This window comes from Chionomys nivalis, chromosome 23 (assembly GCF_950005125.1).
Source record: "Chionomys nivalis chromosome 23, mChiNiv1.1, whole genome shotgun sequence".
In the NCBI taxonomy this organism is placed as follows: Eukaryota; Metazoa; Chordata; class Mammalia; order Rodentia; family Cricetidae; genus Chionomys; species Chionomys nivalis.
The window spans coordinates 39,273,528-39,416,039 of record NC_080108.1 but is presented as its reverse complement, the minus strand read 5'-3'; the positions used below and the strand labels follow the sequence as shown (position 1 = coordinate 39,416,039).

The following is a 142,512-nucleotide window of genomic DNA, read 5'->3' as shown; positions in this document are numbered from 1 at the left end:
TCATGCAGTGGGGAGGACACACACAACAGGGTATCTCAGAAACAATTCTTTGTGGTTGTTGTTTCTTTTTGTTTTTGACACAAAGTGTCTTGTTGCCCAGACTGGCTTGAGCTTAACTTAGAGTTGAGGATGACTTGGCCAGGCCCAAAGGAAACTCCATTTCCACAAATCCCAACAGGCAAAAAAGAAAAAATGGCTAACTCTGGTACCCATTATGTTACCAAAATGCATGCTGGCCTCCAGGCTTCCTCAGTATGGCAAGTACCTGTTACACATCTCAAAGTCCTTGCTGTTGAAGAACACCTGACTCTTCTCACCTCCCCCCCTACCCTGAGGCTACACATTCTCCTTATTTCTCCCTTCTCTCTCTCCCCCCACCTCTATTCCCTTCTCTCTGCTCTCCCACTCTCTATGTGGTCCACCCCATGCTGTCCCGCCCTCCTCCCCCATCAGTCTACTTGTCTCATGGACATAATCAGTTTATTTCTTCATCTGTCTCTGCTCTGGATTCTTCCAGATGCCTCTGGCTGTTCTAGTTCTCTTCCCCCCTTCCCCCCCCTATAATAAAAGCATGGCCATGTCATCAGGTTTTACACTGCTCTTTCTACTCTCCCTGCCAGATGCTGGGGCTACAGGCCTGCACCACCATGGCTCCTGGCTTCAGAAGTTCTTATTACAGTACTCAGTAAGGGACTGAGCTGTGAGTAGGAAGGGGGCATAGAAAAGGCAGTTTACTCCAGAACTCTAGATTAGGTGCTGCCAAAAGCAGGCTTGGATGTGTGATGCAGGACATAGTTCCGGCACTCGGGAGGCTGAGGCAAAAGGATTTTGACAAGTTCCTGGCCAGCATAGGCTGCTTTGAAAGATTATCAAAAAACAACAACAAAAACCCAAAACAAGTCCTTTGCTTAATTTAGATAAATGTACTCACTAGTCGCAGTCTTTTGTGGCTTGTCTTTTCATTGTCTCTAAGGATTGGTCTTATTTTTTCTTATGATGATCCATTTTCAGATCTTTTGTGCAAGCCATAAGATCATTTCAGATGGGCTGCATTGTTTATAAGCCTTTTGCTTGTTAGATCTTAGCAGGAATGACCCTTTTCTAGAATCATCTTTGTCTGCATTCACAAATCTCCAATACCAAAGTCCTAGCAGTACATCTCTCTGTGTGCCTGCTGTCTGGGAAGTTATAAATGTCGTGTAATTCACAGTTTGTATAAACTCCTAATTTTCAGGTCACTAAGGTTTGCCGACTGCTCTGGTTTAGATATAGGTCATATACCTAAGGGTCACATGCTGAAGATGTGGTCCTCAGCCTGTAACATGGCTGGACAGTCATGGACTCTTTAGGAAGTGGGTCTAGTGGAGGGGAGGTTGTCATGGGAGCATGCTACCGACATGGGTCTATGACCCTTGTCACTTTCATTTATCCCCAGGCATAAAGTGACCTAGTTCTGGCAATGCCTTTGCTTCAGGTTTGGCTTCAACATGTCATGAGTGGAAATTCCAAACCGTGAACCAAAATAAACCTTTTTTCTTTTAAAGTTGTTTTTTTTTTTTATTGGAGACATTGTTTGCAGTAATGGAAAGCTGACAAATATATTGGCAATAACCACTTATCTAATAGAGAACAAGCTGGACTTGTGATTTTCAGCATTAATGTGGGAGACAGCTTACATCAGTTCATAATAGCTGACTATTTAACTTTCTGTTCCTAGAGACGCTAGGGCGGTGGTGCCAGGTATGAGAGTGGAGGAGCGAGGCTGCAGTGGACAAAAGGGCGTGTTGTTGACTAGGAGGTCTGGTCCATCATCACTCGCTAGGCCAGTGCCACCTCTAGACCCAAAGTGGAGCCAATGGTGCTGCACCTGCTGCCGCTGCCGCTGCTGCATCTGGAACTTGCCCTGCTCACTCTGTTGGGGGAAGGGGACTGCAGGGCTGTGGTGCTGCCTTCAGGCTGCAAACAGGATGTTCATGCCCAAGTCACTGGTGGAGAAGTCAGCTCTGAAAGTGCCTGGAGCTCTTGGAGGTCCTGCCCCGCACATGCTGTCTCTCAGCAACTACAAGCTATCTAAGATGAAGAATGACTCATTTTCTGCATAAAGACTCCTCAAAAGACTTCTGTGGTCTGTGTTGCTGACATGGTCCATTCTGCCGCCAGAAACCATGTTGGTGTCAATGATCCCAGCTGTCATCAGAAGTCATATTGAAGTTCACAGTCTGGACTGTCATTGCCTGCTGTAGGCAAAGAAGTGGTTTTTTTTTCTGCAGTTGTAGCTGTTTGGTCAAAAGTGAGACCCCAGCCCTCTAACACCCCTATATCCAGAGAGTCTGGAATGTAATATTGAGTTGGAAGTGTCACCTCAGCCTCTGCCCTGGGACTTGCCCTGGTCTAGACTCCAATTCCCAGCCTGTCAAGCACTTGAACTCCAATTCCCAGCCGGCCAAGCGCTTGGACTCTAACTCCCAGCCTGCCAAGCACTGACCCCTTTCCAGGGAGGGTCAGGACCACCCACACAGGGTACTTATGCTCGCATTGGAAAAATGAACACATGGTCTCCTGGGTTTGAGTGGGCTCCTCTCCCCGCCACGCTGTCTCAGTCTACCCCGGAGTGCAACATTTATTAAATGTGGGCATTTTTGATTTGGTCTAATCTGGTTTGATTGGAGCTGGCTCTTTTAAAGGATTACTTTTAATAGTAGTGATGACTCATACTAGAGAATGAGGAATACTGAAGGCTTCCATGACAACCTCCCTCACGAAAAGTGGAAAGAAACCGCCCAGATTGGAAGCTATTACACAGAAAATCTGTGATGAAGATGCTGAAGTGCAACTCTTCACGCGTGATGACTCTGGCACGCGTGGGGTGGGGAAGGGCTTAGTTTTCTGAAAGGGGCTGGCCCCTGGCAGTTTGACCAAAGGATTATATAGGCTACCCAAATTGGACTTGGTGTTTTTTTTAGATGGGTTAAAGCAGAACACAGTAGTGGGTCAGTGGACCTGGGAGGAATGTGAGGTGAATATGATAGGGTACATTGTATGAAATTCCCAAATAATTAATAAAAATATTATGTTGGGAAAACAAAACAAAGATTCTAACTTTCATTCTGATGTACTTCACCCATTTTTTGATTTTTTTTTTTTCATTTTGAGGTAGGTTTTCATCTCATGAAGCCCAGGCTCACCTCAAAGATTACCTTGATCTCCTCATCCTCCTGTTTCTACCTCCCAAGTGTTGGGTCACAGGTGAGTGCCACCACGCTCTTTACAGGAAGAAATGAGGGCGGAAATTGCATGTGGGAGTGCAGACTGAACCATCAGCACCAGTACAGATTTCAGTGTTAGTTCCTGGATGACAGTGAAAAATTACAGCAATCGTAGTGATGAGGTGTACACATGACCCATAAACCACACACACACAAAAAACACAAGTCAGTCCTGTTTTGGAAAGCACAATGGGAAAGGCAACTTTGGAGTTCAGTGAGAGAAAGCCAAGGAGACTATTGGCATATTGTTGGTGCCAGCACAAATTTTGACCTCCTGTTTCCAAATACTAAATAAGCTACCCAGTACCTCTCCTATCTTAGCTATGCTCACTCCATTTATAAAATGGGGATAGTGTGTCTATGGTGTGTTATGAGGACTGAATAAAATCACAGGACTGCCTATGTTCTAACCTCTTGTTTGGGAGCTAGCAGAAGTTCTCAGTCTTGGAAAAAAAAAAACGGAGAAATTATTGCCCTTCAAAAACAGGGATTGAAGAATTGGCAATAGTCCAACAGATTCTATTAAATCTCAAGGGGGAAACTAGATCATTTAGGAGTGGGGGAAATATCCCAGGTACACTTGGAAACCTAAGGAAGAGCCAGCCTTCTAGATAAGGAAGGTGGCAGAGAACCAGGCATCTGCGTTTGACCCCTGTGATGGTGACTGGATGATCACTTGTCTGTGCACAAATGACAAATGTCATTGCTGGACCCAACCCCACTATTTTTCCACAGACCTCCTCTTTTCTCTTTCTTTTTGAGTCAAGATTGTCTCATTGACCTAGTGTTTACTTGTTCAGGTGAGAGGCTAACTGGCCAGCAAACCTCAGGAGTCTCCCTGTCTCTGCTTCGACATCATTTGGGATAAAACCTCCACAGCACCTGGCACACCAGCCTTAAAGATGAGCTAGTGGCACTCATCCCTTGTTGGCATTCAACGTTCTCTAACTGAACTTAAAACCCACTCGACAGCTAAGTGTGTTAAAACCCCAGCACTCGGGAGGCAGAGGCAGGCAAATCTGAGAATTCAAAGCCAGCCTGCTCTATGAAGCAAGCTCTAGGACATCTGAGGCTGTTACAGCGTGATACCCTATCTTAAACACACACACACCAAACAAAACAAAGAAGGAAACATGAGGGAAACCATGCCCAGTACCAGAAACGCAGTCAACTACCAAGGGTTAGTGAGTTCATTGAACCTAGACAAGAATCTACAGCCACACATTTACTAAATCAGCATAAATTCTAACAGGTTCTAAAATAAATGTCTATCTTAAAATGCACAGTTAGGTGCAATTTTCACCCCTCATCAGGGAAGATTTTCTTTGTAACAGATGAAGAGTACTACAGAAAACTACAGCTTATCAAAATACAGGTAACGAGAGATCATGAGCTCCCACTTGCAACTGATTTGTCCACAACAGAACTCCTGTACCTAAAGCTCATGGATCCCTGTGGAAGATGGGGTGGGAAGAACATTAGAACCAGTATAATAGGAAGTTGCTGTGAGATTGTGCTTCTGTGGCATGCCCATCAGGAAAAAAAAACCTGCTTAGACACGGGTTTAAAGCCAATTGAAAGTCTTTAGTAGCCAGACAGGACTATACGAGTTGTTCAGGACCCCGGTGTAGCCCTGAGCCTTTCTCAGGGTGAGCTTTTAAGCACAAAAACCTATCCCAGGTTGGCACGCTTTAGTTAACAAGAACAGTTAGCCAGAAGGAGAACTACAGAAGCCAACAAGCAAGGGTGGTGCACTTCGACTTTGCCATAACTATGGACGCTGGTGGACTGGTTCATTGTTGTCGCTTCGGCAGGGGGTGCTGTCGATGTGTAGCTGGGCCGGGCGGTGGTGGCGCACGCCTTTAATCCCAGCACTCAGGAGGCAGAGGCAGGCGGATCTCTGTGAGTTCGAGGCCAGCCTGGTCTACAAGAGCTAGTTCCAGGACTGGAACCAAAAAACTACGGAAAAACCCTGTCTCAAAAATCAAAAAAAAAAAAAAAGGAAGTGTAGCTGGTCCCAAGGCCATTAGTGTTATGAGCTGATACACAAGTGTTCACATTGTCTAAGATGAAGGAACCCCACCACTAATCCAATCAAAATGAGAATTAAAGGTCCAGCCAGTGCCGATAGCCAGGAGGACCAAGATAACAGAGGCTCATGTCAACTATTCATTATTGTCCTTGTCTCGTTCTCCTTTCCCAACCACAGCAAGATTTTCTCTAATTACTCCTGAACAATTAATAGAGAGCAAAAAGTTTTTCCAAAAGTCATTTATACTTCTCATTATCTCATGAGAAACAAATCCAAGTCTCTCCAATTTTTACCATTTTTGCAAGGGATTCGAACTGTTGTTCAAATTCATAAATGGAAACTTTTAGTGCCTCCAGATACTGATCAACCTGTTTATTTAGTCTGGGAAACATCTGAAGAGACACATTTATTCAAACCACTAGTAGTACATGCCCACCAAACAGTCTCAGAGACCTAGTAATATTATTGTTATTGATATGAATTAGCCCACAAGGCAGAACAGCAGGCTTCAGAACAAGGGCAGTATCTAAACTGGATGTTTAGGATATTAGACAAGTTTCAGCCCCTTCTTAATCCTCTGCCATTAGGTGGGGCTGCCCCTCAGTCACAGTGAGTTTGTCAATGACTGACAGGCTGGTTAGATCCTATTTCTATGTAGTACAAGGCTGGGCGTCTAAGCGTAACCAGTAGTTCAGGCTGTTTCTGCCTGGGAATGGTTAGCTTTATCACCAGGGTATCTTTCTGCATAGAGTCTGATTCCCCAAGTTTTCCAAAAGCCAGAATCTTTGTTAATGAAATGTCCACATTTTTAATTTTATGGTCATTGGGTTATACTCTCCTATTGAGTCTTTTTTGGAGGAGGCTTCTTTCTATATATTTATCTGTGTATTTCCAGGAAGTCTCTATTTCACAACCCCAGTTATTACTATGGAAAGTCCTTGCTCCTGGCAGCTAGGAGGTCCAGCCACAGGGCATGCATAGAACCGTAAACTCTGTGTTCCTATATCAAAAGATAAACTCCCTGGCTTGCTGTGGTGGTGAAACTTTTAGTCCCAGCATTCAGGCGGGTAGACAGAACTCACTGTGACTGGGGCAGCCAAAATTAATGTTTCAGGATTTGCAGGGGGTAGATCTCTGTGAGTTTGAGGTCACAGCCTGGGCTGTTACACAGACAAACCCTGTCTCAAACAAAACAAAAACATGCAACAAATAAAAACCCTAAGCTTCCACTGTTGTGCCCACGCCACACAGAACCCCAGACGAGACCACCACAGAGCCAGTGTCCAATACAAACACATTGGGATTCACTCAAGCCTGCTTGGACTGTAATCCAACACACCTATGCAGTGGGTGGGGGAAGATGGCCCTTAGCTCTCAGGGTAAGGGGTTTTTAAAGGGAGAAATCACAGGCAGGGTGGCACAAGCCTTGGCATTTTGGGATAAAAGTGTACAACTTTTGAATTGGCTGGTTGGGGTAAAGGGGAATTTCAAAACAGTGACTATCAGCAGACAATAATTTCCAAACAGCAGTTAACTGGATGCCTACAAGGATGTTTGAAGCGCCTGGACATCCTGATGGGTCACTTTGACCGAGGCAGGCACGGATTCTTGGAAGTGTTTATGACTTTGCTGGCCTCATTTACCCCCTTAGTTAGGTCCTGTCTAAAATTGAGTTCTTTCCCAAAATGGAGTTTGTTTTGCTCCTTCATCCACACCTTTCCTTTCTTCAGTTCAACCAGACACTTAAAGTGGCCCCCAGTGCAAAGGTCAAGATGAACATGGGTTTCTAGTCTGTAGTCATGCTAGCTAACACCTTCCCTATATCTGCCTTCCTAGTTCCTAGGTCTAGGACTGAAGGCGGTAGGGATGAGGTAGAACCTTGTATTCATCTCAAACACAAGTCTCAGGGAAAGGAGAGGGACAGGGAAGGCAAAGGTCTGGGGCTCAATGATGTCCATTTGGCCTATCTGTAGCTTCCACCTTATGACCTGTGTGTGGTGGATTCATGGTGTAACACCAGTTACCTTCCCAACAATAGGAACAGAAAGAATCACCTTGTAGGGTCCTTTCCAGGTTGGTTTTCAGTGCTCCCTTGACTACCTGCTTGAACCACACAGAATCACCAGACAGAACCAGGGGAAACTGGTGATGGAGTCAGAGGTCCAGTCGGTCTCTCAGAATATTCTGTATAGAGAACTGGATGGCTCGTAGCAGCTTGAGAAACAATGGTTAGAGAGTTGTATCAACTGCTGATCTCTGAGCCTGGGATGCAGTGGGGGAGGTCCCCCATACATAATCTCATAGTAGTGGAAATCCCTCCCATCAAAACGAAGGGAGGAAGGGGGTCTATCTACCCTTCACTGAGTTCCTCTCTCTTCCCCTTTATATTTCTCTTTCTGCCCAGCCATACTGCTCCTGTCTCTACCTTCCTAGTGCTGGGATTAAGGTGTGTGACTCCCAAACACTGGAATTACAGGTGTGAGCCACCACCACCACCTGTGTCTGTTTCTGGATCAATCTTGTGTAGCCTGAGATCCATCTGCCTTTGTCTCCCAAGTCCTGGGATTAAAGGTGTGTGCCAGAACTCCCTGGTCTGTATGGCTGAAACTAGTCTGGCTGTATGGCTGTTTTGCCCTCTGATCTTCAGACAAGCTTTATTTACTGAAACACAATATACCACTACCTCTGGTATACAAATTTTGGTTTCCTTATCTGACATTCTATAGCCCAAGGTCTGGGGCTCTTGCAGCGGTCCGTCAGTGCCCCTTTTATCATCCATTTTCCTGGACAACCTCTGGCAGAAGGGCAGGGAGTCAGCATTTAGTGTCTCGAGAGGTAGTATTGGAGAATTTTTAAATCCTTGGAGCAACCTGGTCCACATACATTATTTGCGGTAACCTCCATTTAAAATCAAAGGTGAGTTGACTCAGTTCTGCCAATGGGACACTGAAGTCTTTCAACAGTGTCTTTTTCCTGGAGGAACCAGAGCTCCCAGGTTTCTTCAGGGGCAGGAGAGTGTATTCCAGGGTGACTGACATGGTACAAGGATGCCTATTTCTTCAAACTAGACAGTGTGGGCTGCAATTCATCCTTTTGTTTCCAGGGTCATGGGTACCATTTGATCTGGATGCAGTGTCCAAACTGCTTAGTTGAACAATTATAGGAACTTGATGTTGGGCCAGTCCTGGGGGGTTAATTTCTGCTCATACCTCCAGGAATCTTGGTCATCAATCTGAGAGATAATCCAATTGTATCTTTTGATTGGGGGCAGGACTTTCAGCTAGGAGATATTCTTCTGACAGAGAAGGGTTGGACAACAAAATTTTTCTGGATATCTGTAAGTTTAACTGTTTATCATTAGAGAAAGTGAAGGTGGCCTTCAGCTTATGGAAAAGATCCCCCGCCCCTGCAAATCAGTTCTCTGGTACTAAACACCTTTTGCACTACCTCCAGCAAGTGGGACCTATTTATATCTTTAATTTTTTAAATTTCTAACATTTTTTCCAATATCTGAGTCTGCAAGAGTGACAGAGGAAACTTTTTAGCAGATGCCTTTAATCTTTCTAAAAAGGACCTATTGAAAATCGTTTAAAGTCCCCTTCATCAGTATTGGACAGAAGGGAAATCTGTTCCGTCCAGGCACCACTGTCTGGGAGGAAACCTCTTGCCTGGCCGGGGCAGTTTCTCTACTTTTATCAGAGAATAGTCTGTTTTGAATTTCCCAATTATTCAGATCACTGATAGAAAGGAAACAAAAATTATGAAGCAGGAAGGAGTGAACCTTCCTCATTTCCCCTTCCCAGGGACTGCTTACAACAGGCTGGGAGTAAAGAAAATGTGTACTTTGGGAAACCATGTCTCCTTTCTTGTATGAATCCTGCTCTGGTGGCGGGTGCCCTGGATGAAATGTCCAGCCCCTCCCTGCCTCCACACAGGGGCGGTAATGACTGAGAACTCTGAGCAGGAGGCAATGGATGAGACAAGTGAGCACTACAGGAGTGGGGCACATAGAAGTGGTTTTTATTAACTCTGCATAAGCAGGCATAGGCAAAGGGATTCAGACCCAAACAAGAAGGAATAAGTCTTAGGACAGTGGGGGCATCTCACACCGGAGAAAACCATCAGCAATAGAAGAAAACAAAACTGCTGAAACACACAGAAACATACACACACACGGGGGGGGGGGGACAACCAGGAGTGGCTGTCACAGATTTACACACCAGAACAGACAGGAGAAATCTGGTGACATCTTATGCAGACTCTGGGCACTGGGTCAGTGTCTGTGTCCAACCTCTCTGTCCTATGTGTCCAAACAGAAAGCACCTTAACCAGAACTCAGCTCTGGAGGTGACAGACTAAGTGACTTTCTAATTTGTTTCCTTTTGGGATGGAGGCAATCAGACTCCTCCAAATTCTTAGGCATCACTTGATCAAAGGGAGTCCTGGGGACCTGAAATATCCCATGATGGACACCTGCTAGGAGCTCCTTGACCACGGTACTACTCTCTGCTTGGAAGAGGGGACCTGAGACCCCAGTGTCTTGAGATTTGACCTCTGGGGATCTCAGTGGGACCCCCAGGAAATGTTGTGGGATGCCTACCAGAAAGCACAGTTTGGACGCACATTTAAGCCAGGGAAGGAAAGATCTTTATTAGCTGCTCAGTGAGTACACTGGTTGCTTGGGATCTCACTGTAGCCCTGAGCCTTTTCAGGGTGAGGTTGCTTTGAGGGACCCTGCGGCTCTTGCGGCTGGCCGGCTCCTGGGAGAACGTCCTGTTTGCTTGAAAGATTCTCGGGATCAGCAGCTAGCCTGCTCTCATGAGAGGAAAACAGGATATCTATGGGTTGGGGCATCTGCAAAGCAGGATGACTGCAAAGTAGGATATCTGTAAGATAAGAACAGAATGTCTGCTGCCAGACATCCATGCTGGGAGGGGAGAAACCATTCATGCGTGCCCCCCACCTCATTCCGATAATCACGCTTCTGCTTCTGTAAAACTTGCTTTTGCTGCCCTCTTTCCTATGGGAAGACCTCCTCCCAGTCTGGAGGTGCGCAAGTCCTCCGAAAGACTTTGCCGCCCGCAGGTACCTGTGTCTACCTAATAAACCTCTTGCAGTTTGCATCCGACCCATGGTCTTGGCCTGGTCTTTGGGTCCGGGGGTCTCCACCTGAGGGAAGGTCCCTACCGGGGTCTTTCAGCTTTGGAGTTGAGATTTCTGTTTACTTGGTTTAGAAAGACAAGTTCTGGGACCAGCTGGGCAGGCAGTGCACACCTGTAATCCCGGAACTTGGGGGCTAGAGCATGCATGGTTTGTGCAACCTGGAGGGCAACCCCAGGGCATTGTGTACACTAGGAAATATTCTATCAATTGTACCACTCTTCCGTCCCCGGCTTTTATCATAGTGAGGAATGACAGGTGTCCTCTGAGGACACAGCTTATTCCTACTTAGAGTTTTTAACTTTATGTATGCAGACTCAGGGGTTATGATCAAGGCATGTGTAGCTGATCACTGTAGTTTATCACTAAGGTCTTTTCTTGGCATAAAACAAAAGTTATGATTATAACACACAAAATCTGTTGAATAACATTTCCTTTTTGGACAAAATATATTTTAATAAGTACAATTAAATGGACCTAAAAAACAAGCTGGGGTATCTATCCTAATATCTAACAAAAAAAAAAGACTTAAAACTAAAATCAAAAGAGACAAAGTAACATTTCATATTAGTCATAGGAAAAATCCATCAAGAGGAAATCTCAATACTGAGCATCTATGCCCCAAACAGAAAGGCATCCCCATATGTTTAAAAAAAAACACTGTTAAAGCTTAAATCACACATTAAACCCCATACACTAATAGTGGGAGACTTCACCACCCACTCTCACCACTGGACAGGTCCATCAGACAGAAAATTAACATAGAAATTAGGGAACCTACAGATGTTATGAATCAAACGGACTTAACAGACATCTATAGAACATTCCATCCAAACATACAAGAATAACATTTGTTACTGCATGACTAGAATTTATTCTAAATTGCTGTAGTCCGTGTAATCTGTAGAATATGCATGTTGTGGTTTGAACATGAAAGGCTCTGTCACAGACATGCTCATATGTTTGGACACTTGATCCCCAGCTGGTGGCGCTGGTTCAGCAGGTTGAGGAACCCTTAGAGGGTGGAGCCTGACTGGAGAAGGTGGGTCACTGGGGATGAGCCTGGAGGTTTTCCAGCCTGGCCACTCTCCCTGGCTGTGGGTGCCATGTGACCACCCACCACATGCTCTTGCGGCCACCTTAAGCTTAAGCTCCGGCTGCCATGCCTCCTTCACCACGATGGGCTGGATCCCTTCTTAAACTGAGACTCTCCCCCACCTCTGTTTCTGCCCCCCTATCCACTCCTCCTCCCTTTCTGTTTAGGAAATGGCAGGTCTCCCATGAGTATCAACAAAACATGGCGTATCTGAATGCAGTAAGACTAAGAACCTCCCCATGTACTCAGGCTGGGCAAGGTGACCCAGCTGAGGAGTAGGGTCTCAAAAGCCAGGGGAAGAGTGGAGACAGCCCCTGCTCCCACTGAGGAGTCCCACAAGAGGCTCAAGCTACACAACTGCAATACACATGCAGAGTGTCTAAGGTCAGTGTCTTGCAGGCTCCCTGGTCTGTCCAGTCTCCGTGAGCCCACTTGAGCCCAGGTTAGCTGATTGTGTGAGCCTTCCCATGGTGTCCTTGTTCCCTCTGCTTCCTACAGTCCTTTCTCCTCCTCTTCTTCAGAATTCTCACAATTCTGCCTAATGTTTGGCTGTGGGCCTCTATCTGTTTCCATCCGTTATTACTGATGCCTCTCTGATGACGATTGTGCTAGGCACCAGTCTGATCGGAGGAGATGGCCACTTCAGGCTACGTGTCTGCTATTGCTAAGAGTCGAAGCTGGGGTCATCCTTGTACATTCCTGGGAGATTCCCTTGGGCCAGGTTTTTTCCTAACCTCAAAATGCCCTCCTTTCTAGCAGTCTTTTTCAGTACCCCCCTTTATTTCTCCACCCCAACATGACTGTTCATGTTCTCACCCACCCTCAGCACCCTCATGAAATCACTTCTATTTCCCCTACCCGGGGAGAACTAGTCCTTGTTCCCTAGTCTCTCTGGGCCTGTGGATAGTAGCATAGTTATCCATTATTTCACAGCTACTATCCACTCATGAGTAAGTACAAACCATGTCCATCTTTCTTTACCTGGGTTATGTCATTTAGAATTTTCTTTAGTTCTGTCCATTTGCCTTTAAATGCTGTCCCTTTTTTAACGACTGAATAATATCCCATTGTGTAAATATACCACATTTTCTTTATGCATTCCTCAGTTGAGGGACATCTAGGTTGTTTCCAGGTTCTAGTTATTATGAATGAAGCTTCTATGAACAAAGTTGAGCAAGTGTCCTTGTGGTATGATTGAGCATCCTTTGGGTATATGCCCAAAAGCGACAGAGCTGAGTCTTGCGTACATTGATTCCCATTTTTTTGAGAAACTACCGTAGTGACTACCAAAGTGACTGTCCACGCATACATTCCCACCAGCGGTGGAGGAGTGTTCGGTCCCCTGCTCCACATCCTCTTCAAGCATGAGCTGTCACTTGTGTTTTTGACCTGAGCCTTTTTGACAGATGTAAGATGGAATCTCAGAGTCATTTCAATTTGCATTTCTCTGATGGCTAAGGATATTGATCATCTCCGTTAGTGCTTCTCAGCTATTTAATAATCTTCTATTGAGGATTCTCTGTTTAGATCTGTACCCCAATTTTAATCAGATTATTTGGTTTGTTGATATCTGGTTTCTCATGTTCTTTATATATATAATTTTGGAAATCAGCCCTTTGTCGGGTGTGGGGTTGGTGAAGATCTTTTCCCATTCTGTAGGCTGCTGTTTTGTCCTAGTGACTGCGTCTTTTGCCTTACAGGAGCTATTCAGTCTAATGTGGTTCCATTGATTGCCAGTTTTATTGCCTGTGCTGTTGGTGTTCTGTTTAGGAAGTTTTCCTGTCTCTTCTACCAGGTTTAGTGTATCTGGATTTATGTTGAGGTCTTTGATCCACCTGGACGTGAGTTTTGTGCAGGTTGATGGATATGGATCAACTTGAGTTTTTCTACATGTGGACATCCAGTTGGAGCAGCACCAAAGATGCTTTCCTTTTGTTCCCAGTATATACTTTAACCTTCTTTGTAAAAATCAAGTGTCCATAGGTATGTGGATTTACATCTGAGTCTTTAATTCCATTGATCCACATCTCTTATTTTACGCCAATACCATGTGGTTTTTACTGCCATAGCTCAGTAGCAGAGCTCGAAATCTGGAGTAGTGATACCTCTGGGAGTTCTTTTATGGTACAGGATTGTTTTAGCCTTCCTGAGTTTTTAAACACCAGCTTTAAGTGCAGTTTCTGCTGCACTGCTTTCAACCAATGCTCTATCAAACCTCAGAGGCAACACCGATTATCTTTTTTTATTATTATTATTTTTATTTTTTTAATTAATTAATTTTATTAAAGATTTCTGCCTCCTCCCCGCCACCGCCTCCCATTTCCCTCCCCCTTCCCCAGTCAAGTCCCCCTCCATCGTCAGCCTGAAGAGCAATCAGGGTTCCCTGCCCTGTGGGAAGTCCAAGGACCACCCACCTCCATTCTGGTCTAGTAAGGTGAGCATCCAAACTGCCTAGGCTCCCAGAAAGCCAGTACGTGCAGTAGGATCAAAAACCCATTGCCATTGTTCTTGACTTCTCAGCAGTCCTCATTGTCCGCTATGTTCAGCGTGTCCGGTTTTATCCCATGCTTTTTCAGACCCAGGCCAGCTGGCCTTGGTGAGTTCCCGATAGAACATCCCCATTTTCTCAGTATGTGGGTGCACCCCTCGCGGTCCTGAGTTCCTTGCTCGCTTCTGCTCCTGATTTGGACCTTGAGATTTCAGTCCGGTGCTCCAATGTGGGTCTCTGTCTCCTTTCATCGCCTGATGAAGTTTAATATTCAGGAGGATGCCTATATGTTTTTCTTTGGGTTCACCTTCTTATTTATCTTCTCTAGGATCACGAATTATAGGTTCAATGTCCTTTATTTATGGCTAGAAACCAAATATGAGTGAGTACATCCCATGTTGGGAAATGCAAATCAAGACAACTTTAAGATACCATCTTACACCTGTCAGAATGGCTAAAATAAAAAAACACCAATGATAGCCTTTGCTGGAGAGGTTGTGGAGAAAGGGGTATACTCATCCATTGCTGGTGGGAATGCAAACTTGTGCAACCACTTTGGAAATCAGTGTGGCGGTTTCTCAGGAAATTTGGGATCAACCTACCTCTGGACCCAGCAATACCACTCTTGGGAATATACCCAAGAGATGCCTTATCATACAACAAAAGTATATGCTCAACTATGTTCATAGCAGCATTGTTTGTAATAGCCAGAACCTGGAAACAACCTAGATGCCCTTCAATGGGAGAATGGATGAAGAAAGTATGGAATATATACATATTAGAGTACTACTCAGCAGTAAAAAACAATGACTTCTTGAATTTTGCATGCAAATGGACGGAAATAGAAAACACTATGCTGAGTGAGGTGAGCCAGACCCAAAAACACCGCGCATCTTCACATGAGTCTTTCACCACAGCTGAGACGCTGCTCTCCAGCTGCCACTGTGGGGGGAGGGGCGGTCCATCAGTCCGGCCTCGGGACAGATGACTTTTGCTTTTTGGGGGAAGCAGGTTTGGTAAGATTGCTAATAGGGAACCACTGTTCTTAGTAGGTTAAGAACCTTTTCTGGTGGGTAGAATGATTTTTAAAGTGAGGACCTCTTGAAATTATGTCCACTGTAAATAGAGCCAGACATTATTTATTGCTATGAATATTTATCTCATACATATTAACCTATATAAGGGCAAATGTGGGGGAGTTAAAATTTCCTTTTTCTTTCTAAAAGAGGAAAAAGCAGATCTGAAATTCATTTTTCATAACACTATGAAAAGAAAAAACAGCACTAATACCTGATAAAATTTTTGATTGATTCATATATTCAACAAATATCTATTGATTTGGATCTGTGTGATAAAGCAAATATGGTCTATGCTCTCATGAAACTTACGTGCTACTGAGAGAGAGAAAATAAAGAATCAGGCATGGTAGCAAATACCTTTAATCCCAGAACCCAAGAGTTAGAGGCATGCGGATTTCAGTAAATTTGATGCCAGACTGGTCTACACAGCCAGGTCCAGGACAGCGAGATAGTCATGAGTGAATGTGTGATCAAGGAGGCAGGGAAATTGGGTTGGGTGACTGGCAGGAGCTTTTTGAGGGAGGCACTTGAACTAGTTAGTCACTCTTCTGAAATGGGTCCAGCTTGGGCAAAGGTGGAAAGTTTTGTAAGAACAGGCAAACCAAAATGACCAAAGTGTAGTGACTCCGAGAGGGTAGAAAGAAGCTGGACACAACAAAGAGTTACATGCAGGGCTTCAACAGACACAGTGATCACATGAGAAGCTCCTGTTTTCACGGGGTGAGTACTGTCTCTTAAAAGGCTGTGGAGAAGAGATTTTAGTGGACCAATACAGGGGACATGGGGGTAATGAGAACTGATTATAAGGACGGAGAGAGAAAGAGAGACAGGGACAAATGCACAGGGACATCAGTTCCCTATGGTTGCAGGACATGACAGAGCTGAACAGTTTACTTCATGGTGTCCAGGAATGAGAGGAAAAGGAAATCAAAGGACACAGAAAGAGCATCCAATCAAAAGTGACTTTATAAAGAAGACTCTCAGAGACTTGGAGATGGAAAAAAGACCGACATAAAATGAGAGTCAAAGTCAGGCGGTGGTGGCGTGCGCCTTTAATCCCAACAGGCAGGAGGCAGATGCAGGCAGATCTCTGTGAGTTCAAGGTCAGCCTGGTCTACAAGAGCTAGTTCCAGGATATATGGGGCTGTTAAACAGAGAAACCCTGTCTTAAAAAAAATGAGATCAAAAGAGGGATTGTGTACTGAGAAAGGAAACTGACCTGGAGCAACATGTCATTTTCAATGACAGGTTTCTGAGGAGGAGAATCAGACTTGGTAGATAATAAAAAAAAGTCAGGAAAATTTGGGATCATGCGGTCTTACACAAGCTCATGGTTCAGGCAAGTTTGGGCAGTCGGGAAGAGAGGCCTTGCTTGCCCTGCTGTGGCTGTGGGCATGTGAGCTGTGGATGGGCAGAGCTGGAGAGGGCCTCAGAGCTGCAGCCCCAGACATTGGGGGTTTTCCACCGCCCCTCCACAATAGCTCGAGGCCTCTGATCCTTTCCACCGCTGGTCCTGCTGCAGCCCAATGCACTGGGTCATGTCCACCACTCCTCCCCATCGGGGCACCTGGATTTTCTTTGGGATCAATGACCAGCAGGTGCAGGACCAAGATCTATATGAGATCCATGGGCGAGAGGGTTGCCCATTGGCAAGGACCCATCTGGACCCATCAATTTCAGGCTGATGCTCAGCATCTCCAGTGCCACAGAGGAAAAGGTAGTCCCGGAACACAGCTCTTCTCCAGCATATGTAAAACCAGCATCGTCTGCCCCTGAGGAGAAAAAGTTCATGCCAGCCATAGCACCATTGGCCCCAAAGTGACAAGTTAGGCCCAAGAGGAGCACTTTCAGGTTTAGGGGAAGAAAGCGATGCTCCTTTCTGGTTGCTTGATGTGTTGAACAGGCTGGACTTGAACACACAGAGATCCACGAGCCTCTGCCTCCCATGTGCTGTGATTAATGCCGTGTACCACCACCTCTTGGCTTTGTATAGTCTTTGAGTATACTTTTTGTTTGTTTGCTTGCTTGCTTGAGTGTTTAAGACAGGATAGACTCAGACCCCATGTGTAATCCAGGTCGGCCTGGATATTACCTCAGTCCTTCCATCTCAGCCTCCTGAGAGCTGGGATTACAGATGTGTACCATTAAGCCTGGCTGTTTGCCAAGTTGGTTATGTTCGGACTAAATACAAAGTGAAGTGAAATCACCAGAAGGCAATTAGGAGACTTTTCAAATTAGTGGTTATTGATAATGGACATTAATCCCAGTGCCTTTGTTTCAGGTTATGTTTTGTGAGTCTTTGCAGACAGATGAGAGAACAATATACATTAAAATTGTCTACCTTCTAAGGACCCTGTAGTGGCTGGTGTCTCCAGAATATTTCTTTTGAGTATTTGGAAGCTGGAAGGATCAAATGTCAGTTTTTAAAAAGGTATTGAAGGGCCAAAAGGATGCTTCTTTGGGTAAAGGTACTTGCTGCCAATCCTGATGACTGAGTTCGGTCCCCAGGAGCCACGTCATGGTGGAAGAGAACTAACTACCCCGAGTTGTTCTCTGTCTTCTCCTCAAATGGTGTAGATCTCAGCAGCTGGAAATGCTCACTACTTTTCTGAGCACCTGTGTCCACCAGCTCACAGTCAGTTGTTACTCAGTTCCACAAGACCCGGCACCCTCTTCAGATCTCTCCACACAAGTGACATACACACAGACTCTCATACACACATAAATAAGAACACAAATTTATTAAATGTGTTAAAAATAACGTACTTCCTTAATTTTTTGAGAGTTTCACGTAGCCCAGGCTATCCTGGAACTCACTATGTAGTGTAGGTTAGGCTTAAAGTTCAGGCAATCTCCTTGATTGACCTCTCTGAATTCTGGGATTATAGGTAGGAGCCACTGTGTCCATCTTAAGTCAGTTTTATAGTTAGGAAAATCAAGACTCAAAAAATCAGGTTGTGAACTAAGGATGTGATGTAGTAGTTGACTCTCAGCATACATTCAGTTCCCAGCACTAGAAAATAAAAAATAAAAAATAAAAGGAACAGTACTTGGAAAACAAAAAACAGAGGCTAAGGTTCAATGTGCTATTTTTACCATGCTGCACTGATGACGTCACGTACAAAGTGCAGCCCTTCATATTCTCGCCCCTCGGTACAGACAATCTTACCTTAAATCCATGATCTAAAAAGAAGTCTGGCCGGGCGATGGTGGCGCACGCCTTTAATCCCAGCACTCGGGAGGCAGAGGCAGGCGGATCTCTGTGAGTTCGAGACCAGCCTGGTCTACAGAGCTAGTTCCAGGACAGGCTCCAAAGCCACAGAGAAACCCTGTCTCGAAAAACCAAAAAAAAAAAAAAAAAAAAAGAAAAAGAAAAAAAAAAAGTAAAAAGAAGTCTGTTACTAAAGTGTGAAGAGTCTTGATATGCTTAGTGTCTTTGCACACTACATAGAAGTACTTATGTTCAGCACCAAGTATAAACACATGTGTCTTGCCTGATGTAGTGGGGTTTCAGAAGAGGCTTTGAAATACATTAATTTTGCTATTGTGGCAGGGCCGACAGCAAAGGCTCAGCAGTTAAGAGAACTTGCTACTCTTGTAGAGGACCTGGGTTCGATTCCCAGAATCCACATCAGGCTGACCCCAACTTCCTGTAACTTCCATTCCAGAGGCACTGACACCCTGATCTGGCTCCCACAGTCACCCTCATGCATACTGCATATATGCAGAGAAGTAGGCACATACACATACAATAATAATACATCTGTGAGAAACTGGGATCAAGTTAATTACAAATATTCTTGGTATTTATTTCTGTATTTGTGCCCCATGGTATGTATGTGGAGGTCAGAGGATAACTTTCCGAGTTACTCGTCTCCTTCTACCATGTGGCATCCGGGTCTCAGGTTCCACAACCTTATTGGCATCACCTTTGCCCACTAAACCATCTCACCATCTCTACGTTAATTGCTTTCCGGTGGTAGTAAGTATGAAGAAAAACTTAAGAATTATGTATGCATGTATGTGTTGTGATTCAGCTGCCCTCACTCCCCCTGACCCACACCGGAACTTCCTTGTGGTCTGTAATTGACAAGGATGTTTGTGTTCTTCTGGCCGGTGGGTCTCCACAGAAGGAGTAGAGGTATAAAAGGTTGCTGGGCAAACTAAAGATTGCTGTTCTTCCATCTGAAAAGAAGCCTCCGTGTCTCAATCCCGGCACCCCCCCCCCAGTCTTGGCTATCCAGGCTGCGCTGGCTGCAGCAAGCGGAGGATCCACCAAGATCTTGAAAGTGGGGACATGTGCACGGGGTCGCTCCAGCTGCAGGCTAAATCAAAGAGCATATTGGGGAAGATAAAGTGTTTTTATTTTTCATCCCCAGAGATAACTCTGAGGGACATCCTCCAAAAGATAAGCAAGTATAAAGAGGCAGGAGGGTGAATTGAAAGACCTCAAAAAGTAACTGAAACTCTTAAAGCAGCAAGGCACGGAAGTAACAAAGAAGACAGCCAAAGATTTTGTGCAGGAGGGGGTTTAAATGTTCCAGAGTGGGAACAAGTCAAGTCAGATTAAAAGGAGTATGTGTTTTTTCATCCCCAGAGACGCTCTGAGGGGCACCCTCTGGCAGATTGGCCAGTAGGGAAGTAATAAAGAAGAGGCAGGAGGGTGAATTGAGGGCCTCAAAAGATAAAATGTGTAGATATTTTTGTTATTGTGTTGATTGTGTTGTCTTTTGTGTTCTGGACTGAAGAAAGACATTTGATCTGGGAACTGCTAAGAAAGGTATTTTGACTTTAAAGTACAGGCCTAAGGATTTGATGCTTTGGAAAAGAGGTTTTGCTTTTGTCTCCACAGAGGATGAGAACCTGTGGATTCATTGCAAATTTATGCGGCTTGAATTACTGAGACTCCCTGAAATGTTGATGTAAAATATCCCCCAAGAATGCAGCGCCCCCCGCTCAGCAGGAAGTAGCCAGACAGGTGACAATGCCCAAATTCCCCAAAAGATTGTTAAAGTGGGGCCCTTTCAATGGTTCTGGAGCAGGAGCAGCGAGCCTGCTTCCCTGAGTTCTGCTCCACTCCATGCAGCAGTTTGGACCCAGAGTGAGTGCGGCTGGAGCCAGAAGGCAGCTGGAGCAGAGCTTTGCCACCACAGCTACTGCTGCTGAACTTGCTTCCTCACAAACTGTGCAGACGGCTGAGACTGTCAACCAGTAGGCTGAAAGAGGCAGCCATGCTTTGGACACTCAAAATGATCTTAATGGACATATTCAATTGGGCATATTGACCTTGAACCATCAAGTGGCTCTGGTTCAGGAGCAAGTGGGCTATCTTTGGACTTTTCAACAATTAATCGTGTTATGTGTGTTAAGGCCTTCCTTAAATAATTCTGTTCCTCAGTTTTAAATTTGTTTTATCTTACGTGTGTGGGTGTTTTGCCTGCATTCATGTCTGTGCACTGTGTGTTTGTACCCAGTGCCTTCTGAGGCCAGAAAAGGGCATCTGTTCCTCTGGAACTGAGCAGTTGTGAGTCCCATGTGGGACTGAACTTGGGCTCTCTGGAAGAACAGTGTTCTTAGGGGAACAACTCTCTGCCACCTAAATAATTCTTAAAGTCGCAGTTTAGAACGGTCAGAGTGACTTTGTAAAGTTGTCTGAGGCCTCACCACTACTTCTTGGTCTGTTGCCCATACAGTACGACTCTAGCTCTAAAAATCCAAGATTGCTGCCAGCTCTCCACTGTCACAGCAAGGCTCCAGACTGTAAGACCAAGACAGAAAAGAGTTTGTTCTGTCTCTCTGGAGACTCCCTGAACTAGTCTTCAAGGAAGCAGGTTACCTTCCCTAAAATGGTTTGTGCTACTGAGAAGGAAGGGTGGTTTGGATATCAGCAGGGAAGCAGAAATCTGCACAGTGGGCTTGTCTTGGACTTACTGGATACACGGGGAGAGCTCTGATGCCTTCTGGACCTGGGCTTCTCATGCTGTGTTATCATCAGGCTGGGAATTTAGCTCATTTCCTCAGTGATTACCTGGCATGCACCAAGACCCAGCTCAATTGCTGGCTCTTTATAAAATGGTGCACACATGCCTGTAATCCTAACTTAACCCAGGACACGGAGGCAAGAAGATCAGGTGTTTAAGGCAAGTTCAGGGCAATCATCTGGACTCTGCGGCACCTGCATGTGATCTCAGCATTGTGGAGGCAGGAGTGCTTCGGATGAGGCCAGCCTGGGCTGTTCCGGATTTCACGTTATTCTGCCGGTAGAGCATCAATGTCAGCCTGTAACGTTCAGTTCCGTCTGCTGCTCAGCAGTTGGGGTACTGTCGCCTTTGAAGGTCTACATTGTTCTTAGAATGATAAGGAAAGAGGGCCACCCCCACTGACCTGATTAGGGAAGGAGATTGGGCCATACTTGGACTTCCGGTTGCCTCTCCTTCCTCAGCTTTCCTGTGCAAGAGTCACACGCTTTCCAGCCCATGGAAGTCTGTAACGGGATCTGTAACTTTTGAGATTATGTTGGTGTTTAAGGAGTTTTTCTGCCATTACTCCTATCTAATGTGTTTGAAGCATTTCTTCTCCAATGGTAACTGTGGTGGTTTGAAATAAAATGGGCCCCATAGGGAGTTGCCCTATTAGGACGTGTGGCCTTGTCAAAGCAAATGTGTCACTGTGGAAGTGGGCTTTGAGGATTCCCATGCTCAAGCTACACTCAGCGTGGCACACAGTTGCTTCTGCTGCCTGCAAATCAAGATGGAGCAATCTCTGCTACCTCTCCAGCACCATGCCTGCCTACATGCCACCATGTCCCACGATGGTGATAATGGACTAAACTTCTGGACTGTAAGCCAGCCCTGATTAAATGTTTTCTTTTCTAAGAGTTGCCATGGTCACGGTGTCTCTTCACAGCAGTAGAAACCCTAAGACAGTTAATGTCAGTGTTTATTGAGTCTTTATTAAAGACCCAAGCAATATTTAAATTAATTGTACCAGTTATATCTAGAATGAGAACGAAAGAGTGATCAATAAAATTGTAAGAAAAAAGAGAATTGTTGAGATGGTACAGTAGACAATGGCTCGCACCAAGTCTGACGACCCGAATTCTGTATATCGACCCAGGGACAGAAGGAGGGAACTGATTTCTGCAGGCTTCCTCTGATCTCCGCACAAAATAAGAAAGGAGAGGCAGTGAACATTAAAAGGCAAGTTAATTGGAGGTCCTAAGAAGATCATGGATTTTTATGCTTAAAATTCTTGGGTTTCATTGATAGGACACATGGCTGTGTCAGGTAGAAAGAACTGCTGCCAATGAAAACTGGGGAAACCAGCCGGGCGGTGGTGATATTTTTAATCCTAGCACTTGGGAGGCAAAGGTAGATGCATCTTGGTGAGTTTGAGGCCAGCCTGGTCTAGAATGAGTTCTGGAACAACCAGGGATACACAAAGAAATTGTGTCTTGAAAAAACAAGCCAAAACAAAACAAACCAATAAACAAAAATGCCAAAAGAAACCAAACACTCAGCCCTGCCCAAAACTGGGAAATCATGAAATGCTGTATCATGCACAGTCTCATTTTGCTCACTGGAAGAGCTTTAAAAGATTAGTTTAGACATTACTTTAGATAGAAAGATTTTTTACAGCATTTTAAAAAGTATTTATTTATTTTGTGTATGATGTTTTACTTGCATGTATGCCTGTGCACCACATGCAGGCAGTGCCCAAGGAGAATACAGGAAGGCATCGGATCCCCTAGAAATTGGAGTTATAAATCGTTGTGAGCCTGTAGCACCATCTCATGCCCTCATTTTCTTGTTAGGTCCTGTTGCCTGGGAGTGTCTCCTAATCCTGTGACCTGGATTTCAAAAGCGTTGGTGCTGGGGCTTTCCTGAGCTTACCAGAAGCTCGGGGAGGGAGTTCAGATTCGTGTTCTTTCCTCAAACTCTTTAAAATGGCTTGTTAACTAAAAGCACTGACAAGGGCCAGCTGTGGTGGAACACTGCCAATCTGTGCTTTTGTCTTGTTCCTTAACTGTACAAACATCATATCGAAATACTTCAGGAACTGAGCTAACACGCTTGGCTGGTTAGGCCAAGCTCATCAATGTTCAAGCCAGATTGAAGCACTCTTTCTTAGCTGTGCCATTGCCCACCTCAACAAGAGTATGCAGTAATGTCTTTGGGAAGATGCCTTGTAGTTTAAAATACCATGCATCAGCAACTTTGGCAGCTATGTTTCCGATAGACCTTCAGTGGAGCGCTCTAAAAACCCACACATGGACTGGAGACGCTATTTCGTTGGTAGTGTGCCTACTTGGAAACCGGAAGTGCTGGGTTCATCCCAGCATGTAGACCCACTGAATTCAGTGTTCTTACAGAGAGTCTTGAATTGTGGACATCTTCCCAGTGGTCACTGAAATAGCATGGACGGGCTGATGAAATGAGCACTCTAATAAACAAGGCTGCAGGAACCAAAGGAAGTGGGCTGGGAAGTGGTTTAGTCTATAGAGTGCTTGCCCAGCTTGCACAAAGCCTTGGGGACAATCCCCAGCACTGCATAAGCTGAGCGTGACAGTGTCCATCCATAATCTCAGCACTCCATGAGGTAGAGCCAGGAGAATCAGAAGTTCAAAGCATCCTTGGTTGTCGCTTGGTTATCGAGGCCAGCTTATCTATAAATCAATCAATAAACATTTCAAAAAATAAAACACAATTCTATGTATGCTAATTAATGCATACCTATAATCGCAGCATTCAGGAGGTCACTGTGAGTTTGACGCCAGCCTGAGCTATGTAACCTCTAATGCCAGTCTCTCTCTCGTGTTTGGTGTTAGGTATCATTTTGAGCCCCATGAGAGAGCATCAGAAGTGTGTCAGTGTTTCCCATTGACTGAAATCAGCTTGGCAGCTCCGCTCACCCTATGGTGCCGAGATCAAGTCCCTCACCTGACAGTGCTAGACAAGTGCACACGAGATAAGCTCTTGGCCTCTGGTTTATATCCGTAGCCATTCTTTCCTTGGTGCATGTTGCTAGAAGCTGTGAAACATCTGCTCAGTTACTGACAGTTGCTGTTTGCCTCAGTGATGGGCGCACTGTCATGTCAGCCCAGTGCTTGGGAAAACACTTTGGACATGTAGTCAGTTTCTGCTGCCCTTGACTGTGCTCTGAGGCTGCTCATAGGGAATCCTGTTGTCTCAGAACCAAGAGTAAGGTGGCTCTGTGCAGCAGCATCCAGTCTGGTAAAGCAGTTAGTGCCCATACATGACAAGGTCAGGTTGTTCCTCAGACACCAGCGTTGGCCTCACCCAGGCCAGTTGCTTTATTTCTCTGACTACAGAAGGACACCCAAATGCATTACAAATATTTTTCCCTTGTGAGTCTGGAAATTTGAGTTGAGGGCTCCATGCTTGCTACGACAAAGCCCATCATTGGTGCTGCATTCCTGACGTTTGTTTGTTTGTACCCCGGAGGGAACAAACTCTCTGCAATCCCACTTCAGGCTTCCAAGTGCTAGGGTTGCATGTGCGTACCACTAGGTCTGACTCAGTTTAGTCCTGGCTTGTGTTGGCACAGCTACAGCTGTGACTAATACAACTGGGTTCTGGCATACAGACCTCCGAGGCACTGGGGACGGTAACTTAGCTAGTAAAGTGCTTGCTGTTCAAGAATGAGGACCTGAGCCGGGCGGTGGTTGCGCACGCCTTTAATCCCAGCACTCGGGAGGCAGAGGCAGGCGGATCTCTGGGAGTTCGAGGCCAGCCTGGTCTACAAGAGCTAGTTCTGGGACGGGCACCAAAACTACAGAGAAACCCTGTCTCGAAAAACCAAAAAAAAAAAAAAAAAAAAAGAATGAGGACCTGAGTTTGAACCCCAGAACCTATGTAAACAGCTGGGCATGATGGCAAATACTCATAATCCCAGTGCAGGGGCTGTGAAGACAAGAGGATCCCTAGCCAGCCAGCTTAGTCTGCCCAGCAAGCTCCAGGCCCCAGTGGGAGACCTCACCTTAGAAAGCAAGGTGGTGGACCATTCCTGAAGCCTCTGGCCACCACATGCAGGAGTACACACATGCGTGTGCACCCCCATCCACACACACAAAACATGGAAAAGGAAAAAAAGTAATACATATCTAAATTTGACTCTTTCTTACTGTTAGGTGTAAACTCATTTTCTATTTCATTTGGATCAGCACTCTGCTCCCGACAGTATTTCTGGGTTTGGAATCAGGGTAATATCTACTAGGCAAGCTCTCTACTGCTAAACCACATCTCCAGCCCCAAACTACACTCAACATAAATATTCTAAACAGTAGAGCAGATGGAGGCAATGTGTTGAAGGAGTATATTTTCTCTCTCTCTCTTTTTCTTTTCTTTAAGACAGTGTCTTTTTACATAGCCCTGGCTGTCCTGAAACTCACTATGTAGACCAGGCTGGTGTCTAACTCATAGAGATCCAGTTGCCTCTGTCTGCCAAGTCACTGTTGGTGCCACCACACCCAGTCTGGGTGGTGGTTTCTAATGCATCAGAATTGGCGATAGGACTCAATAAAAGAGATTGTGGGATCCTCCCAGGTCTCTAGTTTACAAGGCCAGTGTAGGTCTCAGGAGTCTGCATTTCTGCCAAACGGCCCAGGTTCTTGCCTGAGAACCAACCCTCCCAGGCAGCTGGGCACTTTGATGTCAGTCCAAGCCTCAATCCTGCTCTTGTTCCTTCCCTAGCACTGAATGCCACTGGATGTCAGTGGTACATGGCTGCCATCTCAGCACTTGGGATGTGGAGGCAGGAGAATCACAACTTCACAGTCTGAACTATATAATGACTATAGAACGATGAAAGAGAAGGGGGAGGGAGGGAGGGAGGGAGGGAGGGAGGGAGGGAGGAAAAAAGGCAGGCAGGAAGGCAGGGAGAGAGGGAGGAAGGGAAAGAAGGAAGGAAGGAAGGAAGGAAGGAAGGAAGGAAGGAAGGAAGGAAAGGAAGGAAGGAAGGAAGGAAGGAAGGAAGGAAGGAAGGAAAAAAGGAAGGATCTCAGTATTGGTTAGGCTGGCCCCTAACTCACTGTGTATCTAAAGACAACCTTGAACTTCTTACCTTCCAGCCTTCATCTCCTAGGTCCTGGGATTGTGGGTGGATGATATCATGAGGTATAATTAGGTAATTTAATAAGGTTGACACAATATTTACAGATAGTTGTTTCCTAATCACATGATATTCAAATAACAGTTTATTATTTAATTATCCTAAATTATCCTAATTCATTTGAAACTTAATTAAATGTATATATTAAAAATATGGCTCCCTTAGAATTTTGTATGAACATATATAGATGTGTAATTAGATATCAAAGCTCATTTATAGTTTTTCTTTCATTTTTCTTAATCTTGAATTTAAAAGATTAGAATTCTCTTTACCATCTTCACTGAAGTTTGGAACTTTAAATTAAAAAAAATATTATGTGGCTATGTCTGTGTGAATGTCTGCCATATGTGTGCAGTGCCCACGGAGGCCGGAAGAGAGTGTCAGATTTACTGGAGCTGGAGTTACAGGCACTTGTGAGCCAGATGGCGTAGGTGCTTGGAACTGAACTCGGGTCCTCCGCAAAAGTAGTAAGAGTGCTTAACCACTGCACAATCTCTCTAGCCCCTTTATCAAGATTTTTGTAAATTGTTCCTCTTCTGCTTCTTTACAGTTGAACTTCTCTGTTAGTATACAGGACGATGGGCTTAACTCATTGTTGTTTAAGTTCTCTGGGATTATGATTTTGGGCTGGTTTTCTTTGCTTTGTTTAAAAACCACTTATGAGTGAGTACATGTGATAATTGACTTTCTGAGTCTGGGTTACCTCACTCAATATGATGTTTTCTAGCTCCATCCATTTGCCTGCAAAATTCAAGATGTCATTCTTTTTCTGCTGTATACAGTACTCCACTGTGTAAATGTACCACATTTTCCTTATCCATTCTTCAGTCAAGGGGCATTTAGGTTGTTTTCAGGTTCTGCCTATGACAAACAAAGCTGCTTTGAACATAGTTGAGCACATGTCCTTGTGGCACAATTGAGCATCCTTTGGATATATACCCAAAAGTGGTATTATTGGGTCTTGAGGAAGGTTGTTTTCTAATTTTCTGAGAAATCACCACACTGACATCCAAAGGGGTTGTACCAGCTTGTATTCCCACCAGCAAAGCAGAAGTGTTCTCTTTCCCCCAAAACCTCTTTAGCATAAGTTGTCATCAGTGTTTTTGATCTTGGCCGTTCTTTCAGGTGTAAGATGGAATCTCAGAGTTGTTTTGATTTGCATTTCTCTGATGACTAAGGATGTCAAACATTTCCTTAATAAGCAGTTTAGAAGTCAAAGCTTTGTTTCATGTCTTTTTAATCTTAGATGGAAAACATTTCTCCCCTCATCTTCTCACTGTCTCTTTCCCTCCCCTTCTTCCTTCTTGGTTTTTGAGACAGGATCTTGGTTGCCCTGACTGGCTGGGATCTTGCTGTGTAATTCAGGTTGCACTCAGATGTGGTCTTCCTAGCCTGCCTTGCCTCCCGAGTGCTGGGATTAGAGCTATGCACCACCACACCCAGCACTGTCTGTCTGCTTCGAGGCAGAGATTCATCAGGTAGGCCCTGCTGACCTAGGATTTACAATCCTCCTGCATCGGTCACCAGAGTACTAGAATGATAGGCCCCTACCAGCTCATCAAGCTCTCCCCGGATTATCCTCTTTTAAAAACCAATGCTTTCTTACATTTATTTATTTACTTATTTGTTGTATGTGTATGTCAGCCTTTTTCCACTGAACCATCTTGCCAGCCATCCCCTGATTTTCTTTGATCATTTAAATGTCAGTTTTGTAAGTTATAAGCTATTCTCACCCCATTTCCTAGAGGTGCTTTTCCTTCTCTTGAGAGTGAATGTACAATTGAGGTGGCACTGGGAATAACAAAGAAGAAAACCACTGCTCTGTTTAAAGGAGAGAGGGGCAAGACAGGGAGAAGCCACTGTTTTCTCAGAACCCCATTCATACCATTGTTGTGTTGCTGTTTCTCAATGGTGCAGACGGCCCTGGAGCCTGTGTGTTCTCAGCAAGCTCTCCACCACTGAGCTTCACTTCCTCAGTCACACAGGATGGCTGGGGAGATGATATCAAAGAACATTCTGTAGGTGACATTTTTTATAAGCTGCTTCTTGAGGCTCAGGTCCTTTTGTTTAGACCAAAGAAAGCTTTCTGAATTGTGGCTGCTTTTTCCTGATTTCAAGGACTTTATTACAATGACTATCTTAAACATGTGATTGATGCCCTTGGAACAGATTCGCATTTCAGAGAAAAGCTCCAGAGAGCGACATAGAGGAAACAAGGCTGAGCAGAGTTTAACAATGGGCATGACAGACACTCAGCTAAGTACTAGAAAAACAAGAAGAGCCTTTTGTAGGAAAGATGTGAAAAACCACACTGAAAAATAGAGGGCCTGGGTGCATCTGTGTCATTATATTACAGAGATGTGTGGAAGACAGACATGTGGCACATAGGAAGTGAGGGGAGAAGGCAGAAAGTCATTGTCCCCCACGGAGACTGTGCCGGAGTTTAACTGCAGAAGGAAGAGGGAAAGGCTGGATGATGTAAAGGTTGTGACTCATTCCTAGTTGAACCTGGAGTGTGCCTTTTGGAATTGGAGGGAATGAAGTCTCCTTTGAACCTAACAATCCAAGCATTTAGGGTGGTTAAAAATGTCATTTAATAATTAAAACTCTAAAAATCTGTATCAACTTTTATGTCTTGAAAGCCACAATCAGAAATCCCATAGACTCCACAATCCAACACTTTCTGATCACTGATAAAGATACAAGGGGTGGGAAAATATCTATCATATATTTTTATGTTTCATTCACCAAATTATTTCTATACACACACAGACACGCAGCCTTTAGGGTGTAGATATCAATTGTCTATATGAAATGCAAATAAATTTTGTCTGGGACCCCATTCCCAAGATCTCTCATTGTGTATGTGCAAATATCTCAAGCTTTTTAAAAAATCTGAAATTCAAAACCATTTCTGGTCCCACACATTTTGGATAAGGCATACTCACCCCACACTAAAAAGACCCCCATGGTCCCACACGTTAATCATCCTGACATCAAGAGTTTGTACCCTCCTCAGGCTGTCTAAGCTGAGCCGGAGGCCGAGGTGCAGAACCCCGTCACAGGAAGGAGCAGCCATTGCAAGAACAAAACCGCACAAAGACCTAAAATTTTGATTTCTGTCTTTTAGAGCAACTGACTGTTTTCAAGACTTTGCTTGTTCAGCGAGTGCCCCCTTCCCCCGCCTTGGGTCTCCAGAAAAAGAGGGACCATATTCCTTACAGACGTAAGTAGGGCAGCTCCCTGGTACAGTGTTTATTCTAGTGTGTGACCCTACTGACCCCTTTTGTATTGGAGCAGCAGCAAGCGGCTGTAGAGTCACAGAAGCATGCTAATTGGCCTCACTGATCCTGGCTGAGAGCCCAGATCTCTGGCAGGCCCTTTGTACTCACTGCCCCACTCCCAGTATCCGAGACTCACACGTGCTTGGCTCTCCGGGAGACCTCAAGACACCCCTCTTCCTCTGACCTTTTTTCCAGTTTCCTGTGAAGATAAGCAAAGTCACGAGAATCACCATTTTTTCCCACCCACTCGTCCAGTGATTCTGCCTTTGCTGCTTGTTTTACCCTGTGACTGATGAGTAGGTAATCTTGGCCAGGGCTCCTGCTGAAGGTCCTCTCCTCCATATGCACGGGGTCCTGGTCTCTCTCCTTTTCAAGGACATTCTGCTTGTTGTTGAGGCCCCTTTACCTCTGAGGTCCAGTTTCATCTCTCTCCTGGGCCTCTCCCATTAGAGGGTAGACAGTTTCCTCTCTTCTAACCTGGGAAGCAAACCCAGCCTTCAGCCATTGCTGAGTTTTATTCTTCCAGAGTCCTGTCCTTCCCTTTCTGTTTGTCTCCGTTTTTCATTTTCTCCATAACCTCTGCTGATTGTGCTGTAGCCTCTGCCATTCCAGTGTAGTCCACCCTGTCAGGGGACCTCAGTCCTGACCAGTACAGGGTGGCCTGTGGAAATCTGACACAGTTCACATCTTCTCTCCAAGTCCTTGGAAATCTCTGCTGTTCCTCTTCAAGTCTGAGTGCGACAGTTCCTGGCCCTGCCCTTGGCCGCGTTCACCTTCCTGCTTCCATTCTTTCCTAGTGTGAGTGACAGTTGTATGGCTGGAGAAGACTGTGGGGTCACTGGCAGTGAGATCAGGATTTATCCCAACTACTTGTACTGACTTTTTTGAACCATTCTCTTCAGAGGGATACCAGGCTCAGCCTAGATATAGAGGAGAGGCCTTGGTCCTGCCCCAAAACAATGTGCTAGACTTTGTTGACTCCCCATGGGAAGCCTTTAGCCTCTCTGAGGAGTGGATAGAGAGTGAGGTAGGGGGAAAGGTGGAGGGAACAAGAGAAGGGGAGGAAGTGGGAACTGGGATAGGTATATAAAATGGTAAGAGACAGTTTTCTCTTAAATAAAGAAACAAACAAACAGAACCGAGCAGGAGAGCCATCAGGGGCCCAGACAAGACAAACCTCAGCATTGTTTAGCAGGGCCACTCTAACCATGCCTCAAATCTCTTGACTACTGTTAGGTCATGAAAAGCGGCCGGCCGTTTCTAAAAGCCCCTGGGCTCCGCTTATGGCTGGCTCTGTTAGCATTTGTCTAAGAACCGTGTGTGTTGAGCAGCTGTCAGTGGTTTACCAACACTGGTGTTAAATCCTTGCGTAAGGAGAACCATTGCTTAGCCCATACTTTATAAGCATACCTACGTGAGAGACCAGATATTGATTGTTTGATTGATTGATTGATTGACTTTTGACTTTTTGAGACAGGCTTTCATGCAGCCTAGGCTGGCCTCATACATAAACTCTGTACAGTGACTGTAACCTTGAACTCAACCTTCTGGCCTCTCCTCCCAACTTCTTTGGATGGCAGGAGAGCACCGTAAGGCCTGGCTAAGGGGGCAGCCATTATCAGAGAAGTAACCGAAGGAGAATGAAAATAATGGCAACCCTTATACAGGAGCAAGAGCTGGGGGGAACCCACGTGGAAGACAAGATTTTATCTTGTTACCAACAACCAGCAGCAGACTGTGCCTCGGAGCCCGTCTCACTTGCTGCCTTCTGCTCTGGGTTGCCACCCATCCTCAGTGCCCAGGTGTAGCTGCGGGGAAAGAGACTAAGTTTATTATGTTCGGCCAAAGGTCGCATTATGATCAAAATAATCCAAGCCGTACTTTAAAACTTCTCCTACTTACCACCCAGCTGGAACAGAAAAAAATAACAGTGAATCCCTTAGGGCCAACAGGAGAGCTGAAGTTTGAACCTTGTGTGTGATTTTGTTCCTTTGCTTGTTTAGGAAACTAAGACATTTTAAGTTGATACCCATTTTCATTTCAAATACATCGATCTTCATTAGAATCCATGTCATATTCTATGTATTTGAAGAAGTAGAAAAATGTATGTTAATAAAAATTGAAACGTTCTCTAAGTTTGTCATGAGTGAATACTTTTAATTTCCACATAATTGGATAACCTTCATTATGGTGCAGTTATTTACTTCGAAATTATTCACAGTTCTTTATGAGCACTTATATTGATCTTACTACAGAGTGTTTTTAGATTGTAATCTATGATGAACTAATCATAGTTTTTTAAAAAAAACAGTGTATCTGTAGCAAGAAGAGCATTGGATAAAGGAAAATGCACTTAAACTTCAAGTATATTTTTGACCAGACAGGTCAAGTCACGAGGACTGCCAGAGCTTAGGAGAAAATGTTAGCTGAGAACCTGTCTCATCTCTCAACACCTTTTGTTTCTCTTCAATCAGTCAATACTTTAAAGCAAATTTGGCAGCAAGGAAGAGACCTTTAACTTGACAACACTGTTTAGACATGTATGCTCAAGTCAAAACCAGAGCTAGCCACTCCTCCCATTGTTCTGCACTCTCACTAGCTGACTCAGCTGGGATACTGGGATGCTGGGATGCTCGATGAGCAGGTGTGCATGGGAGGCCTCACTGTCCAGCTCTTGGTCTGGGTGCTTTCTTCAGGACTCTGTGTCCTGGGAAGCTGCTGGGCTGACATCTGCTTGTCAATGCACTCTTTCCCTTATTCTTTTTGGTTCATGTCCATCTCTTGGAGGATTTTTGTTTGTTTGATTGATTGATTGATTTTGGTTTTAACCTTCTTTCTTCCTCTGCTTGGTCACTCTGAGCTCTATGATGCTTTTGAGCTTTGGAGGCTATTTTGGATCTGTTCTTAAGCCTCCATGGCCCACGGCTCCAGTTGACCAGACAATTGCTTAGATTTTTTTTCTCAAATCTCAGATCTCAAAATTAAATATAGTAATTTAGAGGTGGTGCATGCCGTTAATACCAGCACTTGAGAGTCCCTAAATTTGATTACCAGCATCCTCCCCCCAAAAAAAACTTAGCAGTAAAAAAATTTTCTGGCACAAAGCTATACATTATTTTTGGTAAAAATTTGTTTACACTAGAATTATTTTATGCTAATTGAGCATATTTTTAATACTGTAAGGCTAAATGCAAACCCATTTTTCATATATAAAATGCTTGTGGATGATAATGATTTCTAACTTAACCTAATGAAAGTGGGGTAGGAAATAACTATTCTCTTTAGAGTGAGGTTTTGAAGAGGCCACTTCTGGTCTGCGCATAAATTTTGATCACTGTCTGATGGAGGTGGGTCTTGTATTAATCTGTTGCTTTCATTGGTTAATTAATAAAGAAACTGCCTAGGCCCATTTGATAGGCCAACCCTTAGGTGGGTGGAGTAAACAGAACAGAATGCTGGGAGAAAGAAGCTGAGTCAGGCAGTCGCCATGATTCTCCCACTCCACTCAGACACAGGTTAAGATCTTTCCTGGTAAGCCAGCTCGTGGTGCTACACAGAATATTAGAAATGGGTTAGATCAATATGTAAGGGCTAGCCAATAAGAGGCTGGAACTAATGGGCCAGGCAGTGATTAAAAGAATACAGTTTCCGTGTAATTATTTCGGGGCATAAGCTAGCCATGCGGGCGGCTGGGTGCCGGGGACGTAGCCCTGCCGCTCATATTACAACAACTGTCTTGCAGCTGTCCTAAGCAATCAAGACACTGATAAGGAGTCAGAGTAAGAGGGTGAACTCCTTGTTAGTGCAAGATTTTCATGCCCAAGTACCTGCAAGGGAAGACTACCCTCAAGCTGAACTGCTTCAATGGAATGCTTTATAGACGTCTGAGACAAAGCCTCACAGCCCAGGCTGACTTTGGCCCTCTGCTGTCTGAATGCTGGAGCGGTAGGAGTATACCTCCCTGCCCAGAGACAATTCCCGACCTTTTTAACTTGTTGGTGCTTGAACAGACTGAAGCCCAAGTCCAGTTTGCTTGTTGTTTCTGGGAGAGATATGGTGGGACGACAACTTGGAAATGGGGCATTTGAAGCTAATCAGAACCTATGGGATTTTTTTTTAAATGGGGTATACCACAATTAATAAAAACCCAGAGACAGATATTGGGGTTCAACCTGGACATCAGAAAAGCAAAGTACCCAGCCCCCTCAGGTAAGGTAAGAAAATGACAATGCTGCCTCCAGGAATCCTCAGACTGAAACTGAGCCTGAAATCTGTCTCTTCCTATTTTATATTCCTTTCAAGTGCTGGGATTAAAGGCATGTACTATTACTGCCGCGTTTTTATGGCAAACTAGTATCACTACTGGGATTAAAGGTTTGTGTCACCACTGCCTGCTCCGTAAGGCTGATCAGTGGGGCTGTTTTGCTCTCTGAGCTTCAGGCAAACTTTATTTATTAAAATACAAATGAAATATCACTACAATGAGGTTTCATTTTTGTGATCCCCCTGTCTCTAACTCCCTAGTACTGGGCTTACAGGAACCCTCCATGTCAAGGGTCCCTAACTTTTTCAAACCTTATTTCCTGAATGAGCAGTTAGCTATGAATTAAGAAGCATTTCTCAGAAATTGCAGAAGTGAGCCAGGACAAGCTGCAGTGACTGCGGACGGAGCTAACGGGAGAAATGTGAGCTTACGGCTTCAGCACTATCGGCCGCTTACTGAGAGAACAACCCCATACCGGTGAGGTTCTAATTTAAGAATTTAGAGCCTTCCAAATATTGCTTACTGAACTATGCAGAAAACAATAGCCTCTCCCAATGAAGAAAGTTTACTGTTTTTTAGTGTAGGTGTTAACTGTGGTCCTGCACTTGCTGAGAAATAACCTCTACCAGCTTGGACGTCAGCTGTCATGACGTGCACTTCTGCCTCCACGTTCATCTTCCTGGTTACCCTTTCTACGGCACAGCTGTGAGACCGAGTTTGGTTTTGCTTATAATTGGTTTTGGCCTGCTAGGAACTGAACCGAGGGTCCGACACATGCTGTGGAAATGCCTACGGCCTAGCCACATGCCCAAATCTTTTTTTTTTTAAAAAAGTTTTAGATCTGTAAAGCTTTATTTGAGAGGACCTTCATGACAAATCTAAAATCTAGGGAAGAACTTGATCTCTGGGGTTCACAGGAGCCGCACTTTGATCCCAAAGCATTCATAAATATGGAGGGTATAGCAGACTTTTCTTTTTAAAAGATCCATCAAGAACTGTAAATGATGGCTGCCACAGGCTGGATGCCCTTTCCCCAGAGGCACTGACATCCTCTCAGCCCAGCGCATCAGGGATGTAAGGTTACTGCATCATCTCAAATGGATAGCTTAGTTCCTGCACTGAACAGGAAGGCTTATGGTCCAACTGTTAGGCTCGAACCTGGGACAGATGGCTACGGAAAAGTAAACCTGTCTGCCAGGTTCTCCCAGCATCCCTCAGTCCCAACCGGTTACAGAGTATGGCTGATGCGGTAGTTTAAATGTCATCGGCCGCATAAACTCATAGGGAGTGGCACTATTAGGAGGTGTGGCTTTGTTGGCGTATGTGGGGATGGCCTTGGAGTAAGTGTGTCACTGTTGGGTCACACTTTGAGGTTCCCTGTGCTCAGGATACCTCTCAGTCCACTTCCTGTCGTGGTGTGTCTTCACAGAAGTAGAAGCCCTAACTACGGCAGGTGGTACATCCTACTCTACCCTAGACATCTCCAGTGCAGGGGCCGGGTTGTCCTTCCATAGATGATCCAGCCATTTTGGTTACCTGGCCCTTTACCCTTGGCCTCTTGGTCTGCCTCTCCCCTCTCCCTTCCCTTCTTCTTCCCACATGGCTCAGGGTCTTGTCCATCCTGGACTCTCCCAGATGTCTCTGCCTCTGGCTATGTCTTCCTTTTATCTGCAACAAACCTTCTCCTCCAACAAACCTAGGAGCAGCCATGTCCTTCCTTTTCATTTCATTTTTTCCCCCATTTATCTGGTGCTGGAACCTGGGATTGGTATGTAACAGGCAAGGAACTCAGCCAATCTGAACCAGATGCTGGTCTGATGTTCCTGGGGTCTGTACGGATCGTTTGTTTCTGCTGGCTTCTGCCATCCATCAAATTTGAGCTCAAATGCTAGCGTCAGCCTTCAGCTACTTCTGCCTCCACGATCTATTTTCCTCTGTCCATTTCATCGCAAAGTTTATTGGAAAGCTTCTTTGCGATGTGGTTCTGAGTGCAGCCATTGAGCTGGACCGCCAGTGGGGAGAGCTGCTTCAGCAGCTGATTTTCCTGTACAAATGAGATTGCCTACTTTCATCTTTATTAATAATGGTATTTTCAAAACCTTTCTAGACTCATGATTAGATATATATCAAGGTGTTAAAATATTTATTTTACAGTTCTTCTGATTTTGCTATTCTGTGGAATCTTTCATAAGTAGTGATTTATCATCTGCATAATTTCAAAGTTATGACTCAAATGATTTGAAAATGAGAGAGGAAAAAAATCCACCTTGTCCTCTTTGCCAGCTCCTATGAATCATTGTGTTTAACACATTATTTTTGTTCAGCTTTGGCCAGTCCATTTTAAACGTTCAGTTCTAGTGGTGTCAGAGTATATGCAATAGAATTAACTATCTCTGCACTTGAGGCTCTCCTGGGTGGGGTGAGAAATATGTGGACAGTTTTGGTCATTCCGTTATGGTCCATGATGACACAAGTTCCTCAGTTCATACTTGGGGTTGCTTTACTTTTTATCCTTCTCGCTGGGGGCTGCTACTTTGTAGGTATTTCTTTAGAGCAGTCAAATATTGGTGCCTTTGTTTTGAGACAGGGTTTCCTGACTGGAATCTGCAGGAATAAGGGTCCTGAATGGACAGGTGTCCAGTGGGAGGACGAGGGATGAGAAAGAGAAGACAAAACCAGCAGCTGGGACCAAGAGGTCCTGTGGAAGCTGGTGTCAAGCAGGGTTATTCAGAAACACAGCCTCATATATACCGTTTGCAGGCCAAGGTCAGCAGAGAGCTAGGTCAGAAAGGAGATATGGCATTAGATGAATAGCCACAGTCCAGTGGGAAAGAGTTGGGACCTCAGAAATCAAAACCTTGACTTATTTGAGGATCTAGCCTCAGCCTCAGCCTGGCCTTGTCCAGTTCGGTCCTGGACAAGGACCTTTGACCTTTCATCAGGGCCTCTGAGAAAGTCTTGGGTCAGTCTGGCTCTCCACAGTCTTCTGTAGGCCAGGCTGACCTCTGACTCAGCGTATAGCTGTGGTCCTCCTGCCTCTGCCTCCCGATTCCTTTTTTCTCTTTAAAAAAGAATCCTTCTCTCCCCCCCACCCCCCCTCGTTTCTCTGTGTCGCTCCTCCCCCGTCTTTAATTCTGGGATAAAGCCTCTGATCCGCTCTTCACTTCCTAAGAGCTGGGATCACAGGTATGTGCCACCATGCCTAGCAGGTTCTATTCACCATGTTCTTAATAATCCCAACACTTAAATGGTGGTATTGAGTGGGCTGGAGAAGTGGCTCTGCAGTTAAGAGCACTGGCTGCTGTTGCTCATGACTTGGGTTCAATTCCAGCACCCACACAGTGGCTCACAACCGGAGTCCGCAGCTCCAATTGCACCCGGTTGCACAAATCAGATACCCGTTTCAGACTTCCGCAGACACCCTTTCTGGACTCTGCACCAGGCAGATTACCTAGCCTGTCTGTCTGTCTGGTGAGCCTCTGGGGTCCCCCTGAGTCACCTTGCAGCACTGGGGTCACTAGTGCACCAGCTTGTTTGATGCATGCTGGAGACCTGAACTCAGGTCCTAACGCCTGTGCAGGAAACGCTACCGACCCAGCTGTCGCCCTAGCCCTGAGAATGTGCTCTCTATTCTAAATTTTGTAAAAAACAAAAATGCTACAGCCCAAGGATTACTTTTATTCTTCTTGGCTTATTTAAATATTGAGCCACGCCCAGTATCTCAGTCCACCTCCTCTTGCTTGGGGATCACGATGTCGCTCCTTCTCCAGCACCCTGTCAACCTGCGTGCCTTTATGTGCCATCATGATGAAAACAGACCCAACCTCTGAAACTGTAAAACCACCCAATGACACGCTCTTCTGTGGAAGAGTCGCTGTGGTCATGGTGTCTCTTCACAGCAGTAGAAACCTGAACCTTTTGTAAACCTTCTGTAAACATGTTAACTAGAACTGTGCTCTTTATTTTAAATTTGGGAACAAAATTCTGCTAGCCTGGAGATGAGATTTAATTCTCTAGGTTTATTTTGATCCTTGAACTATTTTAAAAATTATAAATCAACAACTGGACTTTAAGACAGAGGTTTTATGTAATGTTTGTTAATGTTTTGTTATTTTAAATTCATTGCATGGATAGTAAAATTCTCCCAGCATAGTACTTGTTGAAAATATTATTAGAATTAATATCTGTATATGTTCATTTTAAATTATATTAAAGAGAGGTAAATGCATATTTATTGTAATTTCTGTTTTTTGCATGGGTTTGTATATGTTGTGTGCATGGGGGTGGGTGCACATATGCATGTGTGTGCATTGTGGAAGCAGAGGTTGCTATGTTGGTCAGTGATTCTTTACACTGTTGACCAAGGCAGGGTCACTCGCTGATCCTAGAACTCATCCGGTCAGCTACTCTAGCAAGCTAGCTTGCTCCTGAGAGCTGCCGCCACCTCTAGCTGGGATGTGGGAGCTGGGATCTGAACTCTGGTCCTCCGGCTTTACGCTCGGCATCTCCTCGGACCATCTTTTTATTTTTCAGCACTGTGGGGAACGGAATCCAAACTCTTGCCCACACTAGGTAAGTGCGCTACCATTAAGTTTTATGCATTACTCTCTGGAAGGAAAAAGACAAACTGGACGATTTTTTGAAAGAATACAGTTTTCTAACCGTAAACAAAATATAAAGCAGAAGGGCCTGAGAGGATAGTACGGTGAGAGTCTATCTCCAGAATTCCTAACGACGACCATCCAGCCCCTACACGGGGCCTTCCTGGGCGTGCAGAAGCACTGGTTTTCCAGTCACACTTGTCTGATGCTCGAAGTTAGCAGAGAACACGGATGCCTGTGTCCGTGTCCCAGGACTGAGACCCATTGCTATCTATTGCCAGGGGAACAATTCACCTTCTTGTCAGTTCTGGTTGGTTTTTGCCTGAAGCAAAGCCACCTGGAGGAGTAGGCGATTCATCGATTCATCGTTCTTAGTTATCGTTGTTGTCTACTCAGCAGGGGGCGGGCTGCACCACCTGAGAAGCTGGGGAGGCAGCAAGCCCACCTGGTAGGAACATGGCCATAATTCAGAGAAGGGAGGGCTAAGAGTTTGCTTTTCCCCTGTGTCAGTAAGGGCACTGCCAAGAACTAGTCTCCTAAACTCCCAAACGCTCCAGTGGCATCCACGGCCCCAGGTCAGTAGGGACAGGACCCGGAACACAGTGTGTTCTGGGAAGACCGGGAGCTGAGATGGGTCAGCTTCACAAGGGAGACAAACTATTTGTGGTCTGGATGGGAGCACACAGGTGTGCAAACTGTCTTAAAGGGTCTTTGCAGTTGTGATTCTAGAAAGGATTTTAGAGGTCCATCTGGGTGGAGGAGGTCACTCTTTCAAATACAGATGTCGTGAAGGAAAGCATGGAGAAAGGGGAGTGACAGCGAGGACAAGGAAAGGGGGCAGAGACTGGAGGATGCAGCCAGGAGTCCAGCAGGTCTCCCAAGCTGGGAGAGACACAGAAGAGCCTTCCTTAATCTGCCTTAACCTGCCGAGGAAGGAGGGGACTATGTCCTAGCTGATGCTGTCACAGCTAAGCTCTAGTTTAGAGCTCTGGCCTATAGGGCTCTTTCTCCCTCCCGCCTCACCTATCACGCCTCGCCGCACCCCGAAACGTCCCGCCCACTTCCTGCAGGCGATAGTCAGCTGAGCCCTCAGCAAGCTTCCTTCAAGCTCCGTAGCGCAGGCACCGCTCTCCACCCGACTCCACCTCATAGCCATCGTGTCTTGCTGGCCCGCTCAGCGGTGCCCTGAGGGTGGGCTTGCATCTTGTAATTTCTAGAGGATCTGTGGACCGAGCAGACAGATTTGGTGAGTGGTGAGACAGAAAAGTCAGTCTCTCTCTCTCTCTCTCTCTCTCTCTCTCTCTCTCTCTCTCTCTCTCTCTCTCTCTCTCTCTCTCTCTCTCTCTCTCTCTCTCTCTCTAACTTCGAGACTCCATAGATGAAGAAAACCTGCCCAGTGCCTTGATGGGAATTCCTCGTGGCTAGTGGTGGAGCAGGAGCAGGAGCAGGTCGAGGGGAAGGCAGATCTGTTCTTCCAAGTTGGGTCCAGCAGCTCTTGTGTTTGTCATCAGCCTCAGAAGACGCCGGCGATTAGAGAGGAGCAAGGGGGTGGGACACAACGACGGAGGGAGAAGGGACAGAGAAGAGAGGGGGGCTGGGACGATCTAAGGGAAAGAGAGAGAGGGCAGACAGACTGGAAAGGGTTTTCCAAAGGTTGAGTTTTGGGAGAAGGGGCTTGAAGCCAGAAGGAAAGGGGAAAGGGGAAAGGAAAGGTACAATAACTGAAAATGAATTTGGTGCTTCCTCTCAAGTTGGGCATCTGGCTGAGGCTCGTATCTGGACGGTGGGGAATATTGTTTTACTGAGGAATATCTTAGAATGCCTTGTCTTTCCGGGTCTGTGTGTACCAGATGTATGACGGGTGCTCAAACTCCTGGTGCTCGGAGTTTGTTTCCTTTGGAAACTTTTTCCAGGCAGGGTTGCTTGTATCTCAGGCTAACTTGGGAGTTGCAACTCCCGCTCTTGCTACCTTGGTTCCCTGGTGCTAACTTTAGAAGCATGTGTCACCTCTTCTAGTGCCTCTATCTGCCCTTTAAGCAAACACTGCCAACTGAGCTCAGTCCTCTTCCAGGATGGCATTTTTGTAGAGAAGGCATGGAGTGCGACATCCCATCTTTTCCTAAAGACCTGAAGTTAATTGCTGATTAAACACCTTCAAAGCCCCCTCCACACACACAGCTGAGGCACTTGGCTGAGCCTGGACACGCGTCTCTTTAAGTGCCTCTTGTCTTTCTGCTTAAGAAACTCGTCCACTTGTTCTGAACTTGTTTTCTGTTACAGACTGCCAGGACCCAGGTGCTTTCGTGTGTGGCCCACCATACTCTGGGGGGACCGCCTCTGCTTCACTGCTCAGCTGGTGAAAATGCATGTCAAGATGACTTCACAGAGGGGTCCAGAGAGTGCGCACATGAACCACAAGGGCCCATGCCATACTGCTCTCCGCCATAGTAGCTCTTCCCCGCATGGCAGCAGCCTAAGACCACCCAAGAGTTGTGGAGGGCAGAGCAAGCCAGTTCAGTTCAGCACTGTGGGCTCATCATGGGTAGCAGAGCGCCAGACTGACTTGCTGACGTTGCTGTTGTCGCTTCTGTGGTACATGCCCATGGCAGGTAGGATGTGGATGGAATGGGAAGGAACAGGGAAACAGGGAAGCCACTGTTGCTCCTGCCATTCCTGGTGGGCTCCTAGGGCTTGTGGCCTGCCATCTCTTACCCTGCCTCTTGTCATAGTGCAGATATGTGTGTGTATATATATGTGTGTGTGTGTGTGTGTATATATATATATATATATATATGTGAGTGCTCTTGTCATAGTGCATATATGTGTGTGTATGTATATGTATATATGTGTGAGTACTCTTGTCATAGTGCATATATATGTGTGTGTATATATATGTGTGTGTATATGTATATATATGTGAGTGTTCTTGTCATAGTGCAGATATGCTGACTATGATGTGGGAACATGGGCAAGGTTGGAGAAAAACTGCCTTTGTCTCACCCAGGCATCTTTACCAGAGGTTTTGTAGAGGTGAGGAGGAACAGTTTCATCTCATGGTGACGATGTAAGGGTCTTAGTTCTGTAGCTCGAGCATCTAAGATAAGGGGCTGGCTAGTTCAGCTCCAGGACAACTTCCTATTTTGTCATCATAGTAGAAAGGTCTTTCTTGCAGCTTACACACCTGTCGATGGCTTTAATCCCACTCAGAGGGCTGCAACCTCATGCCATAATCATCTTCCAAAGTCCTTACTTCTAAATGCTGTCCCAGTGGGGGCAGCCTTGACATATAAATTTGGGAAGGATGAAGAATTCCATACTTAGCACATCACCAAACATGTTAACTGAAAATATAACACTTTTATTATACATGCAAATGGATCTACAGCCTTGCTGTGACTCCTGTCAGACTTCTTTGTGGAAATTGATCAGTTGGGGCTGCTGAGATGATCTGGCAGATTAAGCCTGATGAACTGAGCCTAACCCTGGAGCCCACATGGTTGAAGGAGAGAACTTACTTCCACAAGTGTTCTCTGACCTCTATGTAGGAGCTCCACACTCATGCACACCACTAACACACAGACACACACACACACTAACACACATACACACACATACACACCACTAACACACATACACACCACTAACACACAGACACACACACTAACACACATACACACACACATACACACCACTAACACACAGACACACACACACTAACACACATACACACACATATACACACCACTAACACACATACACACCACTAACACACAGACACACACACTAACACACATACACACACACATACACACCACTAACACACAGACACACCACTAACACACAGACACACACACACTAACACACATACACACACACATACATACCACTAACACACATACACACCACTAACACACACACACTAACACATATACACACACACATACACACCACTAACACACAGACACACACACACTAACACACATACACACACACATACACACCACTAACACACATACACACCACTAACACACAGACACACACACTAACACACACATACACACCACTAACACACAGACACACACACACTAACACACATACACACACATACACACCACTAACACACATACACACCACTAACACACAGACACACACACTAACACACATACACACACATACACACCACTAACACACATACACACCACTAACACACAGACACACACACACACTAACACACATACACACACACATACACACCACTAACACACAGACACACACACACACTAATACACATACACACACACGTACACACCACTAACACACAGACACACCACTAACACACATACACCACTAACACACACACACGGTAAATGTCATTTTTAGTTAAAAAATTAATTATCTGGTTCTTAAATGTGCATGGACCCCCTAACAGCCAAAACAAGCTTATAAAGAAAGGACAGGGCTGGAGATCTTAACAAGGGCCCTTAGGTAAGAGCTGTTCTGAGCTATTCAAGGCTGTAACAGGGACTATTCATCACATTCCAGTGGCTGAGTACCAAGAGCCTCCTGTAACCGAGTTCTTTTATTTCCGTAGGTGGGCTGGAAGTGAAGACTGCAGAGAGGCCACAGATGGTATTCCTACATGATAATGTCACTATAGTCTGTAAAATTCCCGGCTCACCCCACCTGAACATCACGACTGTGGGAATCATCTGGTCTTTGAAGAATGAATGGCATGAAGCTGAGGTCCCCATATATGAGTTTTATGGAAATCACCTCAAGGCATTCCGACCTGGAGCCAGTGTTTCATTGTTGAGGCTAGAACGGGGAGATGCCTCCCTTCATCTGCCTAGGATCGAGCTGAGTGAGGCAGGAGAATACCGGTGTAAGCTGGTGGTCACCCCTGACCAGGCAGAGGGAACAACCAGGCTAGATGTCGTGGGTGAGTCCTCAATAAAAGTTCCCTGTGGTTCCAATGGTGCTGAGGCCAGTGGTGGATGTGTGGGTGGCCAACCAGAGCACAGGGTTAGAACATGAGTGACAGGCTGGGAGGGGCATGGTTTTCAGTTCTGTCTGTTGCAACCCATGTCAAGAGGCAAATACTAAAGAGGATGAGGCAGGAGCATCTTGAATTTAAGGCCATCTGGGCTTACACATTTAGTGTGGAGTTGTATGCGGCTTGATTGTAAAGTCCAGGCTCTGGCTCCAGCCCCTACTCCTGCTCAAACTAAACAAAACCAAAACACTTTGACAAGCTTTAGCAACTGAGCAGTCTCTCTGAACTTCAGCGCCCTTTCCTGTCCTCAGAGGTAGAGATAACCAGCCTAAGGGCTGTAGGGAAGCGCTGGTGAGCAGCCTGCTCTCTGCTGCCTGCCTCAGAAACGTACTTCACCTGTCCATGTTCACTGACTCTGTGCCTCTGGAAGGCCGCTGGGACAGGAGCTCGTGCCAGGCTGGGCTCCTCGGATCTCAGCTGATTCCGCTTTGCTCCTTCCAACTTGAGAGACTGGGACAAACATTAAATATCTTTGGACACAGTCTCATTAAGATGCTGGATGGTGGCATGAGCAGTGGCAGGTGTTTTTCTGCTGTTCAAGCCAACCTTACCACAGTGCGTGTCTGTGACGGCTTCTGCCTTCAGCCTCACCCCGTTCATCTGTAGTTACTTACATCAGCGCCATTACCATTACCTGATGTCAGGGTGTTGTGCATTTGGGTGTTAGACTCGCTGGCATAGTCGTTCGTTCGTTTGTTTGTTTGTTTGAAGACGGTTTCGTGCATCCCAGGAGGTTGGCTCTGAACTTGCTGGGTAGCTGAGTACTTTGTCTATTTTGGATACAAGACCTTTATTGCCTGTGTATTTCACAAAATAGGTTCTCAAAGTCTTCCTTATCATTTTGCTTTGCCAACTTCTACACAGAACTGTTGGACTTTTAGTATCCTAACTTACTGTTTTGTCCTCCATAGTTTACGACCTGACATTATTTTCTTATTTGGTGTTTTGGAAAGTGGTTTCAGGTAGCCTAGGCTGGCCAGGATTTGCGGTGTAGCTGCAGATGGCCCTGCCTTCTGAGCCTCCCGCCTCCATCTCCCTCTGCTGGTAGTGCAGCTTGTGCCTGCTCACCAGGCTGTCTGTCTGTCTGTCCTGTTGTCGGTGTCACAGGGCTGTCCTTAAGGACACTTCCTGGAAGGTGTTCGTGCCCCTCTGAATAGATCCAAATGACTGCATCTTTCTGCAGTATCTCTTTAAACTGCACAGGGCATTTCCAAGGCAAGCATTCTAAGAATCAGTAGTGTCCACTGCAGCTATGCTCCAATGCTTTTTCATAATCTGAAAAATGTCTGACAAGAGCTTCATAAGCTGCTTGACAAAATTGCTGTTGTAGATGGGGGCCACAGCACACATGCCAGCACCCTGCTGGCACTGCCACCAGCATACCCAGAAGAGATTAATGTGTTCACTCACCACCCTGAGCACCTGCCAGGGGTCAAACTTACCAATAAGGTCTTCCCTGTCAACCTCCAGAGAGCTCCCAGTCTGGTGTGATAAACTGTGGGGTCCCTAAGCTCATTGCTGGGATAGAAGCCATTCAGTGTGCTGTGAGGAAAGAAACAGGCGGTTGGCTCTTGCCAAATTGTGGCTCTTTTCTATGGCAGCTTATCCAGCCATGGCATTGTTTGTGGAAGCAAAGCAAAATGGTGAAGGGCAGCGTATTATATGCGAGCTGGATGGATTCTACCCAGAAGCCTTTGACATAAAGTGGGAGAGATGCACCCTGAAGGATCCCCACTTCCGAGTGATTACTGACAGCATTGTCACTGGTCCCACGGTGAAGAATGAGGATGGCACCTTCAGTGTTACCAGCTCCTTGGCCCTGAAGCCGGCTCTGGAAGACCGTGGGATTATCTACTGCTGTGTGGTATCACACAGATCCTTGCTTGTCCCCATAAAGCTCAATCTCACACTGCCCGAGAAAGGTAAGCATCCTCCTGCTCCCACACACACACTTGAGGACACGTGACTGGATACTTGGGATTTTGAGAAGTCTAGGATCTTTGCTGGGGAAGGAGAGGAAATTTGGGGCTAAAGGAGAACAAGCCTCTAGTTCAGCTCAGACCTCAGAGTCAGCAGTCCAGATTTAGGTCCTGTGCTGATGGCCCAGAAGTAGATGGGAGGCGGGGAGTATAGTGCCATCAGGGCTGTTTGTCAGCATAGAACGGCCTAAGAATCTGGATGTTCCTGTGACAGGGAGTGGGCAGCTTGCCAGCTCCTTGGAGACCAGGGCCAGCATCATCCTCTGAGGATAAGAGACTCAGGGACCAGGGAGCAGCTGCACTAGCCTGCTTTCTAGTCCCTTTATAGGTCCCCTCAATCAGTAGTCTGTGAGGTGTGTATCAAGATGAGGAGTCCTTGGAAGGGCGTGATCATGGTTAAGGCTTCCTACGAAAGTACCAGAGTCTTAGGCTAGCACACCCACTGCAGTTATCCTGGTACCAGAGTCTTAGGCTAGCACACCCACTGCAGTTATCCTGGTACCAGAGTCTTAGGCTAGCACACCCACTGCAGCGATCCTGGTACCAGAGTCTTAGGCTAGCACACCCACTGCAGCTATCCTGGTAGGGTGAGGGATTTGAGCTCGTATCTGGGCTGCCCTGACTGTGGCTCTAGTGTTTTGTGGAGATGACTCTGCTGATCAAACATCTCTTCCTAACTGAAAGGAATACAGAAGGTAAGGATCAAATAGGGCCATGTGTGTGTGTGTGTGACAGAGAGACAGAGAGACACAGAGACAGAGAAACAGATGTGGCTGTGCCAGGTGAGCTGTGGGAGATGGCACTGTGCCTAGAGCAAGGACTAGAAGCATGTATGAATGTAACTTAAATCTGCTGTGTGTTTCTAATATGCATTTTTGTCCAGGTGGATGCAATGGTATATGACGGAGTCTAGGACCCATAAAGTTGTGTGTGTCATATAGTGTGTGATATTAATTAGACCTTATTTTGTCTCTCCCATACACCTTTCTCTTCTTCATTTCCCCTTCTCTCTCTTTCTCTTTCTTCCCTCCCTCCATGCCTTCTTTCTCCTTTCCTATAAAGTTTGTATGTATGTATGTATGTGGGGGCATTCAACATGGTGCACGTGTGGGCATCAGAGAACAACTTTGAAGTCAGTTCCCTCCTTAAGGGGAAGCAATGATGCAACTCAATTACCTTAACTCACTGAGTCGTCTCAGACCCTCTGCTCAGGCTGGCCTTGAATTTGCTATGAAGTCTAGGATGATCTTGAACCATTGATCTTCCAACTTCTACTTCCAGAAGGCTAGAATTATAGGTCTGTGTCACTACACCCAGCTTAATGCTGTGCCGGGCCTTGAGCCCAGGGCTTGGTGCTTGCGGGTCAGACACTCCACAGTGGGGCGACATCTCCACATCTCCACCCCCTTCCTTTATTTATGTTTGAAACAAGGTTTCGGTTTGTAGCCCAATTGCCTTGAACTCCCGAACTCCCTAAGGCTGGGCTTCCAGGTGTGTACCACCAAGCTAGCCACCAGACCCTACTTTGCTGTGCTAAATACGCTGATATCAGATGTGCGTGCTAGGAATGGTGGCACAGAGCCTGGTGGTGGATCTCCGATGAGAAGTGGCACCAGCCACACAGATTTCAGCACCAGTCCTGTGTAGTCTTGGGCCCAGTAAGGTTTTTTTTTGTGTGTGTTTGTATTTGTAACTATTCCTGTTCCTGTCAGAAAATGCCCCAACAAAGGCAGCTCAATGAAGAAAGGGCTTCTTCTTGGCTTCCCATTCAAGGGTAAGTCTGTCAAGGCAGGGAAATGATGGCAGCAGGTACTTGAGGCTGCTGGCCGCAGTGTGAAGTCAGGACACAGAGGGCGCTGAGCGCTCAGTTTGCCTTCTCCTTGCTCGGTCAAGGACCCCAACTTACTGAGCAATGTCAGGCACAGTTAAGTGTGTCCTCCTTCCTCGGTTAACCTAACGTAGACAATCCTGCACAGATGTGCACAGAGGGTTGTCTGCTACATGATTCTCGGTCCTATCAAGTTGACAGTAGTGACAATCCTAACATCCTCCCTCTCTCTCTCTCCAGGATCTGTGGAGATATATGTTACTATTGTTTTTCCCAGTGTTCTGTTGGGTTCAGTGCTAGTTTTTTGGTTCTGCAGTTGGTAAGTATCTTGAGACAAAGCACAGGCCCGTGTCTACAACTTGGCTTTGGGGATTTGTGATAACAGTCACCAGACAGTGTCAGAAGCTCTGGGGATGGGTACTGGGGTATTCTGTGTTTTCTGATGTTGCTTTAGGAAAATGTTTTCCCGTCTGGTCTCTTCTCTGTGACTCCGGAGGAGGACTGTGGAGCCTCTGCCTGTCCATGGGATACGGCTTGCACTGGGAGTCGCCTCTGACCCTGTTGTTGAGACCAGGCCTTTGAACTATGGACTATAGTGTTCTGCCACACACAAAGTCATCAGCAGAGGGAGTCAGTGACCTTGGTGCTCATATTTTGTTAACACCTTCGTGGGCTAACTGACTACAAGTTTTCAGTGGGGGACCAAGAATTTCTAAGTCCCCATTAGATATTTCTAAATTAAATTTCTGATCCAAACAAAGAGAATAGTGCAGTTGCTTTAGAGGATCAGGACCCAGTGCAGACGTGTTGGTTAGAAGGGTCTAGGTTGTCAAGTGGGTCAGCATCACTTATGGGCCTGCCGAGGCACCATCTGCATGGCTGATGCTTCTCATTGCATTGCATTGGGAGAACTGGGATAGTCAGAGAAGATAAAGGACTGCTGGGCTGCAGAGACGCTCAGCAGGTAAGCGCACTTAATGCTCTTGTGTAGGGCCTGGGTTTTCATTTCCCAGCACCTACATGGTGACTCCTAACTCCTTGGAAACATCTGCTCATCTCCACAGGATCAGTACCCATACAGTGAACAGAAACTCATGCAGGCCACACACAAACACATAGAAACAACACAGAAATAAGTCTGTTTTTAAAAGACGAAGAAAAGAAAGGCTGCTGATGCAACACAGGCCAACTGTTTTCTGGGGCTTACCTTCCTGGCTAGGGCTGAGCCAATGGGAAACCTGCTCATAAGGTTTTATGGAAGGGTTTCTTGTGACGCTGACTGCTGTCTTTTGTTCTTGCCTTTCTCTAGCTGCTATGCAGGTGCTGCTACCACTGAGCAGGAACCCTAAAGCCCACCACAAAGCCCGTGACTTGGCCTGAATCTTGCATCCATTTCTTCTGTCTTTACTTCGTCCTTCAGTGTCCTTCACAAGTGGACAGCTCCTCGACATGGGGTCCAGCCGTTTGACATGCTGTCAGCTAAGAAAATTTAAGCTGTAATTTTTAAAGATCAATTTTTAGGATTGTTTTCTATGTGAGATTCTTAATCATGAAAACACAGTATGGCAAAACTTCCAGTGAAAGCAATCTGCAAGGGACATTTCTAGCTCTAAGTGCCCACTAAGATAAATATCTTGATGATACGCCATAGGGCCTTGGAAAAAACAAGCTCAAGCCAAACCCCAAATCTACAGTTGGAAGGAATTAAGATTAAGGCAGAGATTAATCAGATGGAAATGGAGAAAAGTATGTTAATGACTCCAAAGAGTCCTTTTGTATCAAATCCTTACTCAGGCTACTGGCAGAAAGCCAAGCCCCTCCTTATTAAGGTCAGAGATGAGAAAGGAGCCATCCGGAAGCTCAGGGAGTCCAAGACATTCTTTAAAAATAGGTATTCCGCTAAATTAGAACATTTTTAAAGTATCGGATGAATGACTTGGTATATATGGTCTTCCAGAGTTAACCCCAGATGAGATAAATAATTTAAACGCATCTGTTAGGAGAAGTGAGATTATGGAATGATAATGATAATGACAGTAAGAGCAACAATGTCTTCAAACAAAGTAGTGTCCATCTCTGTCCAAACCATACCTGGTTCTCTGGACAGCAGAAAAATATGCATGCTTCTAACAAATCTGAAGTTTTTGCTAGGACTCAAAGGTATGAGACTATTCCTTCTGTTTACAGATACCTGTTATCTGATCTTTTTCTACAATATGGGTTTTTCTTTAAGTAAATGAATTTTAACTTCTGTTCCTAGTTTAAATTTATCTCAATAGGCTTCCACTTAGCTGGCAGACAAATCTAGGCATCAGTTGCTGACCACAACCTGCTCTGAATGACTGTGAGCCCTGGGCTTGCTGAAAGCTGATGTGGACCAGTTCAGCTGATGTGAACACTCCCTGCTCCTTCTACGAAGTCTGATGAGTTCCCCATTGCCTAAACGCTCCCCCCTGTGGCTAGCCTTTCAACTACTTGGGCCCGGATAACAACACCCCAATGTCAGCTTGAAGTAGTTGTGAAAAGGAACACATCGCCCCATGCCTCCTGCCCAAAGTAGGTTGAAAGGCTGAGACAAGGGGGACCTTCCTGGCATGAGGGACGAAATAACTACCTATAGTGCCTGTTGATACACTAGGTCCAGAGTTGTCAATTAATGGATTTATTAATTTAAGTAGTTCCATACCTCCTTAAAACCAAGGGCAAGCAGGACCCAAGATTGGGTCCTGTCTTTGGTGCTTGTGAAGGGGGAAACGTAGGAGCCAGCCATGATAAGCTAAGTGTGGGCAGGTCACCCAAAGGAAGTTCTTTACTTCCAGCCATTATCACCTGCCAGAGTAGGACTCGGCCATCGATAAATTTAGTAGAGGCCTGAGTCTCAGTAGTTCATCCTGAAGCAATACCCGGTTGCAGGAAGAACCACAAGCTGAGATTACGTGAGCACCATCCAAGAACAGACCATCCAAAGCAAATGCCTAACGTTCCAACTGCTGTAGATAGGATCACCTGCCAGCACACATTCACCAGGACATCCCTAGACAAATGATGGGCCAATCAAGTGTCCTGAACCTCAGAAACCCCTCACCCCCACCTTTATTACTATAAAATCCTATTCTCGGGGCTCTCCGTTTATTCCAATACATTGAACATGCAGAGAGACCAAGTCTTAAAGGCTCTTCGCAAAAAAAAAAAAAAAAAAAAAAAAAAAAAAAAAGCTGTGTTCAAGCCCTGACATCACCGGTCAAAGATACCAAAGGTTCAATAAAGCACTAACACCAGCCTTCTGAACATAGGAAAGAAAAGACTACCAAACTCTTTTAGAAAGTCAGCATTAGCATCATATCAAAACTAGAGAAGACATAAGAAAGGAAGTGGGTGTTTTTTAACATTTATTAATTATTTATTTATTGCATGTGTGTGAGCTTGCCCATGGGTGTGGAGGTCAGAGAAGAAAATTACTGTATTTTCACTAAACTCAGGTAGGAGACAAGGATGTCCACTTTCTCTGCTCTTATTCAATATACTTCTTGGAATCTTAGCTAGGGCAGTATGACAAAAGACAAAAACAGCTATTTATACCTATCTATTTGTCTATCATCTGTCTGTCTGTTGGTCTGTCTGTCTGTAATCGAGGCAAACAGAAGGAATATCAGGTCCAGAAAGATGGCTTAGCCTGGGCACCTGAGTTCCGTTCCCAGAATACAAGTGAAGGCGGAAGGAGAGAGCCAACTTTATATAGTTGCCCTTTGACCTCCACACCCTCCCCATGGCATGCCCTTCCCTCTCACACGCATACACAGTAAAACAGGAATGTGGAGCATAGATAGGAAGGAAACACCAAGGTCTCCTTACATGCAAGTGATACGAGAGACCCCCAACAACCCCACCAGTGTACTGCATATGTTGATGTTTTTAAAATGATGTATTTGTAAGCAAGTTTTTAAAATGTTTTTTAGTGTCTTTGACTAGGAATTTGTAAAGCTGTGTATATGAACTTGATATATTTATTCAAAAGTTTACAAAGCCAAGTGATCCATGGTTTCTCTCTTTTATATGAAATATATTGTGACCAAGGAAAAGACTTCACAAGCACAGTCCTGCTACTTGAAGTCCGTATCTGCCTGTTTGCCTTGAAATACGTGTTTTGTTGTTATATGTATGAGATGCACATGCACTACAGAGAAATGGTCTGTTTGTGGACACGGTGCTAAAATCCTGAGAGGCCTTACAGTGTGTCCTACTGAACAAAATGCCTTAAGTTATTCTTCACTAATAGATGATGAATTCATAGAGAAGAGGTCTCTGTTCAATGACGATGATCAGTGCTGGCTCCTTTGTATGCTAAAGATATTTCTGCTTCTGTTGTGTTACATAAGCCTTCTAAGACTCAAAGCTTAGGGGAACAGGAAGCTAATGTCCTCCAAACTAGAACTGTTACTGGTGCTATATGATACTTACTGGATAGGAAATCAGGGGAGAGAATGGGGACAGGATGGAGCCCCCTGCTGGGGAGTCTGGTTGGAGCCTCTCACCAGCTTAAAAAAGTTTTAGCCATAATTCACACTTATGAATTGTGTGACTGTGGTCGACAATAGGAACATTTATGTGAAGGGTGTTAAAATAGCATACACCAGCCCTGCGCGTCCAGGACCCCAGGGAAGGTCTCCCTCCTCCCCCATGTTTTTTCGGGAACCTCCTAGGTAAGAAGAGCTTTGTTTACAGTGGGATGTGCTAACTGCCTGTATTTCTCCAACCTAGACTTGTTCCCCTGCCAGGTGCACTTCAGGGACCACCCTTTAGAGACAGTGACTTCCAAAATCCTTCTGTGTCTAATCCAGACATGGCATTGCATACCTTTAATCTAGCACTGGGAGTTAGATCTTTGTGAGTTTGAGGCCAGTTTGATACACATAGTGGGTTCGAGGCCAGCCAGGGCTACACAATGAGACACCGCCTCAAACAAGTAAGAGAAATAGTAAATTCTGTGTATTAGCATTGTAAAGCCGATGAGGGAAGGTTGTTCTCTGGGAAACCCATGACCTCGGGGTGCTTTTTAAAACTTTTTCTCAAGTGCCTTTTTTCAGTCCTTGTGTTTCAATGTGCAGTAAAATCTCTTTGTAATAAACTCCAAATATTCTCCTCGATGGTTTGTTTTGTAATTCTTTTCTTCAGCGAATCAGAAGCTAAATTTTCTGTGGCAACATTAAAAATCCAGCTGTACCTGAGTCAAGGTCTCCAAAAGATTGAAGAACTCCTCCAGCCGCAGGTGGCAGTTCTGGGCTGTCTTCACGCCAACGGCTGCAGCACCTTTTCTGGGCCTGGGTTGGATTGTTTGGAACCGTGTGGGTGAATTCCTCTGGGCCTGCATGCTACTTTGGTTTCTTTGTTTCTTCTGTTTTCTATCAAGATCCATATGGTGTTTAATAAGTACCCTGATTCCAGAGAAAACAATCCTCAGAGCCAGCCACTCTGTTCCTGGGTCAGAGTGGGTGCTAGGCAGCCTTCCTGGGGCATCATCATGAGGCTGGCTCTCCAGATGTGGCAAGCCTGTGTCCTAGGAAGCAATTCTACTGCTGTGAGGGAAGACCACGACCAAAGCAACTCGGGGAGGAGAGGGTTTATTTGGCTTGCACTTCCATGTCACTGTTCATCATCAAAGGAAGTCAGGACGGGAACTCACACAGGGCAGGAATGTGGAGGCCATGGAGGAGTGCTGCTCACTGCCTTGCTCCGTCTGCTTTCTTATAGAACCTAGGATCACCAGTCCAGGGATGGCCCCACCCTCCATGGACTGGGCTCTTCCATCAATCGCTTATTAAGAAAACGTCCTATAGGCTTGCCTACTGCCTGATCTTAGAGAGGAATTTTCTTTTTCTTTTCTTTTTTTTAATTTTAAAAGTTGTATAGGCCAGATTATGAGAGCGTTACAAGACTGGGTGATCTGTCAAGAATTTTCAATGACAAAGAGCAATGATCTAAAAAAAACTTCCCATTTTGTATTTGGTATAACTGTCTGCTAGTAATGTAACCATTTAGTTAACTACCTGTTAACTACCCAGAGAAATCAGACTTATCTCTCCCAACAAGGTAACAAAAGTGGATATGGGGGCAGGGAAGTATATATCTTAATTAAGGGAGCCATTTGAGGGTTGGCAAGAGACTGGAGTCTAGAGGGGTTCCCAGGTGTCCAATGAGATGTCCCCAGCTTGTTTCTTGAGCAGCTGAGGAGAGGGTGCCTGAACTGGCCCAATCCTATAGCCACACTGATGAATATCTTGCATATCACCATAGAACATTCATCTGGCAATGGATGGAGATAGAGACAGAGACCCACATTGGAGCACTGGACTGAGCTCCCAAGATCCAAATGAGGAGCCGAAGGAGGGAGAACATGAGCAAGGAAGTCAGGGCTGCGAGGGGTGCTCCCACCCACTGAGACGGTGGGGCCTATCTAATGGGAACTCACCAAGGCCAGCTGGACTGGGACTGATGGAGCATGTGATCAAACCGGCCTCTCTGAACATGGTGGACAATGAGGGCTGACTGAGAAGCCATGGACAATGGCACTGGGTTTTGATCCTACTCCATGTACTGACTTTGTGGGAACCTAGTCTGTTTGGATCCTCACCTTGCTAGATCTGAATGGAGGGGGGAGGACCTTGGACTACCTACAGGGCAGGGAACCCTGACTGCTCTTTGGACTGGAGAGGGAGGAGGAGGGGAGTGAGGGGAGGGGGAAGAAATAGGAGGAAGGGAGGAGGTGAAAATTTGTAATAACAATGATAATATTAAAATCAAAATAAAATAAAATGTAGTAAGTTTTTATAAAACCACAGGTACTTAGCTGAAATTAAGACATGGGTTGTTAGTATCCAGTCACACCTTAGCCCTGTCTTGGGAACCTGGCACAGGGCACCACCCTGCTGCCCATGGTAAGCAGTGCGTTGACTGTACGCAGGTACAAAGGTCCCTTTTTAGGGACAAACTCCGCCGACTCCTGATCTTTACCGTTGCTCTTCTGAAGAGCCAATCAGGTCTTTGTCTTTCTCTCTTTCTCCCTTCTCTCAGTCTCTCTCCCTTCCCTCCCTTTTACTCTCCTCTCAATAAACTCCACACTCAAACTCTATCTGCACGGCATATCTGTCTCCTGCCCACATGGTGCTTATCTGCCATGGGACCTGCCAGGGTCCCTCTCACACCATAAATCATAACATGGGTCACTCCAGAAAGCAGTGTATGAGAACAGTATTACTACAGCATCACTGAGGGCCGATGCGCCATGACCGAACACCCTTTAGGTGTGCTTTTTGTGTCTTGTTCTTTGAAATTCTGTTTACTTAGAGGGCACGTGGTAGGATGACAACTGACAGTTTATCGTTGACACAAACCTCCTGTGAGATGTTCTGGGTGGTGTGCTAAATGCTAAGAATAGGGAAACCCTTCCCAAGGCCATAGTGGCACGTGCACCCTTTTAACACAACATCTGCCATCGTCAATGTCAGCTTGCAGCTTCTCTTCACTTCCACAGAAGTCAGCCACAGCTTTGTGTAACCAGTGACTCAGTATGAATTAAATTCTCTCCAGCACTCCTAATGAAATCAATTCTCTATAAATGCCACAAAATACATGGCCAACCTGGATGGCAGAGTTCCACAGCCTAAAAAGGCGTAACTCATATCTCAGTCATGACCAGAAAAATGAGCATCTTGATGGTCTCCAGCACTCCTCACACTGTGCTCATGTACAAAGTCAGTGTAGCTTCTTGCACAGTCCAGGGTAGTGGCACAACCTTTGTGTTCCCCTGGCTTCCACCACACCGACGGTGCTCACTGGTAACAGAGAGCCATTTCCTGTTGTGTTAGTCTGCAGCAGAATTCTGTGGAGGTGCTCTCCCGCCACCGGCAGAGGATCAGAGGATGAGAAAGGAGTCACGAGGTCAGAAGACCTTGCACCCCAAGCTCGCTGGGAGTCATTATCATAGTGGGTTGAAGCAGTCTGCACACCAACATCTTCAGGTTCTCTTGTGCTTGCTGCCCTCTGTCGGCAATGTCGGCAGTACCGCTTGCTGGCCTTCTGTCAAAGGAGGTCGACCCTTCTTGATTTGTTAGTTTTGTGGTCTGACACTGTTTTCTCACTACATCTAAGTCGTGATCCTGGTCAGATGAATCTTGATTGCTGGGAACTCTTTTGAACAGGTCCTCAGAAGCAGAAGAAGGCACAGTCCTCCACAATGCATTTCTGTAAGGGTTTTCAGGCTTTTGGATGATCTAAAGACAAAGGCTTATTCTTGCTCCATGTCCTGGTCTTCATCTTCCGTGACCACTGGAGTTAATTTATTCTTAAAATCCAATCTGATTATCTTGGGCCAGAAAAAATAAGCTGATTTTGGTCTCTCCTTCAAAAACAAGGACTCCTGTTGGGGTTAGTTCCAAGCCATAGTCATTACCATCTCTAGCCTTGACCACGTGTGTATCAACTTGATACACTTCTAGCTGTTGACTTTATTCAGATAATTGGTTTCAGTTTGTGCTGGTGTCTGACCTCTGTATTCCTCCCATTTCTCAAAAAGTAGCCAGTTCCATCTCTTCAGTCCTGATCTTGGAGGTGAGTCCAGGACTGTGTCCCGTACATTCATTGTCACCAAGTTCAGCTTGCAGGTCATAAGCTGCCAACAGAACTGCTGTATCAAAGGGAGACTAATTTCCCACTGAGAATATCTTGTTTTAACTGAATAACAATTAAATACCAGTTAGCTCTTCATGAAGATTATCTGGTTCCAAGAAGTACAACTTAAAGATGAAGACAATAGGGTGAACTAATTTTTGCTTGCTTTTTGTACCATCCTACCAATGTGCTTCTTGGGCTGAATCCATGAATCTCAGACCAAAATAGTCACTTTCCATCGATTCAGGTGATACATAATTTGACCCAACAGATCTTTCCATTTGGCCTTTTTTTGTCAAGTCCACACTAACCAGAAGAGACACCCTGCATGTGATGATGAACTTGGCATCTCCAGGGGCAAGAGTGAAGGTGCAGTGCACTGTGCCTCTCAGAGTCGCTTCTCAGTGTGTTTGCACATAGACCGGTGGCCAGGAAGCTCAGCATTTCTACCACTGTACTGGGGGTGTGTGTGTGAAGACCATGTAGCAACAGAGAACAGAATGGCTGGCATTTGACACCTGGGAGAGATACCCAGCTGGCTTGAGGGAGAACAGGTCTCAAGAGACACTGAGAATCCCCCTAGAGGCACTTTCTTAATTGAGGTTTCTTCCTTTCCGATGACTTTAGCTAGTGACAACCATTGTGCCCAAGATGGGGCAAGATGTGATCTTGGTTATTTGACCGCATTTTCCTGACAGGACCATGTTGAATCTTTTTCCATATATTAGATTCTTACGTTACACTTATTTATATATACATATGGCTGTGCACATATCATGGCATGCATGTGAAGACCACTTGAAGGAGTTGGCATTCACCTCCCACCAGATGGGTCATAAGGACCAAACTCAAGTTGTGAGCCTTGGCAGCAGGTGCCATTATCCACCGGCTCCTAGCACTGGCCCCATTTTTCTTATATATTGGTGATTTGTGATTTTGTTGTTGATGTTATTTGGGTCTTGGGATGCAGCCTCACCCTGCTGCCCAGGCTAGCCTTAATCCTACAGTAATCTTCCCGCTTCAGCCTCCGAGGGCTGCGATTGCAGTCATGAGCCCCACGCCTGCCGTGCACCGCACTTGAGAACTGGTTATTCTATTTATGTGCACATCACTGAAAGGAGTGCTTGTTCTCCTGCTTATACTCTGGGTTCTTCATATAGTCTATATGTTAATCCCCTGTCAGATGACTGGCGCAAAGATTTCCCCTCATTCTGCAGGCTGTCTTCACAGTGTTGTGTCCCTTGCTACACAGAAGGCTTTCAGCTCGCTACACTCAGCTTCCCAGTTATTGGTGTTCACAAGGCACTGGAGTCTTTCCAGACCGTCTGTGTCGATTCTCTTGCTTTCCGCTAGGCGTTTCAATTCCCCACATCTTACATTAACATCTTCGTGTGAGTTGTGTTTGTGCAACGTGAGAGACAGAGATGGGGACGCTCCGTTCTTCTCATATGGATATCCAGTTTCCCCACATCGTGTGTTGAAGAGTCTGTCTTTTCTTCTGCATATATTTGTGGTGCCTTGTTGAGAATCAGGTACTATGGCTGTGTGGGCTTTTTTGCGGGCCCTCTCTCCAGTTCCATCTCAGTGTGCCAATAGCCTGCTGGCTTTGTTACTATAGCTCTACAGTGCGATGTAAAATCAGATATTATGACTCCCCTGGGATTGCCCTTTTGCTCAGGATTGTTTTGGCTTTTCTGGGTCTTTAGTACTTCCTTATGAATTTCAGGAGAATTGTTTTTTCTAAGAAATACTTATTTTATTGAGCCTCTGTTAGGTTTGCTTGTTACATAGCAAAAACGGATGGATACAGTTCTCAGGAAGCTGACTGTTACCAAGAGCAATGTGATAGAGGCGGGCGAAGCTGCAAGGTCCCCGCTGAGAGTGTGTCTGCCCTGGGTACTGGAGTCAGCTGACATCCTTCCAAGGAGCCCGGCAGCATTTTAGCTAATGTTCTCTTCCTGAATAGCTCCAGCCTGACTGAGCAGTGTCTCTCTCCAAGAGATTGAGGCTCTTCCTACTCAATCTCACCTGGTTCCTTCCTCTCCATTCACCAGCCTGTACTGTGAGCCAAAGCCTCCCTCCCGCTTGCTCTGCTCTGTATCTTCCAAAGAATCACCCCTGAAGTACTTGTACTTCTGACTCTACCTCTGTGGCTGCTTCACCGAGGCCCCAGTGACACAGTAGAGACTGAAGGACTCCACGGAGGACTCGGCTCGTTCCTGATGCCTCAAGGTGGACAGTGGTAGATTTTATCTGGAGATGGTGAAGAACAGATTCTTAGCTGATTTCAAATTGCTCTCTGGGTGGCCTTTCTTGATGACCCGTAATAGGCCATGAAGGCACACTGTATAGTAAGGATTCTACAGTAAGATGATTTGCATACTACCCCCAAGACAGATGGGAAAGTATGGGCATAGCAGGAAGTGGACCCCAAGCAAACTGTCCTAATAGTGTATGGTGTTTGTTTCGCTCTTAGTTACCATGAAATACCTCACCTCCTCCTCCAGTTACAATGTCATCTGACCAGAGCTGGAATTGACCAAATGGAGACAAAGAGCAGGCAGGTAGAGCTCCCCCCATTCTGGTTGGCTCTGACTGCAGGACAAGGGTCTGGGAGTTCGAGGCGTGCTTGCATTGCAGCAAATGAGGTGGCTTCAGGGTGGGGAGGCTCAGAGCTAACATAAGAGAGTTAACCTTGCGCCAGCGGTGGAAGAGAGCTGCTGGTGCTGACCTGTACAGGTTGAGCCTTGAGTGGGCCGTGGGGCGCAGATTCACTCAAATCCCATGGTCTCTGGGAGGTGCTGAGTCAGGCCGCACTTCAGAGGGAAAGGGTTATGGGGGGGGGATTATTAATGCCATAGGCAGACAGACGGCCTGGTGAGGAGGAAGAGACAAAGTGGAACTCCTCTCTCTTATTTCTGAGAAACAAACAAGGTCCCATGTCACATAAGTAGCCCATAGAATGTAGTTGCAGGCTATTTGTCCCTGGCTGCTGTGTGGTTGAGGAAGGATTTATTTAATGTGTGTCTTTCATATGTGATGGTCACCACAGCCCTCAGCTTCTAGGGGAACCCAGCACACTTCTTTTGAGGAAGTCAGAACTAAGACATTGTGGTGGCACTTGTCAGATCTCTGAGGCGTTGAGGACTACAGAGGCACGTGCTATCTATGACGGCATGGAGGCTGAAATGGGCAGGGCCTGACCCAGGATCTAACATTTGGTTCATTACCACCAGGACCTAGAAAGAATCAAGGTGAGGTGACAGACAGATCACACCCTGGACTCACGTCACTTCAGAACTGGGCCTGCCAAGAGTGGGAGGAGAATGGAGCATGGCAGGACCCCATTTCCCTTCCCGTGAGCGTATGCAGTGCCCCAGGACCCATTTCCCATTTCCCTTCCTATGAGCATATGCAGTGCCCCAGGACCCATTTCCCTTCCTGTGAGCATATGCAGTGCCCCAGGCAAGTGAGCTAGGAGAGAGGCTGCCAGTCTAGATCCCTGCCCTGGTCTCTGGCTATGCTCTTCCTGTTCTTCCTCTCCCGCTCTCCTTTGGAGCAGGAATAGACCTGTAGTTCTTCAGACCCACAGCAGTCTGGGGATGTGAGGACATGGCGGATGTGCAGAATTCACGTCGTCTTTCTCAGTCACCTGCATGCATTGATAACTCAAGCTGTACGATTTTAAGACTTTGGAAGGGGACACCGAGACCTGTGGGGACACGGATGCCTCCCCCTGGTGGCAAGAAGCTGCCCAGGGAAGATGTCAGGAAGGAACCCAGGTGAATGACAAATCTGTGAAGAGGCTACCTGCAGGGGGAAAGAGGGTGCTGTGTAAGCTTGGGTGTCATCTCAGAAGGGACACCCACTGGAGTTGTCCATCCCCAGCTGTCAGACCCATTCCTTTCCAGACCAACAAACAGTCCCCAAGGAGAAGAGAGCAGCGTGGCTCTCCTCCCCTGTGCAACTCAGACCTGATGCTCTGGAAATGTCACTCGCATGCTGAGTTGGGGACCGAGCGGTGGTATGTGTCCCGCCCCAGGCTGCACTATTGCTGCTTGACTTCTCACACAGTAGGCTTAAAGGCAGGAGAGATGGACGAGTGTCCATGCAAGTGGAGCATAGGCCAGTGAGGACCCTGTGCTGGCGTGGGTACTTTGACCATGACTGAGACTGTCACTTAACAGAGTGGTCCTGCTTCCACTCTCAAATATGGGAGTTCCAAGCTTCCCTGAGCACATTTCCCCTCTAATTCTTAAGTAACAATACTGACTGGCTACCTCTTCAAGACTTGAATTTTCTAGTTTCTCTCTGAGCTAAAACTTTAAGGCTTGGGATCTATGATAGTGGAAATCATCAATACGAGCAGCCCATATTTTCTGGCTTTTTGTAGGTCTTCTCTGTAGCCAGCAGGTGGCACCATAACCTCATTTCTACAGGCTTCAGACTGTCACCAGGGAGTTGGAAGGAAGGTTATTTGGAAGGGCCACCTAGGCTGCTGCTATTCAGCAGATTTTGCAAGTAACTCTAGCTCCTCCCTGTGGCCTTAGGCATAACTAGACTAGAGTCCCAGTCAGAGGCTACACCTGATTTATAGATCCCAGCCCTGAGGGGGCTTTTATTTTTTTTAACCCTTTCTCTCTAATCTGGAAAAAGCTAGTTCTGCTAAGGTGGAATCAGCACTGGGGACTGTGAGCAAAGGAAGAGGGCAAGGAGAGGATAGTTTAGAGGTCAGATTGGTAGCAGCAACTTCCTGGTTCACCCATCCCTGCCTCTGAAGTATTCTGAGGCAGATCCTCCCTGATCTAGGGGCAGCCATCTTTAGCGCCGCTCTCCCTGTAGCCCTGGGTTGCGGTCTTGTGCACAGCCCATCCACCCACCATTCATTCTCTCACTGATCATCTACTTTAGTTCCAGATGCCGACGTGGCACTGACCTGGAGGAGACATAAATTTAGGGCTGGGGAGGAAGACCCTTAAACACAGGCAAAGAAGATGGCCCACATCACAGAGGAGAGAAGGACATCTCTCTCCAGGGCTGGTCAAGACGAATCATTGGCCTGGGTTTTTTATGACTATCAGCAGAGGAGACCATCCTTGATGAGATAGGGAGCTACAAAATATCCCACACAGTAGTGAAGATGACAACTCAACCCACTTGGGTGGCTATGGAGCAGGTGACAGGCGGGTGGACAGCCGTGAGGGGGGCAGAGACAAGGACACCAGCCCTGCAGTCCAGATATGAACTTGGAGGGGCACCATGCAGGGAGTAGGACCAGGCAGAGCAACGCATCACCGAGAGACAGTGGGAAAAACACCTTTTTGCCGTAACATACTTTTAGTGAGCTTTCCCATCATGTGGCTAGTTCAGCAGCAATCACAAGAGTTAGCATTTATTGAATACTTGTTATGAATCGGCACTTCTGAAGCATGTTAACATGTGCTTTTCCACCTGCTCCGAGTCAACTCACTGAGGTAGGGACTGTTAACATGGATGAGACAACTGAGAACAGACTCATACACCGGGATTCAGGATTTGAGCTGAACCATACCCTAATTAGCCCACACCTCTCTGCCCCTCCCTGTGGGTACTTCAGCCCCCAGCAGAGTCTCAGGAGGGAGGCCCGGCCCCCACTTATGATGTCTGGTGGAGGTCAACCGGCTAAGGTGGCCAGACAGACTGAGTTGGTGGGCGGATGAAGTCCTCCCGAGGTGAGGGAAGAAGAGCCTGCTTTCCGGGCCTCCCTGCCAGGGCCAAGTCAGGTGGCAGATGCTGGCAGGGCCCTCTTTTATCCAGCAGCATGCCCTCTGCCTCCCCACAAGAAAAGCCCGAGTTCAGGCCGCAGGCGGGAGGCTTTATTGAGAATGGGGCAGTAGAGTTCTGGGCATGACACATGACCCTGCTCTGAGAACCCAGGCTCAGGTCAAGCCCAAGGGCCTCTGCCTCGGGGAGCTCTCTTTCCTCACCGCTCAACTTTTCAGTACTTCTTTTTCTAGCAAGTGAGATAAGCCATCCCTACCTACCAGCATCCTCCAGAAGCAGTGACTCACAGCCACCCCGTGGGGAGCCTGGACCTCATCTTGTATGGCAGGCACAGGGCCCTTCTCGCCCAGCACCCCACTTCCCAGCCTCTCGGGGTGGGGACAAAATGGGGCAGTAGGTGGGACACGAGATCTCCAGTCATCCCCCTGCTTTGTCCCTTCTGCCAGCAGTGTGCCCTATGGAGGGCAGCCTGGGCAACCGTCCTGCCCTGCCTGTGTGGGCCCCTCGGCGCCACGCTCTCACACTGACCTCCTCCTCTAACTGGCAGCATTCCTCAGCCATCTCTTTTACAAGGCATGAATAGGGCTGGGACCTGGCCAGGTATTTCTTAGTGGCTACAGAAACAACAGTAGATGCCCAACTTGGGGGTGGCTTTCCCCCAGTTACCTGTCTGCTTGTGGTAGGAAGAATCGTGAAGGGTCAAGACTGGCTTTGAGACCTTAGGTTTACGAGCCCTGAACCTTCTATAACCTCCCCAATGTTGGGGAGGAAGACAGAGGTAAAGCCCGTTCTGAGCTGGGAGGAGCAGGAACAAAAATAACCCAGTACAGGCTCCTGCTGGGGCCAGAAATAGCATGGTGACAAGTGCCTTGTAACACTTTGGGCACACAGCAGCAGGGAGGCTGAGCCCAGGAGGGTCTTGTCACACAGCAGACCCTCACCTGGCCAAGGGGCTCACACCCCATTCCCTCTACATACCATACTTTACTCTCCATGTGCCCACATAAGTGAGTGGGGGCCCGAGGGACTGCAATTTAGGACAGGGAATCCGGAGAGATGCTAAACTTGGGCTTGGTCTTTGCCACAGCTACACTGCGCTTGCGCAGGGGCCCTCGTGCCGAGGCGAGAGTCAGGGCATCCAGCAGGCTGCGATCCTCATCAAGTTGGCGAGCTGTGCAGAGTGGTGTGGGCACTTTAACGGTGTTACCAAATTTGGAGTAGTCCACAGAATATCGGCCGTCCTCCTCGGCCACAATGGGAACAAAGCGCTGCCCCCATAGAATCTCATCAGCTAGGTAGGAGGTGCGGGCCTGGGTGGTAATGCCTGTAGTTTCTACCACGCCTTCCAGAATGACAATGATCTCCAGGTCTTGGTGGTGGTGCAGGTCACTAGGAGCCAGGTCGTAGAGAGGGCTGTTGGAGTCGATGACGTGGTAGATGATGAGCGGGGCCACCAGGAAGATGCTGTTGCCACCCACGCCATTCTCCATGGGGATGTCCACCTGGTGGAGAGGCACGACCTCACCCTCAGGACTGGTGGTCTTGCGCACCACCTGCATGTGGATGGTGGCGCTGATGATCATGCTCTTTCGGAGATCTCCCACGCGAAGCATGAAGCAGAGGCGGCCATGGCGCAGGGTGATCACAGCATGCTTGCTGAAGATGAGGGTTTCTGCTCTCCGATGGGCCTGGGCCGTCTTCATGAAGATGCAGCCCAGCATGATGGCGTTGATCATTAGCCCTACGATATTCTGCACGATGAGAATAAGGATGGCCAGAGGGCATTCCTCTGTCACCATGCGCCCGCCGAAACCAATAGTCACCTGGACCTCGATGGAGAAGAGGAAGGCGGATGAAAAGGAGTGGATGCTTGTGACGCAGGGCACAGTGGTGCCCTCTCCAGGGGCCAGGTCACCGTGGGAGAAGGCAATGAGCCACCAGACCATGGCGAAGAGCAGCCAGCTGCACAGGAAGGACATGGTGAAAATGAGCAGCGTGTGGGGCCATTTGAGGTCCACCAGCGTGGTGAACACATCCTGCAGGAAGCGGCCCTGCTCTCGAATATTCTTGTGGGCGACGTTGCAGTTGCCTTTCTTGGACACGAAGCGGGCCCTCCTCTCCCGAGCACGGTACCTGGGCTCTGTAGGGTCCTCTGCCAGCCGGGTCAGCACATATTCCTCAGGGATAATTCCCTTTCGGGACAGCATGGCTCCGTTGGCCCCAGGAAGGGGCTTCCCCCATGGGGGGCACTGCAATGACCTGGCCTATGGGTCTCTTTGTGGGGTCCCCTCTTTGAGCTGTCTCTTCCTTGGGCTACCCTAAGCTTATACTAACCTCTCGCCTGAAATGCCCCCAGCTAGGTCCTGCTTCTCTTTACACCAGCTTCAAATGCCGGTTGCACCTGCTCCTTGCTTACTGAACCCCCCCAAACCAGCCTGCGCCTACCTGGCCCTGGATCCCTGCTAAGCTACCTATCACCACCCCTGAACCTCCCCTGAACTCCCTTTCCCTGGCCCAGCCTTTCTTCTCAAACCACCTCAGAACTTATCACCTCCGGGTCTCCCAGTTCACCAGTCCTTACTCGATCCCCCGCTGTTCTCTGATCTCACCCACTCTGTCCCTTCCAGACTCCAGCTTCACTTCTTGACCCAGTCTCCCCTCCAGGTATGTCCCCCGATTTTCCACCCCACCTCTCCCCTAGCACCCCCGCCGCTCTCCCGATCCTTCTCTAGCTTTCGTCCTCTCTGTCTCCTTGGGATCCCGCGCCCTTCGAGTCACCCCGCCACCAGCTGCGCTCGGGATCCCCTCGCCCTCCACCGCCCAGGCCCCCACTGGCGCCGTGTCGCGGCCTCCCTGCTGCCCTGCCGCCCGCCCGAGGTCCCCGCCGCTCCGTCCCCGCTCCGCCTGTCGCCGCCGCACCTGCTCCTGCTGCTCAAGCCGCGGCCACCTCCCTGCCCCCTCCCACTCCGGTGCTCACTCCCGGCCGGCTTCCCGGGCTTGTGTCTGTCTGCCAGCCGGTCTTCGGGAGCCGACCCATGCGAGGTGGGGGTGGGAGGCTGCGGGCGGGGGGCTCCCGAGAGCGAGTGCAGACTCCGCCGCCAGGGGGCGCCAGATCGGCTCCCGAGCGGAGGACTGGGGCGGGCCTGGGCATAAGCCCCGCCCATCGAGGATTCTCATCCCACCCTCGCCTGCTGCCATCCTCAGCCAGTCTATAGCGCTTTCTTCAAGTGGAAAAGTCTTCTAAAGGCGTTCCTTTTGTGAAATTCTCTTAGTTTGGCTCAGTAGCTCCTGGAGCCCTGACTTCTATTTTCCCCAGTCTGCAGTTTGCTCTTACCTGTCTCTCACACAGCACTTTATTCCCAGGGGAAGAAGGCAGTGAGAGTGATTGATTCAATCCTGAGGCTGGGATGAGATAAAACAATAGCCTCAGGACTCCTCAACTAGCTATTCTTCCGTTTGGGAGTTATTCTTGATCCTACACGTGTTAGTTAGGTTGTTTGTTTATTTGCCTGTTCACTTATTTGAGACAGGATTTCTAGTAGCCAAGGTGACTTCACACTTGCTGTGTAGCAGAGGATAACCTTGAACTTCTGATCCTCCTGCCTCCACTGCCATAGTGTTAGAATTGCAGGTGCAGAATATGGCTGTGGCTTCCACCCCTGAATTTTAAGAGGACTAGTTCTGACGCATTTGCTTTGTACTCTGTACAACTTCACCCTGATCTCTTCCCCTTTAACCATGGGTGATGGTGGTGGAGCCTAGAGCCTGAGCAGAGGGGGTGACTGAGGTCATTGTCAAGAAAAGCGGTTATGCTGGGCGATGGTGGCGCACGCCTTTAATCCCAGCACTTGGGAGGCAGAGGCAGGCGGATCTCTGTGAGTTCGAGACCAGCCTGGTCTACAAGAGCTAGTTCCAGGACAGGCTCCAAAACCACAGAGAAACCCTGTCTCGAAAAACCAAAAAAAAAAAAAAAAAAAAAAAAAAAAGCGGTTATGTTTCCCTTGCAGATGTCACTATAGAGCGGTCCCTGAAGGTTGTTGGGTCACCTGTAATGCAAAGGCCATTTCTGATGTTCAGATTCTTTAAGACAAACCCAGCCCCCTCTGTGACTTGAGTGAGGACTTGAGGCAGGGGCTAGAGAAACAGCGGTACTGGGAATTCGGGACTCCATGGAACATTTTCATATTGAGCTGGGGTCGTTCAGAGAGAGAGAATTGTCTTCTTTCTCTCCAAATCCACCTATAAGTTGAGTGGCACCTGTTACAAAGAGTGAGATCAATACTATACTAATTGGGCATTATATCCAAGGCAGCGGACATCAAACAAGTTGAGCAGAGACTAGGAAGTCCAAGGACACAGTTACACGGGAAATCTGAGGCCACTTCAACGTTTAACCATCAAAAAAGGACCCTTGGAGAACTCTGGCAACTTTGGCCATGTTTCAGAAGTCCCTGTGGGAAAGGAGGAATCACAGGTCGGTTTGCTTGGCCCAGTAGGTAGTACCAGGATAGGGTGGAGCAGGAGCAGGCTTTGATGGGCATGTGCAAGAGTCTGTTCTGATCATAGTGACCGGATATGGCCTACATGGTGGAAAGATACAAGTCTGAGCTGGTGGGCCATTAATTAGATCATCGCGGAGGGATTTGAACCAGGATGGCCTTGGGCATGCTCTTCCTCTGCGGCTTCCTTGGGGGTGTGAGTCCTTCCCTGGCAGAGCAGAGCCCCTTATCCCTCCCTGTGTCTGCTCCTGGAAGTCCCGAGTGGAAGGAACTGCTGGTCCCACAGAGGCATCTTAGGGCTGGCAAGGCAGGCCCTGCCCTTCTGTATGCCCTTAGCTAATCCCTACCCCAGGAGATAGGAGGCTGCCCAAAGGGCTCAGCCTCCTCTGATTCCTGGTTGCTCACAGCCACCTCCCCAAACACTGTACTTGTCCAGATCTTTCCCCCAGAAGCCTATCCCACACGCATGGCCCTAGGATTAAGGGTCTTTAATGCCTCCCTACCGCCTTATCCCGCCACACCCCACATGAACCACGTGGCACACCCATTTCCACTGTCACTTCTTCATGATCCCCGCCTCTCTCCACCCGTCTTTCTGATTATCTAATTTCTTCCCTCTTACACCCGGCATGAATCTCGCCTTTCCCAGGCAGCCTGCCAGGCTGAGCTCTCCCTGAGTTCCCCCAGCTCTGGGCACTTCAGCCTTGCTGGGCTCCCTCTGGTGACTGCTGAACTTTCCTTATGTTGTAGAGCTCTGCCCCTCCTGCAATCCTGAGAGATGAAGACCTAGCTCTGCAAACCCAGGGTCTCATAAGTCAATGAGGCAATATACAGGCGGGATGCAAATTATAACCAAATGTATGTAAATGAGCACCTGCCATTTCTTGGTGCCAACAGGGTTAGGACAAGCTGTTGTTTTGGTCTCCTGGTGTCTAGTCCTTGGCATCTTTGAGCCACCACCTGGCTGACTTGTACAAAGATGGCTCAGGGACCACCCTTCTCCCACTTCTGAATGCTTGGCGGGGGGAGGCAGAGATAGTGCTTTGAGATTCTGGCTTAGCATGCAGAGTATTCCAGAACTCTACCAAATGACTGGGTGAGGGTGAGGGCGTGACCAGGCGAAGCCCTGAGATTCGGGTCCGGGGCTTCACTGGAGTATTGGCAAAGAACAGCTCATTTTCCTCCTGGTGGCTCCAGGACAGGGTGTAAGCTCAAGCTACTACTGGCCGTCTATCATCAGACACAAGGGAAATAGGATTCAGAAATGGAGGCACCATCCTGATGTCACACACCTGGAGCATTCCTCCAGTCACGTAATCACAGTGAATTCAAGTTCTTGCTAAAGCCATGTTGAGTTCCTGTTAGAGGAGATGCTGGGTGCCAGACCCCACCATTATAACCCACGTGGGCAGTGCAGAGTCCCAGTTGGAGGGCGACCTGCTCCTTTATCTGATGGGGCTGCCACTGAGTCGTTACCCCCCTTGCTGTGGACTGAATTCCATCCCTAAATTAGGGTACCGTTCCCAGTTACATGTATTTGGGGCCACGAGGAGATAATGAAGGTTCAGTGAGGTTGTGGGAGGAGCTAATCCAGTATGACCAGTGACTTCAGTGAGGTTGTGGGAGGAGCTAATCCAGTATGACCAGTGACTTCGAGGAACAATGTCCCAGGAGAAACCAAAGCACCTTGGTCTTGACTCTCAGCCTCCAGGATAGGGAGAGGTACATTCTTCTACGAAAAGCCACCCAGACTGTGGCATTTTGTTATGGCAGCTGGAACTGCCTGATACAGATCAGAAACATGGTTTTGCCTCTGTTCACATGGCATCTTCAAGTCTGTTCTGTTCCAAAGGCAGGCTGATTTCTTGCACCCACGGGGTACCCGTTGCCCCTTCCACAGAGCCAAGGCCTCCAGTAGCAAATAATTAATTTATTTACAAATGATTTACACTTAGAAATCCTAGGCAAGCGAGTGGGGCATAGGGTGGCACTTTGGCACCAGCAAGTCACTTGTCTGCACGTACAAAGGAGGCAAATACGCTATCCTTTTGGTTGAGAAGTGTCTCCGGCTTGTCAAACTCCAGGATGGCACCCCTCTTCAGGACCATCACCAGGTCTGCACTTAGGATGGTGTGCACACGATGCTGGGTGAACAGGAGGAGCTGGTGTGTGTGGTGGGCGGGACAGCGGAGGAACCCTGTCCTCGCCCAGCCCGGAGGCCACTATGCCTCTGCCCCGACCCCACTTCTTTTTTTCATGTAGCTCCGACAGACCTGAGGCTAACTATGTAGCCAAGGATAAGCTTGAACTTTTCTCTTTTCCTGAGTGCTGGGATCACAGTGTTAGCACCACGCCCCATTCTGCAGTGCTGGGGACTAAACCCCGGGCTTCACAGCTGCAGGGTGCTTCCAACCTGGGGTGGCTGTGATCCAAACCCTCTACCTTTCTCTCCTCCATGAAACCTTAGCTCGGCCCCCACCTCCCGTCTTCAAGACTTACAGACTCCCGCTCCAGGCTCTCACTCTCAATGAGAAGCAGCCCCCAGCCTAGCTCACAGGGCTTTAGGCAACAGTCTCTTTTGGAATCCAGAGAAATAGGGACAAGGCCTGAGGCAAGTAAAAGTGTGAATCTCTAGACACCCCAACATTCTGCTGTGCCCTTCTGCCAGCTCTCTGGACTCCCTGTCCTGAGGACTCTAGGGTCTTTCCCTGCTTACAGGAATGAGTCCACTGGTGAAAGTCCCAAAAGCGAGCTTTTCGCCACACACAATGGCCCCTTACCGCAATGGTGACCACAGTGCGGTCTGCGAAGGCTGTCATCACCACTTTCTGGAGGATGTTTTCCTGTCAGGTGGAGGTAGAAGCTAGTGACTCATCTGTTCTGTGGATTGGATCTGGGATGGTTCTGATTCACCCCAGCTCCTAGTTCTATGCCCATCTTCTCTCTGGCTCTAGTCCCAGAGGGCTGACCAGGTTCTCAACACTCAAGGGCTGGACTTGCTTTCACCACATACCCCTTGATATGAATTAAATGTCAACTTGAGACTAGGGACCAGTCTATGCCACCTCAGGACCAACCGTAGCCATGTCGATGGAGGCAGTTGCTTCATCCATGATAAAGATGCTGGTCTTCCTCACAAAGGCCCTAGCCAGGCAGAACAGCTGCCTCTGGCCTTGGCTAAAGTTCTCCCCTCCTTCTGTGATGATGGCGTCTGGAGAGGCAAAACCAGGTTAGTTCTGCTGTGAATACAGCAGCCCCATGGCTTGTGAGATATAAGGAGCACATGTACAGGGCCCACGGCTGCGGCTGTGTCAGGGTGTGTGCAGAGATGATGCAGCCAATACAACAGGGCTGCCACCTGCATGGATAAAATGTGCAGTGGCCATCCTGGGGCAGTGCACTGCTGGCCCTGGGTAATCCTGAAGCCTGGGCCACAAGGTTGAACCAGTGATGCCAAAGCTTGTCTAGCACCACGGTACCTACACCATGGCTCTGACTGGTCCTGAACTGGAGCAGCATCCTCCCAATAGGCTGTGTGATGCCTGTCTTATCTATGTCCACTGTGACTCCTCCCCAGGGCAGGTGGACAGGCAAAGCAGGACTAAAGATACACTGTGGAATGACGGACTTGCTTTCTATCTCCCAGGGACGCTGAAAGTCCCGTGCTAGACTCTGAGCTAGGTGAGTTATTTGACAAGAGGCAAATTGTGTAACCTTTGAACCCAGTATGCTGAAAGGTGGGGCTACATGGTCACTGAGTTCTAGCTAGATTCAGGGCTCCAAAATGGGGGCTCATCTTAGCCATGGGTGTGAAATATCCCCCGCAAACCCATCTGCACAGGAGCAGTCACCCAGGCCTCCTGGCAGCGCCTTCACCACCAGCTTCAGCTGGGCGATCTCCAGAGCCTCCCACAGTGTGTTGTCTGAGCACTTCTTCTCGGGGTCCAGGTTGAATCTGTGGGGAGGCACAGACAGCCCTCAGGGAGCAGGATTCTGCCTTCATCCCCAGAACCTAGTGCAGGAGGGGTGCACTGAGGAGGTGGCAGTGAGCTGCTGTGGGGAACCCACAAGTGCCTGCTTAAGCCTAATGAAGGAGGCCATGAAGGCGGTCTTCTGGAGACTCCCCATCTGTGCTCAGAGAGCAAGGCTGGCCCGGGGATCTCACCTGATGGTGCCACTGAAGAGGACAGGGTCCTGCAGAATGATGGACAGACGTGAGCGTAGGGTGTGCAGTGGCAGCTTGGCGATGTCAATGCCATCAATGATGATGCGCCCTGTATGGTGATGATGTCATAAGTCATGTGCCACCAGGGTAGGAGTGATGCTGGGAACGGATTCAGCCTGGGACAAGGATCCCGAAAGGCAATGACTGTCATGGGGCTTCCTGTGACATCCCAACTAGAGGCCAGGACTGAGGTCTTGCCTGGGGACTGTGGGCACATGTGTGGCAGCTAACACACAAATCACCTTCAAACATATCCACCATTCGGAAAAAGGCCAGAGAAAAGGAGGACTTCCCACTGCCTGTGCGGCCGCAGATCCCAATCTGGAAGCAGAGAAGCAGGAGCACCCTGTGGCCCTGGGGTATGCACGCATGTGGGAGGTCACAGTACTGTGGCCCTGGGGTGTGCACAGATGTGGGAGGTCACAGCACTGTGGCCCTGGGGGGGGTGTGCACAGGTGTGGCAGGTCACAGCACTGTAGCCCTGGGGTATGCACAGGTGTGGAAGGTCACAGCACTGTGACCCTGGGGGGGGGGAGGGTGCACAGGTGTGGCAGGTTACAGCACTGTGGCCCTGGGGGGCCTGTACAGGTATGGGAGGTCACAGCACTGTGACCCTGGGGTATCTGTGGATGTGGGAGGTCAAAGCACTGTGGCCCTGGGGTGTGCACAGGTGTGGGAGGTCACAGCACTGTGACCCTGGGGATGCACAGGTGTGGGAGGTCACAGCACTGTGACCCTGGGGATTCAAGGGTATGGGAGGTCACAGCACTGTGACCCTGGGGATTCATGGGTATGGGAGGTCACAGCACTGTGACCCTGGAGATGCATGGGTGTGGGAGGTCACAGCACTGTGGCCCTGGAGTACCGGAGTATGTGGGGATGTGGGAGGTCACAGCACTGTGGCCCTGGCCATGTATAGGTGGAGGAAGTCACAGTGTTGTGACCCTGAGGGGTGTGCTGGTATGGAGGTCACAGCATCTCCTCTCATCTTGGTTTTCTGACCAGCTTCTCTTTGGCCAGGCTGGAGCCAGGGTCGAGCTTGCTTCCTATGGTGGTTCAGCGGGGACTTTCTCGGGGACCCAAGAGTAGAGTACAGGAAGAGATGGCTAGTTGTGCAGGCCTAGGAATGGGTCTGCAGGGAAGACCTGCATCTTGTTTGGTAGCAGTCCAGGAGGGAAGGCCCTGGCGTGCCCCCACGTGCATGTGTACGGCAGGACGATGTGGGATGGTGAGTGTGATGTGTGGAGATGTATTGGCTTCTCCACCTGCAGCAGGGCCATGCCTGATCCTACTGCTTCCTGCTTCTCGGGTCCTAAGTGAACTTACATAAAGGACTGATACAGAGACCAAAGTGACACAGAGGGCCAAAGGGGAGGAGACAGGCAGGGGTAGAGATGCTGCTCAAGGCAATGACAGCAAAACAAAAGGACACCAAGAGGGACAGAGACAAGGGCAGAGAAAGAGGGACACGGCAGAGATGGGCTGAATGAGGATAGGACTCAGAGTGCTGGACACTGGCAGCCTCTCTCTCAGCCTCTGCTCTGAGGCTCAAGGGAGAGTTATGGATCCCCTGTAGAGAAGAGGCCCCTAAACTAAGGAAGTCCGAGATGTATGCCTCTGTGATGGGTGGGGTCTAAGGGTAGGAAGAGGGGGTCCCACCCAGCTGACCTTCTGTCCTGGAGAGATGAGGGCGTTGACGTGCTTCAGCACGGGCTTCAGGGAGCTGTCATAGCGCACACTCAGGTTTTGAATTTGGATCTTTCCTTGGTCTGGCCAGTTCTTGGGGATCAACGATGGTGCTGAGGGCCAGGCTGGGGGTCAGCCACCAGACGTAGGCCACTCCTAGCACTCTGAAAGGCCACCTCCCCACTCTGGGAATACCCTCTACAGGTTCTCACCAAGGAGCCCCTCGTAGCTCTCTGCCTCAGTTTTCAGAAGTGCATGGATACGCTTCACAGCCCCCAACTGAATCTCCATGTCCGCCAGGTTCCTCACCATCCAGTTGAGGTAGTTAGAGACCTATGCAGGCGAGCTGGTCACAATGGCTCGGTGGTCACCACTTTCCCCTTGACCTCCCAGATGACTCTGCTTACTCTGAGGAGGACTAGGAGCCACTGGAAACTGCCTGGGCAGGGGCACCCTGGAGCCATGAGAGGCTCTTCATCCATCATTCAGCAAAGCCTAGGTGGGTGTCACCGTCTCCCCCATATCTCAGTGGAGGGCAGCGCCCTGGGTTCCCAGGAGGGCACCTGACTCCTCCCTCCCCCGCCCGCCACCACTCACCATCAAGGCATAGGTGAGGCCCAGGCCTACCAGGCCAGCAGAGAGCTCCCTGTGGAGGGAGTTGGAGATGGAGGTGGCAGCCGCAATGAGCACCACACACGCTCCGATGTACTCCTGAGGAAGGACAGCGGCTGGCCTGGGCTGTTGTGGGTCAGAGCCTCACCTTGGGGCAGAGAGTAGCTCAACCAGCCTGAGCCCCGGCCCCACACTCCCACAGCAGACACACAAGGGGCTGGCAGAAGCTGAGGCCTAGGAGGTAATGTTCACTCCAAGGTTGTGCACCCTGCTTCCTAAGGAAGCTTGTCGCACCATCGGCTCCAATAAGCCTTCATGTGTGTGTAGCAATGGCCCACTGAAGGCACACACTTGCCAGTCACCCACTTCGGACAGGATCTCATAGCCCAGACTACTAAACTTCGTAGTCTTTACTGCTAACCCCAGATTGCTGGGATTACAAACATGGTGGGAGAGGCAAACACTCCCCAGATGAGCTGCATCCCCACTCCCAACACCTCCACTGTCCTTAATGTCTACACCCTGCACATGTCCACTTTCCTTGTTCCTAGAACACCTCTGGGGTCTACGGGGTGAAGACACAGGTTAGATGCATAGGGCTGCCAGGGCTGGAGAGCAGGAAGGCCCTGGGTCCCCACTATCAGCCAGCCCCTCTTCTGTTCTTCATCTATGTTCCCCCTGTTCCAGCCCCACGTTCCCACCAGAACCCTGCCCAGGCCCCAGGGTGGTATGGCACTTGCCATGCGGACTTCCAGCCACCTGTTGGCTGCCGTGAGGAAGAGGGAGGCGATGTTGTTGGAGTCTGTATATTCTAGAAGCTTCTGCTGGAACCGGGCCTCATACCTGGAGGGTGAGCAAGATGTGACGGTGGGAGGTGTCCAGGTGGGCACTCTTGTCACTTACAAAGGGCTCTCAGCAGCCCCCAAACAGGCCCGCTCTTAGGTTGACCTCACAAGTGGTCCCTGCCCCTCTGTCCACCTCTCTTCTGCTTCTGGCCCACAGGTGTCCTGTATTTCTCTCTATGGGGAGACAGCTTATTCTTTCAAAGTCACAAAGTGTGTCCCCGCTGAGAACATCAATGGTATTCAGGATATAGACCACGTCCTGGTCAGGGCCAGTTATAACCAGCCTTATCTCCTGGCACCATGATGCAGCAGCCTCCCAAGCCTGCTTGGGGTTCATGGCAACATCTCTCACCCCCAAGCCCTTGGCTCAGGCTTCTTCCATCATCTGAAACCTTTCTCTCTTGCTCTTTAAAAATCTGGTCCCTTCTCAACTCTCAGGCCTGACCTTAACTGCTGCCTCCTCAGAGACACCGCCACGGCTCCTCTCCCCCACCCCAAGGGCTACCCTCAATGACCACTCCGCACCTCTATACGCCTGTCTCTGCAGCCTGTTAGCTGCTCAGAGTCCGCCGGAACACTCACTCTTCTACCTGAGCATGATCCAGCTCTCACACCAGACTGGGGGGCGGGGTGTGTGTGTGAGGAGGGCAGTGCGTGCGCAGCTTCGGAGCCTGGCACTATCGTGAAAACATTAGGGACAAGTGAGTTGACCCTCCGATAAGGCCTGGCCCTCTCAGGCAGGTAGGATTGTTCTGGAAAAAGGTCTCTGGGCTTTCTGTCTCAACCACCAGGCCTGGTCATTTCTCCTGCATCACAGTACACAGACCTGCCTCCTCTGATGTTCTGGACTCCTCTGCCACCTCCTTCAGACCCCTCGTAGTACTTGTTTAATGATGAACAAAGAGACCATGAGAAGCCATCTTGACACCAAACTGGGAAAAACCAAACCTGGGCACTCGGGGTGGGGGTGGGGGGGCATACCTTGCTGGGCATATGCCTACTCCTGATACTATTTGTTCTACTGAATTATTTCTGGGCAGAGGACATGGATCTAAGGATGAGAAAGTTCATCTCTGAGGTACAGGGAGTGTGCATTGTACAACCAAGTGGTGAACACGTGTGCGTGGGTGACAGGTTGATATGTGCATGTGAGTGCACGCGTGCCCAGGGGGGTGAGGAGCGTATGGGGTTTGAGGGCCCATGTACATGACAGGGAATTCGAGGCAGCTGGCGGTTATGCCTGAGGACTGGGAAAGAGCTCTACAACAGTGCAAACCCAGACAGGCAACCAAACGCCAGGCGCACACTAGGATCACGGTTTCTTCCTGGGCTAACATCGTGGGAACACTGATGTTCAGCGTGGACTGAGGGCCTCTGGGCCACACCGAGACCAGTGTATGTCACTGTGGAAACAGCTGTTTCTGTCCCAGTCCCCTCATGTTGGGACGTACAACTCTGTACAGATCTGCCTCCTCGGAAGGAGGACTGGTCTGGTCCTCTCAGCCACTTCTATCAGACTTTGCTTTTGTATGGCAGGCCCAAGAAGTGCTTATTTGATGATGACCAATGAGAAGCTGTCTTGACACCACTGCCCAGGGCAGAGCAGCCTGGGTTTTAGACTCACACCTATGCCACGTGGCTATTGTAAGGATGACTGTTAGTGACTCGTGTGCAATATTTAGCCCTTGGCACTCCACCAGTGTGAAGTCAACAATGCTAGTTAGCATCTATTGGGGCAGACTTCTGGGCTAAAGCCAGCAAATGAGCCACATACAGCAGCGATTAAAAGTCTTTTTTTCAAATGTAGGAATCATTCACCATGATGAGCAGGGGGTGGATTAGACAGCAGGTCCGTGGCTGACCAAAGGCTCAGTCCGAGCCCCGGCTTGATCTGAGGTTGAATAACAGTGCTGGAATCTGCTCAGAAGCCTAGTCCATTTAGACAAGCAAGTCTGTGGTGCCAGGGCCCAGCCCAAGAGCAGCTAGACACATTTTAAAACTTAGAGCAGAGGCTAGAATCAAGGGTGAAGCAGCCTTGGGCAGCTGGGAGCCAAGTCTGGAGCCCTGTGCCAGGCTTTGGAGCTTCTGGATGGCGATGGACAGGCTTGTGAGGGGTAGGGGGTGTCCAGGGAAGGCAGCCTGGCCTAGGGCACAGCTGTGCTCTTCTCTCCCCAGATGACATCTGAGAGGTGAATTCCCACAGGGCCACTTGCCTCAGGAGCAAGTAAGGCCTGTGCCAAAGCCTGGGGCACACTCCCTAGGGCTGACCTTGGACCTACAGGTAGCAGGAGAGATGAAGGTCTTGGGCCCTCAGCTCTTAAGCCCTAGGGTTGCTCCTAAAGTAGGGTTTGGTGTCACATGGCCATTGTCATGCGGCTGTGCTGTTCTTAAAATAACCTGTTGTTACCATCTGGGTTAGGCTTGGAGATGAGAGCCCAACTATGTGGGTCAGGGGTCTCTGATCTGGCTGGGAAGAGGGACAGAGGCTCCAGGAGACTCACCCACTTCTTGGTTGTGAGGAGCAAGGGTCTTTTCCAGTCTCTGATAGCTTGAGATTGCTCCCAGCCCACACCACCACTCAGGGTAGTGAGGTCGCACCAGGAACACTGACTTTCAGAAAATTCCCCTGTGTGGGTGAACTTTTACCTGTCCCCTGAGTCACAGCTTCTATAACCGTTCCTCTAAGAATCCTTCCCTGGCTGCATCCCGTCTGGGCTCCCAAAGTCTTCCCTTTGGTAGAGAAGTAGCCTCGTGGCCTGTGGGGACTGTCCGCCCTGTGAGCTCACTGTGTCAGATGGGTGAGTAGGCTAAAATCTGGGCTTCATGGGGCCATTTCCCAGAGAGGTCATGTGACTGCTCAGTGTCTCAGTTTCCCTATCTGGGCAGTGGGAACAATCACACCAAACACCTAGGTCACAGCGCAGAATGGGAGGGCCTCAGGGCTGGCTCCAGGTGTAGGGGCCTTTCCAGTGAGGCCACATCTGTGCCAAGCTGGTTAACCATGCCCTGCCTTAGTGCAAAGGCCCACAACTGTCTGCAAGGCTAGGAGGGTCTGGAATCCACATGACTCGTCCTTGCAAATGGACATTGCCCAAGGCCTAAGACATGATTTAGATGGGTACGCCCTGGGTCGTCCTAAGTAGGGCCCTTTGATTTGTGTCTCACAGCCTGTGACCCCGAGGCCAACCCCACTCCAGTCCACCCCACCATGGGGGTCTCTGCTCCTACCTGAAGGCGCGGATGGTGGTGAGTCCTTCCACAGTTTCAGCAAAGTGTGAGAGCAGCGGCAGCTGTGTGGTGTCATCCAGCTGTTGCAGATCCCTGCGACAGACGGCAGCAGTTAGCAGGGCAGCGTGTGCTCAGCCTCAGCGGGAGGGCAGCTGCAGCTGCCAGGCTGGGTGGCCTCATCGCCTTCAGCCTCAGTTTCTCCTTGCTGAGAGACAGTGATGGGATGGTCCCATCATGCTACTGGGGACAACAAAGATGCTTATGCGGAGAACTTCAACAGAGCCCGCTGAGCCCAGGTCCTTCCACCTTGGGCAATGTCCACCTCCCATCTGGTTCCATTTCACAGGTGGACACCCTGGATAGGGGACAGCTGGCCAAAGGAACAGAAAGGCCAGATTTGACGGTCTCAATTCCTTGTTTCCTAAGAACCACAGGCCTCAGGGCATCCTAGGCCAGGATCTAAATATATAGTTCCTGGGTGGGGAGAGGAGGCTGCAGGTCTCCAAGGCAACAAGGGGCCTCCTGCTCCCTATAGCCATGCTTCATACGCCAAGTAGGCCAGCTGGGACACAAGAAGCAGCTTCCCTAGACACTGTTCCAAGAGTGAGGTACCAGGAACAGGGCGAGCATGTCTTCCTTGGCAGAGGGATGAACTGTGTGGGGCAGCTTGTGCTACGGCATGTGGGAATACTTCAAGTGAACAGTGCAGTATAATGTTTGGAAAGACACTGTCATTTTGCTAATGCCGGCACAGAATGTCCCCCTGGGTGCTCAGAAATTCCAGGCCATTCAGACAAAAAGTCATTTATATCAATGCTGATTCTTATGAGCAGGTGATTAGAGTAAAAAAAAAATGCATTTAAACATAATGATTATTGTTACCAAGCAGTATTTTGACTCTTGTTTCTTATCAACTATACACACTTGGAAAAGGTACTTAACTTTTATGGACATTATCTGAAGTAAAAAAAAAAAAAAAGTACATTTTTGTATCACAAATACTTACATGATTATATGACCAAAGCAAAGGTTTCACAGAGCTGCTATGAATATAGTCTGATAATTCATGTTATAGATCAAAATAGAATGCATACATACATACACATGTATATGTATGCAAACATGTATACATATATATTAGGAATGAAGCCCAATGCCTGGAGCATGGCAGGCAAGTGCTCTATCCTGACCCATTCCTAATCTCGGTTCTACCTCACTGTTTCTAACATGCTAATTATGAATCAGGATATTGATTTAATAACGGTTGTAATCGGTGGTTTAAGTAATTGTGGTCTTTTAGTTTTTCATTCTAATTTTTTGAACCAGTGAGTTTCACAGAATAACTCTTAGGAAGAACTCTCTAGAGAATACTCTAGAAAACTTCGAGGAGGAAATGTGTGTGCGTGCGTGTGTGTGTGCGTGTGCATGTGTGCGTGTGTGCGTGGCGTGTATGTGTGTGCGTGTGTGCGTGGCGTGTGCGTGTGTGTGCGTGTGGCGTGTGTGTGCGTGTGTGCGTGGCGTGTATGTGTGTGGCGTGTGTGTGCATGCATGTGTGCGTGTGCGTGCGTGGTGTGTGTGCATGTGTGTGTGTCTGTGCACGCATGTGTGTGTGCGTGTGTGTGCATGTGTGCGTGTGTGCGTGTGTGTGTGCATGCGTGTGTGCGTGTGTGGCAGGTCTGACCCACGAGAGTAGCTGCAAGAGCACTAGTCCACCGCACTCCCACATCAGGTGCCATCTGTGTTCCCATAGAGACCAGCCTGGTCCCTAAGTCAGTGTGGCTCCTGGGATCATACAGTCCTCATGGTGACCATTGGGACAGATGAATGAAGGACATCAATGTACATTCACCCTGCCCTAGCAATTCCATTCCTGACCACATCTCCCAAGGAAACAACTGAGCTATCAACTGTAGCGCGTGTGCTGACAGACGGTAGCTAGGAGAGGCATTTCCTCCATTCCTATTGGCTCGTTCTAGTTCCAATTTTGGGAAAGCACAGCTCTATTACTTTTACGATGATGGTTCTGGCAAGCGTCCCAAACTGCCATCACAAAGGATTTCCTATCCCTGTTCCCACACCTCCACCCACCAGACTAGAAATGCCACTGTCACCTGGATGCCACTCGGAAGTACTTCTGGATGAAGTAGCACACCACAGCTAGGGGGAAGAGGGCCACGAGGAACACAGGTGTGACATAGGAGATGACAGTCAGGGCAGAGACACAGAGCAGGGTGGATCGGCTCAGACACTCCAGCGTGGATGGGATGTGCTGAGGAGGTGAGGGGGAGACAGTGGGGACATTTCTGTATTAGACTCTTTGGAGTACTACGTGCCACAATGTTTGTCTTTCGTTTTATGGCAGGCTCATAGTGCATCTGTCCAGCTACCCCGCAAGCTCTCTGTGAGCAGGAACCAAGACTCTGTTTTTCTCACCATCTAGTGAGGTAAGTCAACAAAGGAAATAGGCTGAACTCAAGTGAATATTCAGAATATCTTGTAACCTTCCTGAATAAGCCAGGGAAATCTTAGATAGAAGCCAAAAAGACCTGGTTTCCCTTCAGACTTACAAAGCTCTCAAGGGAGGCCCCAGACCCCAAGGCAGTGTCCATCAGACAGGGACACTGGGATCCCCACAAAGGGACACTGGGCTCTCTACATGGGCTCTGATCATCTATGCAGAGAGACCAGCATCCAAAAGGAAAAACCCCTGGGGTCCCAAGGAAATCATGGCATAGTCGGTACCTGGTCAATGGTGTTACAGTCAGATGAAAACCTGTTCAGGATGCTCCCCAGGGGTGTGGTCTCAAAGAACCTAGGAGGCAAGAAGAACCACTTTTCACTGATTTAGTTTGTTTATGGAATGATTTAAATGTCCCTAGAACATCTGTAGGTCTGGCTTCCTCGGAGCAGTTGCCTTCATGGGTCTGCAAATATCTGGCTGTGTCCTTGAGAAGTCCTACAGCCACTCAAAAGGGTGCTGGCTTCCATTTAGCCTCCCTCCCTCACAGGTAATCACGGATGTCCTCCTCAGTCTGACTCACTTGGCAACTGATCCCTTGGGACACAGAGTCCTCTCCCAGAAGCGCAGGTCCCCGTGGACAGCCTGTCAACTGGCTGACAGTGAGAGGCTATGCTGACTGTCAGCACTCTGTCCTGGAGTTGGCCCAACCCAACCAGAGAGTTTCTAAACTTCAGATTGGGGGCAAACAGAGAATGAGTCAACGAGGCCCCCCTGTCCACAGGCCACAGAGAGATAACAAAGTTGGAACTACGGGTGTAGCCAGGCAGGGGGCAGCTGTGAAGTAGGGTCCCAGAGGTCTGGAAGGGATGAGACCAGGTAACCCGTTTGTCTCTGTGGTTCGGGTGTGATGTTATAGCTTCTAGACACCCGGCACTTTCTGAGCTCTGCTCCATCACATGAGGGCAATTTGAACAGTTAATCCTGCTTCCAGTGCCAGAAACTGCAGGCTGCGGGGGGAGGGGAGAGAGGAGGCAGAGGAACTTGTGGGCTGAGATGGACAGATTACACCACCTAGGGAAGGGAGTTAACCTTTACCCAAAGTCATCAGATGCCCATGTTGAAGGCTGATATGAACATCAGATGAGCCAATCATGTAAAATGCTCACAGGGTCTGCCGAGTAAATGTCAATTCTGTTTCTTGCATAAGGACACCCTGGCTTGAATAATCCCCACAAGCCTGTGACAGAGGCCATCAGCGTTCATCTTATAGAGGAGGGATTTGGGACTCAAAGCATAGTGACCAGCCCTGGTATCATCGGGTCTGGAGTACCTCATGGGGGCCAGGATAATGCAGTTGAGCAGACTGTGGTGCAACCTCTTGGCCACTTTCAGTCCTGTCCACTCCACAGTGACAGAGGTGACAAGGCACAGCACGATACCCAGGCTGCAAAGCACGGTGAATACCATGGCATAGACAGACTGGTCCAGGGCACATTCCTGGGGGGGAGGAATGAGAGTGTCCTGGGGTTGTATGTGGGCTCAGCCCCCCTCTTCCTCTCTGCCAACCCTGCTGTGGGTTGCAGTCATACCTGGCTGAGGGAACAGTTCCTGGCAGCAGGGCTCAGAACCAGGGCACTGTCAGTCCACTTGGCCAACCAGTAGTCAATGGCCACCAAGACCATGTGCTTGAGCAGCTGGGAGAAGACAAGCAGGGACAGGAGCAGAATGCCCGCAGAAGACAAGTACTTAGAGCAGGCTCGCCACGGGATCTTAGCTCGCTGATGCAGCACTGAGGATAAGTTGTCATCTTCCTCGCTCTCAGCGGCCTCCTCTGTAGGGCGCAAGAACCCACCCTGTAGCTTCACAGATCCCAACTCTCTGAAGGTGAACCAGGGGGCATCTTATTCCCACTTAGAGATGGGAAAGCATATAGAAAAAAGAAAGATGCACCATCAAACCACGCTACTCGACCATGCCTAGAAGCCTGGGTTTTAGTCTCTCTGTGTGTGATGGCTAATACTGTCAAGCAGAATCACCTATAAGACAAGTCGCTTGGCACGCTGTGAGGGATTGTCTACAACAGGCTAATGAAGGTGGGAAGGCCTGCCCACCTCGGGTGGCGCCAGTCCGAGAGCTGAAGTACTAAACTGAATAAAAAGGAGAAAATGAGCTGAACATTCCTGGCTCTCTGCTGCCTGATTGTGGATACAAAGTGACCCCCCAGCCTCATTCCTGTCACCCCGCCTTTCCTGCCATGACAGGTTATATCCCTAGACTTGCAAGCCCCAGCACACCTTTCTGAAGGTTGCTTCTTGTCAGTGACTAAAAGGAACTAGCTCATCATGGGAGTTGACTGCACTCCCAGGCTGGTGGTCCATACCTTCCTCCTCTTCCTCATCCAGTAGAAGGCCGTCTTTGGAGGACATGGCACGGGGCAGGCCCTGAGACGGCTCTGAGGCTTTCCTCTCCATGACTGTCTCCTGAAAGACGGATGGACACTGGCCAGTGTCTTCGGGGAGTGCTTGTGGGGAAGAAGAGGTTGGGGACAGCTACACTAGTGATGAGCGGCTTGCAGGTTATCTCTACTTTGGGGAGGGTACACGTGGACACATGCTCATCTTGCCAGAGTTAATTTCTTCTCTTTATCAACTAACAGCAGCTGCTATCTCAGAGGGGAATATTCTTCTCTGTGTGTGAAGGAGTCTATGTAGCCCAGACAAGCCTTGAATTCTCCATCCTCCTGCCTCATCCTCCCCAGTCTTTTACTATAGGTATGCACCGCCACACCTGATTCTACCCTGTTCTTAGTCTCCGAGATGCAAGCAACTCAGGTGGGCACACGACCGTGGACTGGCTAACCCTCACATTCCATCATCCTAGCAGGAATGAGCCAATCAGGGTGAGCCCACGACTGGATGAATAAGAAGGTTCTGTTGAGCTGTGAGAAATGCTCTCTGGCGGCAGAGGAAGCCCAGGGTTACTGACACAGTGCTGCTGCGGTGAAAATGGGGCAGATTTGAGTGCAGCAGAGCAAAGAGACAGCGAGAAACCGGTGACGAATGAAGCCACAACTCTCCTGGGACTCTCTGGTTTCATGAACCAACAATTCCTTACCACCACCACCCCCTTTTCTTTGTTTAGAGAGTTTGAGCTGGTTTTCAGGAGTCTTTCAGCTAAGTGGTATCTGGACATCTGTGTGCATCTGAGTCCGTCCTGGGTCCCTGCACAGGTGCCAGCTATGCCCTGGAAGAGCAAATTCAAGACAACCCTACATCTGTCCTTTTGGAGACTTCCTGGGGGGTGATGAGGACAGGCGGGCCTTGTGAGTTCAGATTTAGTAGAACCTTCTACTTAAGGATGGCTGTCTGGTCCCCATATTCTCACCTTCTCCAGTTCCTGGTCTTGCCGATTCATGAGGGTCTTCCAATGCTCAAAGAGCTGGCACTCAGACCTCTGGAAGTCCTTAAGTGTCCCTTCCCTCTGAATGGTGCCGTCCTTCATAGCGATGATCTGCCAAGGAAGCCACAATATAGGCAGCTTAGAGAAGTCTGAGACCAGAGGGATGGCTATCTTGATGTACTGTGCAGTCTGGTAACCCACCCTCACCAACATCATTCTCGGTGGGTGTCCCAGCAGAGCTAACGAGTGTACCTTGGCCAGGACTGGCAGGCTACCCCCAGGACCCCATCAGCATCAGTTTCCAGATACTGAGCATGCCAAATGTACGCTATCCCGAGCTGTTCCTGATGTAGAGTCTATCAGTTGTGGTAACATGCTTGTTAGTACAAGTGAGTGTGTCTGTGCCCTTTTGGAGCACAGCAAACTGTATCTGAAGCACCAATGTCACCATCATACAGAGCCAGCTTTAACTGGCACCCACCCACCCTGAGGTCCTGTGCACAAGGACCTCACGGGGCAGACACCTCCATGTTTGCCTGGACTCAGGATTATTCTCCAATACAACCACAGTGCTTTGCTTTCTGAAGCCATTTAACCTGTTTTTAAATAGCTTTAGAATTGTTTTGTCCTTTTCATAGTGGAGGGGGCTCTCACTCCACAAGGAAGGTTTATTTTGAAAGAAATTAATTAACAGACCTATTTGGCTCAGACTTGAAGCTCAGAGAGGATCTCAGATGTGTGGCCGCTATCCACAGAAGTTTTGACACAGGAGTAGGCAGGTGGTCAATTATCTTTATCTTAGCATTAAGTGAATCCCAATGAGATGGAGAAAAACTATGCCCTACCTATTGAAGAATGGGGGGATTAGTCAGTGTGGGGGGTCATAACACCAAGTTCTGCGGGAGTGTTGTCTGCAGGACAACTGCCACTGTTCTTCCAGCATTCTGCATCTGACTGAGGCTCCACCCAACCCATCCCTGAAGGCCAGTGGTCCAGGGAGTCGGCTGGAACAGGATCATCCACAGCCAAGGCAGGTAGGGAATATCTGCAGGCCCAGGTGACACCAAGTCTCTGGACTATTAAGTATTTCTTAGCTTATACAAAACCACCCAGGGCTGGTGTCTTGTGCTTTGTGACCACCAGCCATTGCTGCTGGGATAGGACTGGTTCTGTTGAAGATCTCTCTCTCTCTCTCTCTCTCTCTCTCTCTCTCTCTCACACACACACACACACACACACACACACACACACACACACACACCCCTCTCTAGTCTGTCCTCTTGTGTTCCCTACCCAATCTGCATGAGGCAAGTACTGTAGCTTGTGAGTCACCAGGACCACTGTCCTCTTGTCATCCCGGAGCAGCTCAAGGATGCCGGCCTGCATCAGGTGGTCACTCAGATGGACATCCAAAGCTGAGAAAGGGTCATCCTGAGAGAGATGATACAGCGTGTGGGGAATAGGTGGACATAAGCAGAAATCTCCAGAGTCCTATCGAAGCTGATCTAGGTACTGACATCAGCTAGCTTTATGGCCTTGAAATCCCCACCTGTCCTCTTGAGGGCTCCAGTGTCTTACTTATCACCCTTAAACAGACATTATCAGTCGGCTTCTGGTTCTCTGCAGCATCCACGGATACCCATCTCCTACGATGCCTGAACTCAGGACAGTGCCCAGGTTTCTCCAGTTTGCTCAGCCCCCCCTTTATTCCCACTTCTCACCTGTCCTTCTCAAGTTCCCTCCAATGGCCCGAACTGTCCTTTCTGTGTGACACGCTGCTCTGCCTTCTGCGTGAAGCACTTTCCACCCGTCATCTACCTAAGCACGAGTCCTGCTCCTGTGTCCTATCCTCTCTGTCCCAGGGACAACCCTGTGAAGAACCAGGTCTGGTAGTCTGTACACCCCTGCCTGCAAGGTCCCCAGGATCTCACATCCCGAGCTGCCCTGTTACCGATGAACTTAACGAATGGAGGAAGGTAGCCACTGGACTCTTCTTCTCAGTCATTTAAGTATCCAGATGGGACCTTGGATGACCTAGAACCTCGTAAATTGCTGTGTGTCACGTCTAAGAATTACCTGAAGCCGTACTGGCTTTGTGGGAGCCTAGGCAGTTTGGATGCTCACCTTACTAGACCTGGATGGAGGTGGGTGGTCCTTGGACTTCCCACAGGGCAGGGAACCCTGATAGCTCTTAGGGCTGACGAGGGAGGGGGACTTGATTGGGGGAGGGGGAGGGAAATGGGAGGCGGTGGCAGGGAGGAGGCAGAAATCTTTAATAAATAAATTAATTAATTAATTAAAAAAAAGAATTACGTGAAGCATCACTGGGGAGGAGAGCTGTCTGTGTTGAGGGTCGGGGGAATAAAGCTAGGATCAGAAAGCTGAGGTCGCTTGTGCTGAGGCTTTGTCTGAATGCCCCATTTCCTTTGTGCTTAATTGAGTCTTTAAGGCTCTCTCCAGGAAGCCCTCCCTGACCACTCTGGGCTACAAAGCTTAGCATTGAACCGGCTATACTTCCTGCACATATGTGAGTCTGTCTCACTAATCAAACTTCAAATCTTCAAGGCCAAGGGCTGGGTATTAAGAGTCTTCAATATCAACCAAGGAACGTGAGTCAGAGCTTGGCATGAGGGGGACAAGTTTTGTCTCGGGTTTGACACCTAGAGTGTTGTGTTGAGAAGGGTTCTGAGGCCAAGCTGAGTTCCCTAGAGAAATAACTCAGAAATCAATTAGCAATGTCTAACCTGAGCACAAGCTGGGAAGTGGTGTCACACACTCCAGGTGTTTGTACTCTGATGGTGGGGCTGCTCTTTGGTCCTTTGGATAGGTGATCTCTAACCATGGCTTGCCTGCTCTCAAGGTGATTGGAAGGCTCAATGGGAAGTCCCTAATAGGTCCTCTGCGCTGTTCTTGCCTGCCTTGGTTTCTCTATAAGATGATGCTGTGTATATAGCAGGAGAGGTTTGTTCCTGATTAAGGGGGGGGGAGGTTGGATGATGATGATGATGTTAGGGAACCAGGCAGTCAGATGTGTGTGTCCAAGGGGAACTTCAGCTGGGGCACTCACCAAGAAGACAACATTGGTGTGCTGGTAGAGGGCTCGGGCCACACTAATTCTTTGCCGCTGACCACCAGACAAGTTGATACCCTGTCACCAAAGCAGAGGAAAAGATCGTGCTTTCAGCCCTCAGGTTCTCACTGCGCACTTGGAGCTCTATGAGAAGATGGAGTCACCCCCAGACATCAGTCAGGGTGCTGTGTAAATATTCTCCAAACAGAAGCATTCTCTCCTGGATGGAGAAAGGAAGCTTATAAGACTCAGGGAGCTAAGGAACGTTAATGGTATTCAGGAAGTAAGGAAAACTCACAAGGTTCAGAAAGCTCCTGAAACTTACAGGATTCATGGTTATAACAGCAGAAGCAATTGCTGCAGAAGAGAGACACTGCAGTAAGTTATGCAGGCTGCTGAAGGGAAGCAGCTTTTGTGAGTTATTAGCCATGTTGGAGTGGGCTTTGGATGATGCAGCTGTCTTTGAAACAGTCATACTTCCTTAATTAACCCCAATAGACTCATAGGTTCACTAAGACAGACTTGGATGGAACTGGTTTTTGGTCTGTTATTGGTGTCACATATGGGGTAAACAGAGATTTCTTTATGTCTCCCCAGGGAAGACACATAACACAACACAACAGTTATCACAATTTCACACTACTTGAAGTTCTTCAGCCCTTTCCTTTGTCCAATTCCACCATTCTTCTTTCTAAGAAGGACCTCAGGGCACAGTGGGAGCACGGGTAGGGAGCAGGGTGGGATCCGCCACTAACCCGTTCCCCAATCTGAGTCTGGTCTCCATGGGGCAGGATGTCTATGTCCGGCTGCAGGGAGCAGGCGTCAATGACCATCTTGTACCTGGAGAGTAAGGACAGGGGTTAGCTGACTGGCCTGGTCAGAGTGTGGCCTGAATCCTTTCATGGACATAAGTCTGTGGCTTGCTGTGCCTGGTGAGTGTTGGCTTTAATGCACTTCCTGCCTAGGGCAAGCAAACACCATGAGAGCATAAAAGAGCTAAGGTCAGTGCTCACACCGCCTGGGGCAAGTTAAATATTTGAAGGATGAAATCGTATGGAAGCAAATAGGCAGAGTGAGGGATGAGATGGGGCTTATGGTCCCCGAGCAGTGGGAAATGCTGTAGCCAGAGCTCATGCTGGGGCACCATCTGGGAAAACCGCTGCTGATTGTTTGGAGGTGGTAATGATGATGGTTGATCAAATATTTGCCTAGCCTGCACTTCTCACCCTTTTCTGGCCAGCTCTTAGTCTGAGCAGGAGCCAGCCAGCACCCAGGGAGACTTCAGAGTTTCTTGGTGACACATGTCCTTAGGTAGCTTTGGATTTGACACCCATTTCAGTAATGTACTGGCTCACCTTGGGTAAGGTATTTAAGCTTCAGAACCTTGCTTCCCTCGCCCATAAAATGGGCGTAAGAGTATTACTGCCAGGGACAAGCACACGTAGGAGAGTGGGAACTGCAAGGTTAACCGTGCCTAGCTCAGCCCTACTCTCATCCTAGCTAGACAAAGCAGCAATGTCCTCACCCTCCTCTCATACATGGGAAGGGGCTGCTGGAACCAGGCACCTCTGGACCCTTTGCAGACGGACTAGATAGTGGTAGCTGGACTCTAGGATGCCCACAAGTACCAAGACCACACCCAGCCCTCCCCAGTCCTCTGTCAGATGCTATTACCGCTGCTTATTGAAGGGACTCTCGAAGGTGATGTTCTCCTCCACAGTGGCGTTCAGCAGCCACGGTTTCTGAGATGCATAGGCCACAGGGCCCCTGGTCCTAGGACAAACTGGTGGTGAGGGTTACGCTCTTCCCCGGGGGCTCATTCTCAGAGCAACTGTCAGACCAATCAATGGCTTAGACTGGAGCAAGAGGGTGGGTGTGCTGAGACAGCCCGGTCACGTGACAGGAATCTGTGATGGGTACTGCCTTGTAAGTTATGCTCTTCCTGATGGCCTCACACCTCCAAAAGGATCTCGAGTTCCTCCAACCCCACTTTGTACCTCTAACCCCAGGGACCCAGTATGCAGCCACACGTGAGGGTCTACGTACAGCCTAACTTGGGAACTCACTGTGTGATCACATAGGTATACGGGGAGACCCAGTACTAGGGTCTTTTTGAAAGGAGATTGGGGGTGGTCCCCCATGACATAGGCTTTGGGAGGAAAATCTCCCAGGTCCGAGGAGACCCGATAGAGCCTCTGCAGGCAAGACTGCATTTAGACATGAATCAGTGTTCTGAGGCCCAGTGGAAGCCCTAGTCTAAGCCTCGGGTGGCTATGAACAGGACTTTCATCCCATCTACACCAGCTTCCACCAGCTGCATCTCAACAGTGCGGCAGGGACGATCCCCAACTGTCACCAAACCAAGCAATTCCTGACCCAGGTCCTTTAATCCCTTAGCAACTTCTGAACTCTACACAAAGGACATTTTTACAGAACAAGAGCCGGGCAATCACATTCTGTGTGTTATAGTTTCCAAGGCCCCTCTTCCCGACTCCCCTCACCCCAGAAGCTGCTGAGAATGAACAGGCGTGATATACAGAGGTATGGCAACTCCCAGAACACAGCAGAGCACAGAGCTCTTTCCGGGATCCAGCTGCTCCCAGCACAATGGCTCCGTTCCCGGACCCTCTGAGGAAGCCTGCAGGGCAGGCGTTTATGCTCAGCACAGGTACCTGACGTCCGAGTCCGCCGCTGTCTCCCGCTCTGGGCTGCTGCAGTGGGAGAAAGACACAGGTCAGCCCCACCATGGGCTGGACACCCCCCACCGTGGAGATTTTAGCTCCTTCAAACCCCACCATGTGCTTCTGCAGGCCCTGGCACCCAGTCTGCAGATGTGGCCTAGATGTGATGAGGCGGGCAAGCCTCACTCCCTGACCATGTGGGTACGTGAAGAGACCCAGCAGTCGGATCATTTAAGGGGGAGAATAGGGTGGAAGGGCCCCATGCAGGGAAACTTCCTGGGTCAGAGGAGTAGCCTGGCAGACTTTTCAGCCTCAGCCTTGACTCTAGGTTCAAACGAGCAAACCAAAGCCTCAGGCCAACAGGGTGCTCTGACCCCAGCCAGGCTGGGCCAAGCAGTTGACAGAATCTGTACCATGTGGGTGGCCACCTACAATCAGGAAGCTGAGAGAGACGTTCCCAGCATGAACTGCGGACCATCCCACATGGAGCGTGAACTGCTGTTATTTTATTCTCGTTGGGCTCATCTGGACTTTCGCATGCCATATCTGGGTTTGGGCTCAAGTCGTACAATCACTATGGTTTGGGAGGCTGGGCCTGTGGGGACGAGGTGGCAGGCAAGGCAGAAAGTAGCAGGAGAGGTGTCTGAGGCTGAGGGGGAAGCCTTAGTTGACCGGTGAGCTGCCCAGAGGATCAGCTTCGCCAGCCTAGCACACAGCCTCCAGGCTTTGCCTGTGTTCTCAGGGAAGGAGAGAAGGCTGTGCTGTCTTTGTCAACCATCCATTAACATTGGAATTTTTAGTCTTTCGTAGCATATTTAACATGACTGAATTTTCTGTGTAGAACATGAAGGATGCCCATCGCTGCTTCTTAGAGACAAAGTTTTTTGTTTTTCTCATATTCCTGGAGCCTTTCAAGAACTATCTTTCCAATTATTTGTTTCCTACCACATTATTTTTTTTTATTTATTTAAAGGCAGGGATTCTTGTGTTCTAGGCTGGCCTTGAACTCCCGATCCTCCTGCCTTCACCTCCTAGGTACTGGGATTACAGGTGCACCACCAGCCCGGCTCCTGACACACAGCATGGTTTGTCTAAGGATTTTGTCCTCCCCTCTGTAACCAATTTGCCTTCACTGAAGCTGCCAGGCTTAGCCTCACGCTTCTGAGACCCTGTGACTGCACAACCTTGGACTCATACTTAGTGTTCTCACCCACAGGCCCCAGCACCCCACCCATGCCAAACCTGTCCCAAGGCGGTACCTGGGGTCCTCTCCCTCGCTGTCCGAAAGGCTGCTGGGTCAAAAAGAAAGATGAACACCAGTTAATTCCCTATTGCCTTCCATCATGCCGGAGCTTCATGGAGAAGCAGTCCCTACTCCTCCCACCTCCCACCCTTTCCAGGGGCCTGGGTGGCTTCCTGGAAGCAGAATTGACTCATCTCAATCTCCACACCCGTCCGAGTACCCTCCAAACAGCACAGGCCCAGCTGCTGCTACTGGCTTTGACTGGGGCAGCCGTGAGGCTGGCTGGGCACCATACTGGTTTTATACCCAGGACAACTGAGACCAGGGAGGGAATTTGACTTGCCCACAGCCCCCTACAGTCACCATTGCACACAATGCTTCTCACACTGCAGAATCTGATGGCAGATCAAAAATAATTGGAGCAATTGTTTTTAAAAAGTAGAAGCCGTCTGTGTGCACGGCAGGTGGTTTAAATCTGTCAGTGCGGGGAGCTGAAGCCTCTCACAGTAAGGGGCACATTTGTTAAACAGTGATCTAAATCTTGGGGCCAAGTTTCTCTGTGCTCTTTCTCCTGTGCCAGTTCAACACCTCTCAACATTCCAGAAACATCTTCCACCAATGAAATGTGCACTTGTGATCTACACATGTGGGAAATCAACCTTCTCTGTATTCATATTCATTTGTGATTACAATTTCTAAATTAATAGTATTTCTAGACTGGGCTGCATACAGCTCAGACTGACCTCAAGTTTGCTCTGTAGCTAAAGATGATCTCCCTGCTCCCACCTACCAGATGCTGGGACTGTAGCCTGTAACACCACACCCAGATATCTTATTTTAACAATGCTGAAGACGGCCATCATGCATTGAGCTTTTATAAGTGCTGATGAGCACTGTAATAGAATGGTCACTTGATACTTTTTAGATTTATTTTGTTATATATTTGTTCATTATTTATTTATTTTATATGTGTGCATTAAGCCTGTGTGTAAATATGTTTACCACGTGCATGCCCTCTAGCCCAAGGTCAGAAGGTGTTGTATCCCCTGGAGTTACAGGTGTGAGCTGTGACAGGTGTGAGCGGCCATGTGGGTGCCAGGAAGTGAACCTGGGTCCTCTGGCCTCTGGAAGAGCAGCTAGGTCTCTTAACTTCCGAGTCATCTTTCCAACCCTAGAATGATCACTTTTAATGTACATTGAGGTTTCTTTTGATTTCTCAACTCCATTTTTCAGATAGGCTCTGAGAGGCTAAGTTAACTCGTTCAAAGTCACACAGCCAGAAAATGACAAAAACCTGCTAAGTATCTGTCCTGCTCTGGGGAGGACCAGGCGAGGTATCTGTCCTGCTCTGGGGAGGACCAGCCGAGGTATCTGTCCAGCTCTGGGGAGGACCAGGCGAGGTATCTGTCCTGCTCTGGGGAGGACCAGGCGAGGTATCTGTCCTGCTCTGGGGAGGACAAGGCGAGGTATCTGTCCTGTCTGGGGAGAACCAGGCGAGGTATCTGTCCTGCTCTGGGGAGGACCAGCCGAGGTATCTGTCCAGCTCTGGGGAGGACCAGGCGAGGTATCTGTCCTGCTCTGGGGAGGATCAGGCGAGGTATCTGTCCTGCTCTGGGGAGGACCAGGCGAGGTATCTGTCCTGCTCTGGGGAGGACCAGCCGAGGTATCTGTCCTGCTCTGGGGAGGACCAGGCGAGGTATCTGTCCTGCTCTGGGGAGGACCAGGCGAGGTATCTGTCCTGCTCTGGGGAGGACCAGGCGAGGTATCTGTCCAGCTCTGGGGAGGACCAGTCAAGGTATCTGTCCAGCTCTGGGGAGGATCAGGCGAGGTATCTGTCCTGTTCTGTGGAGGACCAGGAGAGGTATCTGTCCTGCTCTGGGGAGGACCAGGAGAGGTATCTGTCCTGCTCTGGGGAGGACGGCAAGGTAACTGTCCTGCTCTGGGGAGGACCAGGCGAGGTCATGACACATTTGTCGACACCAGTCCTTGATCCCTTCCTCTGGGTCTTGTGGTCCCTGCCCATTTTCCCAGCCCAGCCTAACCTAGCATCTCTAAACCAGCAGATTGCCGTTATAGACAGATCGCGAGCACAGGGCAGAGAAACAGTGCTGACAAAATCCTGCCCTATGGCCAAGGTTCAGATGACTTTCTCTTGGGGGACTTCCTCCAGAGAAGCTAAGGATGTGGTCTGGATCTCCGTGGCATCCCTGAGGACTCAGCACACCCCCTCCAGCCCTGACTCAGCTCTGACTCGATCATCTTGATCCTGGCTGCTCAATTAGCTCTCCTAATGGACTGCCTTGCTCTCCATCAGCTCCTGAGCGAGCCTGGTGTGCCCAGTGGGATTTAAAGGCAGGAAGAATATCTTTTCCAGCCCCCGCAGTGCTTAGCACGTGACAGAGCTATAATAAATGGAGCCTATTAAGAGTGATTGATCATTAGGAAAGAGAAATGGAGGCGGGCTCTTGCTAGCTGCCATTCCTCTGCACAGTGTCGGGGAGCTGGAATTCACACTCTAGTCTCACTCTACAACTGAATCCTGTCCCCACTTTACAGATGAGCACACTGAGGCTCAGGGTTGCAGAATAGGCTTCATGCAACAGAGTCAGAAAGAGGCGAAGCTGAGGTGCTAATCTAGGTTTACTTCCTCTTTCTATTATAATACTAAGCTTCTAGCAGAAACTTTATTAAGGCTTTGTGTGTGTGTGTATGTATATATATATATATATATATCTTAAGCTAAAAAGCAAAGAACAGTACATTTGGCAAACATGCTCTCTCACTGAATGCTGAAGTGTGTGCGTGTGTTTTATATGTACTTGCTCATACAGCCATGTGCACATGTTGGTGTATGCAGTTAGAGGCCAGAGGTCCACACAGAGTGACTTCCCCCTTGGTTTCTGAGACAGGACTCCCATGAGCTGGAGCTCACTGGAGCAGCTAGTGTGGCTATCCAGCAAATGCTGGGAACCACGCGTCAGCCTCCCAGGTACTGGATGGTAAAGCACCAGCCTCCTATTGCCCAGCAAGTTCTTCACCGTTTTTTCTCACGGGTACTCTGCTTCCCTTGCCTGCATTTTGCACGCTATGATGCATCAAGGCACAGAACCTGCCATGCAGGGCTCACATTCTGAAGCATGAATCAGACAGACTGACAGAAGTCAGAGAGTTACAAGATCCCAGAGGAAAGTAGGAGGAACCAAAGTATTAGAAAATTTTGAGGAAGATGATACACAGACATACAAAACGAATATAAAAATATAAATATAAAATGTTCCCCGCAGGCTCATGTGGTGGACACTGGTTCCCCTTTGGTCTTACTGTTTCGGGAAGTTGGAGAAGCTGGGACCTACCTGGAGGAAGCAGGTCACTAGGGTGGGACCCTGTGGCTATCTTGTTCCTGCCTTCTTCACCCTCCCTTCTTCCTGCCAGTCAGGAAGCTGCTTCCTCCTTCACCCTTTCCCAGCTGCCGTGCTGTTATGGCTCACTGGAATCCACTGAGCCGAAGGCTATGGATTCTGTTTATGTGTTTTAAAGGCAGAATCTCACTCACCATAAGGGCCTGGCTGACTTGGAACTTGCTATGTGAACTCAGGCTCACAGAGATCCGCGGGGCTATACCCATAAGTCCAAACAATTTGTTTACCACCCTTAAATTATTTTCTCTGGGATTCTGATTATGGGGGTGCAGAGTAGCCAAGAGCCCCAGCATTCATTCAAGGTCCCAGGAACAATGAGAAGGGGAAGGAGGACACTGAGGTGGGATGAGGTTAGGACTTACAGAGCCTCCAAAGTCCTGCAGGCTTGTGGCTGACCGGAAGCATTGCCTCCCACCCATGGCCCCTGCACAGTTAGTGCCAAGGCCAGATCTCTGAGACAGAAAGGACAGGGTAGTTTTCATTGCTTTACAGGAGGAAGCTGAGTTCCAAGAAGGCAGCATCACCTGCGCAAGGTCATGAAGCGAGGGAGTGGCGCAGTGATTACTAAAGACACCACCTGGTCCCCAAGCCTGCCTACTCCTCTCCGGGCTTCCTGTCTACTGGATGCCTCAAGGAGACCTAGGAGTACCTGAGTCCCCAGTCCCTCCTCGACACACTTGGGTACAACTAAGGGTAGGAGTCAGGCAACTTTGAGCCAAACACCACAAATCAGCAGGCAGACTCCAGAGCTAGGAGGGTCCCTACCGGGCATAGCTACACACACTGACAGGTTACATGTGGGCATCTCAGCAGGTGGTAGGGAGTCCTGGAAAAAACAGATTTGTACTTCCTCATGGGGTGGGAACTTCTCCCCACCCTGCTTTCCTAAGGCCTACTTCCTGGTGACTTTTTGGGGACATTAGAAGTCACGCTAGGGACTAATGGCCTTACTTTTCACTTCCTGGGAAACAAATTGTACCTGAGTGCATCTGCTATTATTGACTTTTTATTAACATGTTTTCTTCTTAGATATTACACGGGGAGTTTGCAAATTCCCAGGTTGACATTTGTTGAGCCAGGAAGCCAGGAAGAGGCTGAGGACTCAGGAGAGGGAATGTGTGGGAGTCACATGGCTCGGAGCCCCAGAACCAAGCTTTGCTCAGGACAGCTCTGCAGCTTTGATGTGTCTCAGCTGATGGAGTCTTGGGGCTCCTTCTACAGAGCTCTATCTACCTGGAGTCTCTTAGAGGGCAAAGGCCAGACTTCCATCCCCTAGAGTTACACAGAGAAGGGCTCCAGATCTGCACTGGGCACTGGGGAACAGCATGGAACATTAAGGGGCCCAGAGTCACATAGACAGATCACCACACAGTGAAAGGTGCAGTCATGGGGCTGGCTCCATCCCAAAGTGGGTGAAGAAGCTTGGAGTTCCCATCAGGAACATGAGCAACTTGAACAAAGGCTTGTGGGAGAGAGACACAGTCCCAAGCAGGCTCTGACTCATTCATTTGTAAATGAATTCATTTACTAAAATGACTATGGATTTGGAAGGAAAAAGAAAATGTGGTTCTTGTCTCCAGGGAGCTCACTATGGTTTCTCCTGGGAGACGGGCTAGGGTACAGTGCGGGAAATTTGTTCTTGGCAAGGAGGCACATGGCTGAATACTGTTTATCATAATATTTATAGGGCTCTAGCTACATGCTAGGCTAATCCTCTCATCAACCCCATGGGTTAAAAGGGGAAACTGGTACAGAACGCTTATGGAATTTTCCAAAACACAAAGATCAAATCTGAACTCAGGCAGCTTAGCCCAGAGCATCTGCTCCTGGCTGCTCGGCCATACTTAGCTCATTTGGTCCTTGCAGGAATAAATGAACAGTTGTACCAACAACCATCTCCCCAGAGCGTTCTCTACACTGCCCCTCCCTAATCTCCCAGCTTCCTGCCTTGTGCCCCCTGGAACTCTTTCTAGCTGCCTGGTCACCAGAACTTGACCCTGGTAAGGAAGAGTGTCCTGACACGGCCCTTGCCTCTGGCTGTAGGCATACACTATCAGGAGAGACCTCTAAGTCAAAAGCTATTTGTTCTTGGCTCACTTTGCAAGTGCAACAAACATCTTGAGTTTGGGTATCCTCCCAGGAACGATAGGCACCCAGCACACAGTTCCCATTCTTAGCTCATTGCTCTGATTAAGGTGTCCAGATGGGTACCAGGATTTTTCAGGACAAATTGCAGAAGCCAACAAAGTCAGTTGTTTAGTATCTCCCCACACCCATTGTAATGAACTCCTAACTGACCTCCTCTCTGGTCCCTTCCCCCACTTCCTCATCCTTTATCAGAAGCAGACACTTCTACAGTCTTTCAGCTCAGTGTTATTTCTCATGCCTGGTATATCTAATCTATGTCAGGTCACTCCGTCAATCTCCCTCCCTCCCTCTCTTCCTCCCTCCCTCCCTCTCATCACTGCATCCCACACAGTGCTCCAGGCACCCAGAGCCACGCTCTCACTGTCAGCTAGCCTCTGCCTGTGCAGTCACCTCACTTGGGATACCTTCCTCTCCCACCCTGCCTTTTCCATTAGATGAGCTCACACTCATCCTCAAGGGTCCCCCCTGGACTACAGGGCTCCCTGTACTCTGGGTGCTCTGCTGCCACACTGATTCTCTCACCTTCTGTTGCAAGCAGACCCAAGTCTTAACTAGCATTGCATTCCTGCTGCTGGGCACAGGGCCTGGCATCACAGGTGAGATCAATAGATTGATGTATTGGTATGGAGAAGCAAGAGTTTGAATTGAGTCAGGAATGGGTTCTAAGAGCCACCTAGGGATAGCTACAGGTCAGCCTATTATGACCTCAGTCTTCCTCCGTGCCTCAAATGGGTCCGTCCACTGAGGAAGGTAGGGTTTGATGTGTGCATAGCCCAAGGATTCATGTAGTGGCTCTGTGAAGAGCATGTGCCTGCATTCATGCATGCATGCGTGCTTGTGTATGTGTGTGTGCGTGTGTGTGCGCGCGCGTGTGTGTGTGTGTGTGTGTGTGTGAGAGAGAGAGAGAGAGAGAGAGAGAGAGAGAGAGAGAGAGAGAGAGAGAGAGAGAGGGCTGATAAGGTTCAGGTCATCAGATGAGATGTTACTTCTTCCTACGCCCTCACACCCTTTTGGCCTCAGTGGAAGCTCAGGTGCCCACTTGGATGCAGACTCTACTTCAGCCATGACAAGAACTAGGTAACTTGTTTCACTTCAGTTTCTTATCTGTTGGATGGGGAGAACAGCATCTGCCTCTCAGGGTGAGAGAACTGACAGAGACAATGAAGATCCTGGTTAGTGCCTGGCACATGGGAGGTACCCAGCCTTAGTCACCATGGAGAGGCTTTTTGCATCCCCTTAAAGGGACAGAGCAGCAGCAAGACCCTAGCACTGGAGCATCTTGGAGGAGGGGTAGAGTCAGCAGATCCCTAGGGTAGCATCTGCCACCTCTGGTGTCCAGAGGTGCTGGCTGTAATGGTGTGTGGGGCAGAACAGAGAGAAGAGGAGGAGGCATCGGACAGGTTCAGAGGCATTTTGGCTTCGAGCTGTGGGGGACACAGGCCAGAGAACCCCAGAGGCTGCTCCAGGTTTGAACTCTGCAATTCCTTCTAGAAAAAGTTTTCCCTGGGGAGAAACTGGACCCATATGGCCCCCAACATGGGATTTAGAGAATAATTCCCTTGCAACAGGATCCAGGGCACTGTATCCTGAAGCAATGGCCAAGCCTCAAGTCATTCTCTGATGTATACACCCACAGAAAGTGACCCAAACCTTCTGAACCTCAGCTGCTGCCATGAAGTGGACGACTTTGGTGAGATCGTGCTTGCTAAGGGCCTGGTCCACAGCATGGACCCAGCAAACACTGACTTCCTTCAGCTCAGTTCACTGAGGCTCCTGTCTTCCTGTCGCAGACGCTCAGCTAACAGGCAAGGGCTCCTCACCCAAAGCCTCGAGGAGTTGTTGTTACCAAAGCCGGCATAGTGAGCTCTCATGAGCCCCAGGGCTTCCCTGGGAAGGATTCTGAGGGATCTCGCAGTGGGATGGAGACAGGGACGCTTCTGCTCCCAAATAGGATCCGATCCCCGTGGGAATTACAAGGCTTATATGATGTTTGGGGAACCCAAAGGGAACCTGCTAGCCCACGGCCACAGCAGGGAGAGATTCAGGGACAGTTTGGAAAAGAGGCAGTGGATATGAAGCCTATATTAACATCTGAAGTCCTGCTGTGCAGCTCCCTGCTCAGACTTATCAGAACCTGGCATCTCGGGTAATTTCCTTTAAAAAATGACCCGCAGGGCAAACTGGCCCTCCTGCTAAATTGACTGCTGCCCTGATTAAGAGTTGTGAGCCCCAGTTGGGGGACTGGGGCAACTCTTTGCTTGGCAATGGCAGAGCACAGGGCCAGGCTTTGCGGCGTGGCTGCAGCTGTCTCCTGCTGCGGGTCTGAACACTTCTCCAGCCTGCTCATATCTCAGCCTCCCTGCCTGTTAGATTCCACTTGATAGCCATTGTTCTGCAGCGAATCTCAGCACCTTCTGGAAGTAGGTGGGTATAAATAACAGATTCATGAAGGACTCTAATGTTCAGACTCTTTAATTAAGATAGTAATCTTTGGAAACCAGTGTTTCTCTGGGCTACTCTGAGCCCTCCACACACACCCAGAATGGCCCAGTCAGTTTTGCTGATGAAAAACCCGAAACCAAAGTTGGCAGGGAGGAAATATGAGATTTAAGAGTGAGCATAACTGAGTTCGAATCTCCCCTCTGCCTCTTGCTAGTTGTGTGAATTACAGCAAATACAGCTCTTATCTATAAAATGAGAATTGGTAATACCACTCTGCTGGTTATAAGGACTCAAGGAAATCATTCGTGCATAGAATTGTGCAAAAACCTGGCACACGGCACAGCAAGGGCTGACTGGCGAGAGTGCCGACACCATCAGGAAAAGAAGAGCATTTCCCAAGTGCCCACCAGTGCGGAGGCATCCTCCAGAGAGAGGTGGCTGGAGGGAGAGGAGCCAACGGTACCTGTTCCAGAAGACAGCCCCCGACACCTTCTGCATCTCCCCCAGGGTGGCGAGGAGGAGCGAGGACTTGCCACAGCCCACCTGCCCCACAATCATGGTCAGCTGGCCTGTGTGAATGAAGGGCAGCAGATGGGACAGGAGCAGGGTGGAGTCTGAACAATGTCACCCAGAAGAATTGATGAGCGGGTGGTTGGCCCTGGGTCCCTTGTCGCTTCCCCTGCCGGGAAGGCCCAAGAAGCCCTCTTCTCCTGAGTTTTTCCTTCTGAAGATGACAGCCTTCTCTGGCTCCCCAGGTTCTTTCTACACTTCCCTGCAGGGCTTCCTGATAGTTCATCTCCTTGTAGTCTCTCCAAAGTGCCAGGCTGGCTACCACCTAAGACTCTCTTCCCCAGGCTGATGGGAACATGCCCTTGTTCAGAACCTCCACGTCATACATCCTCCTAGACTACTCAAGCCTGACACCTGGCAGTGGATGCTTTAAGAGCAAGGGGTCACCGTCTTACTCTGACTTTGGGGGTTGCCTGTTTCTGTCTATGGGCACCTAGAGGGCATAACCTGCTTCTGTCTAGAATTCAGACCCAGCTAGGCAGCAGTGGGCAGGTACTTAGCAAATGTGGGTTTTGTTTTTCCTCTCTGTTTGGGACATGGGGGGGGGCACGTCTGGAGGAGTGAGCTGAGCCATACCTCGGGGGATACGGATGGTAATGTTGGACAGAGTGGGGATTCCATCTGGGGTCCAGGTGAAGAAGCCTCCGATGATCTTCATCGTCCAATCCCCATGGAACAGAAGAAACAGAAGGCAATGGTTTTCGGTTACAGAGTGTGCCTTCTCTCCCCTCCCCTGTGAAAGTCAATGGATACTATGTCTAACCCCTTCAGTGATTCCTTGGGCAGGACAGGACGGGATTAAGCCCTGTCTCAGGTACCCTAATGGGTGTCAGGAGTGAGTTCCCCTGATGAGTGGGGTGGGAATGTCCTTGGCTTCAGTATTCCTCTCAGAAGGCAGGGAGGTTTTGGATGGAGGACCCAGAACCCAGGCTCTTGGTCTTGTGGTGTTAAGCTTCTCTTGGAAGATGGTGGGTGTGTGGTGAATTCAGGGTTGAGGACTCACCTGGACACAGAAGTTGTCAGCATCCCCATCCATGCTGGGGGTCAGCCTCTGCAGTGGGCCCAAGAGGTCCCGAACCTCTTCCCGGGCTGGGCGCTTGCGGTTCACAACCTTGAGGGGCTGTGAATGGTTAGGAGATGAGGGCCCCTGGGCTGGACCCCTTCTGGGGGAATGTGAGAGCCCAGTGCAGATGGGCTTAAGCTTCAGGAATTGGATAAAACTGTTGGGAGCAGCAAGGGAAATCTGGGCACTCACCACTGCCTGGTACTTGCCGGCTTGGCCTTGGGGTGCAGGCTCTCGAGGGGCACACTGCTCTTCATGGATCTCTGCACTGGACAGGAACTCACTCAGTTTTTGCACGCTGAAGGGGAAGTGAAGAGATACCCTTCACCCCTGCCCAGGGCAGAGGAGGGGAGAGGAGGAAGTGTGAGCTGAGAAAACAGCTCTTTGTGGGTGCCTGGTCCTAAATGTGCCCCCACAAAGACCATGCTGCAGGGGAGCTGAGCAGTGGGCAACTCCAAGGGACTGAGTAACAGATGCTACCAGGATTTACTTATTGATTATGTGTGGTAGGGTTGGGGAAGCACACGGGCTATGACAGCTTTAGGGAGTGGGTCTCTCCTGCCACCAGGTTTTACCCACTAGGTCATCTTAACACCCCTCCACCAGCTGCCCGTTACTATTCTTATTGCATTGTTTTGTTTTGAGGCAAGGTCGTATATAGCCCAGGTTAACCCCACATTTACTAGTACAGCTTTGAATTCCTCATCCACCTGCCTCTACTTCCCAAGTTCTGGGGTTACAGGTGTGCACCACCACACCCAAGCTCGCACGCGCGCGCACACACACACACACCAGTGATGGGGACTGAAACCAGACTTTGCCTATACTAGGTAAACATGCTACCATCAAGCTAACACTCCATAGCCCCTAAGACTTTTTTTTTAAAGGCTGACCTATAGTAGTCTAGATTTGAAGTACCTTTGTTTGGTTTGGGTTAGTTTAATGTTAGTTGGATGATAAACCTGCAGGATGGCTGGTGTTGGGTTTTTCTAGTTAAACCATTCAAATCAAGGTTGGCTAGTGTTACGATTAGCTGGGGTTAAGACCAGTTATTCACCACGGCTAGTGTCTGGGAGCATGTACTATATGCCAGACGCCATGATAATTGCTATGTTAGGATCACTGAGTCTTTCCCCGTAACAGCTGCTCAATAGAGGCCCGGATGACAAGGGGGTGTGTCCTGTGATGGACAGCTTCGGGGATGTCCTTGCCTGGATCCTTCTCTCACCTCACTAGGGCTTTGACAGTGGACCGAACCACACTAGACAGCAGGAACAGTGGTGTTACCAGGATGTGGAAGAGAGAGAGGGAGGCAAAGGCCACTGAGGGTGAGAAGTCCGACTCTTTGAAGAAGCTGACATGGCCCACGAAGGTCTGTGGATAAAGGCATAGGGAGGATAGGTGACTCGGGTGTGTATCCTGGAAGGGAAGCTCCAGAGAGGACAGGGACTGTGAGGAAGCTTTCCGTTACAGTCATCTTCCTCAGCTGCTCATGGAAACGCCTCTGGCCCCACCCCTCTATTTCAGGAATAAGCAGGGAGGAGCCCTGGGGTTGGATCTGCTCCTGTTCCACTTAGAATTCTGGCTGCTAGTTTCCCTAGTCCTCAGTCTGGTAAAAGCACAAAAATAGTTGCTAACCGTCTCCTCCTGGGTCTGTCCCTGGCTACCTGACCAGATCTGTAGCACAGTTCCCAGAGTGCAGGCCAGAAATTAGCTCAATAAATCACATCAAAAATTAATTCCCAACCAGGCCTGACAGCCTGTGCACTCTGAGCTGCTTAGGGATGCCGGCTTCAGGGGAAGTATCGATATCTTTCTAAAAAAAAAAAAAAAATGAAACAAAACAAAACAAAAACCAGTTCAGACATGGAGGGAAGGGGTGGAGTGTGGGCACCAGGGGTCTGGGGCGGTGCTGTAGGGCATGTGACCTGACTCCACAGCTAAGCTTAGGCACAGCTTCCATCAAAGATGCCCAGGAGAAAACACATCATGCCAGCCCACAATAAGGGAGCCATGCGTGGCTTGTTCCTACATCTAAAGAGGCAGGTTACACAACTGTATGTGCAACATGGTTCTATTTCTGTAGAAGTGACATATCATCTGCTTGAGAGGACGAGAAGAAACACCCTAAAGGTGCTGAGGAGGGGTGGAATTTGCCTCGACTTTTACTCTTTTTCCAAACCTTCCCGTCATTTCCACAACAGATACGTTGCATCTTTTCAGTGTTTGCAGTTAACAAATAGCCATTTTAAAATTCTATAAACATCACCCCCCTCTTCTTCCTTCTCCTCCTCCCTCTTTTTGAGACAGAGTCTTGTGTAGCCCAGGCTGGCCTTGAACCTACTATGCAACCAAGAGTAACTGAACTGAACTCCTGCCTCCGTCTCCCACATGCTGGGAGTACAGACTGTGCCGCCGTGCCCAGTTTACGTGGTGCTGGCCTGGAGTCCAGGGCTTTGGGCATCCTAGACGAGCACTCTACCCACTGAGTGACATCCCCAGCCCTATTAACGGATTCCATTCCTCTAAGTATTATGTCTCGTATCCCCCAAGACCTGAGACAGAAGCCCTGTCTGTGTGGAGTGAGAGGGGATCCATCTATGTTCACCCCCTACCCCGGACACAACTCTGGAGACCCCTGTGCAAAAGGGTGGGACCTGGAGGGTTGTCTGCCTGCCCTCTCCCAGCCCCGTGCAGAAGAGAAGGGCCTACTTACGATGAGGACGGCAGCAATAGGGATGGCTGTGTTCATGAAGACTGTAAAGGAAGCACAAGGTGAGGTTGGGGAGGAAGGAGGTGGAAACAAGAAGGTGGCCGGGATGGCGGGGGTAGAGATCTGGGTGGAGGCCCAGCTTGCTGGGTTCGTCTAGAGGGACGGCATTGGCAGTTCCTTCCCTTGCTTCTTCCTAGAGCTTCTTGTCCCCTTACCCCGGCCCTTGCTTCTGTCCTGTGAAGAAGCAGTGGAGGAAGTCCCCTGGAAGGGCCGGCACATGACTGCAAGGCCGAGTGGTAAGCAGCTGTGTCTTAGGAGGCCCCAAAGGCTGCTCCTTCCTTTACCTGGATCCCCTGCATATCCCTGTGCGGAACAGAAGCTTTCTTGTCTGCTATGGGAGGGATTGCAAACTCCTTCCGACTAAGGGGCGGGAGGCTGAGAGCATAAATCAGGGTCTTCCTTAGATATAAGGCTTGGACTCCATGCTCATGTTGGGTAGCTGATATCTGGAATAGAGGCACCTTCCTCATTCTGTTAGAAGGTACGGCCTCAGGGGCTGGTGAGGTAGCTTAGTGTGTAACAGCACTTGCCACCAACTCTGTGAGCCCCAGTTCAATCCCTGAAGCCCACAATGTAGAAAGAGAATAGATTCCCACGTTTGTCCTCTTGCGTCCACACGTATGCCCTTGGCATGTTTGTGTGCATGTGTATGTGTGAGCACACACACACACACAAAAACTAAATAAATTTAACGTTCAACCTCAAGTTCTCATTTAATTTTCTCCCATTCTCTCAGAAAAGCCCAGCGAGGAAAATGCTGGTTCTACAATCACTCAGATTAAAGACCAGGAGGCAGGGGCTGCAGTCAAAGGCTTGGCCATTGTACATGGCCCTGTCTGCTAAATAGCAAAGTCTCCAAAACTCTGAAGTCCAGAGACTGCCTGGCCGTCCCGCTACAGCAGAACGTTCATGCAGCAGCTAGTTCCCACAGAGATGCACTGGAGGTGCAGCCACAGCTGCAGAGAATCCCACCCTGGAGGAAGGGCATGCACGGTCCTTGCACTTAAAGCCCCCTCCCCAAGAAGAACAGAAGACCAGCACTGTTCTCCCAGAAAGGCCCTGGTACGATGAGAACAAGTTCCTGGGGGAGTTATCAAGCATCTTTTGGAGGAGTTTCTAATCTGAAAGGGGAGATGGCCACACCCTATACAGGAAAGACCCTGGGCAGTGCTAACCTTCCTGTGAGACTCAAAGGCATTTCTTCAGTACCAGTACTAATGATGGCCATGTTTCAAATGCCCTTCCTGACAAAGGCAGGATTGCTCCCCAGAGGTACCCACAGCACGCTGCCACCTGCTTTATGGTGTTTTTCTGGGGTTGTAGAAACATTACTGGTTATATCCGTGGTATGAGGGTCTGGGATAAGCTATAGCATAATCAGCAGCCGCTGGGGAGAAATTGGCAAAAGAGGAAAACACACACCTGCCAGTCCTGGACCCGTGACTGTCACCAGCCACACAGCTACAAGCCTGGAGTAGCCCCACTTCTGCCCCTCTCAAGATAAAAAGACTAATGTGGAGGACTTGGTGAAAGAAGCACCTTCCAGCCGCTGCCCTAATCCAAGAGACCTCTGATGCTGGGCTCTCCTCGTTGCATCAGGGCAGGCCGGGATTTGGATTGGGGGTTGATATCAGCCTACAAAGCAAGCAATCTAGCTCTATGTGGCTAGAGAGACCGAGAAGTCCCTACCTTCTGATCCTATAATCCATCTCCTGGGCATTTATCCTGAATAATCACTCAAGAGAAAGGAAGGCCATCGGCAAGATGGTGCCAGCCCCAGCGCCATCACTGTGAACACAGCTCCAGCTGTGGCAACAAGCCACCCAGAATGGGGCAGGCTGGAAACCTCCAGCAGGAGGGGCCACTTTAGTAAGTCATGGTGTACACCTCTGGGGGACACTTGGCAGGCAGAAAGTGTGTGATAATTGATATTTTATTCTAATGCATGTTTCCCATGGCCATGATTTTTAAAATACGTATATTTTTCTGTTTTATTGTCTTTATTTTTAGAGATGCCTGAACTCCTTTGAGGAATGAGACAAACTATAAATAAATTAAAAATGAACATTTCAGAGCTGATGCAGCAATGTGGAGTCTGCTTGTGACAGAATTAATTTCTGCACTGTGCTGGCTGTTGCAGGAGAGGCAGAAGGATGAGAATGTGATTTTCTGGCTCACTCACCCTTCCCTGGAAGGATGTCTGCTGCTAGAGGTCCCAGGTCCCGTCTGGTGTGGGAGCTAGGGGAGTGGGATCATCGGCTGCTGAGTTTCAAATGTCCCTCAGAAGAACACCCCATCACCATGGGGGGATGTGGCCATCTTGGGGATGTCACTGCTGCAGACTGGGGGCTTGGGACTGTGGCCCTGCACCTCTCTGAGTATGGCAGATAACGGTGGGGCAGGGGGAAGGGGTGAACAGGCAGTGGGATAGTAATTATTCCTGTGCTTCCACGCCGGTCCAGAAAGGGAAAAATAGTTTATGTTGGGGCATCGGACCCTGACATCATGGTGTTTATTAAGGGAGCAAAAAGAAAACAAGAACTCTCTCTCTCTCTCTCTCTCTCTCTCTCTCTCTCTCTCTCTCTCTCTCTGTGTGTGTGTGTGTGTTCATGAGTGTATGTGCATGAGTATGTGTGAGTGTGTGTGTGTGAGTGTATATTGGTATATGCATTGAGTATATTGTGTGTTTGAGTGTGTGTGAGCATGTGTGTATGTGTGAGTGCACTGTGTGAATGTATTTATGTGTTTGAGCATGTGTTTGTGTGTATGTGTACGTGTTTGAGTATGTGTGAGTGTGTATATGTGTGTGAAAGAGTGTGTGTATGTATGCGTGTCTGAGTATGTGTGAATGTGTGGTTTGTGATTCTCCTGGACTTCCCATCTCCACGTTCCAAGCACTAGAATTGGAGGTGTGTTTCACTACACCTAGGTAGTTAGCATGAGATTAATTTTATGTGCCCAGTCCTAAAAAGCCACTATAAAGGTGAAGCCCATCCACAATGGTACAGAGATGTATTTTACAAAGATCCTTCACTCAATTCAATAATTATTGTTTAGCATTCTTTGTCCTAAGCTGAACTCTGTGCTAGCTTTCCCCGCTCCCACTGCAAAGAAGATAACAAACCCATCCAAACCAGAGCAGACCCAGTCCTGGCTCCCCTGGCTTTGTCCAAGCGATGCTTCTTATCCCTGTGGGCACCAGCCTGGCACTGTATACCAGAAGCTTTTCATTTTCTAAGTTGCCATAAATATTTTAAGAGTCACATGCCAGGGAGGCACAGTGGCCATTTGTGCCCTGGTTAACTCCAGCTTTGCCTCCTGTGGAGGGAGGAAAGAGGATGGGCACTCAGCTCGGTCCTAACTGCAAGCTGTGCTGGGAGGAAGGAAAATGTATTTTGAAGTGGATGAGAGCTATTTTCCATTTACTCTGATGTGAGCAGAGTCAGCAGAGTGGAGAGGAAGGCAGGGACATGGTACTCTGTTGTTGGAGAAGCAGGGCAGGAGGCCCCAGCAGGACTGATTTCTGCTCTCCTGGCTCCTCCTCAGGCAACCTCACTGCCCAACCAGAAAGGATGCACATAAATGACCCTCAGTGGCCACACTGATTGGCAGAAGGAAAAACAGGTAACGAAGGAGAGGAGTTGGAGAAAGAAGAGGACCGGGAGATGGGTGTGATGTGCACATCTGGAACCCCAGCACCCAGAAGGTGGAAGCAAGAGGGTCAGGGCTCATGACCATCCTCAGCCACGTTGCAAGTTCCAGGTCAGTTGTTAGAAATGGTCTCAAAAAGACAAAGATATAAACAAAAACAAAACAAACGACCCAGGGCTTCCATTAAGGAGGCCTCAGAGAGACAAGATGGTTAAGACAGGCAGCCTGTGGAGTGTGGGAAACAGCTATGCTATGCCCTGCGGACACTGTCCCCAGCCCTGCACATGACTGAGCTGACCCAGCTGAGACTGTTGCATTGCCTGTATGGGGTCCAGATCTCTGAGCACAGAGCGCTGACAGAGACGGCAATCACATCCTCAGTCTTCCTAAGCTCCTTCCACGGCTCCCTGCCCCAGGAGGCGGCCTAGTGGCCTGACACATGACACATGTTCTGGGAGTTTGTCTAGTTCTACTAAAGGAAGTCTGAGGTGGAATCCACCAGCATTTTTCCCACCTTGAGGCCTTTGTGCCTGGATGCTCCTGCCTCACCCAGGCAACTCAAGCTTATCCTGGGAGCCACTTCGGGCTCCCCCCTCAACAGGTGTTCTCTGACACTCACCACCTCTAAGACGAGGTTGAGCACAATTCGTAACTTTTGTGGGCGTTCAGAGTGTCCCCTTCTGTTCTTACCAACCACTGCACTGCTGCATGGTGGCCTCCCCTGTAGACTACAGACAACATCTGGCTAGGACTCGTGTGCCTTCTCCCCAGTGCCAAACACAGGGCCTGGCACATAGGAGACAGTTCTCAGTCAGTCAAAAAGTGCTTGAAAGAAACACAGGCACAGGCCAGGTGAGTAACACAGAAGACGGACATCTGGAACTGACCCTGTGGTCCTGACACATGCAGGGCCACCGATGACAGTCACAGTCAGTGTCCCCTAAGGCTGTGTGAGCCGCGCCCACACCTTCCTCACCCAGGGTTTCAGCAAAGCTCAGCAGAGAGGTGGTGGCACTTTGGCTGGCCGACTGGCAGGACAAAGGACTCCTTGTCACTCCTCTGAGACGCTGGGGAGGTAGAAGTTCCCAGGACTCTTTTAGCCCCTCCCCACACTGGCTGCCCAAGACACCAGAACTCTTGGTGACCCTGTCTATAAAACCATCACAAAATGTCAGGAGGAATCACGTCTGCCCCAAAGCCTACCCGCAGGGTGTGTATACGACCAAACTGGAAACTCATCCAGCACACCCAGGTTGGGCCCCATGGGAACACAATGCCAGGAAGCTTTCACGTTGCCAGGAACCCATGGCTGGCGCCAAGGGCGAAAATACGAGATTCCCTTTAGCTCAACCTAATGAGCCGTGACTTGATCCTGGAAACAGAAGCAGGGAGTCCAGGAAGGTGACAGCAAGATCCCACCTGAAGCACGAAGCATGTGCCTGCAGCTAGGAGGGGTCCCCACCCGACTCTCCCTCTCAGAAGAGACACCCCAGCAAGGACAGACACGGCAAGCAAACAGCGCTGGGCTTTTGGCGTTCGCTGAAGGACAGGGAACTGCACCCAAGCCTCAGACAGCTATGCTTCATACCCTTGCGTAGCCGCCTCTCCATTCCCAGCCACTGTCCTATACTGAGACAGACTATGTGTGTGCAGGCAGACTATGTGTGTGCAGGCCAGAGGACAGCCTCAAGTGTCATGCCTCGGGTCCCTCCATGGAACCTGGGCTTGCTGATGAGGCCCAACTGGCTGGCCAGTTGCCCCGGGGAATTTCGGGCCTCCCTCCACAGCACTGGACTTACAAGCAAGACCCCCACTTGCTGTTCTCCATGTGAGTGCTGTGGCTCAAACTCGGGTCCCCATGCTTGTGTGGCAAGTCCCTCACTAATGCTCTATACCCCAGCCTCCACATGAGAAAGAACCTGCCCCAGCTGTCTTTGTGTCCTACCTACTTTCCTTTTCTAACATTCTCGTGCATAGCCCGGGGACCATAGCTCACAATGACTTCTTATATATTTCTGAATGCCTGGAGACTATCTCCAAAGAGTTTAACAGGAGCAGTGATAATGAGGTGGGTATATTCAAGAACTGGCTTGATGTATGCACATTCTGAACACACACCGAAGCCTTCACTGTCTCTCATAAATATGTACAACTATTTTATGTTAATCAAAATTTACACATAAAATGCCTAGAGAGATGGAAAGCCTAGCAGCCCTGAAAGCTGCTATTTGCTGCATCAGGATCTTACAAGATAAGCCTTAGCTTTGGGACTCAGGGTCAGCAGGATTTGGGGAAAGGACGAGAAGGAGCAAGGGCGTCTGGAGCCAAGCAGGAGCCTGCACAGAGACGTGTACCTATCTATGAGGCCTAAAGGGACAAGCAGAGCGACACACTGGTCTCTGAAGGGACGTGAGGAGGCAACGTTGTTATTAACCTAATTACCCATGTATATATATGGGCTACTACGTGATAACTCATGCGAGCATGGTGGCAGTTAAGGCAGAGCTACCAGTATCCCTAGGAAAAGATGTCTCCTAGCTATTAGGAAAAGCTCCCGCACCAATCTCATTCCTCAGTACCAGTTTTCTTATCACTCACCAGGCTGTACTCAGGGTAGAGCTATGGTAATAAACCAGCCCATACTGGGAAGGCAGGTAGCCAACAGAGACAAGGTGGAAATAGGCCCGGGTCAGGGACACTGGCTTCTCTTCATGGTCTGTTCTAATGTCTCCATCTCCCGGAGTGCCTAGTACCTGCTCCGAGAATCTCAGAGGATGGAGGTAAGGGAAGAAGACCAGGAACCTGACCATGCCCATGGCTCTACTTTGAGACACCGGGTCTTAAGCCTCCTCATGTAGACATATATGTCATTTATGGTAGGTGACCTAGCCACTGCTACCTAGACCAAACTGTGTCTGAGGTATAGCTAGACCTGGTAGGGGGTGGGGAGTACTGACTCTCTGGGATGCTCAGGGCTAAGTAGTCCTTGTTTGATGGTGGCTACCTGGCCCATCAAAGCCTCCCTCTAGGCAGCACAAATGCCAGGACCACGGACCTGCTCTAAGAGTCTAAGTGATATTCCCACCATGTCCCCCATTACTGCCCCCAACTCACCACTCCACAGAGCTTCTAAGTCACTAATCTCTCTTCATCTATAGCAATTTGATTAACCTGTTCACGGAATTGATTTGCTTGCCTGCTTGCTTCCTTCCTTTCTCTCTGCGGAGGAGCCCTTCTTACTGGTTGTTAAGGTGGACATGTCAGGGAAGCAGAGTGAGTCTGGCAGAGATTACATGTCTATATCCCAATAACGAACTGTGAAAGCAACCACTATGGGGCAGGCTCACGAAGAATGAATTAGCATCCGCTCTGAATCAAACTTGGACCAGTGCCCCATGATCATCTGACCTCCACGAGGCCTCCTTCTGGCCAGGAGACTGTACAGGGAGTCAACTTCAGTAACTAAAATTTTAACTTCTAGAATGTTCTTTTAGGTTTTCTTTCCCAATAATCTCCTTTGTAGTTCTGTTGCTTTTGTATCTTAAAAAAAAACTCTTTAGTCATATAAAACACGCTAACTTCATTATCATTTGGATAATTTATTATTTCAAGGCATTGAGAGAAGAATTCTTCTGTCTATCTGGTGTTGTTTTGTTTTGAGACAAGGATTCAAGTAGCCCAGGCTGGCCTTAAACTCACTGTGTAGCTGAGGACAACTTTGAAATCATGATCTTCCTATCTCCACCTCCCAAGTTCTGAGATTACAGGTGTGGGTCACCATACCTGGCTCTCTTAATGTATTTTGTTGTTTTGTATTTGTGTATGGTGTGTGTGTGTGTGTTGGTGCTCTTGTATGTGAGTGCAGGCGTACGCATGCCATGGTACATGTGGAGAGGTCACAGGACAATTTCCAGTGTCGATTCTCAACTTTCACTTGTCTCTGATAGGGTCCCTTGTTTTGCTCTGCATATGGCAATCTATCAGGCTCCTGAGCTCGGGCATTCTCTGGCTGCAAACTCCCAACTCAACATGAGGGCACTGGGATTACAGACTGTATGCTTGTCACTCAAACTCAGGTCCTCACATTGGCACAGCAGGCAGTTCACCACTGAGCAGTCTCCACAGCCCTGTCTATGGGGACTATTGAAGCTTCTGATTCTCTCTGATGGGGAAGTTTCGCCTGTGGGTTTTAACTTCTTTGTTATTAGTTAGCTTAGAGTTTGACAGGTTCTTTCCACTCTATTCTTAAAAATGTTTTTCATATGTGTATCTCTCTAAACACAGAGGGTTTTATGCAGAGGGAAAGGCTAGCCTGGGCTTCTGCTCTGTACAGATAGCTAGCCCTTTCCTCTGCATACTCCCAAGAGACGATGGCTTCCTTGGGGCAGTGACAGCGCCTTCTGACTCTGAAAAAAATTCACGCTCGTAAAAATTGGAAACCTGCTTCGGAATATTTTGATCACACTCTGAATCGAGAGTTTGTGTTTGCATTAATTAAATAAAATCAACCTTGGGTCAGGAGGCAGAGCCTGCAACTAGTTGACAGAAAGTAATCATAGAGTCATAGGGAATCTGGAGGATGGACAGAGGGATGCACAGGAAGTAGCAGAGAGGGACTTTGTGTGGCAGTCTTTCTTTAGTTTGGCGGAGAAGATGGATGCTCTCTTTCTGAGATGCCTTTGAAGGGGGAAGGTCAGTGGCTGCTCCACAACCTCTCTGAGCTAGCAGGTTTTCACCCCAGCCCCTGACTCCTGAGTCTTTGTTGGTAAAAGGAACAACCAAGACTTAGTTCAAAACTGTATTTGGTGACAGTAGTGGGAGGCAGATGCAGCGGGATGTCGGAGTCCGGCCAGGCTGCTGCCCGAGAAGTGGGCAATATCTGCAAAGCCACAGCTGCTGGTTGGATCAGCAGGAGCTTCAGATGCATCTGCTGCACTGGTGAAGACAACAGAAACTCTTGCTACTCGTTTGCTCTCTGCTGCCTGTCAAGACTGTGCCAGCTCCGTGAAGAGCAACCTCATGGTCCTTTCTCACTGGTGTGTCTTAGAGCTAGTGCAAATCCTCACACGTTTGCATACATGAATTAAACACTGATTTCTGGGCTGGCAAGAGGGCCTAATGGTTAAGAGCATGTACTGTTCTCAAAGAGGACCCCAGTTTGGTGCCTACCAGCCACAGCAGGTAAGTCACAACTGCCTGTAACTCCAACTCCAGGGAGATCCACACCTCTGGTTTCCAATGGCACCTGCACTCATGTGCACAGACCCACACATATACAGACATAAGTAAAAACAGTATAAAAGAATTTGGGGATTTTTTTTTTCTGATAGGTTTTCTCTGTGGACATCCTTAACCATCCTGGAAATCGCTCTGTACACCAGGCTGGCCTTGGACTTACAGCTATCTGTCTTCCTCTGCCTCCTGAGTGCTGGGATTAAAGGCATGCACCAGGAATATTTTTTAAAGAACACTGATTTCTGGGAGTTTAGCCACCACAGTCAGCCAAGCAGCCTCTGGATTCTGTAACCCCCCCACCCCCGTCACCCAGGCCTGACACCCTGTGGGGCTCACAGGCAGGTGCACTCACTGGAGATGGAGGTGTAGACAGCGAAGGCCCTGAGGCTGGTCATCTCCTTCTTGCGAGTCATCTCCACCCTTGAGCAGAAGATGTTCTCCCACGCATACAGCTTGAGAAGCTTGATGCCCCGGAGCATCTCATTGGTCTGCTTCAGCCTCTCATTGGAATATTCCTGGGGCAGGAGTGGTGGTGTGTTAGAGGGATGCCTGTGTCCCTAGCTCAGCCAGGGAGAAGGTACCAAACCCATGTCCTCCCATCTGCCCAGCTCTATCCTACAAGCACGTTCCTGGCCAGCCTGTTACGAGCAGTTCATAGAAACTGAGGCTTGGACTGTGAGTGTGGGGAGGATATCCACTAAGATGAGGGCCAGAGAGGTAGGCACGGGGTAAGGCAGAGACGGGACATGTGTAACCTGGGGCACTCACCAAGGTGCTCCGTTGTGCCTGGGAGAGTTTGGTGGCCACAAAGTACTGGACAGGAGCCAGGAGAATGATGACAGCTGCTCCGATCAAGGCACTGACACCGAGGATGTAGTAGAGGAGGATCACACCCACAATGATCTGGAGAAGGTGATGGGGGTGAACTCTGCACCAGGGCTGCCTTGCCAGCAGGCACTGGCACTATCCCCACCATCAGCTTCGAGTGTGGCATGCCTCGGTGCCCAAGTTTTCAAGCACCTTGGGGATGGAGTAGGGTGCAGGACCAGGTATGGGAAAGCAGTATACTAGGTACACACACAGTTGAGGCTCTGAGCTGGTAACCAGGGGCATTTACCCAAAAGCTAGCTGAAGGACTGATTTCCTCACTAAGTCTGCTTTCCCGAGGAGGGTCTGAGAATTGAGACGGCACCATTTATTCCATCTGCTGGGACTTACAGTTCACTCAAAGTAAGCTACCCATGAATGAAGGACAGAATTGCGGTATCCATGCCAGGCGGAACTGCAGCACTGCACAGAAACTGAGAATGTGCCGTGCATCCGTGGTCCTGGTGGCTTGGCAGTGTAACTGGAGATGGCCTCCTGCCATCTTCTGATCCTCCTGCCTCCACCTACCTGGGTATGCTAGGCAAGCATTCCACCGACTGACTGTGTCACCACCTACCACCAACCCTTTTTTTGCAACCGGGGACTGAACTCAGGGCCTCTCGCACACTAGGCAAGTGTTCTATCACTAACCTATACCATCCAGACATGTTCTTCTGTTGACCCATGTTCCACTTGACCCATTTAAAAAAAAATTTTTTTGAGACAAGGTCTCACTAAGTTACCTGTCTAGGCATCAGGCACCAAATCGCTCTTTAACCGGCTTAGCCTTCCACCCATAATCCCCTTAATGCAGTCTCCCAAGGAGCTGGGACTAGTGTCTGTTGTTCTGAGAGTCTTGTGGCATAGTCCAGGCTTACCTGGGACTTGAGAGTGTCCTGTGCAGTCCCTCAGAAGCTGGGATTACAGGTATAAACCCCCACACCTAAGCCTGGTGTCTTCAATCTTTATTAAACCTGACAGGCTTTCTTTGAAATGAGAACTCACTCTGTTTCTAGCTCTATGTAAATGACTGCCTACGTATGGTATGACTAGTCATGAAAATGTAAATCTCTCTTGCTACTCCCCAAAGCTCCCGGATGACTGTTTTCCAGGCTGCAGTCAAAGACAGGCACCTTTAACTGCATGGGCTACTCTAGAAGAACAGATGTACTGGCCTCCTCAGTTGAAATGAGAGAGAAAAGAAAGTCCACCTGGCTTGGTCCTGCAGTCCGTCAGCCTTGCGCCAATCTGGCAGGAGGCTCCCTGACTCAGTTCTAGGATTGAGTAGGCCGAGGAGCTACGCTTTCGATTACTCACAGAAAGTCTTCTTCATGAGCAGGTAACAGAGGCTGTGAAATGACCCCATCACTGCCCTCCTCCCTGTATCTGACATTAAAAGCAGTGGGTAGAGGGCCATGATAAGAGATGACCCTCCTACTGGATAGTTCCACTGCCTACTTCCCTGGGATTCTGCCTGGCACAACCCTTCATTCTTACATGAGCTGTGCTTACATGGAAGCAGTCAAGATATCCTTCAGCCGTCAGCATTGCACAGACTCCAAGAAACCTTCCAGGGTACCCAGGATTCTTTGTAGGGGCCTCCAGGTCACCAACTCCAGGGTCTCACTCTACAGCTCAGCTGGCCTAAAACTTGAGGCAATCCTCCTGCTGCAGTTTCCTAAGTGCTGGGACCTCAAGCATACATTAGCACTGCCTACCAGAATGCCATTTTCAGGATCCTAAAAAGCCCAGGTGCACTGGATCACCAGGCCAGGCCCAGAACCCCAAACAGGGGGGCTTTTCTTGCCAAGAGGTTAAGATAGTATCATTTGTGTGTCAGGGTGGAGGTGGTGGCCAGGAACTAACCCAGGGCTTGCGCATGCTACACAAAAACCCTACCACTGAGTTACATCCCAGCCCTCATTTCTTGTGTGCTGGTCAGTTTTGTAAGCATGATGGCACAGTCTCTGATGAACTGAAAATGAAAATCAGTTGTGGGCCAGTACGCTTAGGTACTCAGGAGACCGAGTCAGGAAATGACATGAACTTAGGACCTTGGGGCTAGTCTGGGAAACAAAGCAAAACTCTGTTTCAAGTAACTTCAATAGAATGGCCTTGAGCAAGCTCTGTAGCTGAGGATGACCCTGAGGTTCTGATCCTCTGGCCTCCTCCACCATCCCTGGTGTATGTGGGGCAGTGGCTGAACCCAGGCACTCATACACCTAAGCAGTCATGCTACCAACCGAGATACAATGGAAACCCTACAATACGGCTTTCAGTACTTATAAAACCATTCCTTGTATGACTGTCCTACGGGTCCTTTAAAACTGGCTACACTTTCACTGTCCTAATGATACTACCTTCTATGATCCCTGAGACAAGTCCCGATGGCCTGCAGTGCAAAGGACACTGGGGGAAACCAGTAGCTTACCACATGGACAGACCCCGGGAGAGAGACAGGCGAATACAGAATGGGCACAAAGGTTCTGGTTTTGTGTCCTCCCTCCTCCCCCTCCCCCATACCTACCTCCGCAGCACAAGAGTTTCCCCGCACATTCTGATACCTGTACTGGCATAGCCCAGAGGTTTGGACACAAGAAGAAAAACCACATGAGCTGGTTTGTGTCGATGGCCACCAGGTTGCAGATCTGCCCGGCAGTCATTTCCCCCATGGACAGGTTGGAGGTGGATAGCTGCATGATTTTATTGTAGATCTTGGTCTAGAAGAGAGCAGAGGGCTTCGTGTGTGTCACCGCCATCTCTGTCACCACTTCAGATCTGGGAAGGCCAGAGGCTTCTCCGACATCCCTACAGAGCCCCCCATGCCGTTCTGTCAGGGCTTCTGCCATAACTCTGCAATGACTGATACCATAGATCAAGTAAGTGGAGAGGCAGGAATCCAAGCCAAAGCAACTACTCTCCAGCAAGCGTGACCTCTCCCTTGAGGGACAAGACATAATTAGCTCCTAAATCTCAAAAGCAGGTCCTCGAATCTATTTATGTTCTTGATTTACTGGAGACCAGTGCAGAACACATTTCAGAGACATAAAAACGATGCAGCGAGGAGCGGCCCATTTTAGTGGGGTCACCTCACCCTCAGGCCAGGTCATGCCGTCACAGAACCATGGGACAAAGCAGGGGGTCAGCCTCAGCAGACCTGGGTCAGTCAGCCACAGGGCAGTATGGAGGGTAATGGCTGCCTCCAGGGCTCAGATCTGCTGTCAGCACCTTCCAGAAAGATTGGGTTTTCAGGCTACATGCTCTGGAAAAAAGAAGAATCCTGTCCTGTCTTAAATGTCCACAGGGCGCCTGCTCTTGGGCACAATCGCACCACGTCTGCGGCAAAGCCTTAAATCGCCTTTGTGCTAAGCTTAGCTTGCCTTTGTGGGTTGGGTTTTCTGAAAGTACGAGTCTCTCCTATACAGCAGGGGAAGGCTGGAAATAATGACGGTGACATTTTTGGACAAATTCACGTACTTTCCATGTACTTTCTGGCTGTATGCAATTAAACTTCAAAGGCTAACCAGTGACTACAGCTTTATTAAGAATCGAACTCACAACCAACTGTACACGCTGGCATACACACACATGTGTGTATGCCTGTGTGTATGTGTGTGTGTATATAACTTAGAAATTTTGCTTGGTAACTTACATACAAGTTCTCATATATGAGGACACATTTCTGTAGGTAACTTTCTGGAAATCTCTTAAAAGGAAAGAGGTCTTTTATTTCTTCTCTGCTTCCATAATGAATGTTATCATTTCCTCTTTGTGGCACATAAATAATTCTCTCTTATTAATGTGAAAGATTCAGTTAGATAAAAAAAAAACAATTACAGGCTGATATATTAAAATCTCATTTGGGGGCTCTTTCAGCATAATTGGAAAACACTGGACTGCTGTGATTTATGGCACACAAACAGAAAACAGATCTGATGACAAGGCTATCCAACCATAAAATTGGTTGTGGTGGCACAAGCTGGCCTGTCACTGGAGGACTGGAGCCAAGGCTGGGGACCAGAAATGAGCGAGTTTGGTGCTTCTTAGCTCTGAGCCCCCATGACCCTGAGAGGGTCTTGGGGTGTCATGGGTGTCCCCACCTTTCCCGCCTGTTGGTACTCTTGAGCACATACTGTTTCCTCCTGGAAAGCCGCTGAAGCTGGATGGTATCATCTGCACATCCACACCATCACTGCGACTATCAACCGCAGCCCGTACTGCCCCAGTTTAAGTGGGCTTTCCTCCTCTGTCCAGCCCCTTTCAGGTGCTTCTGAATGACCTTCACGGGATCAGCCCGTGTTCCCAGAAATGACCCCAACATCTAATCTCTCTATAGCATCTTTGATGGATGAGGCAGTTTGGGATTGTGTACAGCTCTGTGAAAACCATAAGGGTTGGTAGAAGTGGCTACTTGGCCTCACTCTCTTCTTTGCATGATGAGAATTTCAAGATAGGGACACGTGGTCTCAAATGAGTGTATAGCTACTGCACTGCCCTGGACTGGTGTGGAATACTGACAAGCTTTTATCCTATGTGACCTGTTCCCACCCAGGATTCTCCATACAAGCACCTAGCTCAAGTCTTAATGGAAGCCCTGGGGCTTGGGATGGCTGTTATCAGTACTGTTCTCCATGGTGCTGAGTCCTTTCTGGCTTTGACCATCTTGCCGATCAATTCTAAAAGGTAGGACCAAGAGCTCAGACCTACACGTCACGAATCTCTCTTTGTGAACCCTACGTCTGAGAGTTCAAATGGACCTTAGATGTTTTGTTGATATGCTATGATATGTTTGCATACTGCATCCAAGCATGCTATCCACTAGACCTCCAGAATTAGAGACGGAGTCTGAGGCCACAGTCTCTACCCAGCAGGAGAGAATGTCACAACTGACTGGTGATGCCCCCACTTTTAAGGACTGGGAAGAGCCAAGAACTGAGCAGCTGGCACCTTGTATCAGTCTAGTTCATCGCAGAACTGTTGCCACCACTGCTTCCAAGTCCCCATCCCAGCCCCAAGGTACTTTCCACTCCACAGCCAATGGTTAGTTCTCAACATGGGAAAAGCATCAAATTATTCTGATCTACAAGACTAAGCAAAGCCGCGAAAGTAAAGAAGGGTATGACCCCAGTACCTGAATCGCTCCTCTCAGGTTAATCCCGGTTTCAATGGCGACATAGTACGAGGCTTGCAGGAATGTCCTTTGCAGTAGGAGGGCAAGGAACAGAAGCACAGCCAAGACATAGGCATTGCCAAGGAACTCTTGGGACGAGACAAAGTAAACCCCGAGAAACTGTGTCTGTGGAGAGAGAAAGCCAGCGGTAGCAGCTGCTGCTGGAAAAGCAACCCCGTCAGTACAGGTCATGCTGTATGGTTGGACTGCTGTGGGAAACTGTGTTTGCAAAGCAGTGCAATTCTTTGTAATGAAGAGCTCAGTAAGGAGCCTGGAGATTGGCTCAGTTGGGAAAGTACTTGCTTTGCAAGCCTGAGGACTGGAGTTCAGTCCTTGGCATCTACACGAAAAAGCTTCATGCAGCAGTGTGTAACCCCAGCACTGGGGAGACAGGTAGAAAGAGTCCCGGGGACTAGCTGGCCAGCCAGTCGCTGAATCAGTGAGCTCTGCTTTCAGTGTGAGTTCCGCTCTCAATACATAAGACAGAATTGGTCAGATGGTGCAGTGGATAAAGGTGCTTGCTGTGCAAGCCTGTTGGCCTGAGTTTGGCCCCTGGGGCCCACATAATGGCAGAAGAGCAAAACCAACTTCAAAAAGTTGTCCTGGACCTGCGCATGTGTACTGTGTCACACTCACCTACACACACAGCAAATCACACACACACACACACACACACACACCAAATAAAATACTTTAGGATTTCAAAAATAAAGTAGAAAGTGATTGGGTAAGACACTTGACACTGCCCTCTGGCCCCACATGCGTGCATACACTGTGCACACACACTGCTACACTGACAAATCCAACCAAATCTTCTGCAGCAAAGACTGCCTCTACCTCTGTCATCTTCCCACCTGGGGGAACAGAATGGGGTTCAGTTCTGACCTCAACTGTACATGACTCTCAGCATCTCGCCCTCCATGCCCATGGAGTGTACTCTGGGAGGAACAAGAATGAATACAGCAGATCACGGAGGAGCCCAGACAGAGCAGCTACAGCAAACGGCACAGTTGCATTCTCTGCCTCAGAACGGGAAACAACCATCTGCTGAGCAGTGACTTCTGAGTCGGGGTGTGTGGGAAGGGGAAAGGGGAAGGGACTTGGTGCTGACTGTTCCCCGGGGAAAGATGGGAACAAAGCACTGGCAGCAGCTGAGAAGAACGCACGGGAGCCCTGGCCCCTTCAACTCCCAGGACCTCCTTTTAAGTCTAAGCCACCCTCTCTGAACTCCAGCAAGGCCCCAGATAATAATCATGAAAAACATTCTGCCTTTGTGCTAAAGATACCAGGAAGTCCCAGTATTGCCTGTTTCCAGACCCGCTGGCTCCCAGAAAAACTTTGAACTTGGTGAGCCATCACCCTCCAGCACAGCCACGTCCATCTTCCCATGAAGACAACACTCTCACCTTTCTGACACTGTGCCCCAACTGCGGACATCTGGAAGGATGTGGGAGGTCCTCCAGCATAGACAGAGATGGGAATAAAACAAGGAAAAACTCAAGATCATGACCTTGGCAGTGATGAGGCCAACAAGAGCAGAGCTCTCTCGGGGACTCTTTTCTGAGAATCAGAAGTTCCTGAATCTTGGCTTAGGGGCCAGGATGGTGGAAGACCTTACTGTGGAGAGTATCTGGGTGATTTTTCTGCCAGCCTTCGTAACCCATGCAACTGCCTGGTCCTGCCCACAGCCACTTCTCCCCAGCGCCACAGGACAAGTGCTAGCCCAGGAGACCAAAGGAGAAGCACTCTAAGGATGGCCCTGCTGAGGTCCTGAGTTTCTGAGTCACCATGTCACTGGAGAAACCACCAAAGGGAACGGTGGAAGGCAGGAGGGTGGGCTGGGCTAGAGGGTTGGAAGGGACGAGAGACAAGACATCAGAAAGCACAGTGCTCGTTCTTCTGCTACTCAGGGAGCAGGGTGCCACGTGGGGCCCTGATTTACACAGGAGGAAGCAGTTTCATGGCGGTGAAGTGGCTAACACAGGCTATGTCCTCATTAGGGCCATCGTGTGAATATGGACCTGTGCTAGCACACTACCTCAGACCCTCTGTCCAGACCTCATCTGGCCGTGTGCCCTGGAGTCACACTCCATCAGTTTATTATCACATACAGACCTGCAGTTTGTGGCAGATGGAAGTATGCCCATCTGGCTGTCTCTAGGTCAAAAGGCACAGGCACAATGAGATGTTTACAGTGTACTGTCAAAGCCAGTCCTGCTTAAGTCTCCCTATCCCAGCATCCTCTCAGAGGTCCAGCTCTGCAGAACAGAAGCCATTATTTGAAAACCAAGCATGCTTTCAGTATCATCGTTACTAAGGCAACCAATGGCTATGCACATGAAACCCAGTCTCAAAAACTGGAGAAAAGGAATAAACGGGTACCAGGCCAAGTGAGAGGCCTACGAAAGAGACCGTGGTGAACTCTTGCAGAAAAGAGGGCAGTCTGGGTTCTGGGAGGCCTGTGAAAGGCCTGTGGCAGGAGAGAAGAGACCTGGACCATAACTGATGGAAGACAAGGGCTTTGGAAAGCCTTACAACCTAGGCTTATGTTTCCACAAACTCTTGAGGAAGTTTTTTTTTTTTTTTTTTTTTTTTTTTTTGTTGTTGTTGTTTGGCAAGCTGATGTTAATAATTCTTTTAAAAAGGAATTTGGCTACATTTAAATTTATTTATTCTGTACACACACAGGTACATAAGTTCATGCATGCCACAACATACGTGTAGGCTCAGAAGGCAACTTGGGAAGGCAGTTCTTTCCTTCAATCATGTGTGCTCCAGAGATTAAATTTAGGCTGCTGGGTTCGGCAGCAAATGCCGTTACTCACAGAGCCGTCTCTCTGGCCCCAAAATATTCTTTTACATGAATCAGAACCTAGGTTTTTCCATGCTCCCTGTTTTCATCCGACAGTGGAGGCCTGCAATGGAGGCCTCTGGATGCAGAGGACTGATTCCAGAGCGGAAATGTGAAAGCAGGACTCCTGGAAGGGCGGGCCTGCCACGGCCTCACCAGGGCATGGCTTCGAAGGCCCTGTCCTTGTCCCCTGGAGCTTAGAGGGTCCCCGGGCTCTTCCTGTTTCAGCAGGGTTAAAAAGGTGGTCATCTAAGAGGGCCTGAATAAAAGCTATAAGACTATCTCAGATCCCCAGGGCAGCACTCCTGTCCACCTGCCCACACTCATCTGTCACACGTACACATCCACCAGCTGTCCCTGAGTTTAAAACCTGATGCATCGGCTCTCAGCCACGGTGTCTTTAAAGAAGTCCTTCAACCTCTCTGAGCCTCAGGTTCCTCATCTGTACAACAGTGGGTGAGGGTTTCTACTGCAGAGAGTCCCGTGTGCAAATGGCACTCAGAGCATAAGCAATCAGCATGTGAGCCTCCACACTCAGTGCCAGTGACCGCCCAGGCTGGCCCTCGGCTCATGCTGATCCTCCTGCCTCTGATTACCAACTGCATGTGGTCATGTCTTCATTCTTCATTGAAGAACCATTTCCCATAGTGTGTGTATGTCTGTCTGTCTCTGCATGTGTGTGTGTGTGTAGTTTTGTGTGTCTATCAGTCTGCCTATGTCTGTCTCTATATGTATGTATGCATCTGTCTATTTGTCTGTCTGTGTGTGTATGTAGTGCGTGATGTTTGTCTGTCTGTCTGTGTCCATTTCTGTGTGTATAGTGTGTGTCTGTCTGTATGTATGTGTGTAGTGGTGTGTGTGTACATGTGTGTGTGCATACATGGTGCTGTGGCTTGAATCCAGAACTTCCTGGAGGAGGAGACACAAAGCTGAGGAGTCGGTGACAGGAAAACAGCCACCACAGGCACTATGTGAACATTGTCATTAAGAGTCTGCTGACATCCCCACACCACAGAAACAGCAAGACATTAACAATCATTATGTCACCAAGAGTGAGAGAGACAAATATGGTCACCCAGGGAGGAGGGAGGGGGACAGAAAAGGGTAAGAATGAGAAGTGGAAGAGCAGGAGGAAGAGAGAGAGAAAGAAAGAGAATATCACTTTTTTTTTTTTTTGCAGAATTTGTTTGGAAACACACATAACCAGTCTCCATGTTCTTCCCACCATAGCCTAGAAGGGTCAAAGCTCTGGCCTTGGATCCAACCTCGGGCTGCTCTTTTTTAGGCTCAGCTGATAGCCCAGAGTGGTGCTGGCAGGTTCAGATACCAGTCATTCTTTATGAATTCAATTCCATCACCCTCCCGCCAACTCAGTGGCATCCCTGGCAGGTGACAGATTGGAGAGGGGGTTGGGCAAGAGAGTGGGGCTGGAAAGAATTAGATCCTGGGTAGAGCCCAGATTTCTCTGGGAAGAGATGGTAGTGGGGCCAGGTTCTTCCGAGTGGGTTCTGTGGGTTACGGTCTAAAGAACAAATCAATACTGCTTATCCTTCTGGATGCCAAAGGCGGTCTGTTCCTTGACAATTGTGTGTCCTAGAAGGGAAGCGGGGACAGATAGCTGCTGCAGCATCAACAGCGGGTGCCAACTCTGCAGACTAGAGCAGGCTGGACATGGGCTGAAGCCTTGTGCTAGCTTCCCCCTTGTCCCCACACCTAACGACCCCAACAACGCTGGTTTGGGACCGAGCTGCGTGGAAGGAGAAAGAACAAATGGCTGCACGGAAAGAGCTCATCTAACATTTTCTGGGCTCTGATGCCCAAGTGAGAATTAAGCTTCAGGAGGCAACCTTGGGCTGGAGAGCTAGAGTGTTCCAGAGGCTAGGGCTGTGTTTACTCTCAACTCTGTTTCTATGTCGGAAATTTGCTGATTGCATTTGGGCAGCAGGGAACAAGCATTAAATCTGATAATACCTGCTGCCACTGAGGCAGAGCCATCTGTCCCAGGGATCTGTGTGCTGAGAAGCGCACTCCATCAAAAAGGCAATAAACCCTAGCCAGCCCTGGGGCTGAGACAGGGAGGCGGGTCCAGGAACAACCTTCTTAGGGCTGCTCCCACCATCTCTGTAGGGTGCTTTCTCCTTAGAAGACATTCCCCAAGAGTAGGGAAACACGGGAAGATGGCTGCCAAGCCAATGGGGGCTCTTGTCTGGGCTATTTCCCCCTAACATGCAGAATAGAGAAGGTGGAGGATTCTGAGGTTGTCTATGGCCAGACTAAAGCTGAAGATGCCACTGCTGGAGGCAGAGAAATAAGCTCCTGCTCTCTCCTGGTAAAAGCCAGAGGCTCCAAAGGTCAGGGAGAAGGCTCAGAAAACTCATGTGGTAGAAGAGAAGTGATTACAGTAAGTTGTCCTCTGTCCCTCACATGCATGACATGGTGTATGCGTGTGCACATGTACACACACACACACACACACACACACACACACACACACTGTAATAAAAAAGGGAAAAATTTATACCAGAAAAGGCCTCCAAATGTATCAAAAGCTAAATAAGCAAAACAAACAAACAAACAAAAAAGTCCCTACCTGGCTAATCCAATTTCTCTCTTGAGAAATTCAATTACCGTTCTCTTGGGGCACGCGCGGGTGGGGGGGGCAGGGCCTTACTATGTAGCAAGGCTGTTTATGTACACCCCTCAAAGTCATACGTAGCTATAGATAGTTTATTTAGATTTCTCCATCATTGGATTTCACAATCCTTGGAGCCACGGTGACAGTTTGATAGTAATAGTCATCTTGGTGTCATGGCTCGAGAGTCCAGACTTCAGAGCAAGACAGCAGGGTTCAAATTCTCAGGCTGTTAGAGACGGCTGAGAGACCCTGGGGAAAGTTACTTCGCCTGGCTCAGTGCCACAGTTCTCATCTGCAAATGGGAAGAAGAGTGTCTATCCCATGGTAGACATGTCATGAAAATTATATCTCAATATACCCATGGCCCATCCCCCTTTACCCATCACAAAGGGTTCCTTTAGGGATTAAACAAGAAAGTGGGAAATGCCATCCTGAATTACATGTCATAAAAATTACATCTCAATATACCCATGGCCCATCCCCCATTACCCATCCCAGACGGTTCCTTTAGGGATTAAACAAGAACATGGGAAATGCCAGTCCACAGCCAGGTATGTGTCCTAGATGGACGCTAGGTGAGCACTGTTGTTAATGATCTTGATCGTAATTCTCCAGGACCCCACAGCCCTACCTAGAGCCAGCAAACATTAGGATCAATAAACAATATTCTGGGCAAGTCAGACCCGCAGACGTGGCCTGTCTGGGATTTCAGACTCAGAAGTACTCTGCTGACTAATTATGTTTGGAGAAAACTTTGTAAATCTCCGGAGGATTAACAGCTGTCTGCAAGGTCAGTGCTCGGAGACAATAAACATTATACAGGGCACCACCAGCTATCAGGAGCCCTAATTACTCTCAGTAGCACCAGGGCCTGTGTATGCATGCAATGTTACAATAGACTTGTCACTGGGATTTTACAAGGCAGCATCTCACTGGGGATGAAGTTTCTCTCTGCGGCCATCTTCACCCAGGTGGCTGCAGAGAATCAAGTGCCTTCAGCCACTCCTAGAAAAGGCTTCTGACACTCCTTTCAGAGTTATTCTGTCTGTGTGTGTGTGTGCATGCAGGCACATTCACATGCACATGCATGCTTGTATGCAGTTAATCCAGGAGTTACAGGTGGTTGTGAGCTACCTAACATGCATACTGGGAAACAACTCAGGTCCTCTGAAAAAGCAACAAACACTTGTAACTGCTGACCTTCAACCCTTTTCAACATTAGTTTTCAAGTTGATTAAAAAAAATGGCTTTCATTGCAACATTATCATACATCATAGTAATTTGCTCATATTCATCCCATCTGCCCCCTTCCTGCTTTTCTTGGTCCCCTGGGTGCCTTAATAGGTCCCTTCTGCTCATATGTTTTTAATATAATATAATAATACACACACATACACACACATACAAACACACACATGTATAGCCTTGTCCAAAACATTTCAGTGGTGGCACCTTCTGAGCAGAAAAGACCACTGAGTATCATGTAGTCTACTGGGTTTCAAGTATCTTGGATAGGTAAAAAGCTTTATAGGCTAGGCATGGCAGTGCACACCTTCAAACTCAAGCATTTAAGGAGGTGCAGAGGCAGGAGGATCAGGGGTCCAAGAGGAGTCCCACTGCATAGAGAGATCAGCCTAGGCTAGATAAAACATGTCTCCAAAAACCAAGAAAGAGGGAGAAACAGAGAGAGGAAAGTCTAATATGTTAACAGAACTGGGGTAGTGGGAACGTGAGCAGGAAGTGGGGCTGCCCATGGGACTGGCATGGTTTCTCCTGCATCAGCAACCATCCTAGATGCTCCTGAAGAATATCAAGAGCTAGGATTCTCAAACTAAAGGCAGTGGGCTGACAGTCAGGCCCCGCCAATCTCTTGGGGCACAGATTCTCTTCACAGCATTTTGGCTGACTGGACACAGAGCCTCTTCCAGAAGTGGATGTTCCTGAAGAGAAGCCAACCCAGTCAGCCACAACTCACATAGCTCACACACATACCTGCACAAGACAGTTGTGGGCAAACCTTCTAGAGGGTGCCTAGCCCTGCCCCAAGGATGGCCCACCTTGGGCTGGAAGACATGGTTCTCCTTCCCCAGGTGGTCCACAATCCCAAAGATGCAGAGTGGCCCGGCGAAGCCCAGAAGGTCAGCCAGGATGCGGAATGTGCTGCTGAGGACCAGGCGTCTCCCAAAGGCATGGCAGAGAGCCCTCCAGATGGCCCGGGCACTCTGTGGGCTCTGTGTATCCTTCCGCTGCCGAGAGAGTCCCACAGTCAGATCAGAGTCGGTGAGAGTTCAGCCATGAAGAGCCCCTCATCCCATCGCCCCTAGATCCTGTTGCCTGGGGAACCCTGCAGCTATGCTGTCTGTGGACAGGCAAACTTCAGTAGAACATCATGGTATCAATGAATTATGACAGGGCAGCTCAGATGGGGAAATTGAGGCCTGAGGCATATCAAGTCACAGGGCCGCGAGGGGGTCATGTGATCAGAACAGCACCATCTTGATGGATTGGCACCTGCTATGGTCACTCATTACCATGTTTCAATACTGCCCTGAGTGCCAGACACACACAGTGAAGGAACACTGGACAGGGAGTCCGGAGCTATGGGCGGGGCATGGAGGTTCTCAGGGCGTCAGTTTCCTCATTACTGACAGGAACTGACCTTCTCCTGGTCAAATTTGCAGAAACAGGGTAGAGACCATGCCAACACCTTGCCCCCAACACTGGGTGGAAACCCCCATCACTGTAGCCACCGTACTTCAAAATGAAGAGCACATAAGTCATATAAAGCCATATCCCTTACCAAGCCTCAGTTTTCCCATTTTGACAGGGAGTGTTTTGGACATACTGGCCTAAACTGTAAGGGCCATTCCCACTCTGAGCTTCCTATGAATATTTGGTCCTAGAATTCTCCCCTGCTACTGAGGGTAAGCTTCTTTCCATCCCCAGGAGTTTGGCCTACTGCCCTCCAAATCCCTGGCTGTGACTCCCTGGGAAGGCAGGCGACGGGTGGTGTGACTAGACCCACTGACCGCCTGAGCATCAAAGGCCACGCAGAGTCGCTGGTAGTTGGTGAGGGCTCTCATGGCAATGGGCAGCTTGCCGATGGCCCGCAGGTCGATGGGCTTCTTGTGGGCGGTCTTGATGAAGGCGTTCATCCACCAGTAGGTCCCCTTTGACAGGAGGTTAACAAAGGGCTGCAGAAAGCGCACGCCCAGATCCTGCAGGTCTTCAGGGGGTTTTACCTCCCGTGGAGTCTTGAAGAAGATGTACCTCTGTGGGGCATACGGGTGGAGGGCAGGGGTGGAGGAAGGGCGGGTGCCACTCCTCCCCTTCCCACCACCCAGCAATGGTCTAGGCGTGATGGTCTGCACTTGGCCCTCTATGGCCTCCAGGAAAAGGGCCTCCTGGGCCTCCGTGCTTTGTGGCTGTTCACTGAGACTAGGGAAGAATGGGGGTCACCACTGTGTTTTGTACAGGGTGAAGGTTAATGTTGACTGTCAGCATCTCCTAGGAGACAGGCCTCTGGGCATGTCTGTAGGGCATATCCACACTGGGTTAATTGAGGAGAAAAATCCACCTTACATGTGGGTCGCATCAATTCAGGATTGGTGCTCCCAACCGAATAAAGAGGAGAAAGCAGCAGTTAGAGAGAGGAGTTGGTTAAGAGTGGCTCCTGCAGAGGGCTCCAGTTTGATTCTAAGCACACAACTGGGTGGCTCACAACTGTTTATGACCTCAGCTCCAGGGTATGCGATGGTCTCCCTGGGCACCTGCATGCATGTATACAAAGCCCCCCACCACCCTGTCATCCCCAGACACACATGCATGCATGGAACTAAAACACATTTCTTTGAGAAAGAGTCTATGTAGCTCTGGCTAGCCTGTAACTCATTATGTAGACCTGGAATTCACAGAGATCTGCCACCTCTGCCTCTGCCTCCTAAGTGCTGGGATTAAAGGTGTGTGCCACTATGCCTGGCTAATTTAAATAGTGTTTAATATAAATTTAAAGTGCTCTTAGAAAGAGGGAGAGGGAGAGAGAGAGAGAGAGAGAGAGAGAGAGAGAGAGAGAGATGAGATAGACACCAGCCAACACTCACCTCTCCCTGCTTCCCAACTGTGGATGCAGTGTGACCAGTTGCTTCACGCTCCTGCCCACCATGCCTTTCCTGCCAGTGCCTCTACCCTTAAACAGCGAGCCACAGTAAACCCTCACTTCCGCAAGGTGGGTTTATTAGCTACTCTGTCAGAGAACAAGAAGAGTAACTAACACCTACTGAGCTTGCAGAGCTTGAAGTCATGTGGACCTGGCTCAAACCCTGCCTCCTGCACATGCTCACAAACATTGTCTAACACATTATTAAAGGGAGTGAGGTGTACATCCCAGGGTCTCTGTGAGGATCAGTTGTGGGAAGGAATGTACCAAGGTTGGCTTTCCTGGGGACCACGAGCTAAAAGCAGAAGAGCCTGACAGGCACATTCAAAAGTATTTTTGCAGTAGCAGAAGACCCAAGTGAGAAAGGGCCACCACCACCAGGAGGGGCTGGAGGGCAGGCAAAGGATTCTTTCACTCACTGTGGGTAGCTCACACCTTTCTGTCAGCAATCAATAACACTGGCTTCACTTTAAAATGCATGCAGATGCTCTTTGCGTAAGCAGCTCCCTTCCTTGGTGTCTCCCCCACAGGACAGAGTGGTAATACATGGAGTTCCGGGAAGCTTGTTAGTGAACGCCCGCCCACAGAACGATGGCTGCACCAATCACAGCTCATCTACATGGTGGACAGTCATGCAGCCAGTAAGAGACTGGACTTGCATTTCAGGAAGCTTGGAGGGAGTTCTAAGAAATACTGGTGAGAAGAACGCGACACCGTATATAATAGGATTCACTTTCATGAAACAAATATTGAAGGAATAAGCACAGTTACTTATTTGTATTGAGAAAAACCACTAAGGAGATATTTGTTTAGATAGATGTGGATGATGTCCTATTAATAAAAAATAATATGGGAAGTAAGTAAGCTGTTAGTGTGAGTTACCTGGGAGAGCGGGGGATGGGACCAGGGCAAGGAGAAGGTACCACTCTAAGGTGGAGAAGAAAGACGAAGACCAAACAAAGGACACAGGCAGACACTCGGGAGGCTGAGGCAGGAGGATAGAAAGTTTGATGGTATCCTGGGCTACATAGTGAGACCTTCTCTCAAATAAACAACTAAACAAAACAGAACATAAAAGGCACATGAGCAGTGGCCTCTGCTCACTCACGAATGCTCCACTGAATCCCCATCCCCAAAAAAGGAAGCGGAGAAAAGCAGCCCCTTATGCTTCTTCTTCTCTACGGGAGTCAAGCCATCTTCTTTCTCTGGGTACATGGGGTGGAAGGCTGGGCTCTGGTGGAATGGCTCCCCTGAAATCTACCTATGGTTTCAGTGCCCTGTCCAGGGCAGTAAAGTCATCGAGGTCTCTTGAGCTCTGCTGGATGGCGGCAGTGCCCACGCACACGAAAGCACACCTGGGTCAGAACCACTTCCCACCTCCCTGCTTACCCTCACCCTGATGACGTTGACCTCCACAAGCAGCAACGTTCCATACAGAATCACCAGAAGCCCCGTGAGGCAGAAGCGCAGCTGAGAGAAGCCGATGGCATGGTCATAGAACTTGACAAACTTGATGGTCTTCGTGATAAAAGCCAAGGTCCAATAGATGAGCAGCGCTGAGGGGACAGAAGAGAGGCACTGAGCACGGCGCTGTAGGCCTCTACAAGCGTGCAAGCATGTGGGAAGAGAGAACGCATGCTCAGGAGGCACGGGTGCTCAAGTCCATTTTTAATAAGGGGATGTGCATGCATGACTGTCACAGCACCCCCTGATAACCAATCGATGGGCTGACTTTTGAGACAGATCTCATATGCGTCTGAGAAAGTCATTGAACTTCTAATTTTCTGACTTCTACTTGCCAAGTGCTGTGATTACGAGTATGAGTCACCCCACTGGATCTAGTGTTGCTTGGAGATGCAGAACGGGCATTCTAACAATTATTACAGACATGCTCAGAAACACCGATATCCTAAGTCCAACAGGTCAGGCGTATAACAACGATGGAGAAATAGCTTCTCAAAGTCAGCTAAGTTATAAGTTACAGGCACTGTGCCAAGTGAGCACTTTAAACCCATTTTCTCATGTGTTTAAATGTTGCCACATTGAGAGGGAAGTGGCTTGTCACCCTCGTCTCAACCAGTCAAGGGCACTGGTTAACCCATGCTGGGTAACCCATGCAAGGTCACTGAGCTCGCCAGTCTACGGTGACTTCAGGTGGAATTCCTAATATGGGAACATCATAAGGATCTTTCAGTCCAGCCTGGTTGTTTTAGATAAGGACACTGAGGCCCACAGAGATGAATCAGGCATGTTCACTGTCAGCTTATGATGGGCAGGAGGTGAAGGACCAGTCTCTGTCCTCAGTCTGGAGCCCACAGCACCCCAGTAATGTTCCCTGGAGGCCTGGGGTTATGAGGGACACAGAAAGAGTGACTGTTAGCACCATGGAACAGTGTGGTTCAGTGATTAGAGGTGGAACCCTGCTGCCAAACTCACCCAGATTTACGCATGACAGCGGATGGCCTCGGGTAAACCACAGAGCACCAAGTGCGTTCAACCTGTGGCCCGGGATAGCCATGAATGCAGCCCAACGCAAAATCAGAAACTTACCTAAAACACTATGGGTTTTGTCACTGTAGAGTCTCCAAGTGTAGATTTTGTAGACTGACAATATCACACTGTAATGTCAAATGGCACTGTAACCCTCTGAGACCTGAATTTCCACATCCTTCAACAGGGCAGTGACAGCACCGCCCAAAGGTGTTTGGGAGCTGTGTGTAGAAATCATTTAGTACAGGGAGCCTGGCGAGTAGCATGGCTGCCCTTTGGGCATTGGCTGTTGACATTTTCATGAGAACTGGATTTCAGATTTGATCTGCTTCAGAAGCCCTGGGTGAATTCTGCCCTAAACCTTCATCCTTCCCCATAAACAGACAACTTGGCACCGTTAACTTATGTGAGCAAACTGAACAAGCACCAACAGAGCTAGGTAAGCGGTCCCAGAGTGGGTGCTGATTCGGGCAGTGCCAGCATCCCTTAGCCCTAGTCATATTACAAACCAAGCCACAGTGAGTGAAGGAGGCTTGTGGTCTCTCCTACACCCGAGTCATCAGGGCATCCTCTGAGAAAAAGATGAGCTCTGTTTGACCTGGTTGTGGGCTGAGAAGCAGGTCAAGACACCAGGCCTCCCCATGTGATCAGTTCTGAGTGTGGGCAAAAGGAGAGAGGGAAATGCCCCTCATGTGTGCTCATCTCCAGACCACGGGGATCCACAACTGGGGGCCATCCCTGGCATGGGTTATTTCAATGTGTTGGGTATCTTTTGCCCAGATTAGAGGGCCACCTTCTGGGGCAGAGACTTGAGCTGTGCCCCTGTGTCTTATTCCTAGGATTCTATAACAAGTCTGTGATTTAGCCAAGGAGGACTTAGTGTTCCTACCTGGATGGGGAACCAAGTTTCAAAGAGCCTGAGTCTCCTCTGCCAGGGCATAGAAGAAATTAATGGTGGAGCCAGGGTGAGCCCAGAGAGTGTCCTCCCACAGGACCAACCTAAAACCTGTCACTGGGCACAGCCACCTGCACCCACCAGCTTCTTGGTGTTTGGCTGAGAGCAGCGGGAGCCTGGCCATAGGCGTGGGTGGGAGGTGGAAAGTTCTTGGCTCTAGACACTCCGACTCCTCTCCCCAGCTTTCTCCTCAGTGCCACGCCCCTCCCACCGCCATGTTCTGAGTAGTACACCTGCATATTCTGAACCCACCCACTGCTCTCCCTCTACTCCACTCTGGCCTTCACAGAACCACACATGAGGTCATGTTCAGAAGCTCTCACTGCACCCACGGCCACAACTGATGCTCAGAATACTCAAAGCCAGGAGTGTGGCCCCTATCTGTAATCCTAGTACTTGGGAGGTGGGTTAGGGGTTCAAAGTCATCCTTGGCTACATACTGAATTTGAAACTAACCTGGTCAACATGAGATCCTGTCTTAAAAAAAAAAAAAACTAAACTAAAACTAAAACAAAAACAAAAATGAAAAGAACCAAAGCAAAGAGACCTCCACAATAGTAACAATAATAGTAATGGTAGCGGAAGAAACCCAAATGTCCACCAGCAGACGAATGGACAGCAAGATGTGGCGTAGAAGATAATGGGATATTACTCAGTCCCAGAGGAAGGAAGTTCTGACACAGACTACAACATGGACAGAGGCCACTGAATAATTATCCGAAGTGAAGTTACTGTGGTGGTCTGAAGGAAATTGGCTCCCATAGGCTCATAAGTGTGGCACTATTAGCAGGTGTAGCTTTGTTGGGGTAGATGTAGCCTTGAAGGAAATGTGTCATTGGGAGTGGGCTTTCAGGTCTCAGAAGCTCAGGCCTGGCCTGGTGTGTCACACACTTGCTTCCTGCTATCTGCCGATCTGGATGTAGAACTCCCAGATACCTCTGCAGCACCATGTCTGCCTGCATGCCACCAATGGATGAAACCTCTGAAACTGTAAGCCAGCCCCAATTAAATGTTTTCCTTTATAAGAGTTACCGTGGTCATTGTGTCTTTCCACAGCAATAGAAACCCTAACTAAAACATTACAAAGGAAAAAAGTCCTTAATAAAACCAGAAAGTAGAGTGCTAGGTCCATGGGCTAGGGAAGGGAGAGGTAAGACATTAATATTTAATGAGTTTAGCGCTTTGGTTTGGGAAAGTCCTAGAGATGGACAGTGGTGATGGCTGCATGGCTGTGTAAATGTTCCACAGCAATGCACACACAATGGCTAACATGGTCAACACTATGTTATATACATATGAGCACACATACAACACACACAAAACCCAAAAAGAGCCGAGAGAACCTTGCCCAAGGTCAGTCAGGGCTGCACAGGAGACCTTGTCACAAAAATAAGATGAACAAACAAGAATACAACAACCACAATAGCAACAACAACCAAGACCAAAGGCAAACAACTGCTCATTACTCCCGAGAGAGGACCAGGACCTGTATGAGGCCTGTACCCTGCTGATGGTCTCCTCCCTGTCTTCCCTTCTCCAACCACTCTTTCTCAGATCCCTTTGTGTTCTCTGCTCCTCAGGGCCTTTGCACACATTCTCAGCTCTGCCTGGAGCCCTTCTCTCTTTGCTGTGAGTTCCAGTTCTCTGTTCTTGTCTTTCTTGGGGCCCCAGAATTATATTGTATGGGATAGTTTAAGCCGTATCATGATTTATCCTCTTGTGGGACTCCAGACCTGTGACCAGATGTGAGCCTTTGAAGGGGGATGGTTTTTCCATGAACTGTCTTCTATCCCCACAGCTCAGCACCCCCTTTCACCTGATCTAGAATTTCTGGAACTGGAGAGCTTCTCCTGGGGGCAAAACTCCAACCAGGGGAGCCTGGGAAATGAGAGAAGTCATCGGTTTCTTGGGAAGCACAGACCCACCCATAGTGATGATTTGCGCTCCCAAGACAGAACCAGGTACTTGCTGGAAAGTGAAGAGGCTGGCTTTCCGGTGCCGACAGTGTTTGCAAGATTCTGCTTAGCCTGATCCTGGTGATCCATTATAGGGGGAGGGTTCTCTTGGGGACTGCTCTCTGAAGCGTGGAGCTAACATCTGACTTCTGGGTGCTAATCCAGGCATGCTCATTCATTCACATGGGGTCCTGGGGGCAGGGCCACAGCTGGAGGATCCTGATGGAGCATCACACCTAACATGGGAAGGCAGGCCTGTGCATAGATATTAGAAAATGTCGCCTGCATCAAGACAAGACGGCCACGTCACTGACAGAGCACAGAGAGCTCAGATTTTAGTGTCTATTACACGCTGTGACTCTGAACATCCGTGACTTGCTGATGGACCACCAGAGGCACAGCCTGGCCATAGACTGTAGGCTACACAGTAGCAGATCTACACTTGCAGCTTTGAGGACCCTCAGAAGCAGATAGAAGCCTGCTCAGTTGCTTGATTTCCATGAGGCAGCCTGAGTATCTGGGTAGCCTAGACCAAGTCACCGAACCCCTGAGCGCAGGCTTCTGCTCTGTGGAAGGAAAACCACAGTGGGACCCACCTGATAGGGCTGCCACAAGGCTTAAGATGCATAGTACAGAGTCTGACATGAAGGAAACGCTCAGTGAGTGTTTGCTGGTGTTGTTTTAAACCTTTCTGTTTCATATCTGTATGCAACACTGGGGAGCTACAGCTCCAACAGAGCTACTGTGGACATCAGTGAGACAGACTATGGGAGCTATGGGCACAGAGCCCAGCCCAGGCTGCACACTCCAAGAAGGGCAGGTGGCATGGCTACTGTTTCTGCCTGGAACCCCGGTCAGTCATCCATGTCAGAAGCTGCAAGTCTTTACTCCTTCCTGAGTGTCTAAGAGTCAGGCAGCCTCAGGCCTTTCCCTGCTCCCCATGAGAGCTCATCCAGGCTCAGGCATTAGGTGCCATCCACAAACCTACATCTGCTGAACACATCTCCCTCCCTCCCCCAAACACATGGCTCATTTTCTTAACCGCACACTTGACCTGGAGCTGATGGTCCAGTGACGTCTCTAATCCCACAAGCCCGAAACCCCGATCCATAGCTTGCCCCTTCCTCCTACCCTGGGGCCATCTCACTGCCCTTACCCCTGGGAGTCAGCTCCAGATTTCCACAGGGGCCCTGCTCACTGGGCTTGGCCACGTTGCCCTCACTGCCAGGCACATTCAGATCAGAAGACCTCTGCAGGCTGACTCTGCTTGGAACTTCCTTGACCACCCTGCACAGACAACCACACCAACCACCCTCCTCCTGCACAAACTTGCTTGTCTCCATCGCATCCTCAGCACCCGTTCCTTGGCTGATCCACTGTCTTTGCCCCTCTGCCTCCTCCTCCAGACCTCTGCTCTGTGGAGGCAGAGACCTCTTTCCTTCTGACTCCCAGCCTGGGTTGGTGCCTGGAGTAAGTGCGCAGTGAATGCTGGCGGAAAGGCCTTCCCCATCCTTACCAATCAAAAGCTTGGGGAAGTTGGAGGTCTCGATGTTATGATAGTAGACCACAGATGTGATGGCAGCCATGAACGCCATCCCAGCGGGCATGTACAAGTGGAGGTGGCGGGATTCTGTCACCCTGGGATGGGAGAAGAGAGAGAAAATCAGAGAGGATGTGCATGAGGCAGCACCCAGGAGAGCAGCACAGGGCTTATGCTTCCTGCTCAGCACACAGTAGGGCCTCGGATAACCATGGCCTGGATGACCATATGCTGGTCGTTCTGTATCCCGGCCTGTATCCCAAACACTCCGTGCATCCCAGTTCACTCAGTAACAGCCCGTTTAACGTGAGTGGCACAGGTAAGCACTGACGGTGTCTGCAGGCACTGTACTGATGGTGCTGATGGTGGTCCATGTTTCTCAGTATACGCCCCATGCCAAACATGATACTAAGTACCCAATGAGTAGTAAATTGTTTAATGAAGCTCCCATGATGTAGGCACCCACCCACCCTATTCTATAACCAAGGGAACTGAGGCACAGATTGGCTACGTCATATGTCTAAGACCGCACCTCTGCCCTCCTCTGGGCTGGGGGGCAGAGACTACTAGATAGTACCCTCCTGCTTTGACCACAAAGGCCTCAGTGCTGGCAGGAGGCAGGCATGGTGACAATCCACATTGTCCTCCCAGACCTCAGCTTCAGCCAAGAAGTGCGGAGGGTTGCCTTAGCTCTCCTGACCATGGTCTTCCTACAGACAACAAACCACAGACCCAGTCCAGTCCAGCGCTAAAGGCCCAGGCGACAGCCTCCAGCAACCTCTCTAGCAGCGCCCAGCCTGTTCTTTCTACACCAGCAGTGCTGGAAACCCTCTGCATTCCCAAAGGGTCCACTTCAGCCTCCTGCCTCAGAAATGTCCTTTCTTATCCTTTTGCTGGATCCAGCGGGCCAAGCGCCCTTACCCTGGAGAAGGTAAGCAAAGACCAGAGCTCAACAATCCATGGAAGGGCTACTCCAGATGGACGGCCTGAAGGCTGAGGGAGGGCAAAGAAGGGAGCGGGAAACTAGGGAAAGGTGTGGAACCAGGCTGCGCTCTGACAAATATTTGCTCAACAGAGGACTCGTGCCATAAGGAATAGAGCACCATGCCAGACGTCTGGGGACTCTGCGGAGGTCCAAGTGCAGGCACGGAACCACCACGGCCTGTTTGCAAACAGCATCCTCCCCTTGTTGTTCGACAAAGACTCACAAATTATCAAAAGAGCTATAATATAATCAGCTGAAGTGGGCTACTAATTCTACACCCTTTTCCAGGGGTTAGTCTGAGGGCAGCCGTGCAGTTCTGGCCACTGAAGTATTAAAGTCAAGTCTGTAGAGCATGACCTCCCTGTAAGGAAGAGGCACGGCTGGAACACGGCTTGCTCCTTCCTTCTTACGGGACACGTGGAACAGTGAGGAAGGGGTGGCTGACCCGCAGAGCAGTGGGGAAAGGCTGAGTCCCTGCAGACAAGGTAGTTTTCTCATTTCTTGTTAAATGGGACTACTAACTGATGTCCTTTCACCTTGATGTTCCTAGTAAAACGTCTTGCTAAGAGAGGAGACGCAAAGGAGAAAATGCAGAGGACAATCACTGCCGGGGAGAGGGGGCTTCAGAACTCCTGCCTCTGTGCTAGAAAGAATGTTGGGATGAATTTAATATCAACTGGAATTGGAACAGTTGTGCCACCTATCAGTTATAATCAGTCTTAAATGCTTTTCTGAGTGACTCAGAAAGAAACAGCAAAGAAATTAGGTACAAGTTTTCTTTATGTCTGTCGGGTGTAAGGCGATTTGGGAAAGCACTCGCCTCATTCCCGCCCCCTCATCACCCTGAAAGCTTTGGCTGCTCTGAATGAACTCATAGGCTCAAGCTCCTGAGGAGGCGGCATCACTACAGATTCAAGACACCTCAGTCAGTCACTAAATCCAGCTGAGTCTAAGTCAGATCCCAGCTAAAGACCATCGTCTTACCCGGCTCCGGCTCCACGTGCCCCAGAGCAGTGTGGAAGTAGGGAGCCACAGGGCAGGTCTATCACCTCATCCATATGGCCCCTCATGTTCCTTCCTCACACTTGCTGACTCAGGGATGACCTCCCCAAAGACCAGGAGCCCAGAGTCCTGCTGGAGACGCATTGTGCCTTGGAGGAGAGACACTCTGTATTAGGAGCTGCGGGCCTGCTTTTCCTCCTGCCTGGCTCCTGCACGGCTAGCTTTACACCAGAAATAACAACACACAGATTGTATTCATTTAAACACTGCTTGGCCCGTTTCTATTCATGTGTGTAGCACCCCAAGGTGTGCTTACCGGGAAGATTCTAGCCTACGTCCATCCTGGGTCGGAGCTCCATCGCATCTGCCAGGGAGAGGGGAGCATGGCGTCTGTCTCTCAGAGGAGCTGCCCTGCATCTGAGCTCACTTCCTCTTCCTCCCAGCATTCTATTCTGTTTACTCCGCCTATCTAAATTCTGCCCTATCAGATGGGCCAAGGCAGTTTCTTTATTAGCCAATGACCTTCCTCCATCATTTCCCCTTTTTCTGTTTAAACAAAAAGGAAAGGCTCTAACATAGCAAAATTACATATAGCAAAACAGTTATCAAGTAAGAATTACAGTTACAATATTTACATCTATTTTATCTTTATCATAACTAAAGAAAACTATAACTATCTATCTATTCTTCAACTCCATCAAAGACTCCAGAAGGATATAATATTACCTAAGCAAACAAGAAATAAGCAACTTTCAAACTCTAGAAATGACAGAGACATCTCGCTGCCTGGACAGTCACCCAACGTTTCTCTGTACCGTTGGGGCATCCATCTTCGGCCCACAGGCCTATAGTTTCCAGAGACATTTCCATGAAGCAGGAAATTTCAAAGTCAGTTCAGTCACTATCTGCTGTGTCCTGCAGAATGTCTTGCAGACTCCTTCATGAATCAGGAACCCCGAAAGATCATCTCACCTTTAGGCAAGTTCAGCAGTCCTCTCTCTGTGGGTTCTCTGTGTCCAGTTTATGCAACAGTCCAGGCAAGAGCAATTTCTTGCCCAAATGGCTATCAAACTCCATAAGGTGCCTCTTCGATGCCCATCTTCTGCTTGAAATAGATTGGTGCTGCCAGGAGCAGAGTGTCTCATTGTCAAGAAACCTTAAGTTATTAAAACACTTAAAATGCCATATTTTATAATCTTTGAAAGATATGAAGAATGTCTATCTAAAATATATCTATGCACATCTAGAAAATCTAACATGACTACAAACTTGACTATTATAAATAACTATTCATTAACAACTTATATACATAACATTTTTACATGAGCTATACAATCACAATACCTTAATCAATATCAGAAATACATATACATATAACAAAATTGACCTTAAAATCCATACCAATGCGAATTATTCATACCTATATCATATCCCCCTTTAAATGTAAAAGAACATTTATAAACAATATTTGGGAATATGGGCGCAGTTATTTCTCTCCAAACTGCTTCCTGCTGAATGGGGGCGCTGTTAATCAGGTCTTTCATGGTATAACCTGTGTGCTAGGTTCCTCTCAGTCGGCAGTTGAGCAAAGTAATTTTTTGAAGGTGTTCACAGCAACCCTTCAGGAGGGCGTGGTCTATCATACCATATTGAAATAGAAGCAATCCAAAGAGTCTCATCCTCTGCGAAAACAAAAGAAGAAACTCTTTTCCAAAGTAGCATATCCTCAGATCCAAATTCTGAAGTCAAGGTATTTTGAAAATATCTATCTTGGATTAGTTCAGCAGCATTTATAAACAAATATCTTTTAGCATCTGTTGCTCCTTCCTCAGCATTAAAACAATTCAAAGAGAGCATAATAGCATACAGTATCAAGATTCTCTGTGTATTTTCCATCTTTGTGCAGCTTTATTTTAACTCTATTTTGTTTACTTTTACTTTTATTTTATATTTTCTGTATATCTTCATCCTGGAATAACTCTTTAGACCAGGCTGTCCTTGAACTCACAGAGATCTGTCTGGCTCTGCCTCCCAGGCAGTGGGATTAAAGGCGTGTGCTACCACACCTTGAAGTCTCAGAGGTCAATCTCCCTCTGCCTCCCAAGTGTTGGGATTAAAGGTGTGTACTACCACACCCAACTACTTCCTTATTTTTGTTTTTTTTACTTTTAAGAACTTTATCTTTCAGCCTGCATATATTTTTAAACACACTGTAAATCATTTAAAGTTTTCTTTGTCTTTGAATCTCTCTTTACTGTATATCTCTCTTTTTCTGACCACATGAGTCTTTAATTTACCAAGCAATATCAGTAGGATGAAAGCCGTGGCTTTGACGGCTGTATCCAGCCATTCCTTAGCTTTCCAGCCTCATGGCTGAGGTACCGGCTGTAGCCATGTTTATCACCACAACTCTGTGGCGTTTCAAGGTCCTTGCCAGCAAACAAGCTACAACACTCAAATGCTCTCTCTGTAGCTGACCTCCTGCCTCAAAGAGTTAGAGTTTGCCCTGGCAGGATGGCCCACAAAGCCGGCATTTTAAAACAATACAACTTTTTTCCTGCTACGGCTGAAAACCGAAAAGCATGCCTTCAGCTTTTCACCAACACCGTTTTAAGTGTTTTGTGGCAGGACCTCTTAAATGAGCTGCAAGGTTTCACATCTGAAGCTGAGTCAGGAAGCCTCTCTTAGATGAGAGCACTTGCTTGCCTATAGCAAGCAGAGCAGACCTGAGAAATTGTTGCTACCAAGAAAACATGCTTTACTCTAGTCTTTCCCAAGCTTTCTCAAGCTTTCTGTAGATTCAGTGCCCCATGTCTGGGCACCATCTGTAGTAGGAGCTGCGGGCCTGCTTTTCGTCCTGCCCGGCTCCTGCACGGCTAGCTTTACACCAGAAATAACAACACACAGATTGTATTCATTTAAACACTGCTTGGCCCATTTCTATTCATGTGTGTAGCACCCCAAGGTGCGCTTACCGGGAAGATTCTAGCCTACGTCCATCCTAGGTCGGAGCTTCATCGCATCTGCCAGGGAGAGGGGAGCATGGCATCTGTCTCTCAGAGGAGCTGCCCTGCATCTGAGCTCACTTCCTCTTCCTCCCAGCATTCTGTTCTGTTTACTCCACCTATCTAAATTCTGCCCTATCAGATGGGCCAAGGCAGTGTCTTTATTAGCCAATGACCTTCCTCCATCAACACTCGGTGGGCCTGGCGTGCAGATACAACTCCACAGGGTGGAGGGTGAGAGATGGTGAGAGTGGGTGTCTGGGCTACTTCCTTCCAGTGCCCGTGTCCTGGGCGTGCATCCTCTGCTCCAGGCTCTAAGGCTGGACTCAGGACCCTGTTCCTCAAAGAGGCAAGTGAGGGCTCCAGTTCTCGCTTCACAGGTAGAAACCACAAGGTCCGGGAAGGCTGAGTGACATCAGTTCCCATGGTTGCCACTGAGCAGGGTCAGCAGGAGGTCTGGGCCCCTTCTCTTCAGTGGGGTATTTTCCTGTCAGTCAATTATAACCTAGGGGTATTCCTGGCCCAAGGGCTCACAAGTACCTTTCCTAGGCACTCAGTAACAGTTTGGAAGGGTCCTGAGGCGGGGGTACTAACTGGTCCCTGGCTACTAAGCATAAGCATGCTTTATGGTATTCTTGCTGGTCTGGAAGGCTTTGGTCAGCAGTAGGACCCAATGCCTCAAGGAGGTGAGGCAAGACATTAGTGCCAACACCTGGATGCCTAGATACTAGGGAGCAGGAGGTGGCAGGACTAATTACAGCTCAGATGAGCTGGACCTCAGATGCTCCAGCCCAATGTCCACCCACATCTGTGACATCACCTGAAACAGTCTCTGAGGCTCCCTGACTCCTTCATTCTGTCTTAAAGATGGCTGTTCCACATCCCCCTGTGTGGCTTTCTGAGCACACACTGTATCTCCCGCCGCAGTCAACCGTCACCTATCTGACCTGGCCTGCCTCTGGCTTCACCAACAACGTCTTGGGCTTCTCACTCAGGAGTGCTGTGCCGAGGGCATCTCTATTTGGCTCGAAACTAAGAGTCAAGTCCAATTCAGACAGGCAGACGCCATCCAAACGCTTTCTCTTGAGCCCTAGATCTGATTTTCAGCCTCAGTCTCATGGCTCCCTTCAACACGCCATCTGCTTCAGCCTTCTCCACTCCTCCTGCCCCTGACAGCTAGCTTGGAGCCCAAGGCCATCTCCACACATCAAGCTGTCCTCTGGGTCTCAAATCAAGATTGTGCACAGGCCCGGTGCACCTGCGCTTTGTCCCTCTTGCTCCTGGGTCATAGTCTTTCCACTCCTTAACACCTTCCTCTGCCCATCAGAACACTTGTCACCGCTCTGGGCTCAGCTCCAAAGCCACCTCCACCATGGAACCCGTCTAATACTGCCTTCTCCTCTCCTCCCAGACCTTGTCCTTGTGGTATCATTTTATGGAGCTTTCTGGGATACAATAAATGTGAGCAGAGCTTTGGGGTGCCCTGCACTGTGAATACAAAGAGGACCAACACTGAAGATGTCACCAGACACCCATGGAGTCTTCCTGACAGCTTTGCAAACTGAGACTTGAACACACGTTCTGATCTGCAGGAGAAGTGAGGAGAAGAACGGGGCCAGAGGTTGGTGGGACTGTACGGTGACAAACATGAGTGCCCAGAGATCCAGGGACTGAATCTTACAAACAAATGAGGACCAAGGAAACGCCTTCAGTGAGAACAGTGACATGCTGAACTGTCCTCTCACCCACTTCAGTCACTTGAGGAAGAGACCAGACATTATCCACAGCAGCTGGGAAACACTCTGACAAGCTCTAGAATGGTTTTAAAGGGGCTGGTACAGAAATCTGCATTCCCTTTATCTGCATTTCTTGTCTGTCTAGGACTTGGCACAGGTCACGTCAGACGAAGGGTTATGGGATCTAATAGCCACGGTACTGATTTGTGTGAGGCATGTGAGCAGGTACAGGGAGGGCTCCTTGGGCTTTCCCAGAAGTTCCCTGGAGCAGGACCACTCCCTCCCCAGTCACTCACTTACCCATCAGACAGGATACCCTCAGCGATCTCACACACAAGGACAAAGAGCAGAATGAAGGTCAGGATCCAACGTAGGTTGTGCCCTGGGAAGTGGAGCCAGGTGCTGTGGTGAATGTGCACCTTGGAACTCTGGCTGCCCCATCCTGCAGGGAGAGATGCAGAAGGTGGGAGGGCCACCATGGGGATAGGGAGAGGATATTCAAATCCTACTTCGCACGGCCAAACAGATGAACTAAACGTCTAAGCCTGGACCGCAGCCTGGTCCTAAACAGTAGTACACGGAACCCTTGTGAGACAGGCCATCCATTCTGTTTCATTTCTGATACACATATAGGCATGTATTCTATTTCTAGCTGAGCATTTATCTTTATCAGTAACTAGCAAATTCCTTCTGCAGCAGCTTTTTATTTTTGAGTCAGGGTCTAATGTTGCCCACACTAACCTTGAGAATGACTTTAAATTCCCTGATCCTCCTGCCTCCACCTCCCAAGAACTGGGATTGTCAGGGTAGCCCAGTTCAGCAACTTAATATTAATCAGTTTGATGACCACCTCGCCCTTCTCCCCCAAAGGATTTTTAAGAGTTGTTGTTTCTCTTAATTAAAGTAAACGAACATTTGAGGAATCACATCAACACCCTCTGTGAAGAGAGCTGATTGGCCTGGGAGAATCAAGGTCTTGGGAGAGGAGGGGACTAGAGTGAAGAGGATTGTCCTGACTGGGACGCCCAACTTTGTAAACCACTTTCTGGCAAGTGCGCTGGGAGTCTAAGGGGTTGTGCTCTATGGTCCTGGGGAAGTTGCACTCCGAAGATTCGCGCTCTGTGGGGTAGTGGGGTACCGGCACCTCAAGTCTATCTCATCGCCCAGCGTGCACTAGATTCCGGGCTCGGGAGAAGCTTTTGCACACGGTCCATTCACGCCGGGACAGAGCCGGGCTCGCGGGCCTTCACCACCAACCTCCCCTGCTGCAGCCTGCGCTCCCGTCAGAGTCCCGCTTCGGCGGTGACAGTGCGAGTCTGGGAAAGGGGTGACCCGGCTCCCGCCGCTGCCATTCAGGGTGTGGCCGACCCCCTCACGGCTCGTGCGGGGCCTCATCCCTGGTCAGGCTCGGCAGTGACAAAACTTGGGGACCCCTTGAGTCGTGAGTGCCCGTTGTGTTCGGCGCGGGTTCAGGGATGGGGGAAGGGTACAAGAGCGGAGACAGCAGAGCAGAGAACCTAGGGAGACTGGCGAGTGGGTGCCTGACCGCCGGGGCCGCGCTCCAACCCCGGGCCGCGCGCCCTTCCCCCGCGCGCCCTCCCGCCCTCCTCTGCTGCGGCGCGCTCACCGATGAAGAGGATGGGGAAGGTGATGAAGAGCAGGAAGACGTGCGGGACCACATTGAGCGCGTCCACGAAGCAGCCGTTGTTGAGGACTCCCTGGTCCACCCGGTAGGCGGCCGAGTGGTTCTCGGTGCCGCAGAAGGCCAAGGGCATGGCGGCGCGCGCACGGGCTCTGTCCGGGCTCCACGCGCCTCCCGCGCCTCTGTTCCTCGCAGCTCCCAGGCCTCCTGCATGGCCCGCCCCGCCCCGCCCCGCCCCGCCCCGCCCCCACCTGCCGCTGGGCCCCGCCCCATCCCGCCCCGCCAGCTGCTCTGGTGGGGTGAGGGTGGGGTCTCACCCAATGCGCAGGTGCCTGGGTGCGCAGACACCGTGGTGTCTCAGTGGGAGTCATAACCAAGATGATCCGGATGAGCCCGGAGTACGTGCATTTGGGATTCCCGAAAGTAAATCCGACCAGCACGGCCCAGATGGATGTACGGAGATCAGAGGGATCCCCATGGGAACAGAATAGTACAAGCCCGCACCAGATTTGGTCCAGAGAAACTGTAAAAAACTTAAACTTAGGAGAGTGCTTGGGAATTTTCCAAGTGACTCTGGCACGAGGTT

The 142,512-nt window shown here is 48.8% G+C and overlaps 3 protein-coding genes and 1 pseudogene across 9 annotated transcripts; 1 reads left to right on the top strand and 3 right to left on the bottom strand.

Moving 5' to 3' along the window:
- Positions 1-39,497: 39,497 nt before the first annotated feature.
- On the top strand, positions 39,498-52,597 carry Ncr3lg1 (natural killer cell cytotoxicity receptor 3 ligand 1). The gene is made up of 6 exons (XM_057756409.1): positions 39,498-39,646; positions 40,681-41,009; positions 42,992-43,339; positions 45,055-45,375; positions 47,501-47,579; positions 48,570-52,597. The coding sequence occupies exons 2-6, from the start codon at positions 40,763-40,765 to the stop codon at positions 48,607-48,609; spliced, it is 1,035 nt and encodes a 344-aa protein (XP_057612392.1). The 5' UTR covers positions 39,498-39,646; positions 40,681-40,762; the 3' UTR covers positions 48,610-52,597.
- Positions 52,598-54,939: 2,342 nt separating this feature from the next.
- On the bottom strand, positions 54,940-56,180 carry LOC130865123 (band 4.1-like protein 5; annotated as a pseudogene).
- Positions 56,181-60,980: 4,800 nt separating this feature from the next.
- Kcnj11 (potassium inwardly rectifying channel subfamily J member 11) lies at positions 60,981-64,594 on the bottom strand. 2 transcript variants are annotated; one of them, XM_057756574.1, is made up of 2 exons: positions 63,821-64,594; positions 60,981-63,649 (listed from the first exon to the last, which is right to left on the bottom strand). In XM_057756574.1, exons 1-2 carry the CDS (start codon positions 63,892-63,894, stop codon positions 62,722-62,724), a joined length of 1,002 nt encoding a protein of 333 aa, XP_057612557.1. In that variant the 5' UTR covers positions 63,895-64,594; the 3' UTR covers positions 60,981-62,721. The 2 variants fall into 2 exon arrangements, with proteins under 2 accessions (XP_057612557.1, XP_057612556.1); XM_057756573.1 differs by having other exon boundaries at positions 60,983-64,593.
- A 3,515-nt stretch (positions 64,595-68,109) lies between these two features.
- Positions 68,110-142,127, bottom strand: Abcc8 (ATP binding cassette subfamily C member 8). 6 transcript variants are annotated; one of them, XM_057755948.1, is made up of 39 exons: positions 141,912-142,127; positions 140,585-140,726; positions 133,533-133,654; positions 128,006-128,172; positions 125,490-125,732; positions 124,518-124,706; positions 116,936-117,100; positions 114,369-114,524; positions 111,706-111,840; positions 111,290-111,452; positions 101,995-102,035; positions 100,507-100,652; positions 99,471-99,576; positions 99,219-99,335; positions 98,792-98,867; positions 98,109-98,214; positions 89,653-89,685; positions 88,385-88,423; positions 87,387-87,485; positions 86,468-86,552; positions 85,710-85,790; positions 83,936-84,073; positions 82,628-82,753; positions 81,624-81,723; positions 80,833-81,074; positions 80,574-80,740; positions 79,525-79,594; positions 78,894-79,051; positions 76,783-76,875; positions 73,450-73,552; positions 72,695-72,808; positions 72,310-72,430; positions 72,080-72,210; positions 70,654-70,732; positions 70,352-70,460; positions 70,038-70,141; positions 69,264-69,397; positions 68,967-69,029; positions 68,110-68,330 (listed from the first exon to the last, which is right to left on the bottom strand). In XM_057755948.1, the coding sequence occupies exons 1-39, from the start codon at positions 142,057-142,059 to the stop codon at positions 68,193-68,195; spliced, it is 4,749 nt and encodes a 1,582-aa protein (XP_057611931.1). In that variant the 5' UTR covers positions 142,060-142,127; the 3' UTR covers positions 68,110-68,192. The 6 variants fall into 6 exon arrangements, 5 of the variants coding, with proteins under 5 accessions (XP_057611931.1, XP_057611932.1, XP_057611929.1 ...); XM_057755949.1 differs by having other exon boundaries at positions 89,653-89,682; XR_009056081.1 differs by having other exon boundaries at positions 68,312-68,330; positions 69,200-69,397.
- Positions 142,128-142,512: the final 385 nt, after the last annotated feature.

Bases quoted from the DNA above. Each gene is read 5' to 3' on its own strand.
- Ncr3lg1 (XM_057756409.1), top strand. From the start codon at position 40,763: ATGCATGTCAAGATGACTTCACAGAGGGGTCCAGAGAGTGCGCACATG. The intron at 41,010-42,991 runs GTAGGATGTGGA...TTATTTCCGTAG, and splicing joins GTGGTACATGCCCATGGCAG to GTGGGCTGGAAGTGAAGACT. The intron at 45,376-47,500 runs GTAAGCATCCTC...CTCTCTCTCCAG, and splicing joins TCTCACACTGCCCGAGAAAG to GATCTGTGGAGATATATGTT.
- Kcnj11 (XM_057756573.1), bottom strand. From the start codon at position 63,894: ATGCTGTCCCGAAAGGGAATTATCCCTGAGGAATATGTGCTGACCCGG.
- Abcc8 (XM_057755946.1), bottom strand. From the start codon at position 142,059: ATGCCCTTGGCCTTCTGCGGCACCGAGAACCACTCGGCCGCCTACCGG. The intron at 102,036-111,289 runs GTGAGTGCACCT...CTTCCTTTACAG, and splicing joins TGTCTACACCTCCATCTCCA to TCTTCATGAACACAGCCATC. The intron at 89,686-98,108 runs GTACCGTTGGCT...TTTTTGACCCAG, and splicing joins GGGGCTGTCTTCTGGAACAG to CAGCCTTTCGGACAGCGAGG.